Source organism: Pristiophorus japonicus, chromosome 5 (assembly GCF_044704955.1).
Source record: "Pristiophorus japonicus isolate sPriJap1 chromosome 5, sPriJap1.hap1, whole genome shotgun sequence".
Lineage (NCBI taxonomy): Eukaryota > Metazoa > Chordata > Chondrichthyes > Pristiophoridae > Pristiophorus > Pristiophorus japonicus.
The window spans coordinates 21,715,809-21,859,987 of NC_091981.1; the positions used below are offsets into that span (position 1 = coordinate 21,715,809).

The 144,179-nt window shown below is 49.1% G+C and overlaps 1 protein-coding gene and 1 non-coding gene across 2 annotated transcripts; one reads left to right on the forward strand and one right to left on the reverse strand.

The window, feature by feature from the left end:
* The first annotated feature begins 19,695 nt into the window (after positions 1-19,695).
* Positions 19,696-98,499, forward strand: LOC139263755 (PX domain-containing protein 1-like). Its single transcript, XM_070879803.1, has 5 exons — positions 19,696-20,329; positions 49,917-50,008; positions 54,330-54,447; positions 68,554-68,665; positions 97,369-98,499. Exons 1-5 carry the CDS (start codon positions 20,080-20,082, stop codon positions 97,481-97,483), a joined length of 687 nt encoding a protein of 228 aa, XP_070735904.1. The 5' UTR covers positions 19,696-20,079; the 3' UTR covers positions 97,484-98,499.
* On the reverse strand, positions 69,210-69,406 carry LOC139264946 (U2 spliceosomal RNA). The gene has a single exon (XR_011593430.1). It is a non-coding gene; the product is annotated as a U2 spliceosomal RNA (small nuclear RNA).
* Positions 98,500-144,179: the final 45,680 nt, after the last annotated feature.

The window sequence follows — 144,179 nt, forward strand, 5'->3', positions numbered from 1 at the left end:
TTGCATGTGTGCACATTCAGAGGCTGAACTCCAGGATATAGTCAATCTATTTACTGAGGCATATGAAAGCATGGGCCTTATGCTTAACATCCGTAAGACAAAGGTCCTCCACCAGCCTGTCACAGCCGCACAGCACTGCCCCCAGTCATCAAGATCCACGGCGCGGACCATTTCCCATATCTCGGGAGTCTCTTATCAACAAAGGCAGACATTGATGCGGAGGTTCAGCATCGCCTCCAGTGCGCCAGCGCAGCCTTCGGCCATCTGAGGAGAAGAGTGTTTGAAGACCAGGCCCTCAAATCTACCACCAAACTCATGGTCTACAGGGCTGTAGTGATACCCGCCCTCCTGTATGGATCTGAGACATGGACGATGTCTCAAGTCGCTGGAGATATATCACCAACGATGTCTCCGCAAGATCCTGCAAATCCTCTGGGAGGACAGGCGCACCAACATCAGTGTCTTCGACCAGGCTAACATCCCCATCATTGAAGCACTGACCACACTCGATCAGCTTCGCTGGGGAGGCCACATAGTATGCATGCCGGATATGAGACTCCCTAAGCAAATGGTTTATGCGGAGCTCCTTCATGGTAAACGAGCCAAAGGAGGACAGCGGAAACGTTATAAAGACACCCTCAAAGCCTCCCTGGTAAAGTGCGACATCACCACTGATACCTGGGAGACCCTGGCCGCAGACCGCCCGAGGTGGAGAAAGTCCATCCGGGAGGGCGTTGAGCTCTTCGAATCTCAACGCAAAGAGCGTGAAGAGGCCAGGCACAGCCAGCGGAAGGAACGCGCGGCAAACCAGCCCTACCGACCCCTTCCCTCGACGAATGTCTGTCCCACCTGTAACAGGGTCTGTGGCTCTCATATCGGACTGTTCAGCCATCAAAGAACTCACTTTGGGAGTGGAAGCAAGTCCTCCTCGACTCCGAGAGACTGCCTATGATGATGATGATTTTGGATGAGGCGTTAAACCTGCTCTCTCGGGTGGACGTAAAAGATCCCATGGCACTATTTTGAAGAAGAGCAGGGGAGTCATCCCCAGTGTTCTGGACAATATTTATCCCTCAATTAACACAACAAAAAACAGGATTATCTGGGTATTATCACATTGCTGTTTGGGGGAGCTTGCAGTGTGCAAATTGGCTGTCGCGTTTCTTACATTACAACAGTGACTACATTAGTACTCCAATGAGGCGTCCGGTGATTGTGAAAGGCACTATATAAATGTAAGTCTTTCTTTCTTCAGGTGAGCTCTCTTTCTCCTTATACACAGTGCTTCCAAAGCCCTCCAACACTCACTCACTGTTACAGTCAGACACCAGAAATATGAAATGGGTAATATTCAGGTTATTCAAATCTCTGCAGTGCAGATTATTAGGAATTATTGTAATTGTGCTGAATATTGAACGACATCTCCTTGGTCCTTCTGCATTGAGCTGAAGCCTGATTCTCTTCACACTTCCCTCCTACTACCCATTAATATCCAAACTCTCAAGGTCTTACCAGAAACCTACCGAACTTTCAGCGTATTCATATAGCAAATAGAGTTCAGTATGGCGGAGTGTGGATTCATTCTCTTTGGATCTGAGACAGATAAATCAGAATATTTTTTAATGGTGAAAGACTAGGAGATGTGGAGGAGTAAAGGGAATGTTCACGTACACAAATCGCTAAATGCCAGTAGACGGGTACATAATGTAATCAAAATGACTAATGGAACGTTGTCCTTTATTTCAAGGTGCTAGAAATACAATAGAGAGGAAGTGATGTATCAGTTGTACCTCAGTCAGAGATTATCTGCAGTACTGCATTTAGTCTTTGGGACCATATCTAAGGAAAGATATATTGGCTTTGGAGGGGATGAAATACAAAGTCACCAAAATTAGACCAGGGCATAAAGGGTTACATTAAGGGGTCAGGGTGCATGAACGTGTCTTGGGTTTCCTTAAATTTAGAAGGTTGGGGGGGTGACCTAATCAAGGTGCTTGAAATAACAATCAGGGGAGATAGAGATAAATTATTTCCTCTGGTGGGGTAATCCAGAACAAGAGGGCATAACTTTAAAATTAGAGCTTGGCCATTTAGGAGTGAATTTAGGAAGCACTTTATCACACAAACAGTAGTGGAAATCTCAAATTCTCCCTGCCCCCCACCTCAAAAGTCTGGGTCAAATTTTCAAGACTGAAAGCGATAGATTTTTGTTTGGTAAGGCTATTGAGGGATATGGAACAAAGGCGAGAACTGCAGTAGAGTCACAGATCAGCCACGATCCAATAAAGTACCTTACTCAAAGTCTGGATGGAATCTATTTGAGGTTGGACACCTACCCAAATGATCTAAATGTACTGAGATGTACATTTATATAGCACCTTTCACAACCCCAGGACCTCCCAAAGCGCTTTACAGCCAATGAAGTACTTTTTGAAGTGTAGTCACTGCTGTAATGTAAGAAATGGAGCAGCCAACTTGCAGACAGCAATGTGATAATGACCAGATAATCTGCTTTTAGTGACATTGATTGAGGGATAAATATTGGCCAGGACACCGGGGATAACTCCCCTACTCTTCTTTGAAATCGTGCCATGGGATCTTTTACATCCACCTGAGAGGGCAGAGTGGGCCTTGGTTTTACGTCTCATCCAAAAGACAGCACCTCCAACAGTGCTGCGCTCCCTCAGCACTGCACTGGAGAGTCAGCCTAGATTTTTGTGCTCTGACTCAGAGGCAACCTTCAGACTCAGAGGCAAGTGTGCTATCCACTGAGCCACGGCTGACACTAAAGTGCTCCATCAGGCTCGAGGGTCTGAATGGCTGACTGTTCCTACATCTGGTTCTACCAGATTTCCTGATTATGCAATAAAATTGCACGCCTGAAGGAACCAGCAGAATGTCTTTTTCTCAAGCGCCACACATATATCTGTAACGTTCGTGCTGAGTGTGGGTCAGCCAACAGCACCTGTGGCCGCACTGTCAGAGCTAATGAGGAAATTGTATTCCTTTAAAGTTTGGAGTCCAGGGGCATCATGGGATATGGGGATTGGGCGGGAAAGTGGAGTTGAGGTCAAAGATCAGCCATAATCTTATTGAATGGTGGAGCAGACTCAGAGGGAGCATATGGCCTACGCCTGCTCCTAATTCTTATGTTGTTATGTTCTATGTTATGAAGGTCATGCTTGAGGTAGTGAGTTGGTTGTATCTGTGTTCAAATAAAACTCTCCCAGCTTGTTTAGTGGCTTAAACAAGGTAATCATGAACAATTGCCTCAGTCATTTCTAACCTTAAACCTTGTGTCATAGTGACCTTACCCAGAGTCTGATGGAGTTTATTTGAGGCATACCTAGCCCCATGATCTAAATGTACCGAACGCTAAAGTGTTCCATCTTTGGATTAATATTTATTCTCCCAGTATTGATAAAAAGAGGCATTGGATTTAAATGATTTGGGTAGCAGTATGTTTCTTTCACAGGATGCCAGGAGGCACTTGCTTATTCATTAGTCCTTGTTGTAAAGAAAGACTTGCATTTATATAGCACCTTTCACAACCACCGGACATCTCAAAATGCTTTACAGTCAACGTTTTAGACTTCAGCCTTCTGTAGACCGAAGACAAATGGTGAAAACACTCATATATTATAAATGAGTATCTTATTCTTGGGAGGAGGGTTAAATAGGGCCCACTCCTCCAGTCCACGTCTCGAATACTGGCATTATTCAATGTTATTTTCAATAACGCATGTATCACTGTATCAACTTCACAAGGTGACAGGATGAACACAAATAAGGAAGGCCATTCAGCCCACCTTTGCTCCCTTCTGTTCTTCTGTGCCTTCTGTTGCCTGGGCCCTAAGCGCTGGAATTCCCTCCCTAAACCTCTCCGCCTCTCTACCTCTCTTTCCTCCTTCAAGACACTCCTTAAAACCTACCTCTTTGACCAAGTTTTTGGTCCCCTGCCCTGATTTCTCTTTTTGTGGCTCGGTGCCAAACATTTTATCTCATAATACTCCTGTGAAGCGCCTTGGGTTAAAGGTGCTATATAAATACAAGTTGTTGTTATTCAAATGACTCATATGCCTATAAGGCCCACCAACCTATCCCTGCCGCACAACACTGCCTCCCAGTCATCAAAATCCATGTCGCGGCCCTGGACAATGTGGACCATTTCTCTTATCTTGGGAGTCTCTTATCAACAAGAGCAGACATTGACGATGAGATTCAACATTGTCTCCAGTGCGCCAGTGCAGCCTTCGGCCGCTTGAGGAAAAGAGTGTTTGAAGACCAGGCCCTCAAATCTGTCACCAAGCTTATGGTCTATAGGGCTGTAGTAATACCCGCCCTCCTATATGGCTCAGAGATATGGACTATGTACAGTAGACACCTCAAGTTGCTGGAGAAATATCACCAACGATGTCTCCGCATGATCCTGGGAGGACAGACGCACCAATGTTAGTGTCCTCGACCAGGCCAAAATCCCCAGCATTGAAGCACTGACCACACTCAATCAGCTCCGCTTGGCAGGCCACATTGTTCGCATGCCTGACACGAGACTCCCAAAGCAAGCGCTCTACTCGGAACTCCTTCATGACAAATGAGCCAAAGGTGGGCAGAGGAAACGTTACAAGGACACCCTCAAAGCCTCCCTGATAAAGTGCAACATCCCCACCGACACCTGGGAGTTCCTGGCCAAAGACCGCCCTAAGTGGAGGAAGTGCATCTGGGAGGGCGCTGAGCACCTCGAGTCTCATCACCGAGAGCATGCAGAAACCAAGCGCAGGCAGCGGAAGGAGCGTGCGGCAAACCAGTCCCACCCACCCCTTCCCTCAACGACTATCTGCCCCACCTGTGACAGGGACTGTGGTTCTCGTATTGGACTGTTCAGTCACCCGAGAACTCATGTTTAGAGTGGAAGCAAGTCTTCCACGATTCCGATGGACTGCCTATGATGATGATATGCCTGTAAGGGTTTTGCCTCCAAATTAAATTCCCTACACCAATTTGAACCTGTACTTCTTTACCCTACTGTCGTGGTTTACTTTGAAGTTATAGTCTGGGTTTACCATTTTGAAACCACTTACAATATCCCTTAAACCTAAAGAAAAACAGTTTCCCTAAACTTTCCTTACAGGTCCGTCCTCTGATGCTGTATTTTGCTTTCTTTTGAAAAGCAGTGAGTAGATTCCAGCCACCTCGTTCATTTTGAAGTGTTCTAATTCTTGTAAACTTTGAATTTACCCGGCGAGAGTCTCTCTTTCTTAACCTTTCTCTCTCTGGACTTCATTGTAGCTGGTGTTCAGCTTAGCTAGTCTGTGGCCTGTTTCTCACCAGATTTATGCAGTTCCTTTGGCTGTTGCTACAGAATCAAGAAAAGGAACAAATGAGCCCAAAGTGTGAAGTTATCGGATTAGAAAATGGCAGATCTGTTAGATGTTGAAAAATACAACTGTCACCTCAGTATGTGGGCGGAGGGGGGGGGGGGGGTGGGTGGGGGAGAGGGGAGTGAGATTCAAAATGCTGGTAATTGCATGACAAAGAAGCAAGCTAAGGGTAATTTCCAAGTATCATCAAAATCCACAGCGCAGCCTTGGACAACGTGGACCATTTTCCATACACCTCCGGAGCCTGCTATCAGCAAGGGCAGACATCGATGACGAGGTCCAAACCGCTTCCAGTGTGCCACCACAGCCTTCGGTCGCCTGAGGAAGAGAGTGTTTGAAGATCAGGGCCTCAAATCTGTCACCAAGCTTATGGTCTACAGGGCATAAGCTTGATGGCAGATTTGAGGTCCTATATGGCTCAGAGACGTCGACTGTATACAACAGACATCTCAAAGTGTTGGAGAGGTACCACAAGTGCTGCCTCCACAAGATCCTGCAAATCTACTGGGAGGATAGACGCACCAACGTCAGTGTTCTCGATCAGGCCAACATCCCCAGCATCGAAGCACTGACCACACTCAACCAGCTCCGTTGGGCGGGCCACATCGTCCACATATCCGACACAAGACTCCCAAAGCAAGCGCTCTACTCGGAACTCCTACACGGCAAGCGAGCCCCAGGTGGACAGAGGAAATTGTTTCAAGGACACCCTCAAAGCCTCCCTGATAAAGTGTAACATCCCCACTGGCACATGGGAATCCCTGGCCCAAGACTGTCCTAAGTGGAGGAAGTGCATCCGGGAGGGCGCGGAGCACCTTGAGTCTCATCGCTGAGAGCATGCAGAAATCCAGTGCAGACAGCGGAAGGAGCGTGCGGCAAACCAGTCCCACCCTCCCTTTCCATCAAGACAGAGACTGTACAGCCAACTGAGAACTCACTTTTAAAGTGGAAGCAAGTTTTCCTCGATTTCGAGAGACTGCCTATGATGATGATGATAAGTTGGTAGCACCCTAGCTTCTGAGTCAGAAGGTTGTGAGTTCAAGTCCCACTAATCTAGGCTGGCATGAGAGTGCTGCACTAAGGGAGTGCTGCACTGTTGGAGGTGCTGGTTTTTCTTTGAATGACACATTAAGCCGAGGCCCCATCTGCTTTCTCAGGTGGATGGAAAAGATCCTATGGTACTATTTTGAAGAACCAGAATTAGCCCCGGTGACCTGGCCAATATTTATCCATCAATTAATGTCACTAAAAACAGATTATTTGCTCATTATCACATTGCTGTTTGTGGGAGCTTGCTGTGCGCAAATTGGCTGCTACGTTTCCTAAATTACAACAGTGACTACACTCCAAAAGTACTTCATTGGCTGTGGCGATGAACAGCACTATACAAATGCAAGTCTTGCTTTTCTTTTATATCTAAGAGCTATATGGAAGGAGACCAGCTTAAAGATTGTCCGGGTGGCACTTGATTGACAACTCACTGCATAGCATAATGTGAGAAATCCAGCCATAAATATAGTCTGACATCGACCCTTGCTGTTCCAAAGAATCTCACTCGGAAATCACTGTCCCTCCATTCCTGAATGACCTTCGCACTACTGAACACAGCGGCAGTACAATCCTGTGTCATCATAGGCAGTCCCTTGAAATCGAGGCAGACTTGCTTCTAAAAGTGAGTTCTCAGCTGACTGAACAGTCCAATACGGGAACTACAGTCCCTGTCACAGGTGGGACAGTTAGTCATTGAAGGAAAGGGAGGGTGGGACTGGTTTGCCGCACGCTCTTTCCGCTGCCTGTGCTTGATTACTGCATGCTCTCGGCGACGAGACTCGAGGTGCTCAGCGCCCTCCCGGATGCGCTTCCCCTACTTAGGGCGATCTTGGGCCAGGGACGCCCAGGTGTCGGTGGGGATGTTGCATTTTATCAAGAAGGCTTTGAGGGTGTCCTTGAAACGTTTCCTCTGCCTACATGGGGCTCGCTTGCCGTGTAGGAGTTCCAAATAGAGCGCTTGCTTTGGGAGTCTCGTGTCGGGCATGCGGACAATGTGGCCTGCCCAACAGAGCTAGTCGTGTGTGGTCAGTGCTTCGATGCTGGGGATGTTGGCCTGAATGAGGACGCTAACGTTGGTGCGTCTGTCCTCCCAGGGGATTTGCAGGATCTTGCGGAGACAAGTCTGGTGGTATTTCTCCAGCGATTTGTAATGCGTTCCCCTGTGTACTGCGGCTGCAAGTGGGAATTTCTGGTCTTGCAATAAGTCTGGAATTTATGCCCACAACACAGAGTTTACTCCCAAAGTGAAACAGGATCATTAGGGTAGGATTTTTAGCTGGGACTGGCAGAGAGATCCAGGAGGAAGTGTGCCTCAGAACTGGGAGCCTTTAGAGGGCGGCGGGTGCCTGTGTTAACTGGGATGATGAGGGAGTAAATTGTCCATGTGAACTGGTGGGTTTGGTGCGCGTAGGAGGGGGAAGTGCCTCTGTGAAGGGCTGTGGGGGGGAGAAAGGGAGGGCGGGACAGTTTAGCATCTTTGAAAAAGGGAGAGTGACTGTTCAGATAGCTTTTTGGAGAAGCGTTGATCTGGTTTGACTGTTGGATTAGAATAAACCCAGTGGGTGGTAAGGGCAGAAAGCCTCACCACATTTAAAAAGTACTTGGATGTGCACTTAGTGCCGTAACCTACAGGGCTATGGACCAAGAGCTGGAAAGTGGGATTAGGCTGGATAGCTCTTTGTCGGCCGGCACGGACACGATGGGCTGAAATGGCCTCCTTCCGTACTGTAAATTCCGATCACTTTATAAACCCAAAAGTCATTTTAATCTGAAAATCTATCAATTATGTAATAAAAAATATATTAAAATTAATGAGAATGCATCACTTATAAAGTAAAACCTCTCAATTTTCTGGAGTCCATGACTGTCATGTATCTTACATTATTATATATAACTGTATCCTAACATGCTATGCATGACTGTAATAAGATATGGCCTGTAACCACCAGCATACCTTACCACCAGGGGTGCACTTGCAAGAGACAGGTATATAAGGACAGGTCTCAGGCAAGTGCAGCTTTCCAGAGCTGTGAAAAAAAGGTGCAGGTCCAGGGTGACCTTGACTTCACTACATGCCTCGTGTGAATCTGTACTGAGGGGACAGGACTTTACAGTGGCGACGAGTTTACGGGATTACAGAATCCACAGAATGGCGAACAATGGATCAGATGAAAAGTACATTGCGAGCAATCAACTACAAACTGAGAGAAGCTCAAGCGAGATCAGCCAGACGCAGCTCATTCTTTGGGAACTCTTTGAACAATGGAACAGGTCTGTGCTGGAGGTGTGGGGGTGGGCATTCGTCAAGGGGATGTCGATTTCAGCAGGCTGTTTGCAGAAATTGTGAATATACAGGGCATTTGGCCCACATGTGCAAAAAAACGGCAGCTCGGCTGGTATACGAATCGGATGGGTCGGAAAGCGGACCAGAAGATGGTGGGGACAGTACCCGGGACACCGATGTACAGCGGGTCAACACGATCAATGGCCGCTGCTCCTACAACAGTACGCCTCCTATAATGATGAGGGTCCTACTCAACGGGATATCTGTCAACATGGAGCTGGATATGGGAGCGAGTCAATCTCTCATGGGCGCTCAACAATTTGAACAACTGTGGCCGCATAAAAGAGACAGACCAAAACTCACAAGGGTCGACACCAAACTAAGGACCTATACCAAAGAAATCGTACCAGTCCTCGGCAGCGCCATGCTCTCTGTCACACACAAAGGGACAGTGAACCAACTTCCCCTGTGGATTGTCCCCAGAGACCCCCCAGCACTGCTGGGGAGAAGCTGGCTGGCAAAACTAAACTGGAAATGGGATGATGTCCATGCCATGTCATTAGAGGAACGGACCTCCTGCTCAACAGTTATAAAGCGATTTGAACATCTCTTTCAGCCAGGTGTGGGCACTTTCAAAGGGTCCAAAGTCAAAATCTACATCACACAGGATGCTAGACCGGTTCATCACAAAGCCAGAGCTGTACCCTATGTGATGAGGGAAAAGATTGAACACAAACTAGACAGGCTTCTGCAGGAAGGCATTATATCACCTGTGGAATTTAGCGACTGGGCAAGTCCCATCGTCCCAGTCATGAAGCCTGATGGATCCGTACGAATCTGTGGGGACTACAAATTTACCATAAACAGAGTCTCCCTACAGGACCAGTACCCGCTGCCCAGAGCGGAGGACTTATTTGCCACATTGGCTGGAGGTAAACTTTTCTCAAAATTAGACCTCATATCTGCGTATATGACGCAAGAATTGACTGAGGAATCCAAGCTACTCACCACCATCAACATACATCGAGGCCTTTTCATGTACAATCGATGCCCATTCGGCATCAGGTCAGCAGCTGCCATATTCCAGCGCAACATGGAGAGTCTGCTCAAGTCCATCCTGGGGACAGTTGTATTTCAAGACGACATACTTATCACGGGCAGGGACACCGACTCCCATCTCTGTAATTTTGAGGAAGTACTAAAGCGGTTGGATCGGGTAGGCCTACGAGTCAAGAAATCCAAGTGCCTGTTTCTCGCACCCGAGGTTGAATTTTTGGGCAGAAGGATTGCCGCTGATGGAATCCGCCCAACAGAGTCCAAAACAGAAGCAATTCGCCTGGCACCCAGGCCCCGGAATGTCTCAGAACTGCGCACCTTTCTCGGGCTACTCAATTACTTTGGGAACTTTATACAGAATTTAAGCACGCTGCTGGAGCCTCTCCATGTGCTACTCAGGAAGGGGTGCGATTGGTTTTGGGGGGACGCCCAGGAACGCGCCTTCAGTAAGGCACGCAACCTTCTGTGTTCCAACAGTGTTTTGACTTTCTTTGATACAGGTAAAAAGCTAGTTCTCACATACTATGCGTCAGCGTATGGGGTCGGGTGCGTTTTGCAACATGTCAATAGTGCGGGCAAATTACAACCCATAGCTTATGCCTCCAGGTCACTTTCGCGGGCGGAGCGCGGGTACGGAATGTAGAGAAGGAGGCGCTCGCGTGCGTGTACGGTGTTAAAAAGATGCACCAATACCTTTTCGGGGTCAAGTTCGCATTAGAATCCAACCACAAGCCCCTCACATCCCTCCTATCCGAGTGCAAGGCAATAAACGCCAACGCTCGGCGCGAATTCAACGGTGGGCACTCATGCTGGCGTCCTACGACTATACCATAAGGCACAGACCAGGCACAGACAACTGTGCCGACGCGCTCAGCAGGCTACCCCTGGCGACCACGGAAGGGTCTGACGAACAGGACTGTGAGATAGTCATGGCAATCAATGCCTTTGAGTCCACAGGTTCGCCATGACGGCTCGCCAAATCAGAGCCTGGACGGCCAGCGACCCCACGTTATCCTTAGTAAAAAGATGTGTCCTAACCGGTGACTGGGCAGAGGCTCGTGATGCCTGCCCCCAGGATTAAAACCCTTTCACAGGCGCATGCATGAGCTATCACTACAAGCAGACTGCCTGATGTGGGGCAGCCGAATAGTCATGCCTCTCGAGGCAGAGAGGCATTTGTTCGGGAGCTCCACCGCAAGCACCCGGGGATCGTTCTCATGAAGGCCATAGCCAGATCCCACGTCTGGTGGCCTGGTATTGACGCGGACTTGGAGCTCAGTGTCCGAAGGTGCACCATTTGTGCCCAACTCAGCAATGCACCCAGGGAGGCCCCCCTGAGCCCCTGGACCTGGCCTACCAAACCGTGGTCGCGGGTGCACGTAGACTATGCGGGCCCATTCATGGGCAAAATGTTCCTCGTAGTTGTAGATGCATTTTCAAAGTGGATCGAATGCACCATTTTAAACTCGAGCACAACCTCCACCACTGTGGAGAGCCTCGCAACCATGTTTGCAATACACGGAATCCCTGACATATTGGTCAGTGACAATGGTCCGTGCTTCACCAACGCAGAATTCCAAGACTTTATAATTGACCACGGCATAAATCACGTCAAAACAGCACCGTTCAAGCCGGCCTCCAATGGCCAGGCGGAGAGAGCAGTGCAAATCATTAAACAAGGCATGCTTAAAATCCAAGGTCCCACGCTGCAGGATCGCCTGTCGCGACTGCTGCTGGCATACAGATCTCGTCCGCAGTCATTGACTGGGATCCCTCCCGCGCAACTGTTGATGAAAAGGACTTTAAAAACAAGGCTCTCATTAATCCTCCCAGACATGCACGAAATCGTTGAGGCAAACGCCGTAAGCTGACTGAGTACCATGACAGAAATTTGAGGGGGAGATGGAATGAGATAGGGGACAAAGTGTTTGTGCTAAACTATGGCAGGGGTCCCAAATGGCTTGCAGGGACAGTAACGGGCAAGGAAGGAAACAGGCTACTGGTAGTACAAATGGACAATGGCAAAACCTGCCGGAGGCATGTAGACCAAGTCAAAAGCAGATTTACCAACAACACTGCGGAACCAGAGGCAGACTACAATGCGGAACTCGCACCATACCTAGTGTACAGACAGAGGGAACAACCTGAGGAAAGGGCAATCCCAACAGACAGCCCAGGCGAGTCAACAACAATCACACCAATTGAAACAGACAGCCCAGGCGAGATACCAGCAACCACACCCAAAGAAAAACAGACACCAAGGCAAACAACTGAACCACAACTCAGACGCTCCACGTGAGAGCGTAGACCACCTGAGAGACTGAACCTATAAAGACAATAAGACCTTGGGGGAGGGTGATGTCATGTATCTTACATTATTATATATAACTGTATCCCAACATGCTATACATGACTGTAATAAGATATGACCTGTAACCACCAGCATACCTTACCACCAGGGGTGCACTTGCAAGAGACAGGTATATAAGGACAGGTCTCAGGCAAGTGCAGCTTTCCAGAGCTGTGAAATAAAGGTGCAGGTCCAGAGTGACCTTAACTTCACTACATGCCTCGTGTGAATCTGTACTGAGGGGACAGGACTTTACAGTGACCCTGACTCTCACTCCACCCCAGAAATTCACGTGCCAGTGGCCATGGTGGGAAGGGTGGCATCCAGAAGGAATGTGCACAATTCTAAATTTGCTACCTATGACTCTGAACACACTGACCGTTGCGAGTGCAATTTCAAGCTCATCTCTCTTTGATCAGCTGCTTCCCTCGGGACTCTGTGCCTGCTGTCCGTTGTGGCTCAGTGGGTAGCAGACTTGTCTCTGAGTCAGAAGGTTGTAGGTTCAAGTCCCACTCCAGGACTTGAGCTCAAAAATCTAGGTTGACACTGCATTGCAGCACTGAGGGAGCCCCTACACTGTCAGAGTTGCTGTCTTTCAGATGAGTCGTTAAACCAAGGCCCTGTCTGCTCTCTGAGGTGGACCTACAAGATTCCTTGGCACTATTTTGAAGAGCAGGGGAGTTATCACTGGTGACCTGGCCAATATTTATCCCTCAATCAACATCATGAAAACAAATTATCTGTTTATGGGAGCTTGCTGTGCACAAATTGGCTGCTGTGATTCCTACATTACAACAGTGACTACCCTCAAAAAAGTACTTCATTGGCTGTAAAGCACTTTGAGACGTCCGTTGGTCGTGAAAGGCACTATATAAATGCAAGTCTTTCTTTTTTCTTTCATGAGAATCACAATTGGTGGGAAAAGGGTTCCATTGGTATGACCCGAGGGGTTAGGTTGAAGGGGGAAGCAACACGACCATGCTGCCATTAACAAGTGGGATTTACAACTTCTGTCTTATCCAGCAGATTGTTATCTGGGCTGTTATGGTATGCAAATCATTTAGTCAGGTTATACTGTTTAGATTTAGTTTGGATAGTTAAAGATAATTGGTTGGTTTACATTGTTTTGGGTACTGACATTTCTAATTGTTGAAGACTGTTAGCACATCGATCTGTGCTCTACGTGACCAGTTCCATCCATTTTAGGCTGAGGTCATAAGAACATAAGAAATAGGAGCAGGAGTAGGCCATACGGCCCCTCGAGCCTGCTCCGCTATTCAATAAGATCATGGCTGATCTGATCATGGACTCAGCTCCACTTCCCCGCCTGCTCCCCATAACCCTTATCCCCTTATCATTTAATAAACTGTCTATTTCAGTCTTAAATTTATTCAAAGTCCCAGTTTCCACAGCTCTCTGAGGCAGCGAGTTCCACAAATTTACAACCCTCTGAGAGAAGAAATTTCTCTTCATCTCTGTTTTAAATGGGCAACCCCTTATTCTAAGATCGTGCCCTCTAGTTCTAATCTCCCCTATCAGTGGAAACAGCCTCTCTGCATCCACCTTGTCAAGCCCCCTCATAAGCTTATACATTTCGATAAGATCACCTGTCATTCTTCTGAATTCCAATGAGTAGAGGCCCAACCTACTCAACCTTTCCTCATAAGTCAACCCCCTCATATAAGAACATAAGAACATAAGAATTAGGAACAGGAGTAGGCCATTTAGTCCCTCGAGCCTGCTCCACCATTCAACAAGATCATGGCTGATCTGGCCGTGGACTCAGCTCCACTTACCCGCCCGCTCCCCATAACCCTTAATTCCCTTATTGGTTAAAAATCTATCTATCTGTGATTTGAATACATTCAATAAGCTAGCCTCAACTGCTTCCTTGGGCAGAGAATTCCACAGATTCACAACCCTCTGGGAGAAGAAATTCCTTCTCAACACGGTGTTAAATTGGCTCCCCTATTTTGAGGCTGTGCCCCCTAGTTCTAGTCTCCCCGACCAGTGGAAACAACCTCACTGCCTCTATCTTGTCTATCCCTTTCATTATTTTAAATGTTTCTATAAGATCACCCCTCATCCTTCTGAACTCCAACGAGTAAAAACCCAGTCTACTCAATCTATCATCATAAGGTAACCCCCTCATCTCCGGTATCAGCCTAGTGAATCGTCTCTGTACCCCCTCCAAAGCTAATATATCCTTCCTTAAGAAAGGTGACCAAAACTGCACGCAGTACTCCAGGTGCGGCCTCACCAATACCCTGTACAGTTGCAGCAGGACCTCCCTGCTTTTGTACTCCATCCCTCTCGCAATGAAGGCCAACATTCCATTCGCCTTCCTGATTACTTGCTGCACCTGCAAACTAACTTTTTTTTTTTAGGATTCATGCACAAGGACTCAAAAGAGTTTCATGCACAAGGACCCCCAGGTCCCTCTGCACCGCAGCATGTTGTAATTTCTCCCCATTCAAATAATATTCCCTTTTACTGTTTTTTTTTTCCCAAGGTGGATGACCTCACATTTTCCGACATTGTATTCCATCTGCCAAACCTTAGCCCATTCGCTTAACCTATCTAAATCTCTTTGCAGCCTCTCTGTGTCCTCTACACAACCCACTAATCTTTGTGTCATCTGCAAATTTTGTTACACTACACTCTGTCCCCTCTTCCAGGTCATCTATGTATATTGCAAACAGTTGTGGTCCCAGCACCAATCGCTGTGGCACACCACTAACCACCGATTTCCATCCCGAAAAGGACCCATTTATCCCAACTCTCTGCTTTCTGTTAGCCAGCCAATTCTCGATCCATGCTAATACATTTCCTCTGACTCCACTTAACTTTATCTTCTGCAGTAACCTTTTGTGTGGCACCTTATCGAATGCCTTTTGGAAATCTAAATATACCACATCCATCGGTACACCTCTATCCACCATGCTCGTTATATCCTCAAAGAATTCCAGTAAATTAGTTAAACATGATTTCCCCTTCATGAATCCATGTTGCGTCTGCTTGATTGCACTATTCCTATCTAGATGTCCCGCTATTTCTTCCTTAATGATAGCTTCAAGCATTTTCCCCACTACAGATGTTAAACTAACCGGCCTATAGTTACCTGCCTTTTGTCTGCCCCCTTTTTTAAACAGAGGCGTTACATTAGCTGCTTTCCAATCCGCTGGTACCTCCCCAGAGTCCAGAGAATTTTGGTAGATTATAACGAATGCATCTGCTATAACTTCCGCCATCTCTTTTAATACCCTGGGATGAATTTCATCAGGACCAGGGGACTTGTCTACCTTGAGTCCCATTAGCCTGTCCAGCACTACCCCCCTAGTGATAGTGATTATCTTTTCTATCTTTCCGAATTGTCAGATACCCCTGTATGTTTAATTCCCAGTCTTGGCCACCCTGCAACCACGTTTCTAATGATTTGTGCCGTCAACTCATTTACTTTATTTTGAATGCTGCGTGTGTTTAGGTAGAGTGTTTTAATTCTAGTTTTTAAATCATGATTTTTAGTTTTGACCCCTCCTGCAGCCCCTTTATATTCATACATATTGTCCCTTCCTATCACCTTGTGGTTTACACTTACCTCAGTGCTACTCTGCTCTGTTGCCTCCTGCCTTTTGCATTCTTTCTTGGGGTCCTGTTCATCTGAGCTCTCACCCTCTCTAACTAGCTCAGAGCCCTCTCCTGGGTTCCGAATACTCCTCGCATTGAGGCACCGAGCTTTCAGGCTTGCCTTTTTATTACACTTTGACCCTTTAGAATTTTGCTGTAGAGTGGCCCTTTTTGTTTTTTGCCTTGGGTTTCTCTGCCCTCCATTTTTACTCATCTCCTTTCTGTCTTTTGCTTCTGTCTCCATTTTGTCTCCCTCTGTCTCCGTGCATTGGTTCCCATCCCCCTGCCATATATTAGTTTAACTCCTCCCCAACAGCACTAGCAAACACTCCCCCTAGGACATTGTTTCCGGTCCTGCCTAGGTGCAGACCGTCCGGTTTGTACTGGTCCCACCTCCCCCAGAACTGGTTCCAATGCCCCAGGAATTTGAATCCCTCCCTGCTGCACCACTGCTCAAGCCACGTATTCATCTGAGCTATCCTGCAATTCCTACTCTGACTGACCCGGAATGAACCTAGTGAACCTTCTCTGAACTGCCTCCAAAGCAAGTATATCCTTTCGTAAATATGGAAACCAAAACTGTACGCAGTATTCCAGGTGTGGCCTCACCAATACGTTATATATTGTAGTAAGACTTCCCTGCTTTTATACCCCATCCCCTTTGCAATAAAGGCCAAGATTCCATTGGCCTTTCTGATCACTTGCTGTACCTACATATTATCCTTTTGTGTTTCATGCACAAGTATCACCAGGTCCCGCTGCACTGCGGCACTTTGCAATCTTTCTCCATTTAAATAATAACCTGCTCTTTGATTTTTTTTCTGCCAAAGTTCATGATCTCACATTTTCCAACATTGTACTCCATCTGCCAATTTTTTGCCCACTCGCTTCGCTTATCTTACTTAGTCATATCTTACTGATGGCTACAAATTGCACTTAATAGCCAGCAACACTTCATATATATTGGCCAGCTGGGTTTACACTCAGGCAGGTTAGAGTCATGTGCTTGTGTACAGACACACAGACTTTAGAGCCGAGGGCCCAGGGGCAGCACGGGCCAGCCCACACTGCGAATGTGTGCGCACTAGGTCCGTGCAGCAGAGCAGGTCTCCAGTTGTCCTGGTTAACCCTTGGCAGTGGATAAAGGCCTAGCTCTATCAAGCCCGTGTGATGGCTGATGTGCAACGGTCATCACACGTTAAAAAAATCCACACACAGGCATTTTCCACCCCCTCAACTGGAGTTCAGGACTGGACCATCGGGTCCTTCATTGAAACATCTGTGAACTCATGGAAGCAAGTCATCCTCGTTCGAGGGATCACCTATGATGATAAGAGTCCTGTGTTCTTGTGCAGACACACAGACTAGACTCTGTGTGAATGTACAGACACACAGACAGAGCTCCGATCCCAGCCAATCACTTTTTCAATGTTTTTGGATTATATGATTCATATTTTTTGAGGAAAAAACTTTGCTCCACTTTGTAAAATGCCCAAAAGTGACCCCCCCCTGAGCACTGAAAAAAATGCCTTGCTACCACACTGGAATTACACTCATTGTCACACCATGCTGCTCCAGGACTTTAACACTGATATGTTGTGAGGTCAGATCAAGACCTGATTTCAGAGTAATGATGCTGTTTTTTTTAGACTCTAGGAAGTGGAAGTGAATATTTAACTGTACCGGGAACTGGGAAATCAAAAGCAAAATACAGCGGATGCTGGAATCTGAAATAAAGACAAAATGCTGGAAATCTCAGCGGGTCAGGCAGCATCTGTGGAGAGAAACAGAGTCAACATTTGAGGTCTGTGACCCTTTGTTGTGGAGGTGGAAACTATTATGCTCATAATAAAGTAATGTAACTGAGTACTGTAGACATGAGTAAGTGTGACCCTAGCTCCTTTATTCAAACTCCAGAGTGCTGGTACAGCATGGGAGGCTTGCTTATATACAGTGCTCCCAAGCGATGCTGGGATTCCTTGGAACGCCAACAGCTATGCCCTCTGGTGGTGGTATGATACAGGTTACCTAGGGTTGCATACATAACAGAAACCAAAGGTTTTAATTCAGACATATTTATTTTTTCAGTCGGGACCATTTTAAAGTGTAACTTTTCTTCCAGCCAGTATTACCGCTATAACCCTGGTGACTATGACTTCACTGGCCCATTATGGATTACGTATACAAATCTCCTCTCCCACCGAGGCCTTTTTTTAAAACGCCCACAACCGCTGCAGTCCATTTCACGGTACAACGTGTGTAAAGCGATTCAAATACAACTTGCCTCTCCGTGACACCCCGAAAGATGAGCCCATATCTCGCTCGGTTTCCTGAAACTCGCACCAACCTTGTCCATTACCGCCTGGAAATATACAAACTCCAACTGTTACAGGCGGGTGTGTGGGACGTGTATAAGGATAGTTTGTCATGGGTTTCCAATACCCTGCCCCTGTCAGAGCCATATTCTCCTCCATCTTTTATTCCAGCAAGCCCAATCTATTTACTCTGCTTTCAATCTGCCCGTTTTATTCCAATTATTTCCGAAGTGAAATCTAAATCCCTTCAGTTGGAGTTCTATGATTTATAAATCCAACCTCAACCAAACAACAACTTTTATTTATACAGCACCTTGAACGTAGTGAAACGTCACAAGGCACTTCACAGGAGTGTTATGAGACAAAACATTTGACACCAAGCCACATAAGGAGAAATTGGCGCAGGTGACCAAAATCTTGGTCAAAGAGGTAGGTTTTCATCATCATAGGTAATCCCTCGGGATCGAGGAAGACTTGCTTCCACTCTCAGCATGAGTTCTTAGGTGGCTGTACAGTCCAACACGAGAACCACAGTCTCTGTCACATGTGGGACAGATAGTCGTTGAGGGAAAGGGTGGGCAGGGAGCCTGGTTTGCCAAACGCTTCTTCCGCTGCCTGCGCTTGATTTCTGCATGCTCTCGGCGACGAGACTCAAGGAGCTCAGCGCCCTCCCAGATGCTCTTCCTTCGCTTAGGGCAGTCTATGGCCAAGGACTCCCAGGTGTCAGTGAGAGGTTTAGGGAGGGAGTCCCAGAGCTTGGAGCCCAGGCAACAGAAGGCATGGCCACCAATGGTTGGGCGATTATAATCAGGGATGCTCAGGAGGGCAGAATTAGAGGAGCGCAAACATCTGGGGGGTGGGGCTTGAGGAGATTACAGAGATAGGGAGGGAGGAGGCCATGGAGGAATTTGAAAACAAGGATGAGAATGATGAAATTCAACAAAGTATCTGTGTTGTTTTTTTTTTAAATAGGTTGATTGTAAAACTGAATGCTGGCTGATATAAAAATCATATTATATTTTGGGGAAACTTGCAACCCCAACAATTGCTTTTAAAAAAGGGGACGGTGCGAATATAATTGATTTCAGTCTGTTTACATGTGTCCATGTGCACTGTTCCCACTGTAGAGAAATGTGATTCATTGTTTTAATACAGAACCTTACTCCTCGGACGATTACGTCGAATTCAAGAATGCGCGTAACCCGGGAAACCGCGCATAAACAAGGAGTAATTCACTCCCCACCAAAACTGCTTTAAGTGGAAATTAATGAAGGGGAGTTGCGACAAGGTCTAACACTTGTGTGTGTGTGTGTGTGTGTCTTTGCCCCACGGGACAGAGCCGGAGCCTGGATTTATGTGAAGGAGGGTTTTGTCAGGACTGTGATTCCCTTGACTATATTGTGCATTAGTTCCGATTCATCAGCTCACATAGGCACATCATTCATAGAGAGAGTGCGGAGGGGAGGGCGGGGAGACATTCTTGGGAATGATGTCAGGGATCCTGCGGAAGGGAACACATTTCCCTGGAAATACGTGCTGCTGGAAAAGTTGAAGGACTGGGGAGGGGAGTGAGATCAGAGCGGGGGGCTGGACTTGGAGGGAAGGGGAGGGAAGGGAGAGGCGCTGGGGACTTGGGACAAAGTGACAGCAGCACTTTGTGGCCAGGCACTGTTGACAGCTCGAGTAAGATTGCAAGACGGTGGCAGGGCTCCCCAGATTCACATTCCTCGCACAGAAGTAAGGGAGTGTGAGACACAGAGGGAGAGAGAGAGAGAGAGAGCAGGGAGGGGGAAGCAAGCTTTTTTTTTTGCAGGAAGTATTTGGGAGAGCTGCAGACTGGGGATCAACAGAGTTTCTGGACAGTCAGTGCAAAGCTCCCGCAAACTCCACCACGCCGGCACTGGATCTATTGAAGGAAAACAGCTGGAGTTGAAGGAACTGGAAGGTCTCTCTCTCTCACTGTCCCCACAAAAGCAGTCGCCCCTCTGCCCCTCCAACATGCTGGGTTGAGAGAGCATGGCGTCAGCTGTGTTTGAAGGGACCTCTCTGGTGAACATGTTTGTGAAGGATTGCTGGGTGAACGGGGTGAGGAGGCTAATCGTCAACCGCAGGGAGGAAGAGTTTTTCGAGATCAGGACCGAATGGTCGGACAGGAACGTCCTGTACTTGCACCGGAGTTACACCGACCTGGCCAGGGTTTTCAAGCGGTTAATCGACGCTTTCCCCGAAGATCAGGCGGAACTCTCTCGGTCGCCTCTAGTAGAAGGTTTGACAACGTTACACATCTCAATATTGCAAAGAGTGATAAATGCAAACTTTTCTCCCTAGTGTCCGAACACAAACTATCGGGGCGTGGAGTTTAATAATATGTAAACTTTTCAAAATAACAGCAATCTTACTTGCCCAATAGAAATTGCGGTGAACAGGAATCCGAGACAAAATCTATTTGTGCCCCCCCCCCCACCTCCCTCTCACCGTATTTATGAATGTTATACAACTTAAGTTTTTAAATCTTGTACTGAATAACAAAGATGAGTGGCGCAGATTCGAAAGACTAATTGTTGCTTTTTTAAAACCAGTAATATGACTTCTATCGAGCGGTGGTGTGTGGGTCAGTATATATAGACCCAGACGGGTGTCACAGTGTGGGTGAAGTTATGATCATCATGAATCTGTTTTTAAACAACCCACAGTCTGTAGAGCAGCAACAGCAGTTACTCTGCTGGCCGAAGGTTTGTCCGCTGCACAGGTCGCCAACTGAACTTTTCCCAAGTATAACTTTCTTTTTAAATTAAACGAACGGCACATTTCTTATTCAGGCAGAAACAAAAGTTACTTGTAGCGATCCGACCCTTTCTTTTTGAGAAGAAAAATCAACCATGGTCAGAAAAAAATACAAATTCATTTTAAAAATGATTTGTGAATATTATTTTAAGAATGCGGTAAGAGCAGTGGGGTTGGTCAAAGTGGCGATATTGCTGCAGAAGCGATCCTGAACGCTCTGTGGCTGAAGTCACTGTTTATTTAGAAAGTGGATGATGAATACTTATTTTCTAGGTAGCGGTTTTTTTCCCCCTTAGCAAAGGAAATGCGAAATCCTTACGCATGTGTGAGCTGCGTGGCAAAATAGCCTTTCCGGTACAAAGTTAGCAGTGAAGATTGTCTTGTATTGTTGATATGTGCACACGCTAACCAGAGAGAAATACAAACTCCCGTTGGTGGTTTCCCCCTTTTATTTTTTTTAGGGTTTTCTAATCGTTGACTGATGCAATTTCAATCGATGTCTCATCGCCAGTCACCGTTGAACATTTTAATGGGACTTTTATCTCGCTCTCTGCAGCTGCAATAAACAGATTCTCCTTGCACAGTGCTGATCCACGCCTATCTATTTTTTCTCATCTTGTGTTTTGAAAGTTGAGTTGCACTGATCCCATTTAGCCCCCTCCCCCGCTCCCTTCTCTTCCTGGGCCGAGCCTTGTCGCCCCTGGCAGGCTGCTGGTAGAACTACATCAGCGACCCTGAATGTTTAAGCAGCCAGCATTTGCTTAAACCATCGCCTCCACACAAAAAAAAGCTTTCTATCAAATGTTGGGGAGGGGCAGCGGGGAGACTGGCTTATTCCACATTAGCCCAAGGAAATTTGAAGGGCACTGTCTTGATGGGAAAGTAATGAACCAACTTTTTATAGTTTGGAGCGAGAGAGGCGAGCCTTTGCCACGAGTCATTTTTAATCATGATGACACACACAAGTGCGGTGATGTGTTCGGCCGTGATTTATGACAGGCTACTGAGGGATGTTAAACCGAGGCCCCGTCTGCTCTCTCAGGCGGATGTAAAAGATCCCATGGCCCTATTTCGAAGAACATCAGAGGAGTTATCCCCAGTGTTCTGGCCAATATTTATCCCTCAATCAACATAACAAAAACAGATTATCTGTTCATGATCACATTGCTGTTTGTGGGAGCTTGCTGTGCACAAATTGGCTGCCGCGTTCCCCACATTACAACAGTGACTACACTCCAAAAAAGTACTTCATTGGCTGTAAAGTGCTTTGGGACATCTGGTGGCTGTGACAGGTGCTATATAAATGTGACTCTTTTTCTTTTGAGAGAAAACGCTATTTCCTAAAGGAGGGTGCCCCTTCGACAGAATTGTAGGATATCACACAAGCAGCAATACTGCTCCCCGCCCTGCACGACTTCAGGTGTTCATAGACATCTTTGTAGTTTGGAGCAGCATGATGGCCTGGTCCAGCAGTCTGCGCGGCCCCCGGCCTGCGAGCACCATCGGAGCAGGCCGGGGAACGGAAGGAGCAGTGTGGCGGCGTGCCACTCCAGGGAGCAGCACGTTCTGGAGCAGGAGAGCAACGGCAGCGAAGAGGATTGGACGTCACCAAGATCCAGGTCGCTGATTGGAGCGTGGGCAGGTACTGCAGGAGCGGCGAGGTCGGGGCGAAGGAGCGGCGAGAGATTGTAGAGGGATGTGATCGGGGCCCAGGAGAGGCGAGAGTTCGGGGCCCAGAAGAGGCGAGGGCCCAGGGGCAGCACGGACCAGCCCACACTGCGATATGTGTGCGCACTAGGTCCGTGCAGCAGAGCTGGTCTCCAGTCGTCTTGGATAACCCTTGCCACTGGACCAAGACCTAGCTCTGTCAAGCCCGTGTGGTGGCTAAAGTGCAACGGCCACGTTAAAAAAATCCACGCACAGGCATCTTCCACCTTTTAATTTGGGATCTGGACTATTAGGTCCTTCATTGAAACACCTGGGAACTTTTTGGCATGGATGCAAGTCATCCTCGATTCGAGGGACTGCCTATGATGATGAGTTTGGGCCCATGCAGCACGAGTGCTCAGCCGGGAGAGGACCAGGTTAATGGGGGCGTTGTCGACTATGCCATCCCCACCTAACTCCTGCACAGTCATTCCTGCCTTGAGAACTTCTCGTGTGGCGATTAGCACCCCAACACCTGACCCACTGCACTCTCCGCCTCTTCAGCAGTCCCCCCAGAGCTTTGTGTCTTTCAGCCCCAAGCCTTTGACAACAGAAAAAAAATAAGCTTGATCATTTTCTCCCCTGTTGAAAGCGACCACCCCAAAATAAATCGTTTCCCCTCTTATTCTTGACACTCGTGATTTGTGACTAATTTTAGTTCGGCAATGATCCTGAAACTTGTGAGTCAGAATATCGAAACTTTTCGCAGGCTCTTCCCAGCGGCAGACATGTTAAGGTGAAAGCCCAGTAGGTTCCAGGAATGATAATTGATCAAAATAATTGGTGCAAGGTTTATTGCCCTTCAGTTGAGTTGTTTTTAATTTGAGTTCTAACTGACAAGACATCGCAAATTAATAAAATATTGAGGTAAATTAATAGATAGCTGTTAAAGACATAGCCGTTTGGAAAAATTCCCGGCACAGTACTACATGCCATGCAACAAAACAGCTCCATATATTGTATATCTATCGGGTTTTTTTCTCTCCTCCCCTTCCTGAAGATGCTGACAGATGCACTAACATTAGCGTCCCCTTCCATCAACGACTATCTGTCCCACCTGTGACAGGGGCTGGTTCTCGTATTGGACTGTTCAGCCACCTAAGGATTCATTTTAAGAGTTGAAGCATAACTTCCTCGATTCTGAGGGACTGCCTATGATGATGATGATGATTCAGGTTGGAGCCTTGGCAGTGAGTGCTGGAGGGAGTACTTTCACAGGCACCGCGTACTCTCTGGTCCCTTATCCAAAAAGCCATTATTCAGGCCCCCTAGGAGGACAGGTGCACCAACATTAGCGTCCTCGACCAGGCCAACATCCCCAGCATTGAAGCACTGACCACACTCGATCAGCTCCACTGGGCAGGTCACATTGTTTGCATGCCAGACACGAGACTCCCAAAGCAAGTGCTTTACTCGGAACTCCTTCACTGCAAACGAGCCAAAGGTGGGCAGAGGAAGCGTTACAAGGACACCCTCAAAGCCTCCCTGATAAAGTGCGACATCCCCACTGACACCTGGGAGTTCCTGGCCAAAGACCGCCCTAAGTGGAGGAAGTGCATCCGGGAGGGCGCTGAGCACCTCGAGTCTCATTGCGAGAACGTGCAGAAACCAAGCGCAGGCAGCGGAAAGGGCATGCGGCAAACCTGTCCCACCCTCCCTTACCCTCAACGACTATCTGTCCCACCTGTGACAGGGACTGTGGTTCTCGTATTGGATTGTTCAGCCACTTAAGGACTCATTTTAAGAGTGGAAGCAAGTTTTACTCGATTCCGAGAGACTGTCTATGATGATTATGATCTTGATTCAGGTTGGAGCCTTGACAGTGAGTGCTGGAGGACTATTTGACTGCTGGAATAAATCTGATAAATGTTTCTAAATATCCTCACCTCCATCCCTCTTCCCACCATTGGTGGCAAGGCCATCAGCTGCTTTGTACCCCTCCTCTGGAACTCCACCCCCAAAGACCCTCCAGCTCTTCCTCTCCTCCTTTAAAAGCCTCTCAAACCTGCCTTTAAAACCAGGCTTTTCCCTCATAAGCTCTATTTTGTACAGCTTGGTGTATATTTTCATTTTCATTAGTGAAATTCTGTGGCCCTTTTTTGTTGTATTAAGTTGCTATATAGGAAAGACTTGCATTTATATAGCGCCTTTCACGACCACCGGACGTCGCAAAGCGTTTTACAGCTAATGAAGTACTTTTGCAGTGTAGTCACTCTTGTAATGTGGGAAACGCGGCAGCCAATTTGCGCATAGCAAGCTCCCACAAATAGCAATGTGACAATGACATCGTGCAGTCATGTTGTAATATAAGCAAATTGTTGTTAGTGTTCAGCACATTTCCAGTAGGAGTCCCTGATAGCGATGAAGAGTGGGGCGTTGCCAGGTTTTCTCATTAACCCAGGGGCACTAAGGCCACTGGTAGCACCTTTAGAACCATTCTAGCTGATATCAACTAACTCAGGACGGACTAGGCATCAAACCTTGGACTTGGTTTGAAAGGCTCAGCTATTCTCTGAATAAAGTCAATAAGCCGCTAGAGGAGCAGCAGCTCCAGCTTTTTTATAAACCTCCTTATCTACACCCCCACAATTCCTCAAAATTCCAGGACAGAAGTTCTAATCTCTGAAGATAATGTACAAAGGATTAATGCACTCGTACTGCATTCCTGTGCGTTACTCTTACACAGGCGCCAACCCATTTAAAGGAACAGGCCAACAACTGGTGAACATTGGCGTAGACAGGAATTTAGTGTGAGCATTAGTACATGAATCAAGGCGACTTGAAGTTCGACACCCCCCACTACTCACTCTGCGGTGTTCACACTCTTACTTCACATCTCTGCATCCAGCCCGAACTCTCCATATTTCAGCGTGCATCTCCTCAAATCTTATATTCTAAGGAACCACCAGCATCACCATGTGCGGCATCTTCATCTGCTCGGACCAGAGCTTCTCATATGCCCTCAGACCCGTGCCAATTATCTGCACTGGAAGGCCTGCCGTCAACTTCCAATCTTTTGAGCTAATTAACAATTCCCTTTCCCACTTTGCGTCTGTGGGCCCTTTGTTACAATGTCATAAGAACATAAGAATTAAGAGCAGGAGTAGGCCTTTTGGCATCTTGAGCCTGCTCCGCTATTCATTAAGATCATGGCTGATCTTCTACCTCAACTTCACTTTCCTGCACTATCCCCATATCCCTTGAATCCATTAATATTCAAAAATGTATCAATCTCTGTCTTGAATATATTCAAAGACTGAGCCTCCACAGCCCTGTGGGGTAGAGAATTCCAAAGATTCATCACCCTCTGACTCAATTACCGCCTGCCCTTCCTGCTCCCCTTATATCTGCATTAATATGGAGATGGTGGCATAGTGGTTATGTTACTGGACTAGTAATCCAGAGGCCTGGACTAACGACCCAGAGACATGAGTTCAAATCCTACCACAGCAACTGGGCAATTTAAATTCAGTTAATTAAATAAATCTGGAATGAAAAAGCTAGTGTCACTAATGGTGACCCATGAAACTACAGGATTGTTGTAAAAACTCATCTGCCTCACTGAGGAAATCTGCTGTCCTTACCTGGTTTGGCCTGCATGTGACTCCAGACCCAAAACAAAACAATGTGGTTGAATCTTAACTGTCCTAGCAGAAATGGGCCTAGTAAGCCACTCAGTTGTCAAGAAGGCGGCTCACCACCGCCTCCTCAAGGGCAATTAGGGACGGGTAATAAATGTTGGCTTTGCCCGCGACGCTCACCCTTGAATGAATAAAAAAAATAAATCTTAATTATCTTCAATACCTGGAATACAAGAAGGAAAGACAGTAAGAAAAACTAGAGCAGAATGAGTAATGTATAAAAGAAAATAAATCATCTGATTTCTTTCCCTGGACAGCACTCGCTTAGACCAAGGACCAGGAGGGAAGCCTGTGCAGTGTGGTGAAACAAAGGCAAGAGTTGTGGAGAGAATAAAGGTTATAGTAATAGAGCCTCAGTATTGAGATTTGTGGATAGTTTCTTTGTGTGGTTATAGATAAAACTAATAGAGCGCTCATTAATTCAGTTGGCCTAAGATTGTAGATACACAGAATAGACGGAGCTGGCCTAAGATTGTCGATGCACAGAATAGCCTGCACTGGACTAAGGTTGTAGATATGCAGAATAGACAGAGCTGGTCTAACGCAGGGCTGCAAGAAAGGCGCTGATGCCAATCATGCACAGGGGATAAGTGACGCCCCGAGGGAGGGCTCAGAGATGCTCAAATGTGAATATAGGCATATTGCCTGGGAATTTAAAGATAAGGGATAGAGAGTTGCATTTTCAGGGCTATTGCTGATCTTTAATAGAAACACTGTAGTAAGTTTATGAGTAGAATAAATTCTCGAAGGAGAAGAAATTGCAGGGCTATGGGGAAAGAATGGGACTGACTGGATTGCTGTTCGAAAGTGCTGGCATAGACTCAATGGGCTGAATGGCCTCCTGTGCTGTACTATTCTATGAGTTGTAAATGTGTAGCTGGCTAGTTTGGTAGATTACGTTCTCTTAGTCACAATTAGTTATAAAACTGTTTTGTAAACACAATCTATACAAAGCCTACAGAGAGAAAAAGGGGAAAATGCCAAGACAGGTTAAAGAAATACTAGGGTGCTACCCACTGAGCTCAGTGGGCAGCACTCTCGCCTCTGGGTCAGAAGGTTGTGGGTTCAAGTCCCACTCCAGGGACTTGAGCTCAAAAATCTAGACTGATGCTCCAGTGCAGTGCTGCACTGTCGGAGGTGCCGCCTTTTGGATGAGACGTTAACTGAGGCCCCGTCTGCTCTCTCAGGCGGACGTAAAAGATCCCATGGCACTATTTTGAAGAAGGACAGGGGAGATACCTAGCTAATATTTATTCCTCAATCAACCTCACTAGAAAAACAGATTATCATGCTGTTTGTGGGAGCTTGCTGTGCGCAAATTGGCTGCCATGTTTCCTACATTACAACAGCGACTACACTTCAAAAGTATTTCATTGGCTGTAAAGCGCTTTGGGATGTCCGGTGATCATTCAAAGCGCTATACAAATGAAAGAGTTTTTTTTTTACAAAGAGGGCCCTCACAATGAATATAGCAAAGGAGCTCAACCACAAATTATTTTCCAGTTTCATAAAGGTAAAAGAAGAAGTTAGAACCCGAATGAATAAAGTTTTCTGGGCCAAATGGCTTAATCCAAGGGTGTTGGAGAAACCCAGGGAGGCAATTGTGGGCATTGGTTACAACCATGGAAGAAACATGTTGTACTGGTGGGTGCCATAATATCTGAAGCAAACAAACATACCCATATTTACAAAGAGAGGCAGATCTGACCCAAGCAATTTATAGAGCCTTATATCAACAGTTGATAAAATAATGGAAACCATTCTGAGGAAAAGACTGGAGGAGTACCTTATGTAGCAATGATTTAGTAAGAATGGCTTTATAAAAATCTCCTGACTTCTTTGAAAATATTACAGGGAAGGTAGAGCGTGGAAGTCACAATGATACAGTTTGTTTGAAACTTTGAAAGCTTTTGACAAGGTCCCACTTCAAAAACTTCCAAAAAGGCACAGTACTTCAGAGTAGAACATGAGACTGGAGAAAGTTGGCTAAAAATAGTAGAGATGAGTGCTGGTGAAGTATCGGAGGAGTCAGTGCTTGGACCCCTGTTCTTTATTCGATACTTGCATCACCTGGAGGCAGAAAAATATTTTCAGCAGTGAAATTATCAGTGGACACTAACAGATAGAGAGATAGGGATAGAGTATGCAGTTAAGGAGAAGCGATTTAGATCAGTTATGCAACCGGGCAGACTAATAGCAAATTACATTTGAACCCAATATGGAATATTGGTCCAAAAAAGTAATGACATAGAACTAAATAGCACAGAGAGACTAATGTTCCATTTATAGTGCAACTACCAGTGTCAGACTGGTGCTGCCTGGGTGCCTGACTGGTACTCAAATTCTCCTGTGCGGGAGGGAGCACAGAGCAAGTGTGATTATACATTCCTAGAGCTCTGTTCCCAGTCATTCTAATTGAAATGTTTAGAGAGTGCAGGCAGCAGTGTCCACTGTGAACATTTAAACTAACTTCAGCTAGGTTTATAAAGTGTCCAGGAGGACTAGTTTGACACGGCACAGGAATTGCACGCCATGTGATGGCAAATAGGATGAGGGACTTGTTACGTGGATAGACTGGAGAAGCTGGGGTTGTTCTCCTTAGAGCAGAGAAAGTTGAGAGGACATTTGATCGAGGTGTTCAAAATCATGAGGGGTCTAGTCAGAGTAGATAGAGAGAAACTGTTCCCATTGGCAGAAGAGTCGAGAACCAGAGGACCATAGATTTAAAGTGATTGGCAGAAGAACCAAAGGCGATATGAGGGAAAAAAATTATGCAGTGAGCGGTTAGAATCTGGAATTCACCCCCTGAAAGGGTGGTGGAGGCAGATTCAATCGTGGCTTTCAAAAGGGAGTTGGATAAGTACCTGAAGGAAAAAAAACTGTAGGGCTACGGGGAAAGGGTGTGGGAGTGGGACGAGCTGAAGTGCTCTTGCAGACAGCCGGCATGGGCTCGATGGGCCGAATGGCCTCCTACTGTGCTGTAACCATTCTATGATTCTCTGATACCCAAGTAACATGACACTACCTTCTCCAGGCAGCGTTGCACTGCTTTTCTTGAGTCAAATTAGAACCTGACTGTGGAATCATACAGTAACTTTAAGTGCACTGTTAAAAACATTAGACTTGTCCCTGATTGTTGGGACAATGTGGAGAAGCAATCAAAAAGGCAAATAGCATGTTGAGTTACATAGCCAGAACAATCGGGTATAAATCTGCGGAGGTTATACTGAAGCTTTGTAATGCATTAGCCAGATCTCATTTGGAGCACTGTGTACAATTTGAGACACACTTCATAAGGAGCACACATGTGTTGAAAAGGGCATGAGAAGAGCAACAAGAATAATTCAAAGTGTAAAAGGAGTGCGCAATGAGAAAAGGTTAGACTGTAATTCCGTGAGTGGCAATCCCAGCTCGTGTGTCAGCATCATGCACGTTGGTGCTGTCCAACACTGACCCCGACCAGGGCATTACCCACCTGCCCCAGGCACCTGGGACAGTCATTCGCCTGTGGAAGGGGTTGTCCAGGTACCCCTCCCCCGTCTGCCACCACTCCGAAAAGCCCCTGAGCAAGAGGACCAATCCACAAAATGCCGTTTAAAAAAAAAATTGGCCTCTTTGGAGGTACAAGCCCTTGCATAAGAACAGAAGAACATAAGATTTAGTAGCAGGATTAGGCCACACGGCCCCTTGAGCCTGCTCCACCAGTAAATAAGATCATGGTTGACCTTTGACCTCAACTCCAACCACCCGCCCGATCTCCATTTCCCTTGGATCTCACGGGCTTTTACTTTTCTGATCAGTCTATCATGTGGGACCTTGTCAAAAGCCTTGCTAAATATCCGTGTCGGCTACATCAACCGCGCTACCCTTATTGACCCTCCTTGTTACTTCCTCAAATATTCCATCAAATTCGTCAAACAAATCAAAGAAATTAGTCAAATCAAATTTGCCGGGCCTGGTTTCCATTGCTGCTGAGGCCAACGTTCCTCATCTTTCTTGCCACACCATTGATACGCGAGGACTCCCTCCTGTGACAGGAGCGCGAACTCCTGGTTTAGGATGAACCCAACCCCTGGTCCCACCCTCAGCCCATCATTTGCCACATGAGGAGCTGGGCGGAAGTTCTGTCCCGAACAAGCCAAAATGGAAACTGGCAGAAATGGCGGAGACCGGTCGTAACCGGGTCTATCCTGTTTCCTCGGGAGTTCCGCTGACCTCCCACCATAGTTACATCATCATCATCATCATCATAATCGAGGATGACTTGCTTCCACGACAAAAAAGGGATGAGTTCACAGGTGTTTCAATGAAGGACCTAATATTCCAGGTCCCAAACTACATCCTGAAGGGTGGAAGATGCCTGTGTGTGGATTTTTTTAATGTGTGGTGGCCGTTGCACACCAGCCACCACACGGGCTTGACAGAGCGAGGTCTTGGTCCAGTGGCAAGGATTACCCAAGACAATTGGAGACCTGCTCTGCTGCACGGACCTAATGCGCACACATATCGCAGTGTGGGCTGGCCCATGCTGCCTCTGGGTCCCTGGCCCCGAACTCGCGCCTCTCCTGGGCCCCGATCACGTCCCTCCACAGTCTCTCGCCGCTCCTTCGCCCTGACCTCGCCGTTCCTGCTGTATCTGCCCACGCTCCAATCACCGACCTGGATCTTGATGACGTCACTCTTCGCTGCTGTCACAGCTCGCGCTGCTTCCTGAAGTAGTACGCCTCCATGCTGCTCCCAGGTGCTGACCTGCCGCTGGTGTTCTCACACAGGTCAGGGCCTCCATAGTTACAGCAGGACAATGGGAAAACCTCCAGGGAATTTGGGGGCCGAGAAGCTTATAGTAGGAGAGGAAACAAAAGATGTTGGAAATACACAGCAGGCAAGAGAGAAGGGACAGGCTGACACTGTTGAGCAGGCAATTATTTGAATAGAATTAGAAAAATTCTAATGGAGCAAGCTAGAGTCTAGGGCAAAATCTGGGCCTTCATAAGATCGGTAAAGGAAATTTCGGTGTGGGGGGCTGGGATGAGTGAAAGACCTGCTCACCCACACCCTTACTGGAATTTACAAAGGATAGTGTGGTGAGCACAGAATCATAATGAAACCGGGTCCTGCCCCAAATTCCTTGCCCGTTCCGGGTGGAAATTTTCTTTTCCAGCTTCCCCGGATCCAGGAATTTCAGGACCCAGGAATCAAACTGGACATTTCTGGTCAGCATGAGTTTTCATTACACCAGGGAGTGGATTCACCACAAAGCTATTTTGAAAACTTAATTAAAGCTTCTCAAAGGAACACTGGGAATAGCATGCTCTCGAACGCCCAGTCCTTGGGGTGGGAATCAAATATTCTCAAGACAATATTGATGCAAGTGCACACACACTCCTGAGACGTGGATTACTTTTATTTCATTTGAGTTTTAACTCAAACCTCCCAGAAGTAACAGGCGGGCTGGAGCAGTTATCCAGGATCACTGTTAATGACCCCAGATATGATATTTAATTATTCTTGCATTCGTGCCTGGATTATTAAGAGTCTTCTTTATTGGTTGAGCCGACCAATGTAGAGAAGGCCATTCACACACTTCCGATCATAAACTTTAGTCGTGTTTTTAACTGTCTCCCAGAGGCGCCAATGTTATGAAAGTCACTTTGAATAGTTAGGCAGAATTATATTTATCGTATCAAAGCTTTTAAAGTGATGATTAGCACATCCAGCGGTGAAAATGCAAAACGTATTTAAAATAGTTTCTCATTTTAGAATTGTTCGTTTCAAAATAATTTGTACCTTGATAGAATTCCCCCACATTATTAATGGTTTTTCCTGGTCTCCCCCCCCCATTATTGCTTACTTTCATACTTCCTCCTTGGCTTCTTCATTCCAAGGGATGCCCTCAGTACTGTGAAGTACAGTGGACAGGCTATGATATTTTCATTTAGAACCATGCAAAGAGCTTGTTACAGAAATATCGCTTTATATGCTTTATTTATTCCTTTTGGCCATGCGCCATTTCACGCTTGAAATATAAACCCAGGCTTTGTGAGTGTCACTCATTTTGCCTGTGGCTAGGTGTGGGAAAGCAGCAATGGGTGGCCTGCTTTCCAATCTTCCCATTCCACCGCCTGAGGAGGAATTCCTAGCCTCTACACGGCACTGTCCGTGCGGCCACAAACTTCAGTCCTCTGGTACAAAGTGTTGCAGCACCAGCGTCCAGCGATGTTCAGGCGAAGGGAGGGAATGCGTAAGGGACGAGGGTAAATGGAACGGAGAGTTTTGGGGGGAAGGTTGTAGGGCTGGAGGAGGAGACAAGAGACCGAAGGGGCGATCGAGGGATTTACATACGAGGTTGAGAATTTTAAACCGGAGCCATTGGGGCCAGGGAGCTAACGTGTCGGTCACAAACCAAATCTCTTGTCATCTTGTGCCAAAAACATCAACATAGTTAAACGTGGCAAGCTGCATCTGTTACATGGGATGTAAGGAATGGTCAAGTGGGATTAATATATTCTCTCTCTCTCTTAGTCTCCTTTTTTTAGTCTTGCTGCTATTTTTCTATCTGATCAAAGCCAGAGCATCTCTAACATGGCTTCTCTTCCCACCCCTGCACCATTACCTCAGGAGGATCAAAGAATCAAATCCTTTTCACCTTTCCTCTTCCTTATCTGTAAACTTTTTTTTTTGGTTAGCTCTCTTATTTCGCCCCATTTCTATTGTGTCTCTGTGCCGTGCTATGCAATGTCAAGTGACCTGCTCCATGGCTGTCACCATTGCTGCTCAATCATTGGCTTCTGGCACATGAACAGGAAAAGGCTGGGCTGACAAATGTAAGATTAGGATCACAGGTCATACACACATACCCAAAGGGTCTTAGCAGTCATAAGGCATTTTATTTTAAGGGAGAGGTAGTTCAAATACAGCACACAATCAGGGTAAACGTAGTAGACATAGTATTAGGCAGTCCCTCCTATCGAGGATGACTTACTTCCACACCAAAAAGGGATGAATTCACAGGTGTTTCAATGAGGGACCTGACATTCTAGGTCCCGAACTACATATTGAAAGGGTGCAAGATGCCTGTGTGTGGATTATTTTAACATGTGGTGGCCGTTGCACACCAGCCACCACACGGGCTTGACAGAGCTAGGTCTTGGTCCCATGGCAAGGGTTAACCAAGATGACTGGAGACCAAGCTCTGCTGCACGGACCTAGTGTGCACACATGTGCCTACTATCCATAGATCACAGTGTGGGCTGGCCCGTAGCAGACATACAACCGTGACAAGTAGCTGGTATTAGTCCCGATCGCACAGACGGCTGGTGGTACAAACAGTTCTTATCTTCATTGCGCCGAAACACCTTCTGGGTCTTTCTTTTATTCTCTTTTTAGGGGTGGGCCTGGTGTAGGATATAGACAGGACCATTTAACCCATGATATGTTGGGTTCTTTGTCCCAACTCTTGAGTGAAACCCTCCCCTTCATATCCTCCCACGGTTGGAGTCAGACAGGCCGTTCTTGGCCTTCAGATGTTTGGAGCTGCCTGTTATCAGTTATTGATGTTCACGCTGTTCAAGTCGCTTTAGCTATTGTACCAGGGAATGAATCCTTCAATTCTAACACCAGTCTGAAGAGACCTTTTGGTCTCAAGTTAGTTCTTCCAATTCACGACTTCTTACACTAATCCTATAGTTTTCCCCCGTCTTCCCTTAGCAGAAAGGCTGGGTTAAGGAACTCAATGCATAGGGAGACAAAGAAGCAAATCTTTTAATATTTCATAGCTGAACCACAGCTAAATTTGCTGTGATAAAAAAACATGGCATACATTTCAGAGATTTCCATTTTACCTTACTGTTGCAGTATGAGCTGGAACAGTTGGAGCAGTTACTTGGTTGCATTCTTAATGAGAAAAAGAAAAGACATCTAAACAGAGCCACTTTCCTGCTTAATTCATCATGTTTGTTACAGTTCCTACGCTAGTATTTAAAATACTATCATGCTGTTACATGACAAATTCTGATGCGTATCACTGAGGGCTCCTGCACATAAACACATATTTTAAATTCCTTTTTTTGTAAAATATTTATTATTTTCTCTCTTTCTCTGCAGTTCCCTCTCAGCACATGCCATTACAGACTAAAAGGAAAAGCAGATGATGTCTCCCAGACTGGCTTCAAAGTTGTTGTTCAACCAGCCACTATTTTGAAGCACTGACCACACTTGATCAGCTCCGCTGGGCGGGCCACATAGTCCGCATGCCAGACACGAGACTCCCAAAGCAAGCGCTCTACTCGGAGCTCCTTCACGGCAAACAAGCCAAAGGTGGGCAGCGGAAACGCTACAAGGACAAAGGACACCCTCAAAGCCTCCCTGATAAAGTGCGACATCCCCACTGACACCTGGGAGTCCCTGGCCCAAGAACGCCCTCAGTGGAGGAAGTGCATCCGGGAGGGCGCTGAGCACCTCGAGTCTCATCGCCGAGAGCACGCAGAGATCAAGCGCAGACAGCGGAAAGAGCATGCGGCAAACCAGTCCCACCCACCCCTTCCCTCACCGACTATCTGTCCCACCTGTGGCAGAGTTTGTGACTCTCGTATTGGACTGTTCAGCCACCAAAGAACTCACTTCAGGAGTGGAAGTAAGTCTTCCTCGATTCCGAGGGACTGCCCATGATGATGATTCGGGGGGAGGGAATGTCAGCCTAGAGCAATGTTTCCTCAGATTTGCCTCCCCTGTCTCTAGAAAAGTGCCTGACTTCTAAATAGTAACTGCTCATGGTGGCATAGTCGGGAACAGTAGCTTGCCAAGTGGGAAGATTTTGACAGCATTGGCCATCTAGATCATCACACCATCCACATGCTTTATTTTTTCCCTCACCAATTTTCTGTGTAGATGGGAGCAGCACCAATTTACTATCATCCTCATCATCTTCATAGGCAGGCCCTCGGAATCGAGGAAGACTTGCTTCCACTCTTAACATGAGTCCTTAGATGGCTGAACAGTCCAATACGGGAACCACAGTCCCTGTCACAGGTGGGACAGATAGTCGTTGAGGGAAATGGTGGGTGGGACTGGTTTGCCGCACTCTCTCCGCTGCCTGCGCTTGATTTCTGCATGCTCTCGGCGATGAGACTCGAGGCACTCAGCGCCCTCCCAGATGCACTTCCTCCACTTAGGATGGTCTTTGGCCAGGGACTCCCAGGTGTCGCACTTTATTAGGGAGGCTTTGAGGGTGTCCTTGTAACGTTTCCGCTGCCCACCTTTGGCTCGTTTTTCGAGTAGAGCGCTTGCTTTGGGAGTCTCGTGTCTGGCATACGAACAATGTGGCCTGCCCAGCGGAGCTGATCAAGTGTGGTCAGTGCTTCGATACTGGGGATGTTGGCCCAGCATTGAAGCGGGGGTTGGGAGCAGCACTAAATTACTAAGGGACAAAGCGAATGATCAAAACTATGGCTGATGGAGTTCAACGTGTGGAAGTATGGGGTCATCGACCTGGGATCCGAAAAAGACATATGGGAATATTTTCTTAATGGTGAGAGAGGAGCTGTGGAGGAGCAAGACGATTTAGGTGTCCATGTACACAAACCACTAAAAGTTAGAGCTCAAGAACAAAAAGAGTAATGGAATTTTGACCTTTATCTCAAAGAAAGAAAGAAAGACTTGCATTTATATAGCACCATTCATGACCACCGGACGTCTCAAAACGCTTTACAGCCAATGAAGTACTTTTGGAGCCCAGTCACTGTTGTAATGTGGGAAAATTTGGCAGCCAATTTGCGCACAGCAAGCTCCCAAAAACAGCAATGTGATAATGACCAGATAATCTGTTTTTTTTGTTATGTTGATTGAGGGATAAATATTGGCCAGGACACCAGGGATAATTCCCTTGCTCTTCTTCGAAATAGTGCCATGGGATCTTTTACGTGCACCTGAGAGCAGACGGAGCCTCGATTTAACGTCTCATTTGAAAGATGGCACCTCCGACAGTGCAGCACTCCCTCAGCACTGCACTGGAGTGTCAGCCTAGATTTTTGTGCTCAAGTCCCTGGAGTGGGACTTAAACCCACAACCTTCTGACTCAGAGGCGAGTGTGCTGCCCACTGAGTCACTGGCTGACATCAAGGGGGTTAGAATTCAAAAGCGAGGAAGTGGTGCTTCAGTTATGCAGAGCCTCTGTCAGACTCTATCTCGAGTACTGTGTTCAGTTTTGGACACCTCATCTCAGGAAATATATATTGGCTTTGGAGGCGGTACAGTGCAGGTTCAGCAGAGTGACACCGGGGCTTAACCGGTTAAATTTTGAGGACACATTGCTCAAATTTGGCTTGTATTCTCTAGAGTTTGGGAGTTGGAGAGGTAATCTGACTGAGATAATTACAATGATAAAGGGATTTGATAGAGTAGATACAGCAAGACTATTTCCTCAGTTGGGGGAATCCAGAACGTGGACAATTTTAAAATGAGAACCAGGCCATTCAGGAGTGAAATTGGAAAGCACTTTTTCACACAAAGGATAGTGGAAATCTGGAACTCTCTCCCCCAAAAGGCTGTAGATGCTGGGTTACTTGACATTTCCAAGACTAAGATCAATAAATATTTGTTAGGTTAGGGTATCGAGGGATATGGAACAGTGGTGGGTAGATTGAGTTGTGGTACAGATTGGCCATGATATAATAGAATGGCAGAAGAGCTGTGAGAAGCGGAAGGACCTACTCCTGTTCCTCTGTTCCCAGGTAATGGAACGAAAATTGGACGGATTCTATAAAGGGCAGAGTATTCCCTCCACCAGGTTACTGGCCATGTTTGCGCAATGGGATGTTGTGATGTAGGTTTATTTGCATGTTCTTATCAGATTCTTGAACCAGAGGGGGTCAAGGGTTATGGGGAACAGGCAGGGACGTGGAGTTGAGGCCAAGATCAGTTCAGCCGTGATCTTATTGAATGGCGGAGCAGGCTCGAGGGGCCGTAGAGTCTACTCCTGCTCCTATTTCTTATGTTCTAGCAGTCCTTATGGGTGGAGGTGCAATTAAAATTGTTTTGTTGTAATCTTATAACCAGTGTATAGAAATTCTGATCCAAGCATATTTCTCCCAGTGCAGTTAAGTGCACTTGTCCTACTTCAGCTGAGTCCTACTCAAAACGCAATAGAACTTAACTTGATAAGTTAAGTTGGCTGTGCATACAACAGAAGTACATACTCTCTTGATGGGCCAGTGGTCTTGCAGAGAGCCGGCATGGGCTCGACAGGCCAAATGGCCTCCTCTTGTGCTGTAACCATTCTATGATTCTATGATTTCGAACAGAGGAGGCTGAGGGGAGATTTAATTGAGGTGTATAAGAAAGAAAGACTTGGATTTATATAGCGCCTTTCACGACCACCCGATGTCTCAAAGCGCTTTACAGCCAATGAAGTATTTTTGGAGTCCAGTCACTGTTGTAATGTGGCAAACGCGGCAGCCAACTTACACACAGCAAGCTTCCACAAACAGCAATGTGATAATGACCAGATAATCCATTTTCGTTATGTTGATTGAAGAATAAATATTGGCCAGGACACCAGTGATAACTCCCCTGCTCTTCTTCGAAACAGTGCCTTGGGATCTTTTACATCCACCTGAGAGGGCAGACGGGGCCTCAGTTTAACACCTGATCTGAAAGATGACACCTCCGACAGTGCAGTGTTCCCTCAGCACTATCAACCTAGACTTTTATGCTCCAGTTCCTAGAGTGGGTCTTAAACCCACAACCTTCCGACTCAGAGGCGAGTGTTCTACCCACTGAACCACAGCTGACACACAAAAATTATGAGGGGCCTAGATAGAGTGGATAGGAAGAACCTATTTCCCCTCAGCAGAGGGGTCAATAACCAGGGGGCATAGAGTTAAAGTAATAGGTAGAAGGATTAGAGGGGAGTTGAGGAGAACTTTTTTCACCCAGAGGTTGGTGGGGGTCTGGAACTCCCTGCCTGAAAGGGTGATAGAGGCAGAATTGCTCATCGCATTTAAAAAATACTTGGATGTGCACCTGAAGTGCCATAACCTACAGGGCAAGAGCTGTGGGATTAGGCTGGATAGATCGTTTTTGGCTGGCACAGACACGATGGGCCAAATGGCCTCCTTCCCTGCTGTAAATTTCTAAAATTTCTATGATAATGCACCGTTTGGTACTGAGCAATAATGGTTGGGAGGTCACAAGTTCATCCTGTGTTCTGTGCTTGAGTCAGTTGATCATAGCCAGAGCAGCAGTACAGCTGCTGCACTTACCCTCACATCGCCCGGGCGAGAGAGAGGAATGTTCCCACTCCTGATCACTTTCCTACAAAACTGCTGGAAAGTGCAGGTGTGTAGATAAGAGCATACGAACATGTAAACAATGACCGACAGGACCCGATGTTCCAGTCCTGAACTCCAGTTGAGGGTGTGGAAGATGCCGGTGGCCGTTGCACACCAGCCACCACACAGGCTTGATAGAGCTAGGCCTTTATCCAGTGGCAAGGATTAACCAGGACGACTGGAGACCTGCTCTGCTGCACGGACCTAGTGTGCACACATAGCGCAGTGTGGGCTGGTCCGTGCTGCCCCTGGGCCCTCGGCTCTTCTGGGCCCCGTACCCTCATTCGCCGCACCTCCGCCATGATGTTCCAGGGCCCGGCGCTCCAGCTCCAGCTCCGACCTGTGGTGGTAGTCTCTCACAGGTTGCGGTGGCCCATGATGAATGAAGCTCACCAGCCCAATTCCTCGCGGGTCCAATTCCTGCCCTGCGCCAACAATCGACCGTCTCCTGTCCGACATCATCCCGTCTCCACCAACTGTTGCCGCCACCCGCACATGCTCAGTGCGGGATATCCGGGCTCAGCCCCGCCCCCTGGGGGGCACAAGCCCCGCCCCTTGCGATACCCCCACAATTGCGACACCCTTTACATGGCAACATATACACTCCCCACCCCACCTGAAACCATGTGATCTCCAGAGAGAGATTAAAAACCCAGGCCCATTTGGTGAAAAAAATCTGGGAAATTCCTCTGTGACCCATCTAGGCGATCAAAACTAGTCCAGGAGATCACTGTGGCCCTGAATTCCCTGCAGTACCTACCTTCTGCAAGAGGTGTTGGCCGTCCCAGCCAGAAACAGGTCCCGCTCTCATTTGAATAAAAACAAAAATGCTGGCGACACTCAGCAGGTCAGGTAGTGCGGGATTCCCGAATATCTTTCGATTTTTTTCTCTCCGGGGTTCCCGCCTGACAGCAGGCCTGGTCGGGGGGAACAGATGGTGGTGGTGGAGGGGGCCTCCGATCACGGGCGGGGGAAGGTGAGGATGGTGGTCGGGGGAGTAGAACGTGATCGGGGGGGGGGAGCAGATGGTGGGTGAGGAGGTCCGATCGCGGGGGGGGGGGCAAGAGGGAGATGGTGGAGGTCAGTGCTGGCACTCACACAACTGCATGGTCCATGTGTTTTGGGGAGGAGAAGGAAAGAGAAAATGCGTGTGTGCGTAAGAGAAGATGGAACAGAAGCCCAACTTACCCCGGGGACTACACTCAAACGGCATTGTGAGCTTCCACAGTTGATTGAGATGTTAATCTGGCACATAGCAAAAAATTGATTGGTGGAACAGTTTAGTAACTTGCAAAAAAATCTCTGAAGAAAATACGGGGTGGCGCCAAAAGAGGAATGAAATGGTCAGTAAAAATGCGATGATCTGAAGATTGATCTCAATGTGGTGTTGCTAAAGTGAGCCACATTCACCATTCAAGGTAACGGTAAGGCTTGGTAACGTTCCACCTGAGCATTATTCATCACTTTAGAAGAAAGAGGGTTACATTGGACAATTGTGATCTAAATTCTGGGACAAAACTAGGTATAACCGCAATAAGTTTGCAACCTCTCTCAGGAAGGCCATACTAATAATAGTTTTAGGAAGTGAAAACATCAGACTAGTGTAGTAGGGGGTGCTCTTTTGATTTGTGGCTAAGGCACGTTGCAGGCCCAATGTAATGGAAATGTTTCCCACCATCTAAAGCTGCTCTTAATCCGATGCTTTTTTAGTTTGGATTCGGTGAGACCACTTTTGTGAACCATCTCCCCACGTTTACGCTACTCAATCTGGCTCCTATCCTGGCTGCAGCATCATAATACCCAGTTTTTTGTGGGGATACTAAAGTGGTTAAATCTGGCATCACAGTTTTTGGGTTTCCACACTGGATAACCTCTCGGGTTCAGCATCACCAATCACTTCCTTAAAGAGATCCTACGTCCTCTATGATCGGGAGTACATCCTTTTCTGGCCAATATCTACATAAATGATAGCATGACCCTGAGAATCGTAACACAGAATCCTTACTCTACATCCCGGCTGCTGAAATACAGCACCTGCTGCCACATGAATTCTCCTCTGCTGAGAGGAGCTGATCTGAGCGAGCACTCTCATCATCATCATCGGCAGTCCCTCGGAGTCGAGGAATGACCTGCTTCCACACTAAAAATGAGTTCTCAGGTGCCTGAAGAGTCCAATGCGGGACCTTCAGTCTCTGTCACAGGTGGGGCAGACGGTGGTTGAAGGAACGGGTGGATGGGAGGCCTGGGTTGCCGCGCGTGCTCCTTCTGCCGTCTACGCTTGGCTTCAGCTTGCTCTCGGCGAAGAGACTCGAGGTGTTCAGCGCCCTCCCGGATGCTTCTCCTCCACTTTGGGCGGTCTTGGGCCAGGGATTCCCAGACGCCGGTGGGGGATGTTAAATATTTTCAAGGAGGCTTTGAGGGTGTCCTTGAAGCGTTTCCTCTGCCCACCTGGGGCTCGCTTGCCGTGTCAGAGTTCTGAGTAGAGCGCTTGCTTTGGGAGTCTCGTATCGGGCATGTGGACAATGTGGCCCGTCCAGTGGAGCTGATCGAGTGTGGTCAGTGCTTCGATGCTGGGGATGTTGGTCTGAGCGAGGACACTGATGTTGGTGCGTCTATCCTGCATTCTACTGAGATGAAGTGAAGGGTTAGGACCAATAGTTGATTCATTTACATTAATGAACAGTATACAATTTGAACATATAATCTCATACACCCTTCAGTTTATCAGTGAGACGCAATGGCCCAGATTTTGAGATAGGAATAACACTGGAGCTCTCAGTGCCCACCATTAATATGGAGTAAATCGGACAGCAACTTCGTACATGCGCAGTTAAACATGGAAATCGGGAAGTTTCTCTCTGACTTTCTCTGCTTCTCAACAAGGTTTGCTGCACCAGTACCATGTCAGAGAAACTTCTTTACCCAGAGAGTAGTTCGAATGTGGAACTCGTTACCACAGGGAGTAGTTGAGGCGAATAGCGTAGAGGCATTTAAGGGCAAGCTAGATAAACACTCGAGCGAGAAAGCAATAGTAGGTTTTGCTGACGGGGTGAGATGAAGTCAGGTGGGAGGAGGCCCGTGCAGAGCAAAAACACCAACACTGACCGTTGGGTCCAGTGGCCTGTTTCTGTGCTGCACGTTTGATGTAATTCTATGTTTATGAAAATTATAAGGCCGGACCTTGCTTTCTGAGGATTAGCATTAAGACCGAGGGCTACTTGATCTAGTTTAGCTCTTTGAAGCCGAGTTGGCTCAGGCTTTAAAAATATAGACAGTCTTTTTAAGTTGGCCTCAAAATCAAAGACCATTCTACACCCGTGTGTTTGTAGCACCCTTGACTGAGTCAGAAGGTTGTGGGTTCAAGTCCCACTCCAGAGACTTGAGCACAAGATCCAGGCTGACACTCCCAGTGCAGTGCTGAGGGACTGCTGCACTGTCAGAGGTGCCATCTTTCGGATGAGACGTTAAACCCAGGTCCCGTCAGCACTCTCAGATGAACATAATAGATCCCAAGGCACAAAGAAGAGCAGGGGAGTTCTCCCCAGTGTCCTGGCCAATATTTATCCCTCAATCAACATAACAAAAACAGATTATCTAGTCATTATCACATTGCTGTTTGTGGGAGCTTGCTGTGTGCAAATTGGCTGCCGCGTTTCCCACATTACAACAGTGACTACATGCTTAAAAAGTATTTCATTGGCTGTAAAGCACTTTGCAACACCAGTGCTGATGAAAGGTGCTATATAAATGCAAGTCTTTCTTTTTACTGAGACAGAGATTCCCTTGTCTCTAAGCACCTTAAGACAGTTAGTTGGTGCCACTATTCACTGAGCTGTCAATCATAAAGGACTCCAGATTGGAGTTCGCCCTTAGAACTGTGGGCAGAAAATATACCTCTATGATTTAATGAAAGTGATTTGATGAATGCTCTGTGATACACACTATTAGCAATATAAGTTAATAGATAATATTCCAACTTATAAGTGCTGATATTGCGAGTTACAGAGAACGATGTGGGGCATTAATCGGGTGCACAGACCTCTGCACCTGAATTGCCAATAGAAGAAAGCAGAAAGAAAGAATTTACATTTATATAGCGCCTTTCACGGCCACCAGACATCCCACAGCACTTCACAGCCAATTTGGAGTGTAGTCACTGTTGTAATGTAGGAAGCCTGGCAGCCAATTTGTGCCCAGCAAGCTCCCACAAACAGCGATGAAATAAATGAACAGGTCATCTGCTTTAGGTGTCGGTTGAGGGCTGTATGTTGGCCAGGACACTGGGAGAACACCCCTGCTCGTCTTCGAGTATGGCGTGACATCTATTATGTCCACCTGAAAGTGCAGACGGGGCCTCGATTTAACATCTCATCTAAAAGACGGCACCTCCGACAGTGCAGCACTCCCTTAGTATTGCACTGGAGTGTCAGTCTAGATTATGTGGTCGAATAAGTGGTCCTGTCAGGAAAAGCTATTCCCCAGAAAACGAGCTTGTACAATTGCCTCCAATATCTCTACTAATTGTAATTTGTCCCCGGATCAGTCAGGCTCAATGACTCTCATTATTCAAACAATAGTTATATCTAGATAGAGCAAAAACAAAACACCATTCACCGCAATCATAGTTTTTATGAAGCCCTGCTTTTAATGTGGGGCGTGAGTGTGGTGTGCAAGGGGACGCAGAGAGATTTTAACTCCCGGGCCTCATTCCCATGTCTCCCTGCGGGAATCACTACAACAACAACAACTTATATTTACATAGCACCTTTAATGTAATAGAACATCCCAAGGCACTTCTCAGGAGTGTTTTAAGACAAAACAGATACATTTTAACACCGAGCCACATAAGAAGAAATTAGGGCAGATGACCAAAAGCTTGGTCAAAGAGGTCGGTTTTAAGGAACATCTTAAAGGCGGAACGAGACGTAGAGAGGCGGAGAGGTTTAGGGAAGGGGCTCCAGAGCTTGGGGCCTAGGCAGCTGAAGGCACGGCCACCAATGGTTGAGGGATTATAATCAGGGATGCTCAAGAGGGCAGAATTTGAGGAGCACAGACACCTTGGTGGGTTGTGAGGCTGAAGAAGATTACAGAGATAGGGAGGGATGAGGCCATGGAGGGATTTGTAAACAAGGCTGAGAATTTTGAAATCGAGGCGTTGCTTAACCAGGAGCCAATGTAGGTCGGCGAGCACAGGGCTGATGGGTGAGCGAAATTTGGTGCGAGTTAGGACATGGGCTGCCGAGTGTTGGATGACCTCTAGTTGACATAGGGTAGAATGTGGGAGGCCAGCTAGGAGTGCGTTGGAGTAGTCAAGTCTAGAGGTAACAAAGGCATGGATGTGGGCTTCAGCAGCAGAAGAGCTGAGGCAAGGGTGGAGACAGGTGATGTTACGGAGGTGGAAATAGGCGGTTTTAGTTATGCGGATATGTGGTTGAAAGCTCATTTCAGGGTCAAATATGACACCGAGGTTGTGAACAGTGTTGTTCAGCCTCAGACAAATGGTAGGGAGAGGGATGGAGTTGGTGGCTAGGGAACACAGTTTGTGCCACTACCTGGGCAATGGACGGGTGGGATTTCACTCCTGCTCCTCCTGGCACTCAAGTAAATCATATTTTTTTTTTAAATCGAGAAAGCTTTTCCTCTGGGACCTTCTCTGGATCCCCGATCCTGTTTGCCACCAGCTTTCTTTGGCACGGGCCGAGACTCGAGTGACTGCATGTTGAAATTGCCTCAGTACTTTATTTGCGTCATAAGACCTTGGCTTTTACATATTTATCAGGACTTGGCCAGCCTGCGGCTGGTGATTCCGTCTCCCAGAGTCCAGAGGCCAGTTCGTTAGATAAATTCAAAAGGGAGTTAGATATGACCCTTACGACCAAAGGGATCAAGGGGTATGGAGAGAAAGCAGGAAAGGGGTACTGAGGTTGAATGATCAGCCATGATCTTATTGAATGGCGGTGCAGGCTTGAAGGGCCAAATGGCCTGCTCCTGCATCTAATTTCTATGTTTCTATGTTTAACAGTGGGAGTGTGGCGCGAATGCTGGCCTTAGTTTAACTCCCCTGCATGTCTCATTCTCACACGAGCGGTTGAGCAGGGGATAAAACTGGGCTTCAATCTTTTAATTGTGTTTACTCAACAGCCATAATGTTGACTCATTGGGCTGGAAATTGGGTTGACGGTTTTTCAAGGCGTTAATGTCGGCCGGTGGATAAATTTAGTGTTGGGAAATGGTTTGCGTCGGCAGTCAACAAATTCAGTGGTTGCCTACCGAGAGTGGAGCGGAGCGCTAAGGGAGGCGCTCCACGCTTCTCTTGGGGCGCTAGGCCCGGTGAGCAACCAAATATCCCGTGTTAAAGAGCTGGCTTCGTAGCGCCTGAAGAGAGGCCACCCTGCAAAGAAAAAAATCGGAACAAAAAACATTTCCTGTACAGTACTCACCCCAAATAAAGGTAAATCACAAAAAAAAAATGAAAAATAAAATCACTCACGCTTACCTCGTGCGCTCATTCCTTCCCTTAGCCCCCCGGGACAGCTCTGCTCGGCAACTTTCTCTGGCGGTGTCACTGCGGGGCGCCAAGGGTTCAGCGCAAAACACAACATCGCCAGTCGATACCGGCTCCCGGGCGATACTGCTCAGCGCCGTCGGTACCCGGCACACTGAGATTGAGCTCACGGCTACAAACCCCTTTATCGCCCCTGATCCGACCCTCGCCAGGGCCGCTCTCCCACCGAATTTCTAGCCCAATTATCTTTGAATTATTTTAGTTTTTATGTCAAACAAAATAGAAATTTTAGGAATTACAAATGAACATGGTCATTTTTTACAGCAGCCACTTCCTGGTGAGCCCGTCAGAAAGTACCACCGAGGAGGCAATAATGACCCTTTAAACAAGCCACCATTAATTAGAAGCTTGTAAATGATGATTGCACTTTGAAATACTTCAGCTACATCACAAAGAACACTTTGGACTCATGGCTCCACGTCATCTGCCCTGGTGCAGATCAACAGTCGTGTTTATACGCAGCAATTTCCAGACTGCAAGCCAGAAATGCCAGCTGGCATTGGTCCTTTTAACACTCTGCTGTGGGTTGCCGGATCGAACGATATGGTGAATGCAGCAAGTGCTCGTCTCCTTGTGAGCCTACTAATGACAAGACTGCTTGTATGAGTCACTTGTAAAGTATTTTGGTCAAGTGACCCTGCGATGAAAAATCAATTGCTTAGCTAACCTGTGCACTGTGGTGCAATTGAGTTTGACAGGCATAATCAGATAGTGTTCAGATAGACCTTCGAACACATTTCAGCTCGATATTTATGCTCTTTTTTTCGAGTAGAGAGGAGAGGGAATCATAAGGGATGCCAATACTAGGGAATAGAACACGTTTCCACTTTTGTATCCAACATGAAATACTTCCAGATTTGGACTAACAAAAGGTTGGATATAAATCTTCCTCCCCTCCCATTCCCTCCCCTCCCATTCTTCCCTTCGCTCCTGAAAGAGTTGATTCACTCATGTTCCGTGGGTACGTCAGCATGCCACCCATCAGCAGAGCAGGTCTCCAGTCGTCCTGGTTAACCCTTGCCACTGGATAAAGGCCGAGCTCTGTCAAATCCCTGTGGTGGCTGGTATGCAACGGTCACCACACGTTAAAAAAATCCACGCACAGGCATCTTCCACCCCTGGAGTTCAGAACTGGAACATCGGGTCCTTCATTGAAAGATCTGTGAACTCATGTGGAAGCAAGTCATCTTCGTTCGAGGGACTGCCTATGATGATGATGATGACCTGCCCATGGAGTATAAAAGTCTTACTACAACGTACAATTGTATAACTGTCCTGTGCACTTCTGAACAAACTTGCATGAGTTGAATGTTTAATTTATGCAACTCATTCTTAAACAGACGATAAACCATTTTATTTACTACAAGTTTATTTTCATATTTACAATGTAAAGTTAACTTTACGCTGATGCGGACAGCCAAGGGTAGTTTTCATTTAATAAATTTTAGTAAGGTCTTAAAATACGAACAACCAGGTGAGTGTGTTCGCTCACTGCGAAGATCTGATATCTATCAGAATGTTATCCCAAATCACAACAAAAAAATACACACAAATTAAATCAGCAGAATTGGAGATTAATAACTAAAAATGTCTTAAAGTGAACCATGAATCCGTGCAAGTGTTCCATTTTTAAAAGAGCACCTGAAGCTAGGAATGTTTGACAGGGGTTGGTGAGACTACATCTGGAGTACTGCATACAGTTTTAGTCTCCTTATTTTCCGAAGGGATATACTTGCATTGCAGGCAGTTCAGAGAAGGTTCACTGAGTTGCATCCTGGGATGAAGGGGTTGTCTTATGAGGAAAGGTTGAGCAGGTTGGGCCTGTACTCGTTGGAGTTTAAAAGAATGAGAGGTGATCTCATTGAAACATATAAGATTCTGAGGGGGCTTGACAGGGTAGATGCTGAGAGGATGTTTCCACCTCGTGGGGGAATCTAGAACTAGGGAACATAGTTTAAAAATAAGGGGTCGCCCATTTAAAATGGAAATGAGGAGGTATTTCTTCTCTGAGGTTCATAAATCTTTGGAATCCTCTACCCCAGAGAGCTGTGGAGGCTGAGTCATTGAATATAGACAGATTCTTGAACGATAAGGGAGTCAAAGGTTATGGAGAACAGGCAGGAAAGTGGAGCTTAGGCCAAGATCAGATCAGCCATGATCTTATTGAACGGCAGTGCAGGCTCGAGGGGCCAAATGGCCTACTCCTGTTCTTATGTTCTCCGTCCCCCTCCCCCCTCCCCACTTTCCCCCCCGAGTCAGGGGGCGCAGCGCTAAGGGAGGAGTTGTACACCTCTTTTAGGGCGTTGCCCATGGGAAACTCCCGAGCTAAAGAGCCGGGCCGGGAGCGCTCCGAGAGACGCCTGAGGGGGGAAAAAACCTAAACAAATCACCACAAAAACATTCCCAAAACAATGCTCATGTCACCACAACCCCGCAAAAAGAAATTAAAAGAAAAAAAAACAATCACACTTACTCTCTGCAGTCGGTATCGTTGGACTGCCTGATTTCCCACGCGTTCACTGCGGGCTGTGCTTCAGGGCGTACGGGTCGGGCGGGAGTCAAAGTTCGCGCCGGTGTCACAACCAGGGACGTTGCACACCGGGCGCAGCTCTTCCGGGCGGTGCTGCTCCGTGTCGCCGCAAAACCGGACCCGAGGATCGCCGCGGGGCGCTGGAGGCTAACTGTCCGGCCACAACACCTCACCCGCCGCCATTGCCGCCACTCCGGGGCGAAAAACGCAACGCAGATGACCCAAATATTCGTCCCGACGTGTGGGGCTGAGCAAATAAAATCTTTGACCATTTTACACTGTGGCGTGTGTTCACCGTCGATATTTTATTCATACCATGGATGTAGCACAAAATAGATCAAAATAATTTTACGATCATTTTTAAGATGACTTCAATTTGACTTTTTTAGGGAAAACTGTCTAAACAACAACTTGCATTTATGTAGCGCCTTTAATATCATAAAACGTCCCAAGGCGCTACACAGAAGGGGTACCAGACAAACTTGGACACCGAGCCACATGAGGTATTAGGACAGGTGACCAAAAGCTTGGTCAAAGAGGTGGGTTTTAAGGAGCATCTTAAAGGAGGAAAGAGGGAAGGAGTTCCAGGGCCTAGGGCCTAAACATGGCTGTCAATGGTGGAACGATTAAAACCGGGGATGTGCAAAAGACCAGTGATCAGAGATCTTGGAGGCTTGTAGGGTTGGAGGATGTTGCAGAGATAGGGCGGAGTGAGGTCATGGAGGGATTTGAAACCAAGGGTAAGAATTTTACAATCGAGTGTTACACACCAGGAGCGCATTAATATTTTCATTATTTTATGTGGTGGCTTCTGCCTGTTTCCTGAGATAATTAGCTGCCGTCTTAAAAATCCCCACAGAACTAAACTTAGAAATAGGGAAGCGATTCCAACAGCAAAGATGTTTCATTTTAAAGGGGCGCTATTCCTCCGATAAAAAGGATGGCCTTTTATTATTTAGGGAAGAAAATGTGTGGCGTTTTTTGTCATGATGTGTTTTGATGCCGTTTATGTTGTGCTGTGACTTGAAAGCAGCGATTAAAGATTTCTGAATGATTTTTCATGAAATGCTGCCTCTTTAATAACTTATAATGCAGCTGGTTTAAATTTCTCGGATGTGGTCACGACTCAGTTCCCCAATCGGGGATGGTCGGGGAAGTCGGTTCAATAGAGAACTGAAACCGGTTGTTCTTATACCGGTGTTTAGCAGTCGGGCAGAGGTGTTATAAGTGACGTATCATTAAATTCCAGTCAATCTTCTCTTTAAATTTATTTTAATGCCTCAAGTTCCTCCACCAAAAATAAAGACATTTTAGCTAATCTATAATGTGCCCAATATAAAAGAAAGAAACTTGCATTTATATAGTATCTTTCGCGACCACCAAACGTCACAAAGTGCTTTACAGCCAATGAAGTACTCTGTGAAGTGCAGTCGCTGTTGTAATGTGAGATACGCGGCAGCCAATTTGAGCACAGCAAGCTCTCACAAACACCAATGTGATAATGACCAGATAATCTGTTTTACTGATGTTGATTGAGGGATAAATATTGGCCAGGATACCAGGGATAACCCCAGTGCAGTGCTGAGGGAGTGCTGCACTGTCAGAGGTGCCGTCTTTCGGGCGAGACGTTAAACCGAGGCCCCGTCTGCTCTCTCAGGTGGACGTAAAAGATCCCATGGTACTATTTCGAAGAAGAGCAGGGGAGTTATCCCCAGTGTCCTGGACAATATTTATCCCTCAATCAGCATAGCAAAAACAGATTATTTGGTCATTATCACATTGCTGTTTGTGGGAGTTTGCTGTGTGCAAATTGGCTGCTGCGTTTCCTACATTACAACAGTGACTACACTCCAAAAGTACTTCATTGGCTGCAAAGCGCTTTGAGACGTCTGGTGGTCGTGAAAGGCGCTATGGTAATGCACGTCAGTCAGTCAGTACAGCAGGAGCTCCTGTAGCTACTTATGCCAAAGGATAATAAAGTGTTTGGAATAAGTTAGTGGGAAAGGCCATTATGAATGGGTTGAAGAAACAGTTGGCTGTGTCTCTGCAGGGAGAAGTCATTGAGGGACATGATAAGAAAGCAGGTTGATGGGTCCGATCAGTGAAAAAAGAGGCTTGTTTGGGCTTAATGGCCTTTTCCTGATCCTAAGGTTTCTACATTTAATACTCAATGTCCTTACCCAAGCTCATTTATTGCAAAGTTGTTGCCAATTGATTACACGGACTTAAAATTAATGGAGGCATAGCATTTGGCAACAATTTGTTTTGTAATTCTTATGTTATCTCTTTATCTTTTCTAGGATTAGTTGCAGTGAGAGAAGCCCGTGACATAGAAGCGAGACTGAATGAAATTGAGAAGGTCCTGAAGATTATAATTAACTTGCCCTGCAAAGTATGTATTGCTATACGTTACTCACTATTACCAACTGCTGCTTACCCTCAGAGTACTGAATGCACTTTCATACCTTTCCAAACACTCCCATGCTTTCAACCATGTGAGATCTGGAAAAGTAATTTACCAACTTCCTTACATTTTAGAATTCTGCTGCTAATTGTTGTGAACATAATAACATACGAATTAGGAGCAGGAGGAGGCCATATGACCCATCGAGCCTGCTCCGCCATTCAACTAGAACTCTACATCAATTCCACTTTCCCCGCCCTATCCCTTGATTCCCTTAATGCCCAAAATCTATCGATATCAGTCCTGAATATGCTCAAAACTGGGTATCCACAGCCCTCTGAGGTAAAGAATTCTAAAGATACACCACCCTCTGAGTGAAGAACTTTCTCTTCATTTCAGTCCTCAATGGCCAGCCCCTTCTCCTGAGACTGTGATCCCTGGTTCTAGACTCTCCAGCCAGGTGAAACAGCCTCTCAGCATTTACCCTGTCAAGCCCTCTAAGAATTTTATATGTTTCAATGAGATCACCTCTCATTCTTCTAAACGCCAGAGAATTTGGGCCCATTCTACTCAATCTCTCCTCATAGGACAGCTCTCTCATCCCAGGAATCAATCAAGTGAACCTTCATTGTACCCCCTCTAGGTAAGTATATCCTTCTATCGGTATGGAGACCAAAAATGTGCACAATACTTTAGGTGTGGTCTCATCCAAGCCCTATATAATTCCAACAAGATTTCCTTACAACCTTATACTCCAACCTCCTTGCAAGAAAGGCTAATATACCATTTGCCTTTCCAATTGCTTTTGTATTTGCATGTTAACTTTCTGTAATTCATGTACAAGGACCCCCAAATCCCCCTGAATAACAACACTAACTACTCTCTCACCTTTTAAAAAATATTTAGCTTTTCTATTCTTCCTACCAAAGTGGATGATTTCACACTTCTCCATCTGCCATCTTCTTACCCAATCACTTAATCGGTCAAGATCTCTCTGCAGCCTCTTTGTGTCCTCCTCACAGCTTACTTTCCCACCTAGCTTTGTATTGCCAACAAACTTGGATATATTATACTCAGACCCCACATCTAAGTCATTGATATAGATTGTAAATAGCTGAGACCCTAACACTCCTCTCCACACCCTGCCATCCCGAAAATGACCTGTTCATTCCTACTCTGTTTTCTGTCTGTTAACCAATGCTCAATCCATGCTAAGATATTACCCCCAATCCCGTGAGCCCTGTCTAATCTTGTGTAACAACCTCTTGTGTGGCACCTTATCGAATGCCTTCTGAAAATCCAAATATACTACATCCACTGGTTCCCCCTTATCTATGCTGTTCGTTAAGCCCTCAAAAAACCCAAATAGATTTGTCAAACACGATTTCCCTTTCATAAAACCATGTTGACTTTGCCTAATCATTATTTTGATTTTCCAAGTACCCTGTTACCACGTCCTTAATAATGGATTCTAGCATTTTTCCCTACTACTGATATCAGGTTAACTGGCCTGTAGGTCCTTGTTTTCTTTCTCATTCCTTTCCTGAACATCGGGGTTACATTTGCTACCTTCCAATCCATGGAGACCGTTCCAGAATCTGGGGAATTCTAGAACATGAAATAGAGTGAAAGTGGTGAATGGAACGAGGTCAAAATAAAAGAGCCAGTTTAATGTGTCTGATAAGGCACCAATGCATTGAAGGGAACTGTGAGAGTAGTTCATCAAATTGTTTGATTCTCATGAACGTATTATGAATTGTCGGACTCATGATTAAACAGGTATTATTTTTTCTGCAACGCAAATGATACAATTTCTTTTGAAGGAATGATTAGAGGTTCTTTAACAGTAGAATGTATGAATATTTCATTGGTAACATAATGGCAAACTTTTCTGTAATCTATTACATCAGATATCCCTGTCCTACATGGCCTGCATATTCACAGAGGTGGAAGCCAACATGAATACAGGAATGCTAGGAGAAGGGCAGGGAGATGAACTGATTGAGAAGCAGTGGATAGTGCCATAATGAGGAGTAATGATGTTTATCTTCATCAGCGGTAGGCTGAGAGAAAGGCAAATCGAATTACTGTACGTACCGCCATGTCAGAAGGTACTCCGAAGATAATAACTGTGAGGATAGCAACTCCTCCTTAATAAGCACCTCAAGAATCTCACATGTCAGACTTGAGTTAGGACCTTGGGCAGAACACGACGGAGAGACAGACGCAGTTGGGTGGAGCACGGGGATGAAAATCAGATGAGGAGGGAGAGGAATTGGTCACCTGTAGCAGAGTCTGCCTCATTGCCTTTTAATATAAGAATTAGGAGCAGGAGTAAGCCATTTTGCCCCTTGAGCCTGCTCTGCCATTCAATGAGATCATGGCTGATCTTCTGCCTCAACTCTACTTTCCTGCACTATCCCCATATCCCTTGATTCCCTTAATATCCAAAAACCTATCGATCTCTGTCTTGAATATACTCAAAGACTGATCCTCCACAGCCCTCTGGGGTAGAGAATTCCAAAGATTCACCACCCTCTGAGTGAAGAAGTTTCTTCTCATCTCAGTCCTAAATGGCTGACCCCTTATTCTGAGACTATGACCCCTGGTTCTAGACTCCTCAGCGAGGGGAAACATCCTCCCTGCATCTACCTGTCGAGCCCTGTAAGAATTTTGTATGTTTCAATGAGATCACCTCTCATTCTTCTAAACTCTAGAGAATATAGGCCTAGTCTACTCAATCTCTCCTCATAGGACAATCCCCCCATCCCAGGAATCATGTCTGGTGAACCTTCGTTGCACTCCCTCAATGGCAAGTATATCATTCCTTAGGTAAGGAGACCAAAACTGTACACAATACTCCAGGTGCGGTCTCACCAGGGCCGTATATAATTGCAGTAAGATGCCTTTGCTCTTATACTTAAAATTAATTAATTTAACTGGAGAGAACATCCTGCGGGATCCTCTCCCATCTGATATTTCATTCAGTGTACTGCCCAGGCTGTGCTTGAAGCCCAGCAGGTACAGATGAAAATCTACCCCCATGGGGGTAAACAAGAGACAAATGGGTTGGCATCGCTACCACAGATCTCAAGGGATCCAAACGGGCTGCAAAACAATGCAAAATAGCACCTGACAATAAAACGAGGGGCGTTTGGTATTAATTCTCTCTCACTCAGGGAGGCCACTTGGGTGATTGGTGTGGGAAATGGAGAAATGTGCAGTTGTGGCTATCCTGAGGGTGGGGCTGGTGTATATTGTCGGGGCAGGATACGGAGAACCTTGCTCTGCATTTAACTGTGTCACACCTGCCCTGGGAGTGTCGGATATTTAAAATGTCCCGTTCACAGCTCTCATCTCCCTCAGCTTGACGTGCACAAAGGAGTCATTAAAAAGCAGGGGAAGGCTAAATGAACAATAGACCAACCCACCCGTGGAAGATAGGATAACAAATAATCACCACAAATGAGAAAACGCATTCAAGCCAAACAAATCGGGGAAGCCGTAAACTCATTGGATTATAGTAACCAATTATATACAAAGGCACGAGAGCGACTTCAGAGGGGACGTTGAACCAAGAGCCCATATGCCTGTTCCAGTGAAATTAAAAATCGCACAACCCTCTGTTCAAAGATGAGCAGGGAGTTTTAGTACCTGAGCCAACATTACTCATTCAACCATGATCGCCAGAGACAAAGATTCACAGCCATTCAACCACCTGTTGTCTGTGCGATATAGCTGACATATCATCGTGTTACATTTATCAGCATAACAGTAGTCCCTGCATTCCTAAAGTGATTAATTGTGCCAATCCAAAAATGACGTGCATGTTAACAACAACAACAACGTCAATCTGTATTTATATAGCGCCTTCAATGTCCGAAGGCGCTTCACAGGAGTATTACGCGATAAAAATTTGACACCGAGCAGCATAAGTAGAAAATAGCGCAGGTGACCAAGAGGTAGGTTTTAGGAAGCGTCTTGAAGGAGGAAAGAGAGGCGGAGAGGTTAAGGCAGGGAATTCCAGATCTTAGGGCCCAAACAGCTGACGGCATGGCCACCAATGATTGAATGATTATAATCAGGGATTCTCAGGAGGCCAGAATTAGAGGAGCACAGACATCTCGGGGAGTTGTGGGGGTGGTGGAGATTACAGAGATAGGGAGGGGCGAGGCCACGGAGAGATTTGAAAATAAGGACAACAATAGTGAGAGGAAATAAGTTCAATAAATGACATAAATGCAGTACTTTGTTAACAATAATTGGGTTGATCCAATCTCACGCATTCATGTTCTGCCCCTTCACTCAGTATTCTAGGTCAGAGGTTGTCCTCACTTTCTTTGAAAGATCATCAGTAGACCAAGTATTAAAAAACGACACCATCCAGAAGGTTCAGATGAGTTTCCAAAGCCCCGTCAAAATATCAGGTGAGTGAACGATTTTGACAATTCTTCCTGTTTCACTGAACCATTACAGAGTGGGCCAGATACATTTTACCAAGGGTATCCTGCTTGCTGATCTGAAGCTGTGCTTTTTCCGTGGATGAGCTGGAGTGCAGAATAGCACCAAATGGAATAGACTATCAATGAGTTGTATTGTCTCTGGAGCTCCATTTTGGCAACTCGATTGGGTGATTTTGTGGAATCAAGGATTTAAAACTAAATTCTTCAGAAGCCATGCCTGGAAGGTTTTAGCCATTATGAAGCATTTTCTTTTCTTAATTTCCGATCGTGCCCATGGTGGTATTGATTGAATCATACACTTAATCAGCTCTTCGAATCTCAACGCTGCGAGTGTGAAGAGGTCAGACGCAGGCAGCGGAAGGAGCGTGTGGTAAATCAGTACCACCCCTCCTTCCCCCGACGAATGTCTGTCCAACCTGTGACAGGGTCTGTGGCTCTCGCATTGGACTGTTCAGCCACCAAAGGACTCACATTAAGAGTGGAAGCAAGTCTGCCTCGATTCTGAGGGACTGCCTATAATGATGATGACACTTAATCAGTTAATGTCTATCTGCTGTGAGGGGTTGCTGCCAGAAATATTCCAGCTACAAAGATTCACTCTGTGCTGAGTGAGCTGCAGAAGTATACCCCTCGACCCACATCAGAAATAAAGACCTCTTCACAACCCAACCCTGCCTGTAATTGAAAGAAAGAAAACCTTGTATTTATATAGTGCCTTTCATCACCACCGGTTGTCCCAAAGTGCTTTACAGCCAATGAAGTACTTTTTGAAGTATAGTCACTGTTGTAATGTACAAAACGCGTGGCAGCAAATTTGCTCACAGCAAGGTCTCACAAACAGCATAAGGACTAGATAATCTGTTTTAGTGATGTTGATTGAGAGATAAATATTGGCCAGGACACTGGGCATAACTCTCCCTGCTCTTCTTCGAAATAGTGCCACGGGATCTTTTACGTTCACCTGAGAGGCCTCGGTTTAAAGTCTCATATGAAAGACGGCATCTGTGACAGTGCAGCTCTCCCTCAGCACTGCACTGGAGTGTCAGCCTAGATTTTAGTGCTCAAGTCTCTGGAGTGGGACTGGAACCCACAGTTAAAATCTCCCTGGCACTTACCTGTCTGAAAGCCGCCTTGATCGCAGCATCTGCAATTTTAACCTGCTCTCCTGAGCCTGGGAGCCAACTTGGTCCTTCTTTCATTGTAGCTCAGGCCTGAGCGGGGAATCCAACTGGAGTTAAAATCAGGGCCAAAATACCCAGGCAATGTAAAGCTGTTCTCAACAAGACTAATCAAATAAGGGATGCACCTCAGCCGCATTTGATTACATATCAAAACCAGTTAATTTAACAAGTTATTTTAACTATCAGTGAAGGGACTTTTGGAAAGTTGTGCCCCTCATAGGCTAGATTATAGATAATCTGTGGGAAAGATCCAGTGACATGGGTCAAATAGCTTTTCTCATCCTGTACTTGGTCTGGAGAGCCCACAAATAATGCATACTGTTGTCATACTGACCTGGCAGGTTGCCCACTCTTCCCCGTACTTACACCCCCATACTTTCATCCTCAACACCACTCAACAGCATTGAAACATCAAACAAAATGAGCTCAACTTCCCTGCAGAAGAATCGAGGCCTGTCCTCTGCATTACAGCATGGTATATCTTCACCCCAGCGCCAATGTTGGTGGTCATGTTTTTAGCCCACCACCTCGAGTGAAATAGTGCCTCATGTCAGCCGTGGCTCAGTGGTTAGCACTCTCGCCTCTGAGTCAGAAGGTTGTGTGTTCAAGTCCTACTCCAGGGACTTGAGCACAAAAATCTAGGCTGACACTCCCAGTGCAGTACTGAGGGAGTGCTGCACTGTCAGAGGTGCCTTCTTTCAGATGAGACGTTAAACCGAGCCCTCGCCTGCTCTCTCAGGTGGATGTAAAAGATCCCATGGCACTATTTCAAAGAAGAGCAGGGGAGTTATCCCTGGTGTTCTGGCCAATATTTATCCCTCAATCAACATAACAAAAACAGATTATCTGGTCATTATCACATTGCTGTTTGTGGGAGTTTGCTTGTGTGCAAATTGGCTGCCACATTTCCTCCATTACAACAGTGACTCCACTTCAAAAAGTACTTCATTGGCTGTAAAGCACTTTGGGACATTCTGAGGTTGTGAAGGGTGCTATATAAACGCAAGTCTTTCTTTTATTAATGTTCGGAGCAGATGCAGCAGTAGTGAAGTCACATGGTCACGGTCCAGCTGCCCGAGGGGGTACGATTTCAGAGGTGCAGTCATGTGGAATGAAGTTAAAGTAAAAGGGAAGCAGAGCTAAGGTGGGGTTTTTGACCGTAAATAGTTGGCGATTCAGATCTCGCGGCCCTAGTCCAGCTTGTTATTTATTTATGTTCCCCTCCCGTTTCTCCTCCTCCCCCCTCCCTACTTTTCTGTATTGATAGTGTCCACTTGTATTCTCAAACATCTTCAGCAAAATAAGCCTTTCGGGCCAACTTCTAGTTGAGCCTCAGTATTCCTTGCAGCATCAATTGCTGGGGGAGGAAAGGTACCAAGGCAGGTAAAGTTCTAGCTTATGTTTATGGACAGTTTATCATTTCCCGCATCAAATGCTCACAAGCATTCAAAGACTTTCACCCCATCAGCTAAGTAGCCTGTTTTGTCAACTGAGGGTCTTTTCACGATAATGTATTTGCTTCATGGGTTCTTTGCTTAAGAATTCATAGCAAAACATTACTATTAATAACTAGTTGGTTTATTAACAAAGGTTTAACAATCACACTACACATTACCAGTTCATCCACTAGGCTCATAACCATCTGCCTCATCGTGGATGACCTTGACCCAACTGGCTGGGGTTTTATTGAGTCTCGTGAACATCATGTGACTGGCCAAGCCACTCACAACTCAACAGCTCTACAACTATTTGTCGTAGAACGTAAAATCAAATGTTCACTTTTGGCAAGGGCACTAGAAACCCACAAATTAACAATTTAACCTTCAAAGAAAACTTAAATCAAATTAAAATTTGGTTGCCGGGGTTGATGATGCACTCGAGTCTCTCCGGCGCCCACCTCTCGCGGAAAGCCACGAGCGTACCGATGGACACTGCATGCTCCATCTCCAGGGACACCCAGGCAACAGCTCTACAACTATTTTGGTTGTAAAACAATAAATCAAGTGCCCCCTGATTAAAGTGGGGGGGGGGGGGACACACCAAACATTTTCAAACAAGTGCCCCCATTTTTTTTTTGAGGGCACTAAAACACAAATTATACAAGTGCCCCCTGACTAAAAGGTGAGGGGGGGGGGGGGGGGGCATTAAAACCGACAATTAAACAAATTAAACTTTAAGCAATAGTAATCAAATTAAAATGTGGTTGCCGGGGGTGATGATGCACTCCAGTCTCTCCGGCGCCCACTTCTCACGGAAGGCCGGGAGTGTACCGGTGGACACTGCGTGCTCCATCTCCAGGGGCACCCTGGCAACAGCTCTACAAACCTGTGAGCATACTCACAGGTGCATACATTACACCTTCCCTTGGGATATGGGCAGGGACTTTTCATGAAATGTCCCATTTCATTTACAATCTCCCGTGCTCCAGAAATATAGATATCCCTAGCTGTAGTGGTTAACAAAACAGGGGAGGGTGGGGGGGGGGGGGAGGGGGGGGGTGCTGCGGAGGAAGGGGATGTGTGTGTGTGGTGGGGGGGGGGGGGGCTGCGGAGGAAGGGGATGTGTGTGTGTGGTGGGGGTGGGGGGGGCTGCGGAGGAAGGGGATGTGTGTGTGTGGTGGGGGTGGGGGGGGCTGCGGAGGAAGGGGATGTGTGTGTGTGGTGGGGGTGGGGGGGGCTGCGGAGGAAGGGGATGTGTGTGTGTGGTGGGGGTGGGGGGGGCTGCGGAGGAAGGGGATGTGTGTGTGGCGGGGGTGGTGGGGGGGCGCTGCGGAGGAAGGGGATGTGTGTGTGTGGTGGGGGGGGGGCTGCGGAGGAAGGGGATGTGTGTGTGTGGTGGGGGTGGGGGGGGGCTGCGGAGGAAGGGGATGTGTGTGTGTGGTGGGGGGGGGGCTGCGGAGGAAGGGGATGTGTGTGTGTGGTGGGGGTGGGGGGGGCTGCGGAGGAAGGGGATGTGTGTGTGTGGCGGGGGTGGGGGGGGGGGCTGCGGAGGAAGGGGATGTGTGTGTGTGGCGGGGGTGGGGGGGGGGGCTGCGGAGGAAGGGGATGTGTGTGTGTGGCGGGGGTGGGGGGGGGGCTGCGGAGGAAGGGGATGTGTGTGTGTGGTGGGGGTGGGGGGGGCTGCGGAGGAAGGGGATGTGTGTGTGTGGTGGGGGTGGGGGGGGGGCTGCGGAGGAAGGGGATGTGTGTGTGTGGCGGGGGTGGGGGGGGGGGGATTTTGATTCTCAGCCTGCTTACAGGTGTTTTTCTGGGAGTATGTGTAAGTTTGAGTATTTGTACCGTTGACCTCCACCATGCTCACCTCAGGGCCAGGATAAAAACAGAAAATGCTGGCACCACACAGCAGGCCAGACAGCGTCTCTGGAGACAGAAGCAGAGTTAACGTTTCAGGTCGATGATCTTGCTCTGTTTCTCTCTCCGCTGATGCTGCTGAGTGCTTCCAGCATTTTGTGTTTCTAGTTCAGATTTCCAGCACTAATTTTGCTTTTGAGTTCGGAACTGGTATCAGGCTCGGGCAGACGATACAAGCACCGGGCTCCATAACATGGACCTGTACTGAGTTAGGAACTGGTATCAGGCTCGGGCAGACGATACAAGCACCGTGCTCCATAACATGGACCTGTACTGAGTTAGGAACTGGTATCAGGCTCGAGCAGGCGATACAAGCACCGGGCTCCATAACATGGACCTGTACTGAGTTAGGAACTGGTATCAGGCTCGGGCAGACGATACAAGCACCGTGCTCCATAACATGGACCTTTACTGAGTTCGGAACTGGTATCAGGCTTGGGCAGACGATACAAGCACCGTGCTCCATAACATGGACCTGTACTGAAAGAAATTACCAAGGTAGAAGGCAAAGTGTTATCCAAAATGTGTTTCATTAGATCTTAACCCTTTGAAGCAGCCAGGCATGTAAAGACCGGCTGTAGTGGGTCTTCCGGTCCCAGCAAGTCCCGGTCATTGTAGTCGGTAATGTGGTGACCCTTATCGGGGAATGCAACAGCAGTAGTGCAATATAAAAGTGGCTAAAGATTGTGAAAATGCTTCATTGAGCGGGCCTTGTGGTCTGATCCACCATCATTGGCAGTCCCTCGGAGTCGAGGAAGACTTGCTTCCACTCTTAACATGAGTTCTGGGTCAAGCAGGGCTGCGTCATCGCCCCAACCTTCTTCTCAATCTTCCTCGCTGCCATGGTCTGATTGTGAGAGCATAAAACACAAAAAGTTAGTATGCAGGTACCGCAAGTAATCAGGAAGGCAAACGGAAGGTTGGTCTTTATTGCAAGGGGGATAGAGTATAAAAGCAGAGAAGTCCTGCTACAACTGTATAGGGTATTTGTGAGGCCACACCTAGAGTACTGCGTGTAGTTTTGGTCTCCATATTTAAGGAAGGATATACTTGCATTGGAGGCTGTTTAGAGAAGGTTCACTAGGTTGATTCTAGAGATGAGGGGGTTGAATTATGAAGATAGGTTGAGTAGGTTGGGTCTGTACACATTGGAGTTCAGAAGAATGAGAGGCGATCTTATCGAAACATATAAGATAATGAGGGGGCTCAACAAGGTGGATGCAGAGAGGATATTTCAACTCATAGGGAAAAATAAAACTAGGGGACATAGTCTCAGAATAAGGGGCCACCCATTTAAAACTGAGATGAGGAGAAATTTCTTCTCTGAGGGTTGTAAATCTATGGAATTCTCTGCCCCAGAGAGCTGTGGAGACTGGGTCATTGAATATATTTAAGGTGGAGATGGACAGATTTTTGAACGATGAGGGAGTAAAGGGTTATGGGGAACGGGAAGGGAAGTGGACCGTAGTCCATGATTGGATCAGCCAAGATCTTATTGAATGACGGAGCAGGCTTGAGACGCCAAATGGCCTACTCCTGCTCCTATTTCTTATGTTCTTACGTAAACCGTTGTCTTGTTACTGCTACATAAAATTGAACGTACAGATTTTAAACTTACCTGGCAAGCTTTCCATTGCCAACAGCAAAGCATCACCCCTGTGCTCGCTGACCTACACCAGCTCCTGGTCCGACAACGCCTCAATTTTAAAATCTTCATCCTTGTTTTCAAATCCCTCCATCATTCAAATCGCCCCTCCCTATCTCTGTAACCTCCTCCAATGTCAGTGTGCTCGCTCAGGCCAATATTCTCAGCATTGAAGCACTGACCACGCTCGACCAGCTCCGTTGGGTGGGCCACATTGTTCGCATGCCCGACACGACTCCCAAAGCAAGCGCTCTACTCGGAGCTCCGACACGGCAAGCGAGCCCCAGGTGGGCAGAGGAAACATTTCAAGGACACCCTCAAAGCCTCCTTGATAAAGTGCAATATCCCCACCGACACCTGGGAGTCCATGGCCAAAGACCACCAATGGAGGAAGAGCATCCGGGAGGGTGCTGTGCACCTCGAGTCTCATCGCCGAGAGCATGCAGAAACCAAGCGCAGGCAGCGGAAGGAGCGTGCGGCAAACCAGACTCCCCACCCGCCCTTCCTCCAACCACCGTCTGTCCCACCTGTGACAGAGACTGTAATTCCCGCATTGGACTGTACAGTCACCTGAGAACTCACTTTTAGAGTGGAAGCAGGTCTTCGATTTTGAGGGACTGCCTTTGATGATGATGAACCTCCTCCAGCCCTACAAGCCTCCGAGATCTCTATGCTCCTCCAATTCTGCCCTCTTGAGCATCCCTGATTTTAATCGCTCCACCCTTGGTGGCCTTCTGTTGCCTAGGCCCCAAGCTCTGGAACTCCCTCCCTAAGCCTATCCACCTCTCTACCTCTCTCTCCTCCTTTAAGATGCTCCTTAAAACCTACCTCTTTGACCAAGGTTTTGGTCACCTGTCCTGACATCTCCTTCTGTGGCTCAGTGTTTTAGTGACATCGCTCTTGTTCAGCTCTTGGGATGTTTTGCTACGTTAAAGAAAGAAAAAGAAAGACTTGGATTTATATAGTGCCTTTGATGACCACCAGATGTCTTAAAGCCCTTTAGAGCCAATTAATATTTTTTGAAGTGTAGTTACTGTTGTAGTGTGGGAAACTCGGCAGCTAATTTGCGCATAGCAAGCTCCCACAACAGCAGTGTAATAATGACTAGATAATTCTTTTTTTTTGTTATGTTGATTGAGGGATAAATATTGGCCAGAACACCGGGGATAACTCTCCTGCTCTTCTTCGAAATAGTGCCATGAGATCTTTTCCACCTGAGGGAGCAGACGGGGCCTCGGTTTAACGTCTCATCTAAAAGACGGCGTCTCCGACAGAGCAGCGCTCCCTCAGCACTGCACTGGGAGTGTCAGCCTAGATTTATGGGTTCAAGTCCCTGGAGTGGGATTTAAACCCGCAACTTTCTGACTTAGAGGCGAGTGTGCTGCCCACTGAGCCACGGTTGACACTAATTAAAAGTGTTATATCAATTAAAGTTGTTGTTTTGTTGTTAAAAGCCTGGAAAATGGTTTCTGACTAAAAGGGGTTCATTGAATTCCTAAGACAGAGACTGTAATTTCCGTATTGGAGTGTACAGTCACCTGAGAACTCACTTTTAGAGTGGAAGCAAGTCTTCCTCGATTTCGAGGGACTGCCTATAATGATGATAAAGGCAGATCAATCTAACGCACTGGTCAAGTATCAAACTTTTCAATATGCAGTACCCTATGTGTCCCTTTGTATGCTTAACAAATGACAGAATGGCGCTGTGTGTTGATTAACCTAAACAAATTCAGCTTCTCCTTTGCGTTGTGGCGCTCCCTGGATTGATTCCTGGTCTGCGCTGGGCTTTCTGCTAGGCACAGCAGTTGGGCAGTAACAGTTAACCTCAATACCCCTGGGAGAGCAGAAGAAGAGGAAAATCAGCCAGTTCCCACTTCTGATGAGTATCCCATGACCTTTGGCCCCTGCTGGTAATTTTGTGCAGGTGGATATAGGGAGAAGGCCCAAGTTGGGTAGATTGTGATGCTCTATATGGTCCAATGGCTGGAACCAAGGACCTCGAAGTTATACCCAGTACATTGAGAGAAGGGGAGGGGGGAAACCTTTGTTATCCTTTAGCGTGAAGCTCACTCCAACTTATCCCATTTTATAGCAATTATTATTAAAATCTTAATGCAAATTCATCTCTACTGAAACCATATCCATTTTTATTTTACTCATTTTCCCTTTATTCTCTCATCCTCTCCTACACCACGTAAAAATCCTTGGCCAAGAGGGGGCAGATGATCAACTCCTGGACCTTTGCTGATATCATGCGTCAGCAAACTGCATTAAAAGGCACCAACATGTTCTGAAAAGAAGGGACTTCCCAGTGTTCTCTCTTTCCCTTTAGCGAATGCACCTTGTCTCCATATGCAGCGCCCTCTGGCAGCTGGGATGAGGAACACGCCCTTACAAGCAATGCGGACATGAATCCACGCTCTGCCATTCTGTTGGCACATTGGACGACCAATGAGCAATGCCACAATACAACTTCAGTGCGAGTTATTTTTACTCTGCAGTACGTTTTCCATGCCATCTCTCCTGAAGGTGCTGAATCCTGCCCGGGTGCAGTTCCACAGCTGCCAAGGGCCCTCCAGCACCTTAACCAAATGGCCATTCCTTGTTTGTGAGTATAGACAGTGATTGCAAACAACATGTGGGGGGTGGGGGGGGAGTGATCACAGCCTAGCCTGATCCTGTTCACACCTGATGTAGAACCTGAGATCAACTAAATTCCAGCATTCTTTATCAAGTTCCTTACAGTGTCAGCTGTGGCTCAGTGGGTAACACTCTCGCCTCTGGGTCAGAAAGGTGCCCTCCGACAGTGCAGCACTCCCTCAGTACTGCACTGGGAGTGTCAGGCTAGATTTTTGTGCTCAAGTCCCTGGAGTGGGATTTAAACCCACAACTTTCTGACCCAGAGACGAGAGTGCTACACTGTCGGAGCACAAAAATCAAGGCCGATACTCCAATGCAGTGCTGAGGGAGTGCTGCACTGTTGGAGGTGCTGACTTTTGGATGAAACGTTAAACCAAGGCCTTGTCTGCTCTCTCAGGTGGATGTTAAAGATCCCATGGCACTATTTTGAAGAAGAGCAGGGGAGTTATCCCTGGTGTCCTGGCCAATATTTATCCCTCAATCAACATAACAAAGAAACAGATTATCTGGTCATTATCACATTGCTGTTTGTGGGAGCTTGCTGTGTTCAAATTGACCGCCGTGTTTCCTACATTACAACAGCGACTACACTCCAAAAGTACTTCATTGGCTGTAAAGCGCTTTGAGACATTCGGTGGTCGTGAAAGGCGCTATATAAATCCAAGTCCTTTTTTTTCTTTAAGACAAAGAATTGAACCTTTGTAGGACTTTAAAATATCTATTTAGTTAAAAGTTTTGTGACGGTCTGCCACACTCCAGACATATCAAGATATATAAACAGCGAGAGAGGAAGGCAATCATTTCAGGCTGTGCTTTTCTGACCTGAGGCAGAAAATGACATGGACTTGCAAAGTATGTTCCCTCTAATTTTCTTTGGGCCGCGTGGCCCCTTTAAGAAGCTACGCGGGCCATTAAAAAATTTCCCGCCTGCGCAGTTTGTCCCTTTAAGAGCCGGCTGCGCGGGAGCTCCAGATGGCGCCGCCCAGTTTAAAGGGACCATCGCCTGAAAATGTCCATCACCAGCTGGCGATATTAACCTCCCGGCCTATTGACATCACTTCCTCCACGGGGAATACTTGAGCCGCCTCCTTCAAGGAACGCACCAGATTTGCCTGAAGCATCCGACCATTCTCCGACCCCCAGGTTACCTATGGGCTGCCCTGTGTCTTAACTCGCACTAAGTGCCGCTCACCCATCACCCCTGTGCTCACCGACCTACATTGGCTCCGGTTAAGCAACGCCTCGATGTCAAAATTCTCATCCTTATTTTCAAATCCCTCCACGGCCTCACCCCCTCCCTATCTCTGTAATCTCCTTCAGCCCCACAACACCCCCGAGATGTCTGTGCTCCTCTAATTCTGCCCTCTTGAGCATCCCTGATTATAATCGCTCAACCATTGGTGGCTGTGCCTTCTGTTGCCTAGGCCCTAAGCTCTGGAAGTACCTGCCTAAACCTCTCCGCCTCTCTACCTCTCTTTCCTCCTTCACGATGCTCCTTAAAACTTACCTCTTTGACCAACCCTGCGCTAATTTCTATTTGTGTGGCTCGGTGTCAAATTTTTCATCTCATAATACTCCTTGGGACGTTTCACTACGTTAAAGGCGCTATATAAATACAAGTTGTTGTTGTGAGCAATGCCATGGGAGATCAGCTGGAACCTTCTGAAAGCTTAGCCTATCTTGAGTTGGTCAAATTGCCAGCATTAACATTCATGTCACTGAGCTTGGCAGAACTAATCCCTTAATATAGTTACATCTTTGAGAATTGGTTTCATTTGGATGTGATGTGTACTACACAGAATAAAAGTCCTCTCCCAGAGAGCTGCAGCTATGTGTCGATGTGGGAGGAGGAGGGTTCATCGACAATAAATCACTGGAAATATTTCACATGAAAAGCCTTGTCACATTCCATTCCCCTTTAAGGGGATGTAGTACAAACACTTCCGGAGCTTTCTGTGGCTCAGTGGGTAGAGGACTTGTCTTCTGTGTCAGAATGGTTGTGGGTTCAAGTCCCACTCCAGGCACTTGAGCTGAGGGAGTGCTGCACTATCAGAGGTGCCATCCTTTGGATGAGATGTTAAAGTGAGGCCCTGTCGGCTCTCTCAGGTGGAAGTAAAAGATCTCCTGGCAAGATTTCAAAGAAGAGCAGGGGAGTTGTCCTCTGTGGCCTGACTGATATTTATCCCTCAATCAACATAACAAAGACAGATTATCTGGTCATTATCACATTGCTGTTTGTGGGAATTTCCCCCCATTACAACAGTGACTACACACCAAAGTATTTCATTGGCTGTGAGATGTCTGGTGGTCATGAAAGGGGCTATATAAATGCAAGTCTTTCTTTCTTTATATTTAGTAGTGCCAGCAAACATGGTTCGCAAACAGAATTGAACCCACCTCCTTATTTCTGAAGATAATGTTGATACAGCTGAAGTATTTCAAATCCCCGTGTCTTCTCGCAGTATGAAGCAGCTTTCGCCGTGAATAATTTCCCCTCGTGGTGTGGTCAAATGAGGCATTATAGCTACCAAAAGAAAAATAGCCTCCTGAACTTATTTTATCGCAGTTTGTGCATTTGCCTTAACAAAAAGCATTGGGTTCGGATTTGTTGGGCCTCTGTAGGCCGAGGATCAGCTGCTGAGTGTTTATTATAGGCACTTTACTGCCACCTTCTGGTTGCTGCAGTGAAAAGCGAGGCAGAACCAGGAGAGATCGTCGGTAATGCATTTTAGCAAAATAATGTCAGTCACTGTACAGATTGGGTAGTAAATTATTTACCTCAGGCTGTCAGTGTCAGAGGCCCAAAATGTCTCTTTTATTTCTCCATCATTGGTGACCCACTAACAAAAAGGAAAGTATCGCTTTGACATATTTGCTTTTATTAGCAGCTGATTAACTGTGCAAAAAAACAAATTGGCAGGTGTAACTGTGAACAATTCATACCTACGGACCAACAACAACTTGTATTTATATAGCGCCTTTAATGTAGTGAAAAGTCCCAAGGTGCTTCACAGGAGTATTAAGAGATAAAAATATGACACCGAGCCACATAAGGAAAAATTAGGGCAGGTGACCAAAAGCTTGGTCGGAGAAGGAGGTTTTAAGGAGCGTTTTGAAGGAGGAAAGAGAGGTAGAGAGGCGGAGAGGTTTAGGTAGTGAGTTCCAGAGCTTAGGGCCTTGGCCACAGAAGGCATGGCCATTATTGGTTGAGCGATTATAATCAGGGATGCTCAAGGGGGCAGAATTAGAGGAGCGCAGATATCTCGGGAGGTGGGGGATTGTGGGGCTGGAGGAGATTACAGAGATAGGGAGGGGCGAGGCCATGGAGGGATTTGAAAACAAGGATGAGAATTTTGAAATCGAGGCGTTGCTTAAGCGGGAGCCAATGTAGGTCATCGAGCACAGGGAGTGATGGGTGAGCGGGACTTGGTGCGAGTTAGGGCATGGGCAGCCAAGTTTTGGATCACCTCTAGTTTACGTAGGATAGAATGTAGGAGGCCAGCCAGGATTGTGTGGGATAGTCAAGTCTAGAGGTAACAAAGGCATGGATGAAGGCTTCAGCAGTGGATGAGCTGAGGCAGGGGCGGAGACGGGCGATATTATGGAGGTGGAAATAGGCGGTCTTAGTTATGCTGCGGACCAGTGCTGTTCACCCAATATTCACCACCGCCAAATTGCCCTACGTTTCTGGACAGAACAATACTCCAGAAAGTCCACATTTGCTGCCTTTAAAGAGCCTCAATGGCGCTCACGCCAGCTAAGAGTTGCTGTCAGTCTCTGGGGCCTTTCAAAAGGCCTGAGACCTTACCTGCTTTAAGGTAATTAATCCCAGAGGGAGTCCAGCACCTTACAGCATGAGGTAAACTGGCTCCTGAAAGAGCCTGGGTGCATCTCAAGTGGAACAACTGTAGACCCCGCCATCTCACAAGGCCAAATGGGATGGATGCCGTTGAAGTGACCTTACAGTGGTTGGTATTCCGACCCAACCATGCAAACGACCCCGTCCTTGCCATTTCGGGATGTAGGTGTATGGAGATTCTGCTCCACTCTGCTGCCGATGGAGCGGTTGCGATAAGTTTTGAACCTCTGAGGACAGTCTTTTCTCAGGTGCCTCCGCTGGTATATGCAGGACCCAATGTGGGGGATAAGCCACGAGTGCAAGGAAGATACCCGGTCAATCTCCAGTCTGTGCGGAGTCGACCTGACTTCAGCTAGGATTGTTGTAGGTGTGCCTTAACACATCTGGGTTAGCTGAATAGTATCAGCCGAGGTTCCCGCTCTTGATCGCCATCTAGTGACTGCTGCTGAAAAGCATGTACGCACGTGTGTGTGCACAGGGTGAATGAAGGGTTGTGATAAGCCCATAGTTGAACAATGTGCCTCCATTTGCTGGCTAGGCTCACACATGAGGAAAAGAAAGACTTGCATTTATATCTTTCACGACCTCATGTTGTCCCAAAGTACTTTTGGAGTGTAGTCACTGTTGTAAAGTAGGAAACGCAGCTGCCAATTTTGCGCACAGCAAGCTCCCACAAACAACAATGTTATAATGGCCAGATAATCTTGTTTTGTTATGTGGATTGAGGGATATATATTGGCCACCACACCGGGGATAACTCCCCTGCTCTTCTTCGAAATAGTGTCATGGGATCTTTTACATCCACTTGAGAGAGCAGACAAGGTTTGGTTTAACGTCTCATCCAAAAAATGGCATGTCCGACTATGCAGCACTCCCTCAGCACTGCACTGGAGTGTCAGCCTAGATTTTTGTGCTCAAGTCTCTGGATTGGGACTTGAACCCACAACCTTCTGACTCAGAGGTGAGAGAGTGTGACCCACTGAGCCATGGCTGAAAATAGCAGCCACGGGATCAGTTACATCCACCAGAGAGGGCAGACGCAGCCTCAGTTTAATGTTTCATCCAGAGGACAATACCTTCAACAATGCAGCACTGCCTCAGAGTGCCAGCCTAGATTATGGGTTAACATCTCTGGAGTGGGACTTGAACCCACAGCCTTCGGACTTAGAAGGGAGTGTGCTACCCACTGAGCCACAGCTGATACCTTCACAGGGCAACCTGGGTGAGGTGTCAGCTGTGGAACTGTATCTAGCAAAATCCCCGCTGCCTTGGCTGTTTACACACCAGGTCTTTGGAGCTCGCCATGAAATGTCATCGCGACATGCAGCGAGCCCAGCTCTACACGTCTCATTTACCTGAATCAAACCAGTATTGTTTGGTTTTTTTTCTCCACAGAAATTATGCGTTCGAATGGGTTTTGCTTAGCCAACACGGAGACCATCGTCTTTGATCACAGTATTCCGAACGGGAAAGACCAGCGCATAGCGGCAGACTCCACGGAAAATCTGTGAGTAAACCTTTTCTTAGCTTTAGTGCCAATGTTTTTCATAACGCGTGGTTTTGTAGCCGGTGATTGAAGTAGGTTTAATATGGGACGCCAGAAAACCAGCCAAAGGGTTCAAGGCTGCAATTGAGTCCAGACGACGCAACCAAATCTAAAGCGATTTATGGACATCAGCAGAACCCGCAGGGTTAGATTATAGTCTTCCGCTCACCACCAGCTACTTGTTATTCTATATATATATCTATATTGTTTATTCATAATTACTCTTTAAAAAAAAAAATAAAGGGTATTTTCTTGCTGTTGTGCGGTAAGTGCGCTGAGCAAGGTGGTCCTGTGATTGAGGGAGTGGGCTGTGGGAAAAAGGTGCTGGTTGGGAGCCTTTTTTTAATTTTTTTTAATTATTCGTAGCCAATCTTTCCAATTCTTTGTCAAATCACAAACGCCAGAGGTCACCTTGCACACATCAAGGATCACTCTGCGCCAATGCTCTTAGCCAAAAGGCCGAGAGCCACTGCACCGTTCCTGGAAGTACTGCAATACCAGGTTCGTGCCATGGAGGTGGATGGGTTAGCAACCCCACACACCTCCGTGGAGGTGGATGGGTCAATCCACCCCACCCAACTCCTATTTCCAAAAAGCATTGGAGAACCACCTTCCTGATCCAGGGAGAACCACTTTGGGGTCATGGTTACTCCCCTGTCAGGTCGGTTACGCATGATCTTAACCAAAAGGCCGAGAAGCGATTCTGAAGGTATATGGCAGGTGCCATGGGTTTATGTGCTGATTATCAGTTAACAAAGCAATCAGCGTGTGTTGTATTGCACAAGATTGCATAGGATATAGGGCACAGAAACAGCCCAACCAGTCCACCCCGGCGTTTATGCTCCACTCGAGCCTCCTCCTGTCTTTCCTCATCGAAATCTATCAGCATAACCCTCTATTCCCTTCTCCCTCATATACTTGCCCAACCTCCCCTTAAATGTCAGCTGTGACTCAGGGGGTGGCACATTTGCCTCTGAGTCAGAAGGTTGTGGGTTCAAATCCCACTCCAGGAACTTGAGCGCAAAAATCCAGGCTGACACTCCAGTGCAGTGCTGAGGGAGTGCTGCACTGTTGGAGGTGCCGTCTTTCAGATGAAATGTTAAACTGAGGCCCTGTCTGCCCTCTCAGTTGGATGTAAAAGATCCCATGGCACTATCTTGCAGAAGCGCAGGCGCGTTACCCCAGTGTCCTGCTAATATTTATCGGAGTAACTATTTGTACTAAGTCTCCCTTCTACGCGAAGTGAGAGTTAGGACAAATATCACTGACTCTGTGCCCGCACCCTGCCAGCGCAATTCCTATTAACCCTTTTCTATGCATGCGTCCAATGCTACGTTGCCTCCAGCCGACGCATCCTCCGAGCCCCGGGGAGAGAGAGCGGTTGGGTGAGGAAGAGAAAGCTTGAGGGGGGGGGACACAGGTGGTGGGGAGGGGAGAGAGGGAACTCAGAGAAGATGGATCACGTTTTTCCAACCCACCCTGGTGTGTGCAAGCTCGATGTGTGTGTTACAAGGAACATCGTTGGGGTGGATGAAATCCACGACACTGTCACTATTCACTTCATACCCAATCCACACACAATGCCCCATCTATGGGGGGGGGGTAATAAGGTTTTGCCCTTGGGTAAGCGTCTTCAGCTGGCGGAGGGATGCACTTGCACTGAGGTAAGGGTCTTCAGCTGGGGGAGGGATGCACTTGTGCTGGGGTAATGGACTTCGGCTGGAACCTGATGGCTTTTGGGGAGATCTATCCTCTGTGGCTTCTGAAATTAAAATGGATCGAATTACAAATTGGAAATTCACTCAGAACTTGGGCTGGGCGGTTCCAGTTGCACATTCCAGAGGAACTTCAGGGTGTGGCTTATCCGCCAAGGGGACCAATCAGCAATAGGTCTGGAGAGCCAATCAGAGAAATGGCTGCAGTTCAGTTAGTACAAATCGACGCATCCAATATTTATATAGAAACATAGAAAATAGGTGCAGGAGTAGGCCATTCGGCCCTTCTAGCCTGCACCGCCATTCAATGAGTTCATGGCTGAACATTCAACTTCAGTACCCCATTCCTGCTTTCTCGCCATACCCCTTGATCCCCCTAGCAGTAAGGACCTCATCTAACTCCTTTTTGAATATATTTAGTGAATTGGCCTCAACAACTTTCTGTGGTAGAGAATTCCACAGGTTCACCACTCTCTGGGTGAAGAAGTTCCTCCGCATCTCGGTCCTAAATGGCTTACCCCTTATCCTTAGACTGTGACCCCTGGTTCTGGACTTCCCCAACATTGGGAACATTCTTCCTGCATCTAACCTGTCCCTCAATCAACATAACTAAAGCAGATTATCTGGTCATTATCACATTGCTGTTTGTGGGAGCTTGCTGGACACAAATTGGCTGCAGCATTTCCCACATCACAACAGTAATTGCACTCCAAAAAGTACTTAATTGGCTGTAAAGCGCTTTGGGACATCCGGGGGTCATGAAAGGCGCTATATAAATGCAAGTCTTTCTTTTTCTCCTTCCCTCTTGAATGTGCTGGCTCTTGCTGGGATACATTTCCTAACTCTAGGGGCCTCTCTGGTACCTTGTCAAATGTCTATTCTTCATGTCTGGGATCTAGAAAGGGATTGTCAGGTGGGTCACCACAGCCGAGTTCAATCCTGTCCCGATTTGGAGTGGCCACGGGTACGCTTTGAACCAGAAGTCACCGGATAGTAATCAGGAGCAGGACACTTGGTTAAATTCTCCTCTCCCCTAGCCCAGGGTTGCATATCTCTTGAATTGTTCCGAGTTAGCTGATATCAACGCTGGTGAACATACCCTTTGGTGTCGGGTATAATGTATTTGCTTCATGGGTTCTTTGCTTAAGAATTCATAGCAACACATTGCTACTAAGAACTAGTTGGTTTATTAGCAAAGATTTAACGATCACACTACACATTTCCAGTTCATCCACTAGACTCACAACTGCAGACTTCATTGTGAATCCCCTAAACTCAACTGGCTGGGGTTTTATTGAGTCTTGTGAACATCATGTGACTGGCTAAGCCACTCACAACTCAACAGCTCTACAACTATTTTTAGTTGATCTGTAAATCAAATGCCCCCTTATTAAAGGGACATTAAAACCAACAAATAAACAAATTAACGTTTGACCATCAACTTAAATCAAATTAAAATTTGTTTTTTTGGGGGTGATGATGTACTCCAGTCCCTCCGGCGCCTACCTCTCGCGGAAGGCCGCGAGCGTACCGGTGGAAACCGCGTGCTCCATCTCCAAGGACACCCTGGCCCGGATGTAGGCGCGGAAGAGAGGCAGGCAGTCAGGCTGAACGACCCCCTCGACCGCCCGCTGCCTGGACCGGCTGATGGCACCCTTGGCCGTGCCCAGGAGCAGTCCTACGAGGAGGCCCTCGGACCTACCCGCTCCCCTCCGCACAGGGTGCTCAAAGATCAGAAGTGTGGGACTGAAGTGCAGCCAGAAATTGAGGAGCAGCCCCTTTAAATAATGAAACAGGGGCTGCAACCTCGCACACTCCATAAAAACATGGAACACGGACTCTTCCAGACCGCAGAAATTGCAGGCGGCCTGGGAGCCCGTGAACCGGCTTAAAAATTTGTTGCACGGGACTGCTCCGTGCACCACCCTCCAGGCCAAGTCCCCAATAGATAGTGGGAGGTCTCCCACGTAGAGTGCCCTCCATCGGGGACCCCCGCCTCCTCCGGGTCAACAGCTCTACAAACCTATGAGCATAGTCACAGGTGCACACATTGCATCGGGAAGCTGGGAGACGAAAAATAAGGATTGAGCCCAGTTTGCAACCCACAGTGGCCCCTACTGGAGAGTGAGTGTGCGCTTGCATCAGACAAGGAGAGAATCCAGCTCGGCTGTGATACCTCCAACTTCTGCAGGATTCCCAACACTTATTGTGCACGGACTTAGATGGAGATAGGGCAGTTGGATGGTGCACTGGGGTGCCGGTATCTGTAGCCCCATATCCCACCCACAGGAGAGGGAGAGGAGGGAGAGGGGTTGAGGGAAGAAAACTAGCAGGTGAACTAAAGCAGAAATAAAGTGCAGCTTGAAAGAAAGGAAGGTAACCGATGACAGCCTTTAAATCAAAACGGTTGTGCATCATACATTTATGCTCTCAGTTATAATTCGCCCTAATAACGGTTACGTTTAATTTCAGATTTGACATTACATTTCTAAGCTGTGATTTAAACGCTTGCGTGTGATGTGCGTGGCTGGTGCCTGCAAGGTCTCTGTGACCTGGAGCGTTGTTTCCCTCAGCACCTGGGAGCAGGGTGGAGCTTGCTGTTCACAAGGCTGTTCCAGTAGTTCAGAGCAGAGCTGACATCATCCGCACACACCCCAGTACAGCAGGGTCTCGGTTTAGGATATTTTTCTTCTGTCTTCCTCCCTCTTTTTTGCCAACTTTTTTTTCTGGATAAGTTTCTGCTTTCCCAGTCATTTTTTTCCACCGTTCCCTCCTGCCTCCAGCGGAGAGACGCGGCCACAGCACACCGCCTTTCCTCCCCTTTATAGCTGCTCACCGGGAGGATCCATGCGCGACACTCCCTGCGTCTCCCGGGAAGTACCGAGCCACCGCTCAGCGTTGGATCGTGTTGGGAACTGGGTGGAGCGGGGCTCGAATCACCGCCCCCATTTCAGCTCCATGGCGCCCAGCCCCCCCACCCCTCCTATTTCTGATCTACATGCTGCCCCTCAGCGACATCATCCGAAAACGCAACGTCAGTTTCCACATACGCTATACGCTGACGACACCCAGCTGCCACCTCTCCCGACCCCTCCGCTGCCTTTGATCTGTCACCCTGCTTGTCTGAGCAGAAATGTCCTCTAATTAAATCATCATCATCATAGGCAGTCCCTCGAGTCGAGGATGGCTTGTTTCCACGTCAAAAAATTCATGGGTGTTTCAATGATGGACCTAAAATTCCAGGTCCCGAACTCAGTCTTGAAGGGTGGAAGATGCCAGTGCGTGGATTTTTTTAACGTGTGGTGCCCATTGCACCCCAGCCACCACACGGGCTTGACAGAGCGAGGTCTTGATCCAGTGGCAAGGATCAACCAGGACGACTGGAGACCAGCTCTGCTGCACGGACCTAGTGCGCACACATATCGCAGTGTGGGCTGGGCCCGTGCTGCCCCTGGGCCCTCGCCTCTTCCTGGGCCCCGAACTCGCGCCTCTCCTGGGCCCCGATCACGTCCCTCTACAATCTCTCGCCGCTCCTGGGCCCTGACCTCGCCGCTCCTGCTGTACCTGCCCACGCTCCAATCACCGACCAGGATCTCGGTGATGTCCCTCTTCACTGCCGTTGCTCTCCTGCTCCAGCACGTGCTGCTCCCTGGAGTGGTACCCCGCCACGCTGCTCCTTCCGCTCTCCGGCCTGCTCCGATGGGAAATATTGGGAAACGGAAGCCATTGCCTTCGGTCCCCACCCACCACAAACTCCTAGCCACCGACTCCATCCCTCGCTCTGGCCACTGTCTGAGGCCGAAGCAGACAGTTTGCAACCTCGGCGTCCTATTTGACATTGAGCCGAGCTTCCGACCCCATATCCTCTCCATCAGCAAGACTGCCTACTTCTACCTCGGTAACACCGTTCGCCTCCACCCCTTGCCCTCAGCTCATCTGCTGCTGAAGCCCTCATCCATTCCTTTGTTACCTCTACACTCAGTTATTCCAATGCATTCCTGGCCGGCCTCCCACCTTGCACCCTCTGTAAACTTCAGCTCATCCCAAACTCTGTTGCCCGTACCCTAACTCGCACCAAGTCCCGTTCACCCATTCCCCCCTGTACTGTCTGACCTACACTGGCTCCCGGTCCGGCAATGACACAATTTTAAAATTCTCATCCTTATTTTCAAATCCTCGCTATCTCTGTAATCTCCTGCAACCCTCTGAGATCTCTGCGATCCTCCAGTTTTGGCCTCTTGCTTCCCTGATTTTCTTTGCTCCACCATTGGTGGCCGTGCCTTCACCTGCCCAGGCCCTAAGCTCTGGAATTTTCTTCCTAAACCGCTCAGCCTCCCTCCCCTCCTTTAAGATGCTCCTTAAAACTTACCTTTTGACCTCACCTGTCCAAAGATCTCCTTCTGTGGATCGGTGTCAATATCTCCTGTGAAGTGCCTTGGGACATTTTACTCTTTAAAAGGCACTATATAAATGCAAGTTGTTGCTGCTCAGCAGCACCACATCCCCACATTTCACCAACAGCTTTGGCTCACTCTCGTCTCGGTGTCAAACGTTTGTGGGTTCAAGTTGCACTCCAGATGCTGGTGCAGTACCGAGGGAGTGCGGCACTGTTGCACGTGCCGCCTTTTGAATGAGACATTAAACCAAAAAGAAAAAAGAAAGACTTGCGTTTATATAGCGCCTTTCACGACCACCGGACGGCTCAAAGCGCTTTACAGCCAATGAAGTTCATTTGGAGTGTTGTCACGTGGGAAACGCGGCAGCCAATTTACGCACAGCAAGCTCCCACACACAGCAATATGATAATGACCAGATAATCTGTTTTTTGTTATGTTGATTGAGGGATAAATATTGACCCAGGACACCGGGGATAACTCCCCTGCTCTTCTTCGAAATAGTGGCCGTGGGATCTTTTACGTCGACCTGAGAGAGCAGACAGGGTCTCGGTTTAACGTCTCATCCAAAAGACGGCACCTCCGACAGTGCAGCGCTCCCTCAGCACTGCACTGGAGTGTCAGCCTAGATTTATGTGCTCCAGTTCCTGGAGTGGGACTTGAACCCACAACCCACTGACTGAGAAGTGAGTGTGCTCCCCACTGAGCCACAGCTGACAAACCAGAGCTTCGTCTACCCTCTCAGGTGGACGTAAATGACCCGTGACTCTATTTAGAAGAGCAGGGGCTCCTGGTCAATATTCATCCCTCAACCAACATCACTCAAGCAGATGAGCTGGTCATTATCACTTTGCTGTCTGCGGGACCTTGCTGAGCACAAATTGGTTGCTGCGTTTCCTACATTACAATCATGATGACACTTCAAAAATACTTCATTGTCTGTAATGTGCTTTGGGATAGCCTGAGATTGTGAAAGGCGTCATATAAATGCAAGTCTGTTATTTTATTCTTTGAGGTCACGCGGTTCCATGTTGGGGCAGTAACACTGCCTGCAGTATACTGGGCCTGGAGTAATAGGACGTGAGTTTGAGCTTCTGGCTCCCAAGAGATGCTACGTTTGGTTTTGTGGGGAGACACGGAATGGAGGTCAGGCCCTAACAAGGAGGCAGGGAAAATTCGTCAGTTATAGAACAGCATTGACCGAGCTCTGGAACCAGCTCCCTGCCTGTCCCTGTGGTTAAGAACGGTGCAGGGATTAAGTGAGAGAATAATTTGGCCGGGATTTGGGCGCTGAGCTCCCTGTCCTGGTTGAGCACGGTTTCTGCTCCACGGCACTCCGCACTACTTTCTCCAAGACATGGGAATATTGGCCCTCAAACGCCTTTGCTAATCACTCAGCAGTTATTTAATTTTGAAGCTGTTTCGTCCCATTGGCTTCTAATGTATAAGGGAAACTGTTTAACAGCACAGGAGCCTTTCTCTGCTGAAGTGTGCAATGTCTGGTAATTGCTTCTGTCCATCAGGTGACTGGCATTTCAAAACCTATGACGCAGCAAATATTGGCGAGCTCTTTTTTCCTCCCTTTCTGAAGTCCGTGAGTGGATTATGCACATGCTGCCAGGCCTCTGATAATCGTGTTCTCACACACGTCAGGGCAGCCCATGATGTTGAGAGAACACCACCGCAGGTCGGGGCTATAAATAGAGCTGGAGCACCGGGCCCTGGAACATTGTGGCGGAGGTGCGGTGAATGAGGGTACGGGGCCCAGAAGAGCCGAGGGCCCAGGGGCAGCACGTGCCAGCCCACACTGCGATATGTGTGCGCACTAGGTCCGTGCAGCAGAGCAGGTCTCCAGTTCAACCCTTGCCACTGGATAAAGGCCTAGCTCTGTCGAGCCCGTGTGATGGCTGGTGTGCAACGGTCACCACACGTTAAAAAAATCCACGCACAGGCATCTTCCACCCCCTCAACTGGAGTTCAGGACTGGAGCATCGGGTCCTTCATTGAAACATCTGTGAACTCTCGTGGAAGCAAGTCATCCTCGTTCGAGGGACCGCCTAGGATGAATCGTGCCCTGAACTGACGGAAGGTGTAATCCAACACTGCAGAGATGGGTCATAATGAGGAAGAAAGATCGCATGAACCTTGCTCAGTGGTAGCACTCTCTCGCCAGCTCTCAGAGACAGAGGTCCCACACCAGAGACTTGAGCACATAATGCAGGCTGATACTTCAGTGCTTTACAATGAGGTTGAGGTAGCATGGATTTGTGGCCATGGAAACAGCAATGGCAATTTTGCTCCGTCACAAATTTCTCGCCCACTCTTTTTTCCGTGTTTTCCTTCCAAAGCAGTCTTTGCCGTTGCAATTATATTGGGGACCAGCACTTGGTGTAACAGCCCCAGTACCTGCTGCTCTGAGTCACAATGCTGTCAGAGGACAACGACCATCTAATCTCCCTTCACCTTCAAGTGGAATGTGCAAATGAAGCAATGCACGGGGATTAAGTTACCCCACTGACCTGAAGTCTTTCATTGTCAGGCCGTAGGGAAGCTTGGAAACCAGTTTAGACGGTGAGGTGTGCAAGGTGTGACGGGCGCGGGAATGAACGAGGTGCGAATCAGTGGGATTAGAGGATCGGCAGCAACTGCTAGCATTCGATCCCGAACTGCCAGCAGACTGTGGCCTAGCGAGATCAGTACGTTCAGTACCTCAGTGCCGATCCCACTGTGTGGTGCAGGAGGTGCTGGGCGACAGAAGGTCAGGGGTCAGTGACAGGCTGCCGGCCTTTGTCCTTCCAAATGTTCAGGCTCCCGGTTAAGCAACGCCTCAATTTTAAAATTCTCACCCTTGTTTTCAAATCCCTCCATGGTCTCGCCCCTCCCTACCTCTGAGATCTCCAGCGCCCCCCCCCCCCCCCGAGATATCTGTACTCCTCTAATTCTGCCCTCTTGAACATCCCCGATTTTAATCGCTCAACCATTGGTGGCCGTGCCTTCTGTTGCCCCAAGCTCTGGAACGCCCTTCCTAAACCGCTCCGCCTCTCTACCTCTCTTTCCTTCTTTAAGGCATTCCTTAAAACCTGCCTCTTCGATCAAGCTTTTGGTCACCTGCGCTAAGATCTTATGTGGCTCGGTGTTAAGTTTTGTTTTATAATGCTCCTGTGAAGCTCCTTGTGACACTTTACTACGTTCATGGTGCTATATAAATACAAGTTGGTGTTGAAACGTAGGTCCTCTTCCAGCTTTTTGGTTGCAGAAGGGCAAAATAAATCAGGAGCAAAATAAAAAGCCTCACCCCCCCCTCTTGCCCCCCCCACCCCCCTCTCCCCCCCTGCCCCCCGCTATCCTGTCACGGGGAGTTGGCAGCCCGCGATCAGAATCAGACACTTGTCATGTAGGTCTCATCTAAAGCATCGACTGAGAAGCGATTTCTTAATGAGCACAGTGTCTGCGCAGTTTGACAGTGCGCTCAACACGAGGCAAGGAATTGTGGAGCAGAGGATATTTGCCTGTGGAGGCCATCGCACTCTCAGTATAAGGCTTTGTTCCAACGCATTTTCAAGTACTGAGCATTTCTGGCATGTAGAGGGCCTGAGGTTTTCATGGCCAACAATGTGGTGAGCTCGCCATAGGACTATCAGTCCCCTATGTGGTCATTATCACATTGCTGTTTGCCACACAAATTGGCTGCCACGTTTCCCACATTACAACAGTGACCACACTCCAAAAGTACTTCATTGGCTGTAAAGTGCTTTGAGACTGCCAGTGGTCGTGAAAGGTGCTATATAAATGCAAGTCTTTCTTTTTTTGTATGTTGGTTACGAGCTACGCAGGTAAAGGATCAAGGTGTGAAATGGATGGGGATCTGCTCACCCCATGGATCTCAACTACAAGTAGGATAGTTTGGTGCATGGGAGAGTGGTGTCTGTGCCCTGGCTGCCCATGGTCACACAGTGACAACCAGCTCCCTTATCCAACAGTCGCTTCACAGACCCACAAAAACGTAGTTTCGCAATGTCGAGGACGTGCCAATGTAAAAATGGCTATACATTGGCACAAATGCATAAATTCCAGACAATAACAGCATGGTCCTGAAATTCCACAGGGGTTCTCCCGTTCTCCCGCCCTAACTTCGGCAGGGGACTGGCAGAAAAACCTCCTCAGGAAAATAGTGCAAGCATCCATTATCACAGGGTATCTAAACTGACATTCCAGTGCAGTGCTGAGGGAGTGCTGCACTGTTGGAGGTGCCGTCTTTTGGATGAGACATTAAACCGACGCCCCATCTGCTCTCTCAGGTGGACGTAAAAGATCCCATCGCACTATTTCGAAGACGAGCAGGGGAGTTATCCCCGTTGTCCTGGCCAATATTTATCCCTCAATTAACATAACAAAAACAGATTATCTGGTCAGTATCACATATCTGTTTATGGGAGCTTGCTGTGTGCTAATTGGCTGCTGCGTTTCCCACATTACAACAGTGACTACACTTCGAAAGTACTTCATTGGCTGTAAAGCACTTTGAGACGTCCTGAGGTTGTGAAAGGTACTATATAAATGCAAGTCTTTCTTTCTTGTTCCTGCCAGTGGGAGGCTGGGAGAGCCCGAATGGAGCGTCAGGGCCCATCAGCTTAGCTGGCTCTCACTTAAGGATGCGTCTAACTCTTTTGAGTTTACCTGAAAATAAACATAAACATTAAACCGTGCCACCCGCCTGGGTGACACAGCAGACATTTTCAAGGCCCCTTTTTTTTTCCCTTTTTTTAAGGATGCGTCTATTTGTACCAACTGAAATGCAGCTGTTTCGTTGATTGGCTCTCCAGGCCTATTGCTGATTGGTCCCCTTGGAGGATAAGCCACACCCTGAAGTTCCTCGGAATGTGTAACTGGAACTACCCAGTCCAGGTTCTGAGTGAATTTCCAATTTGTAATTCGATCCATTTCGACTTCAGAAGCCACAGAGGATAGATCTCCCCAAAAGCCACCAAGTTCCAGCCGAAATCCATTACCCCAGCACAAGTGCATCCCTCCCCCAGCTGAAGTCCATTACACCAGCAATCCCTCTGCCAGCTGAAGACCTTTACCCAAGCACACGACCTTATACCACCCCCCATAGGGTGGCAGAGCGAGAGAGAGCTTGGGGGAGAGAGAGAGCTTGGGGGAGAGAGAACTTGGGGGGAGAGAGAGCTTGGGGAGAGAGAGAGCTTGCGGGGGAGAGAGAGCTTGGGGAGAGAGAGAGCTTGGGGGAGAGAGAGCTTGGGGAGGAGAGAGAGCTTGGGGGGGAGAGAGAGCTTGGGGAGAGAGAGCTTGGGGAGGAGAGAGAGCTTGGGGAGAGAGAGAGCTTGGGGGGGAGAGAGAGCTTGGGGAGAGAGAGAGCTTGGGGGGGAGAGAGAGCTTGGGGGAGAGAGAGCTTGGGGGAGAGAGAGCTTGGGGGGGAGAGAGAGCTTGGGGGGAGAGAGAGCTTGGGGGAGAGAGAGAGCTTGGGGGGGAGAGAGCTTGGGGGGGAGAGAGAGCTTGGGGGGAGAGAGAGCTTGGGGGGAGAGAGAGCTTGGGGGGAGAGAGAGCTTGGGGGGGAGAGAGAGCTTGGGGGGGAGAGAGAGCTTGGGGGGGAGAGAGAGCTTGGGGGGGAGAGAGAGCTTGGGGGGGAGAGAGCTTGGGGGAGAGAGAGCTTTGGGGAGAGAGAGCTTTGGGGAGAGAGAGCTTGGGGGAGAGAGAGCTTGGGGGAGAGAGAGCTTGGGGGGGAGAGAGAGCTTGGGGTGAGAGAGAACTTGGGGAAGAGAGAGAGCCTGTGGGGGGAGGGGGGAAGAGAGAGGCACAGGTGGGGGGGATTGGAGGGGAGAGGGGGATTGTTAACAGGTTTATTGGATATGAAGTGAATAGTGACAGTGTCGTGACTTCCGGATTTCATCCAATCCAACGACGTCCCTTGTAACACACGCACCGAGCTTTCATGCACCAGGGGGTTGGAAGAACATGATCCGTCTTCCCTGAGTTCCCTCTCTCCCCTCTGATCCCCCCACCTGTGTCTCTCTCTTCCCCCCTCTCCCCCCCCCCCCAGGCTCTCTCTCGCTCTGCCCCCACGCCCCCCCCCCACCGCAAGCTCACTCTCTCCCCGGCAAGCTCTCTCCCTCTCTGCCCCTCCTCAAGGTCTCTCTCCCCCACCCCACCCCAGCTCACTCTCTCCCCTGCAAGCTCTCTCCCTCTCTGTCCCCCTCCAAGCTCTCTCTTCCCCACCCCACCCCAGCTCTCTTTCTCCCCCCCCAAACTCTCTCTCTCTCTGCCCACCCCGAAGCTCTGTCCGCCCCCCCCCCACTTCTCGCTCGCCCTGCCTGCCTCGCGCCCTCCCCACCGCCCGCTCTCCCCAGCGCTGCTGGAGGCTCTGGACTTGGGGTTCGGGGCTTGGGGGGGCTTGGGGCTCGGGGCTGTGGGAGGTTCGGGGCTCGGGGCTCGGGACTCGGGGAAGCTCGGCAGTGCGTTCGGCTGCTCAGTGAAGGCAACGTGGTGTCGGACGCATGCACAGAAAAGTGTTAGTATTAATTGCGCTGGTGGTGGGGGGGGGGGGGGGCGTAGGGGTGTGGCGGGTGGCGGAGTCGGTGATAATTGTCCTAACTCTCGTTTAGGGAGACTTAGTACAAATAGTTACTGCGGCCACTTAATACCGAACTGCCTCACCTGTCAGATTAAATAGACAAGAATCAGCTATCACAGCAAACTAATGAACAGTGCATGGAAGACTGCACACAGTGGACCCATTTTGAAGTGGTAAATGTCCCTAAATAAAAAGCACTAGATTGGGCAGCTTAGCAGAGTATTGTTTGTTACATTCAGACTGAGATGTCCCAAAGCAAATCCGCGTTCTCATCTGGTAGAATTTCTTCAGAATTGGTCTTGAAGCGCAACAGAATTCTCAGGGTTTCTGCAACTGTCCCGTCAACACTCAGACCGGGAAATTCCTGGCAGCTGCTCCCACTCTGCTGGAGAAGCTTTGCCGGAAGTGTGGCCCTGTTTACGGGTTTAAACAGGGTTTTGGCCGCACCCTGATGAAGTGACGCCGGCAGAGTGGGAGCAGGGACAGGAATGTCCCAGCCTTTATTTCTGGACGGGCATTAGAAGGGCAGCCGCTTGGGCAAGGCAATGGAGGGCGGCCAGCGTACAAGAAGCATAACTACAGAACGAGTCCGCAAGAGGAGAGGAATGTGAAAGAAGGACTAGGAATTGCTGACGCGTGGTTGGACGGGGGCCAGTGATCCTCCAGCGTCGTGCTTACGTGGCCACGTTTCATAAAAGGGACTTGAATGAGAATAGTGTTAGCTGTAGCTCAGTGGGTAGCACCCTCACCTCTGATTCAGAAGGTTGTGGGCTCAAGTCCCACTCCAGGGACTTGAGCACAAAGCATCTAGGCTGACACTCCTGTGCAGTACTGAGGGAGCCCTGCACTGTCAGAGGTGCCAACTTTCAGATCTGTTCTCTCAGGTGGATGTAAAAGATCCCACGGCATTATTTCAAAGAACAGCAGGGGAACTGGTCAATATTTATCGCTCAATCAACGCCACAAAAACAGATTGTCTGGTCATTCATCACATTGCTGTTACAGCTGTGACGACACTTCAAAAAAGTACTTCATTGGCTATAAAGTGCTTTGGGAGGTCTGGTGGTTGTGAATGGTGCTATATATATATGCAAGAATGCATACGGGATTGTTTCTTAGAACAGTATGTTACAGAACCTACAAGGGAGCAAGCTATCTGAGATCTGGTCCTGTGTAATGAGACAGGAATAATAAACGATCTCCTAGTAAAAGATCTTCTCGGAATGAGTGATCACAGTATGGTTGAATTTGTAATACAGATTGAGGGCGAGGAAGTAGTGTCTCAAACGAGCGTACCATGCTTAAACAAAGGGGACTACAGTGGGATGAGGGCAGAGATGGCCAAAGTTGACTGGAAACACAGACTAAACGGTGGCACAATTGAGGAACAGTGGAAGACTTTTAAGGAGCTCTTTCATAGTGAAAAAGAAGGGCGGAAAGAGAAGGGATAACCAGCCATGGATAACCAAGGAAATAAAGGAGAGTATGAAATTAAAAACCAATGCGTATAAGGTGGCCAAGGTTAGTGGGAATCTAGAAGACTGGGAACATTTTAAACGACAGCAAAGAATGATTAAGAAAGCAATAAAGAAAGGAAAGATAGATTACAAAAGTAAACTTGCGCAAAACATAAAAACAGATAGTAAAAACTTCTACCGATATATAAAAGGGAAAAGAGTGACTAAAGTAAATGTTGGTCCCTTAGAAGATGAGAAGGGGGATTTAATAATGGGAAATGTGGAAATGGCTGAGACCTTAAACAATTATTTTCCTTCGGTCTTCACAGTGGAAGACGCAAAAACCATGCCAAAAATTGCTGGTCACGGGAATGTGGGAAGGGAGGACCTTGAGATAATCACTATCACTAGGGGGGTAGTGCTGGACAGGCTAATGGGACTCAAGGTAGACAAGTCCCCTGGTCCTGATGAAATGCATCCCAGGGTATTAAAAGAGATGGCGGAAGTTATAGCAGATGCATTCGTTATAATCTACCAAAATTCTCTGGACTCTGGGGAGGTACCAGCGGATTGGAAAGCAGCTAATGTAACGCCTCTGTTTAAAAAAGGGGGCAGACAAAAGGCAGGTAACTATAGGCCGGTTAGTTTAACATCTGTAGTGGGGAAAATCTTGAAGTTATCATTAAGGAAGAAATAGCGGGACATCTAGCTAGGAATAGTGCAATCAAGCAGACGCAACATGGATTCATGAAGGGGAAATCATGTTTAACTAATTTACTGGAATTCTTTGAGGATATAACGAGCATGGTGGATCGAGGTGTACCGATGGATGTGGTGTATTTAGATTTCCAAAAAGCATTTGATAAGGTGCCACACAAAAGGTTACTGCAGAAGATAAAGGTACGCGGAGTCAGAGGACATGTATTAGCATGGATCGAGAATTGGCTGGCTAACAGAAAGCAGAGAGTCGGGATAAATGGGTCCTTTTCGGGTTGGAAATCGGTGGTTAGTGGTGTGCCACAGGGATTGGTGCTGGGACCACAACTGTTTACAATATACATAGATGACCTGGAAGAGGGGACAGAGTGTAGTGTAACAAAATTTGCAGATGACACAAAGATTAGTGGGAAAGCGGGTTGTGTAGAGGACACAGAGAGGCTGCAAAGAGATTTAGATAGGTTAAGCGAATGGGCTAAGGTTTGGCAGATGGAATACAATGTCGGAAAATGTGAGGTCATCCACCTTGGGAAAAAAAAACAGTAAAAGGGAATATTATTTGAATGGGGAGAAATTACAACATGCTGCGGTGCAGAAGGACCTGGGGGTCCTTGTGCATGAATCCCAAAAAGTTAGTTTGCAGGTGCAGCAGGTAATCAGGAAGGCGAATGGAATGTTGGCCTTCATTGCGAGAGGGATGGAGTACAAAAGCAGGGAGGTCCTGCTGCAACTGTACAGGGTATTGGTGAGGCCGCACCTAGAGTACTGCGTGCAGTTTTGGTCACCTTACTTAAGGAAGGATATACTAGCTTTGGAGGGGGTACAGAAACGATTCACTAGGCTGATTCCGGAGATGAGGGGGTTACCTTATGATGATAGATTGAGTAGACTGGGTCTTTACTCGTTGGAGTTCAGAAGGATGAGGGGTGATCTTATAGAAACATTTAAAATAATGAAAGGGATAGACAAGATAGAGGCAGAGAGGTTGTTTCCACTGGTCGGGGAGACTAGAACTAGGGGGCACAGCCTCAAAATACGGGGGAGACAATTTAAAACCGAGTTGAGAAGGAATTTCTTCTCCCAGAGGGTTGTGAATCTGTGGAATTCTCTGCCCAAGGAAGCAGTTGAGGCTAGCTCATTGAATGTATTCAAATCCCAGATAGATAGATTTTTAACCAATAAGGGAATTAAGGGTTATGGGGAGAGGGCGGGTAAGTGGAGCTGAGTCCACGGCCAGATCAGCCATGATCTTGTTGAATGGCGGAGCAGGCTCGAGGGGCTAGATGGCCTACTCCTGTTCCTAATTCTTATGTTCTTATGTTCTTATAAGTCTTTCTTTTTGACAGCGAGTGTAAGTAGGCTATAAGTTGCGCAGAGCATTACAGCTGAAGTCAATGCTGTCCTTAACTGACATGCACACACTTGCACTTCCCAACAGAGAGGCACTGAGGCAAATTGTGGAATCACTACTGAGAGCAGTGTCTTCAGCATACATTCAGAGTCAAACCTGGGATCTTCCTGATCATTGGCTAAGCTATAAGAACATAAGAATTAGGAACAGGAGTAGGCCATTCGGCTCCTCGAGCCTGCTCTGTCATTCAATGAGATCATGGCTGATCCTCTACCTCAACTCCACTTTCCTGCTCTACCCCCATATCCCTTGATTCCCTTAATATCCACAAATCTATCGATCTCTGTCTTGAATATACTCAAGAGCCTCCACAGCCCTCTGGGGTAGAGAATTCCAAAGATTCACCACCCTCTGAGTGAAGAAGTTTCTCCTCATCTTAGTCCTAAATGGCTGACCCCTTATTCTGAGACTGTGACCCCTGGTTCTAGACTCCCCAGCCAGGGGAAACATCCTTCCTGCATCTACCCTGTAAATTCTGTAAGAATTTTGTATGTTTCAATGAGAGCACCTCTCATTCTTCTAAACTCTAGAGAATATAAACCTAGTCTACTCAATCGCTCGTCATAGGACAATTCTCTCCCCCACCCCATCCCAGGAATCAGTCTGGTGATCCTTTGTTGCACTCCCTCTATGCCAAGTATATCCTTCCTTAGGTCAGGAGACCAAAACTGTACACAATACTCCAGGTGCGGTCTCACCAGGGCCCTATCCATTGGAGAAACTGACTGAGCTCTCGTTGAGGGGCGGTGAGCGGGAGGGGTAATAAATATTTGCAATCGGTGTGCTGAAACAAAACTCGGCTAAAGTTAGTAACTTAAAGGAGACAAGAGGATAATGCAGGAGTAGTAATGTAACATAATTTAACGTCTTCTGCTGGCAGAGGGGCTCATCCAACGTGTCAGTCCTCGAGATTATGTTACACCAACACTAGTGACGATAGTGAGTCTATTCACTCCATCTGCCCCTGGCGACAAGCTGTGTCCCGGAAGCGAATGAAGGTGGAGAGAGTGAAGCCTGCATTTTCCTCTTCTTGCTGCCCAGTTTTTGGGCGCTATTCCAGCTGGCAAAAGTGGGAAAAGTGACACGTGTCATCCCCCGTGTCATACTGACTCACTTAAAAACTCCCAATTTCTGCGCCGTCCAATCACTTCCAGTCGATGTTGGAAATATTTAAATGCAGTAGTAAAGTCTTGGTGATATCATATGTCCTACTTACTGACATTACTGCTCTCCTATCCGGCGTCAATAAACATGTTTCCAAAGTTGCTGGGCACCAGGGAACGGCAGACGTTGCTTTAAAGAGCATCGAAAAGGATTCACAGAAAGCTTGCATCTCTGTTGACCTGATCATGTTTTTGCTTTTTCGGTGCTGACAACTGCTTCACCATCTGCCTCTGTGACTCCTGGTGTGTGGCTCCCTGTGTTACCTACATTACAACAGTGGCTACACTCCTACAGTACTTCATTGGCTGTAAAGTGCTTTGAGTCTAATTCTGCCCTCTTGAGCATCCCTGATTATAATCGCTCAACCATCGGTGGCTGTGCCTTCTGTTGCCTGGGCTCCAAGCTCTGGAACTCCCTGCCTAAACCACTCCGCCTCTCTACCTCTCTTTCCTCCTTCAAGACGCTCCTTAAAACCGACCGGTCAGCTGCACTAATTTCTAATTATGCAGTTCGGTGTCAAGATTTTTAATCTCATATCCTGTGCAGCGCCTTGGGACCTTTCACTATTATATAAATACATGTTGTTCTTGTAGTTGGGACATCCAGTGCTCATGAAAGGCGCTATATAAATCCAAGTCTTTTTTCTTTCTCCCATTTCTGCCAGCCTCACAAACCGAAAAAGGTCACCCTGGGTCACTGAGGCATTGCTTATCAGAGTTGTCCACTTCCTGCACTGGGCAACCAGCAGCAGCGTGAGAGGGCAGAGCTGTTTTACAGACTTCGAGTCCGAACTTGCTCCCACATGGCCATATACCTGCGTCACCCTTAATCAACCCCACCAAGCATGTTGAACGATGAGGAATCCCTCTCCCTCAATCCCCAGCTCATTTTGTGACCAGTGCCACTGCGTCATGCGACTGCACGCTCACTTTGCTGGTAGCTTCCAGAGTGCCTTCATTTTCAGGCAGTTCGCTGTGCCAGAACGTTTACAACAACAACAACAATTTTGTATTTATATAGCGTCTTCAATGTCGCAAAATGTCCCAAGGCGCTTCACAGCAGTGTTATAAGACAAAACACATAAATTTGACACCAAGCCACATAAGAGGAAATTAGGGCAGATGAAAAAGGTAGGTTTTAAGGAGCGTCTTAATGGAGGAAAGAGAGGCGGAGAGGTTTAGGCAGGGCGTTCCAGAGCTTGGGGCCCAGGCAACAGAAGACACGGCCACCACTACTTGAGCGATTATAATCAGTGATGCTCAAGAGGGCAGAATTGGAGGAGCACAGACATCTCGGGAGGTGGGGCTGGAGGAGATTACAGAGATAGGGAAGGGCGGGGAGGCCATGGAGGGATTTGTAAATAAGGATGAGAATTTTGAAATTGAGGCATTGCTTATCTGGGAGCCAATGTAGGTCAGTGAGCACAGGGGTGATGGGTGAACGGGATTTGGTGCGAGTTAGGACATGGGCTGCCAAGTTTTAGATGGCCTCTAGTTTAAGTAGGGTAGAATGTGGGAGGCCAGCCAGGAGTGTGTTGGAGGCACCAAAGAAAGATCACCCACCCATCCCATGGGCAGCAGGCGTCCAGCCAGAGGAGCACAGTAGCCTGAAGAGGATGTGGCGATTGGGTTGGTGAACATCTCACCTCATACCCCTTCCTTCAAGCTGGCTCTCTGCACTCTTCCAATTCTGGCCTCTTGCCCATCCCCGATTTTAATCGCTCCACCATTGGCGGCCGTGCTTTCAGCTGCTGAGGCACTAAGGCTCTGGAATTCCCTTCTTAAACCTCTCCGCCTCTCTCTACCTCCCTCTCCTTCTTTAAGATGCTTCTTAAAACCTACCTCTTTGAACAAGCTTTTGGTCACCTGTCCTGATATCTCCTTGTGTGGCTTGGTGTCAAATTTGGATTTGATAATGCTCTGGTGAAGCACCTTTGATGTTTTGCTACATTAAAGCTGCTATATAAATGCAAGTTATTATTGTTGCTGTAGAAATTCCAGGCTAACACTCTTTACAGAATTCTGTGCAGTAAGCACGCTATGAGGTTTAATTCCCTCCAATAGTGCACTTGTTAACATGTTCAATTCCTTTCAACGCTAGTTTAACACAGTTGCAAGACTGAAGCCCAGGTACGATGGGCTGAATGGTCTCCTTCGGTGCTGTATCGTTCTATGATTCCATGAAATCAATAATGACTGCGTTAAAATAACATACAAAGAATTCTACGCAAATGTGCTAAATGTACTGAAGGTAAATGTAAACCTCGTGCTGATTGTCAAATTATCCATCAAAAATTCTGGCCGAATCCATAATGTCTCGGATGATTTCTGGTATGGCTGGTCCACTTATTGGCCCTTATTGTCTATGCAGCACATGTCTGGATCTATCTTCTTGAACATTTAGGGGAATCGCCTGCCACTGCCTTGTGCATTCCAAAGTCTCTGACAGATTATGGCACCATATTCCACTCATAGGGGAAATTAAAACTAGGGGACATAGTCTTAGAATAAGGGGCCGCCCATTTAAAACTGAGATGAGGAGAAATTTCTTCTCTCGGAGAGTTGTAAATCTGTGGAATTCTCAGAGAGCTGTGGAGGCTAGGTCATTGAGGCGGAGATAGACAGATTTTTGAGCGATAAGGGAATAAAGGGTTATGGGGAGCGGGCAGGGAAGTGGAGCTGAGCCCATGATCAGATCAGCCATGATCTTATTAAATGACGGAGCAGGCTCAAGGGGCCAAGTGGCCTACTCCTGCTCCTATTTCTTATGTTCTTATGTTCTTATGTACTTTGAAACAAATTACCATTATATTGGTTCCCTCCAAATCTACGTTCGTGGCAATCAAGTTCCCTTTCAGTTGCTCTATCTATTCCGGGAGTTGGTTGCTCAGTTTGTCATGCTCCCTCACTACTGAGTCACAAGAGGATTTAGACTGTTCCATGCAGCACTGAGGGAGTGCTGCATTGTTAGAGTTGGTGCCCTTTGGGTGAAGCATTAAACCGAGGTCCCGTCTGCTTGTTTCACTGCTTCAGGCGGATGTTATGCGTCCCACGGCACTTTGCCAAGAAGAGTAAGCAGCGCTTCCAGTGTTTGGCCAACATTTTTTCCTCATCCAGCCACACCAAAAAACAGACCAACCGATCTTTATTGTTTTGAGATCTTGCTGCATGCCAAATGGCTGCCATGCACGCTTACATAACAAAAGTGGCTTCACTTCAAAGTAAGTCATTGAATGTGAAGCATTTTGAAACATTTTTGAATGGTAAGATGCTACATGAATGCAAATTCTGAATCTTTTCATTAACTCGGGGAATTCCCCGATTTCTCTTTCGGGGAATTCTCTTCCGATTTGTTCCTTCTTCATATCAAATGCAAATCAGGAAAGGATACACAGACTGGGTCTCTTTTCTCTTCTCGAGACATTTAACATTATGAAAGGTTTTGATAGAGTGGACACAGAGAGAATGTTTCCACTTGTGGGGAAGAGCCATAACTAGAGGCCATCAATATAAGATCGTCACCAAGAAATCAAATAGGGAATTCAGAAGGAACTTCTTTACCCAAAGAGTGGTGAGAATGTGGAACTTGCTACCACAGGGAGTGGTTGAGGCGAATAGTATAGATGTATTTAAGAGGAGGCTAGACAAATATATGAGAGAGAAGGGAATAGAGGGTTATGCTGATAGATTTAGATAAGGAAAGATGGGAGGAGGCTCAAGTGGAGCATAAACGCCGGCATGGACTGGTTGGGCCGAATGGCCTGTTTCTGTGTCGTATATCCGATGTAATCCCAAGTAAATGCTACCTCTCTCTCTCTATGTCTCTCTCTCTCTCTGTCCAGCTCTCCATCCATCTGCTTTCCTCTCTTGTGCGAAGTATTTATTTTCCCCTTGTTCCTACAAAGGCCAAGTCCGTTCAAGACTATTTTATTGCTGCTACACCTTCTCACATTCCTCGACAGGATACAAGAAAAATGTCTTGTTATCTGATGGGTGAACCCTCTCCTCTCTGGGCTCCAGCCTCTCTTCTGCTAAAAATGTTCTTGTCTTCATTGTATCAATGCTAGCCAGTGCTCCTCTGAACTTTCCTCTGTCTTTCCTTCTGACAGCTTCTAATGCACCAATCTGCAGCCACTTCCTCCCGGTTACGCTCTCACAGTCTTCAGTTCAAGACTCATTTTGCCGATGTTGAAGCATTCTTCCTCAGGACCTCAAAACTCTAGGAGGCCGGAGTTGCTCTGCGCACCGTTTGGGGCCGGTAACTGAGGCGGGGCGGGACTTCCTGTGCCCGGCGCGGAGGTCCCGCCCCGGCCGGGGAATTCGGGTTACCGCCCCTCACAGGAAGCGGAGCGCAGTGTCGCGCACTCCACTTCCTGTGGTGGCGGTGTCTGGGGGGGCGCTACGCGGGCGGGATCGGCAGCGCTACGCGGCCTCCCTGCGCAGCACTGATGCGTCTCAATGCCCCTCCCTTTCCGTTAAAGGGAGGGACGCCGCGAACTCTGCGGGCCCTTTGGTGGGCCGTCACTGGGCCACCGGGGCTGTGTGGTGCCATGGCCACAGACCTGCACCGAAACAGAGTGTGGGGCTGCACAATGGCGGCCCAGACCATCGCTGGACCACGGGCCGACCCGTGGCTTGGCCGAAGAAAAAAAATGGTGGCGCGCGGCCCTGCCGTGTCCGCGCCTCCGCTAACTCCTGTGCAATTTCGCGGGAGCCTGTAGCGCCCCCCCCCCCACCTCCCTGCCTGGATGAAAACAGGTTTGCGAAAACAGGTTAGCGCCCCCAGCTGGTGCTTATGGGTGGTGCGCGACAGGGGAATTTCACCCCGTGGAACTCCTTACCTTCATCAGTCTTTCCTTCCTCTTACAGACTTAAGGCTCTTAAAATCCACTCTTGGAGTCATCTACCTCACCTCTATTATTCTTTTCAACCTTGGTGTTGCCTGCACGGTGGGCCTTGGCCCTCCACCTCGGTTTCTCAATATAAAACACTGTGGACATGTGACTTTATAATTATGGAAGTGAGGCGAGAGAAGGGAGCAGGATGTTGGTATCAGGAAGTAGCACGAGAATTTAAAGGGCATTCTCTCGGCTTGCTCACACGCACTGGATGAGGTGCTAGGCTTGTCCACTCGGATGAGATACCAGAGGTCACCCAGCATCCCTGGAACTGTGCCCCAGCAAGAGTCAGTGTTTTCAGGAGTGAAGAGAAGAAAATAAGATAAAAAAGAGTGGATTTAAATAGCTTGAAAGCAGCCGATTTATACGGACTGAAATACTTTCCACAAGAGGGCAGTTTGTTGCCCAATAGGCCGTTAATATTGTTTGAAGCTTTTTTTAAATAACGTTGCAGTGTTTGTTTGGATAATAAATATTCCCCAGGAATTTTGGGTGGAAAGGTGCTTTTTGCTCGGATTGTTTTTTTTTGGAAAGCTATGTTGGGATAATGTCAGCTGTGGCTCAGTGGGTAGCACTCTTGCCTCTGGGTCAGAAAGTTATGGGTTCAAGACCCACTCCAGGGATTTGAATACAAAAAAATCTAGGCTGACACTCCAGTGCAGTGCTGAGGGATTGCTGCACTGTCAGTGGTGCTGGCTCTTGGATGAGATGTTAAACCAAGAGAGAGAGAGTCTGCTCTCTCAGGTGGACATAAAAGATCCCACGGCACTATTTCAAAGAAGAGCAGAGGAATTATCCCTGGTGCCCTGGCCAATATTTATCCCTCAATCAACATGACAAAAAAACAGATTATCTGATCATTATCACAGTGCTGTTTGTGGGAGCTGCGTTTCCCACATTACAACAGTGACTACACTCCAAAAGTACTTCATTGGCTGTCAAGTGTTTTGAGACGTCCGATGGTAGTGAAAGGCGCTATATAAATCCAAGTTTTTCTTTTCTTTGTATTTATGAATTAGCACTGGTAGTGCAAAGCTTTGTGTGACAATTTGGCAGTTCAGGTGCAGACCTCAGTACGTCCCGCGTGATTCTCTGTCTCTCATGGAAAGAGAATTGTGTGAGTTGCGTGTCAAAAGATTCCCAGGTGCCGTGGTGTCTGCTGGGATTTCCATCCCTCTGTTTTGTTGATGTGCAATTCAACACATGAAAACCTCGTGCTTGAAGCTCCAGTTCATTCAACTCTCCCCAGTAGCTGACACATTTTGTTGAATTAAAACACGCACTTTGGGAAATTGCTGAATTCTTTTCATAAATCTTGATTAATGGGTGGAGTTGCACAAAACGTTGGAGCTGTAATGCACAGCACTATTGGACATTGGATTACATCCATTCCCCCCCCCCATCCCGATCACGTCCAATATTCCCCCCTACCCGAACACTTCCATTCCCGCCCCCCGATCACATCCATTACCCCCCCCCGATCACGTCCAATATTCCCCCCCTACCCGAACACTTCCATTCCCCCCCCCCGATCACGTCCATTATCCCCGCCCCCCGATCACATCCATTACCCCCCCCGATCACGTCCATTAACCCCCCCGGATCACATCCATTTGCCCCCCCCCGATCACATCCATTATCCCCGCCCCCCCGATCACATCCATTATCCCCGCCCCCCGATCACATCCATTACCCCCCCCCGATCACGTCCATTAACCCCCCCCGATCACATCCATTACCCCGCCCCCCCGATCACATCCATTACCCCCCCCGATCACGTCCATTAACCCCCCCCGATCACGTCCATTTACCCCCCCCGATCACGTCCATTACCCCCCCCGATCACATCCATTACCCCCCCCGATCACATCCATTACCCCGCCCCCCCCGATCACATCCATTACCCCCCCCCGATCACATCCATTAACCCCCCCCGATCACATCCATTAACCCCCTCCGATCACATCCATTACCCCCCCCCGATCACATCCATTACCCCCCCCGATCACGTCCATTAACCCCCCCCGATGACATCCATTACCCCGCCCCCCCGATCACTTCCATTACCCCGCCCGATCATGTCCATTAACCCCCCCCGATCACATCCATTACCCCCCCCGATCACATCCATTAACCCCCCCCCGATCACGTCCATTAACCCCCCCCGATCACATCCATTACCCCCCCCGATCACATCCATTAACCCCCCCCGATCACATCCATTACCCCGCCCCCCCGATCACATCCATTACCCCCTCCGATCACATCCATTATCCCCCCCCGATCACGTCCATTTAGCCCCCCCGATCACATCCATTACCCCCCCCCGATCACATCCATTACCCCCCCCGATCACATCCATTACCCCCTCCGATCACGTCCATTAACCCCCCCCGATCACATCCATTAACCCCCCCCGATCACATCCATTACCCCCCCGATCACATCCATTACCCCCCCCGATCACATCCATTACCCCCCCCCGATCACATCCATTACCCCCTCCGATCACATCCATTACCCCCCCCCCCGATCACATCCATTAACCCCCCCCGATCACATCCATTACCCCCCCCGATCACATCCATTACCCCGCCCCCCGATCACATCCATTACCCCCCCCCGATCACATCCATTACCCCCTCCGATCACATCCATTAACCCCCCCCGATCACATCCATTACCCCCCCCGATCACATCCATTACCCCCCCCGATCACATCCATTACCCCCCCCGATCACATCCATTACCCCCCCCGATCACATCCATTACCCCCCCCGATCACATCCATTAACCCCCCCCGATCACATCCATTACCCCCCCGATCACATCCATTAACCCCCCCCCGATCACATCCATTAACCCCCCCCGATCACATCCATTACCCCCCCCGATCACATCCATTACCCCCCCCCCGATCACATCCATTAACCCCCCCCGATCACATCCATTAACCCCCCCCGATCACATCCATTACCCCCCCGATCACATCCATTAACCCCCCCCGATCACATCCATTACCCCCCCCGATCACATCCATTACCCCCCCCTGATCACATCCATTAACCCCCCCCGATCACATCCATTACCCCGCCCCCCGATCACATCCATTACCCCCCCCCGATCACATCCATTACCCCCTCCGATCACATCCATTAACCCCCCCCGATCACATCCATTACCCCCCCCCGATCACATCCATTACCCCCCCCGATCACATCCATTACCCCCCCCGATCACATCCATTACCCCCCCCGATCACATCCATTACCCCCCCCGATCACATCCATTAACCCCCCCCGATCACATCCATTACCCCCCCGATCACATCCATTAACCCCCCCCCCGATCACATCCATTAACCCCCCCCGATCACATCCATTACCCCGCCCCCCGATCACATCCATTACCCCCTCCGATCACGTCCATTAACCCCCCCCCCGATCACATACATTAACCCCCCCCGATCACGTCCATTAACCCCCTCCGATCACATCCATTACCCCGCCCCCCGATCACATCCATTACCCCCCCCGATCACATCCATTAACCCCCCCCGATCACGTCCATTAACCCCCTCCGATCACATCCATTACCCCGCCCCCCGATCACATCCATTACCCCCCCCCGATCACGTCCATTAACCCCGCCCGATCACGTTCATTAACCCCCCCCGATCACATCCATTAACCCCCCCCCTCCGATCACATCCATTTCCCCCCCCGATCACGTCCATTAACCCCCCCGATCACATCCATTCCCCCCCCCGATCACATCCATTACCCCGCCCCCCCGATCACATCCATTACCCCCCCCCGATCACATCCATTAACCCCCCCCGATCACATCCATTACCCCCCCGATCACGCCCATTATCCCCGCCCCCCGATCACATCCATTACCCCCCCGATCACGTCCATTAACCCCCCCCCGATCACGTCCATTAACCCCCCCCGATCACATCCATTAACCCCCCCCGATCACGTCCATTAACCCCCCCCGATCACGTCCATTAACCCCCCCCCCCCCGATCACATCCATTACCCCCCCGATCACATCCATTACCCCGCCCCCCCGATCACATCCATTACCCCCTCCGATCACGTCCATTAACCCCCCCCGATCACATCCATTATCCCCCCACCGATCACATCCATTACCCCCCCCGATCACGCCCATTATCCCCCCCCCGATCACGTCCATTCCCCCCCCGATCACATCCAATATCCCCTTATCCCCGCCCCCCCCGATCATGTCCATTACCCCCCCCCATCACCCCCCCCCCCCCCCCACCCTGATCACGTCCATTATTCTCCCCCTCCAACCCCTCCCCCTGTGGGAAGCTGCTGAGAGTCAGTTCACTTTCTTGGGTGTGGCGGGGGGGGAGGGGGGGGGATATTGGAGGAAGATTACTACTGGGTTGCTGATATGCCTGACTCATGAATTGCAGAGGAATATCCAAAGGAATGGAGATCTGAAAAGTAGGGGGAGAGAAGGTAACTTGAAAATTATTTTTAAAATGAACTCATGGCCCCTTACATAGAAACATAGAAAATAGGTGCAGGAGTAGGCCATTCGGCCCTTCGAGTCTGCACCGCCATTCAATGAGTTCATGGCTGATCATGCAACTTCAGTACCCCACTCCTGCCTTCTTTCCATAAAGGCCACATCTAACTCCCTTTTGAATATATCCAAGGAACTGGACTCAACTACTTTCTGTGGTAGAGAATTCCACAGGTTCACCACTCTCTGGGTGAATAAGTTTCTCCTCATCTCGGTCCTCAATGGCTTATCCCTTATCCTTAGACTGTGACCCCTGGTTCTGGACTTCCCCAACATCGGGAACATTCTTCCTGCATCTAACCTGTCCAATCCCGTCAGAATTTTATATGTTTCTATGAGATCCCCTCTCATTCTTCTCAATTCCAGTGAATACAAGCCTAGTCGATCCAGTCTTTCTTCATATGTCAGTCCTGCCATCCGGGGAATCAGTCTGGTGAACCTTCGCTGCACTCCCTCAATAGCAAGAATGTCCTTCCTCAGGTTAGGAGACCAAAACTGTACACAGTATTCAAGGTGTGGCCGCACTAAGGCCCTGTACAACTGCAGTAAGGCCTCCCTGCTCCTCTACTCAAATCCTTTCGCTATGAAGGCCAACATGCTATATGCCTTCTTCACCGCCTGCTGTACCTGCATGCCAACTTTTAATGACTGATGAACCATGACACCCAGATCTCGTTGCACCTCCCCTTTTCCTAATCTGTCACCATTCAGATAATATTCTGCCTTCCTGTTTTTGCCACCGAAGCGAGTAACCTCACAATTACCTTATTCCCATTTCTCAGAAATGTCCGAGGATGGTTCACACCCAATACATTACTTTACAGTTCAGTCTCTGTTATTACGCAAGTGAAATGTTGGGCCGTAAATTGCGGCCTCTCCGGGTGCGTACGATGTGGGCACGCCCCTGAAGAGGCCTCGCAAATGTCAGTTCTCTGTGCACGATGTGCATGCGCCAAGAACCAGCATTTGAGATCTGTCAATCTTTTGACCGATCGCACGCATCCCGGGAGAAGGACACTCGCGGCGGGGATTTGGGCTATTTGTCCAACTCATGTCCTTCAAACTCTTACGCCTGGTAAAAGCAGGCGTATAGCTTACTTTTACTAGCGTAAGAGTTTTAAAACATAATTTTTACATAATATTATCACTTAATTTTTATATTAAAATCCCTGTCCATTCAGGTAAGTTTAATTTTTACCCTATTAAAAAGAAAATTCAAAAAAAAATGTTTTCATTTCAATTCATTTTAAATATGCACGGTGTTTTTTTTAATTTATTGTGTTGTGTTTTTGTGTTTTTTGGGGGTATTCTCATTGATAGCAATGGGAGCTCAGACAAACAGAACTCGCCATTACAATAAGTGAGAATATTACATTGTGATTGGTGATCCAGGGCCATGTGATCCCAGGATGTGCGTATGTTCCTGGGATATGTGGGCCTCTGCGCTGGGCTGCGTATCTCGGCTTCGGACCGGAAGTTTACGTTCCTCCGGGATTATCGGAAAAAAGATTTTGGTCGGAAGCGTCCGCCCGCAGGAAATCTCCGACCGCAAATTTCGGGCGGATAAAGGCTTTACCAGAAACGCAAGGACATGCTGCTTAACGGAAAGAATCCTTTATATGAAATAAATAACTGCTGTGGTCTGATTGCAACATGCCCTCCCACACGCTTATTTAGCTGATATCAGTGTGTTTTGCGTGCTTTTACGTGCTTTTAACCCACACTGGCCCCACTGACTGAAAAGTGCTCTCTTGCAGATTCGAAAATGGAAGTGAGTTTTCCGAAGAAGCCGAGTGCAACGATCCCAGCGCCTACGTTACAAACTTATCGTACTATCAGCTTGTTCCTTTTGAAACGGATATCCTGGAGTGATTCTAACACGTTTAATCAGAGGTCGACTTTCCTCCTCAGTCCCATTCTTTCTGCCCCATCCTCTAGTTCGCCACAGTCAAACACCAATGAATGTTTCACCTTCCACACCTCTGTCAGCAGGCTGGTCCGGTTTGTGAAGGATACTTGAATACCGTAACCAATCCTATTTCAGTTTCTCACTTCAATGTTTACAGCGGAAGAGACAAGTGAGGACTTTGTGAAAAGCTACTCTTGGCAAAGGAGTTCCCCCCCCTCCCCACCCCCACCCAATGTGGTCTTTCGTCTCATTCTAACCAATACCAGAAACCCACACAACCAAGTTATGTAGGAAAAGCACAAGACGTTTCCTCCATTAACAAAACATTAATCATCGCCATTAGTCTTAAAATAAGTCGCCTTGAAAAAGAAAACAGGTCCGATCCCATCATTTTGAGGAAGAACTGGTAGAGAACTGTTCTGAGCCACAATGTCAACTTGTGTGGACGGGTTTCCTGTTTGAGAGAACCTCGGCTGAATCTGGGAAGGATTGTACGTCAGATTGTGGGCCTGGACACCCACTGCGATCAGTTTCCATTCCTGACGGAACAGTAAACGAGGAAATATAATTATCTCAGCGAACAGTTGTTTCAGCACCTGGAGGAATCTCTCACCATGAGCCCTGCTGAGGTTTTTGTAAAACACACTCTATTGAAGCTTGCGAAGCCAACACAGGATATAAATACCGATCAGTATTCATGCGGGCAGCATCAGCGACAAAAGACACGAATGGAAATCGAAGGGCGGGAGCTGTTGATGGTTTCGATAAGGCTATGAGGCTGTTCCTGCACCTTGCTGCTTCGCTATGGAGTGCACAGACACAGGTCCTCTTGTGCAAGGGCCTTTTAAACAAATATGTACTAACTTACTATTTTTGGCTTATGTAAATAGTAAATTATTAAAGTCTAGATTGTTTTATACAGTGTATCTTCAAATGTATTTTATTGGAAACAGTATTAATCAATTAAATGATATTTTAATCAGTGTACTAACCTTACGGCTGCTATTTATTTCAGAATAATGGATAAATATCGGGCCAGAATTTGCTGTCAAAGTAACAGTGAGGCTGATGGTGCTCGCCGTTACTTATGGGTAACTGGTACAGCAATTTCAGGCTCGGAGCAGATGCGCGGTTAAATCTGACTATCCAAGATGCGATATTCTGCCGTTAGTGTCGCGAAAACACTATCTCGCCCTCAGCCTCCCTGTTTTTTTGAGCAACTTGCTGTACTTTAAGGTGATCGGCAAAATAACCAGAGGCGACATGAATAAAAACGTGTCTATGCTACGAGCAATTAGGATTTTGAAGGCATTGTCTGATGGGGTGGTGGATACAAACTCAGTAGTAGCCATTCAAAAGGGAATTGGATAAATACGTGAAGGAGAAAAAATTGCAGGGCAATAAGGAAAGGGCGGGGGAATGGGACTGACTGCATTATTCTTCAAAAGAGATTGTGCCAAATGGGAGGGGGGAGAGATCGCGGGTGGGGAAGAGAGCGCGGGTGGGGAAGAGATCGCGGGTACGTAAGAAATAAGAGCAGGAGTAGGCCACCTGGCCACTTGAGCCTGCTCCGCCATTTAATAAAATCATGGCTGATCTGATCATGGATTCAGCTCCACTTCCCTGCCCGCTCCCCATAACTCTTTATTCCCTTATTGCACAAAAATCTGTCTATCTCCGCCTTAAATATATTCAATGACCCAGCCTCCACAGCTCTCTAAGGCAGAGAATTCCACAGATTTACAATCCTCTGAGAGAAGAAATTCCTCCTCATCTCAGTTTTAAATGGGCGGCCCCTTATTCTGAGACTATGTCCCTTAGTTTTAGTTTCTCTATGAGTGGAAATATCCTCTCTGCATCCACCTTGTCAAGCCCCCTTATTATCTTATACGTTTCGATAAGATCACCTCTCATTCTTCTGAACTCCAATGTGTATAAGCCCAACCTACTCAACCTATGTTCATAAGTCAACCCCCTCATCTCTGAAATCAACCTAATGAACCTTTTCTGAGCAGCCTCCAAAGCAAGTATATCCTTCCTTAAATACAGAGACAAAAACTGTACGCAGTACTCCAGGTGTGGCCTCACCAATACCCCGTACAGTTGCAGCAGGACTTCTCTGCTTTTATACTCTATCCCCCTTGCAATAAAGGCCAACATTCCATTTTCCTTCCTGATTACTTGCTGTACCTGCATACTAACTTTTTGTGTTTCATGCACAAGGACCCCCAGGTCCCTCTATACTGCAGCACTTCTGCAATTTTTCTCCATTAAAATTATAATATGCTTTTCTATTTTTTCTGCCAAAGTGGATAACCTCACATTTTCCCACATTATACTCCATCTGCCAAATGTTTGCCCACTCACATATCCTGTCTATATCCCTTTGCAGATTTTTTGTGTCCTTCTCACAATTTGCTTTCCCATCCATCTTTGGATCATTAGCAAACTTGGCTACATTACACTCGGTCCCTTCATCCAAGTCGTTAATATAGATTGTAAATAGTTGGGGTCCCAGCACCGATCCCTGTGGCACCCCACTAGTTACTGTTTGCCAACCAGAAAATTACCCATTTATCCCGACTTTCTGTTTTCTGTTAGTTAGCCAATCCTCTATCCATGCTAATATATTACCCCCAATCCCGTGAAATTTTATCTTGTGCAGCAACCTTTTATGTGGCACCGTGTCGAATGTTTTCTGGAAATCCAAATACACCACATCCACTGGTTCCCCCTTATCCTTTCCCTTTCATAAAACCATGCTGACTCTGCTTGATTGAATTCTGCTATTCCAAATGTCCCGCTACTGCTTCCTTAATAATAAGGACATTACATTTGTGTTTTTCCAATCCACTGGGATCGCCCCAGAATCCAGGGAATTTTGGTAGATTACTGTCATGTATTCAACTATCATTGTAACCCATGTATAAGCTGACCTAAGTTGTACACCTTGAGAACATTGACCACAAGGGGCGAACTTGTGGGAGACACTCCTAACCTGGACTTTCAGCTATAAAAGGGGAAGCTCCACCCACCTTCATCACTTGAGGTCTCGGTAATAAAGGTAACTGGTCACAGAGTGACCTTCTCTCAAGTATGGGCCTCGTGTGCATTTATACTGTATAGTAAGGACATATCATTGGCGATGAGAAACTGGGATTTAAACCACCAACGAGCATGGCCACTAGCAGCACAGAAGAGAGGTACTTTGTTGATGATGGTTGGGACGACTTTATTGAGAGACTACAGCAAAGTTTTGTCACTAAGGAATGGTTGGGACAGGATTCAGCCGACAAACGCAGGGCTCATCTCCTGATGGTTTGTGGATCCAGAACATACTCCCTGATGAAGGACCTTCTAGCGCCAGAGAAGCCGGCGGACAAGGCGTTCGAAGAGCTCAGTAAGTTGAGCGGGGAACACCTTAAACCAGCGAGCAGCATGCACATGGTGAGACACCGGTTTTACACGCACCGCCGGCGAGAAGGGCAAAGCATTCCAGACTTCGTGGCAGATCTCTGGCGATTGGCGAGCCTATGTAAGTTCCCAGATGCATGCAGAGCGGAGATGCTGCGAGACTTTTTTATTGAGGGCATCGGGCACGCTGGGGTTTTCAGGAAACTGATTGAGACCAAAGACTTGACTTTGGAAGTGGCGGCTCTGATAGCCCAGACATTAATCTCAGTGAAGGAAGAGACCAGAATGATGTATGACAAAAATCTTGGCTCAAATGCGGCAAACGACCAGGGAGTCAACATTGTTAACGGAGCACACAGTTCTCTAGGCAGACTAGGGCAATTGGACATGCTCCAGCATGTATTCAAAACCAAAGAGGGAATTCAACAGAGACAATGGCTAGCTGAATGCTGATTCATGCCATCGCAATGGACAATGCGGCCAGTAATGGGGCCATCAATACCTGTTAATGGTGCGCTTAAGGACAGTTACAGAGACAGTCAGAGACGATCAACTGGTAATGGACCTTTTGTTTCCAACAATGGGGCCTCCAGCTCATGCTGGAGGTGTGGAGGCAATATACCTGCAGAAACTGCAACGTCAGCGGTCACTTGGCACGTATGTGCAGGAAGCCTGCAGCCAGGTTGATGTACGAGGAGAACGGGCCCGATGTAAGCCCTACGAGGCCAAATGAATACTGGGGGAAATCGCTGGAAGCTGAAGTTCAGCGAGTTCATGTGGAGCACATATACAGTTCATATACCAGGACGCTACCGATAATGATGAAAGTGCTCCTCAATGGCATCCCAGTATTAATGGAGCTAGACACGGGGGCCAGCCAGTCCCTGATGAGTTCGAAAGGTTGTGGGTGTCCAAGGTCAGGAGGCCAAAATTATTGCCGATTGACGCACAGCTGCGGACATATACAAAGGAGATCATTGTGGTAGTCGTGACCCACAAAGATTCGGAGAACAGGTTGCCACTCTGGATTGTCCCAGGGGACAGTTCCGCACTGCTGGGGAGGAGTTGGCTGCCTGTCATGAACTGGAAATGGGGTGATGTCAATGCAATTTCTTCTGTGGAGCGAGTATCATGCTCACAGGTCCTGGACAAATTTGACTCACTATTTCAACCCGGCATCGGCACTTTCATGGGGGCCAAGGTAGTGATTCACATAAACTCGGACGCCAGGCCAGTACACCACAAGGCCAGGGCGGTGCCATACGTGATGTGGGAAAAGATAGAAGGCGAATTGGACCGCCTGTTGAGGGAAGGCATCATCTCGCCAGTCGAATTCAGTGACTGGGCGAGCCCGATCGTGCCGGTGCTCAAGGCGGATGGGTCAGTCAGGATATGTGGTGATTACAAGGCCACCCCAAGACCAGTACCCGCTACCGAGACCTGACCTCAGCTTACATGACCCAGGAGCTGGTGAGCGAGTCGAAGAAGCTGACCACCATCACAACACACAAGGGGTTGTTTGAGTATAACAAATGTCCGTTCGGGATTCGTTCGGCCGCCGCGATCTTTCAGCGAAATATGGAAAGCCTCCTCAAGTCGATTCCAAGGACAGTGGTTTTTCAAGACGACATCCTCATCACGGGTCGCGATACTGAAGAACACCTCCACAACCTGGTGGAGGTGCTACGCAGACTGGACCGGGTAGGTCTGCGACTGAAAAAGGCGAAGTGCGCCTTCTTAGCTCCAGAGGTAGAATTCCTGGGGAGGAGGGTAGCAGCAGACGGGATCAGACCTACTGCATCCAAAACGGAAGCGATCCAGAGCACCCAGACCCTGTAACATGACGGAGCTGCGTTCGTTTCTGGGGCTCCTGGACAATTTTGGTAACTTTCCTCCCAAATTGAGCACGCTATTAGAGCCGCTCCACGTGCTCCTACGCAAAGGTCTGGGGGGACAGCCAGGAAAGGGCTTTTGATAGAGCATGCAATTTGTTATGCTCCAACACACTGTTAACGTTATATGACCCGTGTAAGAAACTTGTTTTAACGTGCGATGCATCTTCCTATGGGGTCGGGTGTGTGTTGCAGCATGTGAATGCCAATGGTCAGTTACAGCCGGTAGCTTATGCCTCCAGAAGTCTGTTCCAGGCAGAAAGGGGCTACGGGATGGTAGAAAAGGAAGCACTTGCATGTGTATATGCAGTAAAAAAAAAGCACCAGTACCTGTTTGGCAGGAAATTTGAGCTGAAGACAGATCACAAACCCCTAACATCCCTTTTGGCCGACAACAAGGCCATAAATGCGAATGCATCGGCCTGCATACAGAGGTGGGCACTCACGTTAGCCGCCTATGACTATACAATTCGGCACAGACCGGGCACTGAAAACTGCGCCGATGCACTCAGCAGGCTCCCACTAGCCACCACTGAGGGGGCAACTGAGCATGATGCTGAGATGGTCATGGCTGTTGAAAGCGAAGGCTCACCTGTGACAGCCCGTCAGATTAAAGTCTGGACAAATAAAGACTCACTACTGTCTTTAGTTAAGAAATGTGTCCTGAATGGGGACTGGGCAGCCACGTACGGGGCATGCCCTGAGGAATTTAAACTGTTTCATAGGCGCAAGGATGAACTCTCGATTCAGGCCAATTGCCTATTGTGGGGAAACCGAGTAGTCATGCCCCAGATGGGCAGAGAGGTGTTTATCAGAGAACTTCACAATGAGCACCCGGGCATTGTCATGATGAAGGCAATTGCCAGGTCACACGTTTAGTGGCCAAGGATAGATGCAGACCTGGAACTTTGTGTTTTCAGGTGCAACACGAGTGCTCAGCTGGGCAACGCACCCAGGGAAGCCCCCCTTAGCCCCTGGTCCTGGCCTGCCAAGCCATGGTCACGCATTCATGTGGACTACACAGGTCCTTTCATGGGAAAAATGCTTTTGGTTGTAGTAGACGCCTACTCCAAATGGATTGAGTGTGCCATTTTAAATTCAAGCACATCCTCTGCCACGGTAGAAAGTCTATGGGCAATGTTCGCCGACCATGGTCTACCGGACATCTTGGTCAGCGACAATGGCCCGTGCTTCACAAGCACTGAATTCCAGGACTACACGACAGGCAATGGAATCAACCATGTCAGAACGGCACCGTTCAAGCCGACCTCAAACAGCCAGGCGGAACGAGCAGTGCAGATAATCAAACAGGGGATGCTCAGAATCCAAGGGGATTCCCTACAAAGCCGCTTATTACGCCTACTGTTGGCCAATAGATCCCGACCACACTCGCTCACAGGGGTTCCACCCACAGAGCTGCTAATGAAAAGAACGCTCAAAACCAGGTTATCCCTTATACACCCTACTATGAAAGAAATTGTTGAGAGCAGGCGTCAGTCACAATGTGACGACCATGACAGGAATGCGAGGGCGCGATGTATTAATGTCAATGACCCTGTTTTTGTCCTTAATTTCGCTGCAGGGCCCAAATGGCTTGCAGGCACTATGATTGCTAAAGAGGGGAATAGGGTTTTGGTAGTTAAACTTACCAATGGACAAATCTGCCGCAAACACATGGATCAAACTAAAAGGAGGTTCAGCAACCCCATAGAAGAAGCAGAGGAAGAACACGACGTAGAGTTCACTCCACCACAGGTGACCGAACACCGGAACCAAGTAGAGGAGAGCCCAGTCACTGTGGGCAGTCTGGACAGGCCTGAGGCACCGCAAACAGCAAACACTCAGGCCAGCGCCTAAAAACCGGAGCCCCAACTCAGGCGCTCTACAAGGGAGCGTAAACCACCAGAGAGACTTAATCTGTGATCCCTATAAGACTTTGGGGGGGGAGGTGATGTCGTGTATTCAACTATCATTGTAACCCATGTATTAGCTGACCTAAGTTGTACACCTTGAGAACATTGACCACAAGGGGCGAACTTGTGGGAGACACTCCTCACCTGGACTTTCAGTTATAAAAGGGGAAGCTCCACCCACCTTCATCACTTGAGGTCTTGGTAATAAAGGTAACTGGTCACAGAATGACTTTCTCTCAAGTATGGGCCTCGTGTGCATTTATACTGTAGAGTAAGGACATATCAATTACAACCAATGCATCCACTATCTCTGCAGCCACTTCTTTTAAGACCCGTGGATGTAAGCCATCAGGTCCAGGGGACTTGTCCGCCTTTACTCCCATTATTTTAACGAGTACTACTTCATTAGTGATAGTGAATGTATTAAGTTCCTCCCTCCCTATAACCCCTTGATTATCCACTATTGGGATGTTTTTAGTTCTTCTACTGCGAAGACCGATACAAAATATTTGTTAACGTCTCTGCCATTTCCCTGTTCTCCGTTATTAATTCCCCAGTCTCATTCTCTAAGGGGCCAACATTTACTTTAGCCACTCTTTTCCTTTTTATGTACCTGTAGAAACTCTTACTATCTGTTTTTATATTTCGTGCTAGTTTAGGTGCAGGTGCAGGTGCAGCAAGCAGTTTGGAATGCAAATGGTATGCTGGCCTTCATTGCAAGAGGATTTGAGTACAGGAGCAAAGATGTCTTACTACAGTTATACAGGGCCGTGGTGAGACTGCACCTAGAGAATTGTGTGCAGTTTTGGTCTCCTTACCTAAGAAAGAATATATTTGCAGCGAAGGTTCACCAGACTGATTCCTGGGATGGCAGGACTGTCGTATGAGGAGAGATAGGGTCGACGAGGCCTGTATTCACTAGAGTTTAGAAGAATGAGAGGGGATCTCATTGAAACGTATAACATTCTGACTGGGTTGGATAGACTGGATGTGGGGAGGATGTTTCCCTGGCTGCGACGTCGAGAACAAGGGGTCACAGTCTCAGGGTACGGGGTAGGAAATTTAGGACCGAGATGAGGAGAAATATTTTCACTCAGAGGTTGGTGAACCCGCGGAATTGTCTACCACAAACGACTGTGGAGACCAAGTCACTGAATACATTTAAGAGGGCGATAGATAGATTTCTAGAAATAAAAGGCATCAAGGGGTATGGGGAAAAAGCAGGAATATGATGTTGAGATAGAGGATCAGCCATGATCATATTGAATGACGGTGCAGACTCGAAGGGCCGAATGGCCTACTACTGCTCCTATTTTCTATGTTTCTATGTTTATTTTCATAATCTATCTTCCCTCTCTTTGTTATTTTTTTAGTCATTCTTTGCTGGCTTTTAAAAGTTTCCCAGTCCTCTGGCCTCCCACCAGTCTTGACCACTTTGTATGACTTTGTTTTCAATTTGATACCATCCCTTATTTCCTTATTTAGCCACGGATGGTTATCCCTTCTCCTACTGTCTTTCCTTCTCATTGGGATATATTTTTGTTGCGAGTTATGAAATATCTCCTTAAATGTCTGCCACTGCTCATCAACTGTTCCACACTTTAATCTATTTTCTCAGTCCACTTTAACCAACTCTACCCTCATACCTTTGTAGTCTCCTTTATTTAAGCTTAGGACACTGGTTCGAGAACCAACTTTCTCACCCTCCAACTGAATTTGAAATTCAACCATGTTATGGTCACTCATTCCTAGAGAATCCTTTATTAGGAGATAATTTATTAATCCTGTCTCATTACACACTACCAGATCTAAGATAGCCTGCTCCCTGGTTGGTTTTGAAACACACTGTTTAAGGAAACTATCCCGGATGCACTCTATGAACTCTTCCGCAAGTCTACCCTGGCCAATTTGCTTTGTCCAATCAATATGAAGGTTAAAATCGCCCATGATTATTGCCGTTCCTTTTTTACAAGCCTCCATTATTTCTTGATTTATACTCTGTCCAACAGTGCAGCTACTGTTAGAGGGCATATAGACTACACCCACCAGCGACCTTTTCCCCTTATTATTCCTTATCTCCACCCAAACTGATTCAACATCTTGATCTTCTGAGCCAATATCGTTTTTCACTAAGGCACTGATCTCATCCTTTATTAACAGTGCTACCCCACCTCCTTTTCCTTTCTGCCTGTCCTTTCGAATTGTCAAATACCCCTGAATGTGGGGAGAGATCGGGGTGAAGGGGGGAGAGATCGCGGGGAGGAGAGAGATCGGGGGAGGGGAGAGATCGGGAGGAGGGGGGGAGATCGGGGGGCGGGGGGAGAGATCGCGGGAGGGGGGAGAGTTCGCAGGGGATGGAGAGATCGCGGAGGGGGGGGGTGGAGAGATCGGGGAGCCAGATCGAGGGGGGGAGAGATCGTGGGGGGGAAAAAAGATCATGGGCAGGGGAGCGATTGGGGGGAGGGGAGAAATTTGGGGGGGGAGAGATCGCGGGGGGGAGAGAGATCAGGGTGCCAGATTGGGGGGGGGGAGAGATCTCGTGGGTGGGGAAATCGGGGGCTGAGATCGTGGGGGGGTGGCGACATGGGAGGATGGGAGGGGGGAGATTGGGAGGGGAAAGGATCAGGGGGGCAAAATGGGTGGAAAGATCGGGGCGAGGGAGAGATCGGGGGAAAGGGGAGGGAAGGGGCAGAGATCGGTGGGGGGAGAGATCCCGGGGGGAGAGCACGGGGGAGAGATCAGGGGGGAGAGATCACGGGGGGGGGAACAAGGTGGGGGGGGGAGATCGCGGGAAGAGGGAGAAATCGCGGGAAGGGGGAGAGATCGGGGGGGGGGAGAGCATGGGGGGGCAAGATCGCGGGTGGGAAGAGATCGCAGGGAGGGGAGAGATCATGGGTACATAATAAATAGGAGCAGGAGTAGGCCATTTGACCCCTCGAGCCTGCTCCACCATTCAATAAGATCATGGCTGATCTGATCGTGGGCTTAGTTCCACTTCCCTCCCCGCTCCCCATAACCCTTTAATACCTTATTGCTCAAAAATCTGTCTATCTCCGCCTTAAATATATTCAATGACCCAGCCTCCAAAGCTCTCTCTGGGGCAGATTATTCCACAGATTTACAACTCTCTGAGAGAAGAAACTCCTCCTCATAGTTTTAAATGGGCGGCCCCTTATTCTGAGACCATGTCCCCTAGTTTTAGTTTCCCCTATGAGTGGAAGTATCCTCTCTGCATCCACCTTGTCAAGCCCCTTCATTATCTTATATGTTTCGATAAGATCACCTTTCATTCTTCTGAACTCCAATGAGTATAGGCCCAAACTACTCAACCTATCTTCCTAAGTCAACCCTCTCCTGAATCAACCTAGTGAACCTTTTCTCAACAGCCTCCAATGCAAGTATGTCTTTCCTTAAATACGTAGGCCAAAACTTTACGCAGTACTCCAGGTGTGGCCTCTGCAATACCTTGTACAGTTGTAGCAGGACTTCTCTGCTTTTATACTCCATCCCCCTTGCAATAAATGCCAACATTCCATTTGCCTTCCTGATTACTTGCTGTACCTGCATACTAACTTTTTGTGTTTCATGCACAAGGACCCCCAGGTCCGCCTGTACTGCAGCACTTTGCATTTTTTCTCTATTTAAATTAAAATTTGCTTTTCTATTTTTTCTGCCAAAGTGGATATTTTCACACTTTATACTCCCATCTGCCAAATTTTTGCCCCACTCACTTAACCTGTCTATATCCTTTTGCAGATTTTTTTGTGTCCTCCTCACAATTTGCTTGCCCACCCATATTTGTATCCTCAGCAAACTTGGCTACATTACACTCGGTCCCTTCATCCAAGTCATTAATATAGATTGTAAATAGTTGAGGACCCAGCACTGATCCCTGCGGCACCCCACTAGTTACTGTTTGCCAACCGGAAAACGACCCATTTATCTCGACTTTCTATTTTCTGTTAGTTAACCAATCCTCTATCCATACTAATATATTACCCTCAACCCCGTGAAATGTTATCTTTTGCAGTAACCTTTTATGTGGCACCTTATCGCGTGCTTTCTGGAAATCTAAATACACCACATCCACTGATTCCCCCTTATCATGCTCGTCACATCCTCAAAGAACTCCTGCAAATTTGTCAAACATGATTTCCTTTCTATAAAACCATGCTGACTCTGCTTGATTAAATTATGTTTTTCCAAATGTCCCGCTACTGCTTCCTTAATAATAGGGGCATTACATTTGTGTTTTTTCAATTTACTGGGACCGTCCCAGAAACAGGGAATTTTGGTAGATTACAACCAATGCATCCATTATCTCTGCAGCCACTTCTTTTAAGGCCCGTGGATGTAAGCCATCAGGTCCAGGGGACTTGTCTGCCTTTACTCCCATTATTTTAACGAGTCATCATCATCATCATCATAGGCAGTCCTTCAGAATCGAGGAAGACTTGCTTCCATTTCTGAAATGAGTTCTGTTGTGTATCTGTAAAGCATGTACTCCCATTTTCCGCCACCAGGGAGCTCATCCCCTGAAGTCCCAAGGGATCCCAGCACCGCTTGGGAGCACTGTATATAAGCCGGCCCCTAAGGCCTGTTCCTCACTCTGGAGTGTCTTATTAAAGACTGAGGTCACTGTTACTTTAACCTCCCTGTGTGCAGCCTCATCTGTGTTAGGAACACAATAACTGGCGATGAGAATACGAATCCAATGCAAAGACGCAGCAAACTGTGGGCATCCTGGAGAAGTTCTCGGAGGGTGAGGACTGGGAAGCCTATGTTGAACGGCTAGACCAGTACTTTGTAGCCAACGAGCTGGACGGAGAAGGAAGCGCTGCAAAGAGAGCGGTCCTCTTCACAGTCTGCGGGGCACCGACCTACAGCCTCATGCAGAATCTTCTGGCTCCGGTGAAACCCACAGATAAGTCATATGAGGAGCTGTGTACACTGATTCGGGAGCATCTTAACCCAAGGGAGAGCGTGCTGATGGCGAGGTATCGGTTCTACACGTGCCAGCGATTTGAAGGTCAGGAAGTGGCGAGCGATGTCGTCGAGTTAAGGCGACTTTTGCAGGACAATGTGAGTTTGATGGCTACCTGGAGCAAATGCTTAGAGACTTTTCTGTACTGGGCATTGGCCAACGGGGCCAACCTACGAAAACTTTTGACTGTAGAGACACCGACCCTCAGTAAGGCCATTGCGATAGCACAGACGTTTATGTCCACCAGTGATAACATCAAATAAATCTCTCAGCACACAGGTGCTAGCAATGTTCACAAATTAACTGGAACTGTGTTTGCGAGCAGAAATGTACAGGGCAGAACCCATGAGTCTGCAACTGCCAGCAGGCCTCAGGTGACCCAGATGACTCAGAGTCCGCAACAAAGGATGAATGCAAAGCAATTCACACCTTGTTGGCATTGTGAAGGCTTCCATTCAGCCTATTCATGCCGCTTCAAAGAGTATGTTTGCAAGAGCTGTGGAACAATGGGGCACCTCCAACGAACTTGCAAACGAGCTGCAAGCTCTGCAAAACCTGCTAACCACCACATGGCAGAGCAAGATCAGTCCATGGTGGATAAAAGCAATTTCGAGCCTGAGAGAGAGGAGGCAGATGCTGAAGTACACGGGGTGCACACATTTTTGACGAAATGTCCACCTATAATGCTAAACGTAAAATTGAATGGCTTACCCGTAGACATGGAACTGGACACTGGCACAAGCCAATTCATCATGAGTAAAAAGATGTTTGAGAGACTGTGGTGCAACAAGGCACTCAGACCAGCCCTGAGCCCCATCTACACGAAACTGAGAACGTACACCAAAGAGCTTATCACTGTCCTGGGCAGCGTCATGGTCAAGGTTACCTACGAGGGCACGGTGCACAAACTGCCACTCTGGATTGTCCCGGGCAATGGCCCCACACTGCTTGGAAGGAGTTGGCAGGGCAAAATCCGCTGGAACTGGGATGACATTCGAGTGCTATCACATGTCGATGAGGCCTCATGTACCCATGTTCTGAACAAATTTCCTTCCCTTTTTGAGCCAGGTATTGGAAACTTTTCTGGGGCGAAGGTGCCGATCCACTTGGTCCTAGAGGCACGCCCCATTCACCACAAGGCGTGAGCAGTACCTCACATAATGAGGGAGAGAGTGGAAATTGAACTGGACAGGCTGCAACGCGAGGGCATCATCTCCCCAGTGGAATTCAGTGAGTGGGCCAGCCCGATTGTTCCAGTACTCAAAAGTGATGGCACGGTCGGGATTTGCGGCGATTATAAAGTAACTATTAATCGTTTCTCGCTCCAGGACCAATACCCGCTACCTAAGACAGACGACCTATTTGCGACACTGGCAGGAGGCTAGACATTCACCAAGCTCGACCTGACTTCGGCCTACATGATGCAGGAGCTGGAGGAGTCTTCGAAGGGCCTCACCTGCATCAACACGCACAAGGGACTGTTCATAGAAACATAGAAACATAGAAACATAGAAAATAGATGCAGGAGTAGGCCATTCGGCCCTTCGAGCCTGCACTGCCATTCAATGAGTTCATGGCTGAACATGCAACTTCAGTACCCCATTCCTGCTTTCTCGCCATACCCCTTGATCCCCCTAGTAGTAAGGACTACATCTAACTCCTTTTTGAATATATTTAGTGAATTGGCCTCAACAACTTTCTGTGGTAGAGAATTCCACAGGTTCACCACTCTCTGGGTGAAGAAGTTTCTCCTCATCTCGGTCCTAAATGGCTTACCCCTTATCCTTTGACTGTGACCCCTGGTTCTGGACTACTCAACATTAATAAGAACATAAGAACATAAGAACATAAGAATTAGGAACAGCAGTACGCCATCTAGCCCCTCCGCCACCCAACAAGATCATGGCTGATCTGGCCGTGGACTCAGCTCCACTTACCCGCCCGCTCCCCATAACCTTTAATTCCCTTATTGGTTAAAAATCTATCTATCTGTGACTTGAATACATTCAATGAGCTAGCCTCAACTGCTTCCTTGGGCAGAGAATTCCACAGATTCACAACCCTCTGGGAGAAGAAATTCCTTCTCAACTTGGTTATAAATTGGCTCCCCCGTATTTTGAGGCTGTGCCCCCTAGTTCTAGTCTCCCCGACCAGTGGAAACAACCTCTCTGCCTCTAACCTGTCTATCCCCTTCATTATTTTAAATGTTTCTATAAGATCACCCCTCATCCTTCTGAACTCCAACGAGTAAAGACCCAGTCTACTCAATCTATCATCATAAGGTAACCCCCTCATCTCCGGAATCAGCCTAGTGAATCGTCTCTGTACCCCTTCCAAAGCTAGTATATCCTTCCTTAAGTAAGGTGACCAAAACTGCACGCAATACTCCAGGTGCGGCCTCACCAATACCCATTTATCCCGACTCTCTGCTTTCTGTTAGCCAGCCAATTCTCTATCCATGCTAATACATTTCCTCTGACTCCGCGTACCTTTATCTTCTGCAGTAACCTTTTGTGTGGCACCTTATCGAATGCCTTTTGGAAATCTAAATACACCACATCCATCGGTACACCTCTATCCACCATGCTCATTATATCCTCAAAGAATTCCAGTAAATTAGTTACACATGATTTCCCCTTCATGAATCCATGTTGTGTCTGCTTGATTGCACTATTCCTATCAAGATGTCCCGCTATTTCTTCTTTAATGATAGCTTCAAGCATTTTCCCCACTACAGATGTTAAACTAACCGGCCTATAGTTACCTGCCTTTTGTCTGCCCCCTTTTTTAAACAGAGGCGTTACATTAGCTGCTTTCCAATCTGCTGGTACCTCCCCAGAGTCCAGAGAATTTTGGTAGATTGTAACGAATGCATCTGCTATAACTTCCGCCATCTCTTTTAATACCCTGGGATGCATTTCATCAGGACCAGGGGACTTGTCTACCTTGAGTCCCATTAATCTGTCCAGCACTACCCCCCTAGTGATAGTGATTATCTCAAGGTCCTCCCTTCCCACATTCCCGTGACCAGCAATTTTTGGCATGGTTTTTGTGTCTTCCACTGTGAAGACCGAAACAAAATAATTGTTTAAGGTCTCAGCCATTTCCACATTTCCCATTATTAAATCCCCTTTCTCATCTTCTAAGGGACCAACATTTACTTTAGTCATTCTTTTCCGTTTTATATATCGGTAAATCTTTTACTATCTGTTTTTATGTTTTGCGCAAGTTTACATTCGTAATCTATCTTCCCCTTCTTTATTGCTGTCTTAGTCATTCTTTGCTGTCGTTTAAAATTTTCCCAATCTTATAGTTTCCCACTAACCTTGGCCACCTTATATGCATTGGTTTTTAATTTGATACTCTCCTTTATTTCCTTGGTTATCCACGGCTGGTTATCCCTTCTCTTACCGCCCTTCTTTTTCACTGGAGTATATTTTTGTTGAGCACTATGAAAGAGTTCATCTACAACAAATGCCCGTTTGGAATTCGGTCGGCTGCACCGATCTTCCAGAGAAACATGGAGAGCCTACTCAAGTTGGTACCACGCACGGTGGTCTTTAAGGACGACATATTGGTCAGTGACTGGATCGCGTAGGGCTGTGGCTGAAGAGGTCGAAATGCATCTTCATGGCAACAGAAGTGGAGTTTTTGCGGAGAAAAATCGTGGCGGACGGCATTCGGCCCACAGACGCCAAGACAGAGGCTATCAGCAACGTGCCCAGGCCACAGAACATCACGGAGCTGCGGTCGTTCCTGGGACTCCTCAACTATTTTGGTAACTTCCTACCGGTGTTAAGCACCCTTTTAGAGCCCCTCCATGTGTTATTGCGCAAAGGTGAGAACTGGGTATGGGGAAAAAAACAAGTAATTGCTTTTGAGAAAGCCAGAAACATTTTATGCTCCAACAAGCTGCTTGTATTGTATAACCCATGTAAAAGACTTGTGCTAGCATGTGACGCGTCATCATACGGAGTCGGGTGTGTATTACAACAAGCTAACGTTGCGGGGAAGTTGCAACCTGTCGCCTATGCTTCCAGGAGCTTGTCTAAGGCTGAGAGGGCTGACAACATGATTGAGAAAGAGGCATTAGCGTGTGTGTTCGGGGTAAAGAAAATGCATCAGTACCTGTTTGGCCTCAGATTTGAGCTGGAAAACGATCACAAGCCCCTCATATCCCTGTTCACTGAAAACAAGGGGATAAATACTAATGCCTCAGCCTGCATGTAAAGGTGGGCACTCGCGCTATCAGCGTATAATTATACCATCCGCCACAGGCCAGGCACCGAGAACTGTGCAGATGCTCTCAGTCGGCTACCATTGCCCATCACGGGGGTGGAAATGGCGCAGCCTGCAAACTTGTTGATGGTGGCGCAGCCCGCAGACTTGTTGATGGTCATGGAAGTGTTTGAAAATGATAAATCACTTGTCACGGCCCGCCAGATTAGGACTTGGACCAGCCAAGATCCTCTGCTGTCTCTAGTAAAAAACTGTGTACTGCTTGGGAGCTGGGCCAGCATCCCCGTTGAAATGCAAGAGCTAATCAAGTCGTTCCAGCGGCGAAAGGATGAGCTGTCCATTCAGGCAGACTGCCTGTTGTGGGGTAACCGCGTAGTGCTACCCAAAAAGGGCAGGAAGACGTTCATCTTGGATCTCCACAGCACACACCTGGGTATAGTAATAATGAAAGCGATAGCCAGATCCCACGTGTGGTGGCCCGGTATCGACTCTGACTTAGAGTGTTGTGTACGGCAATGCAGCGCGTGTGCTCAGTTGAGCAACGTGTCCAGAGAGGCACCACTAAGTTTGTGGTCCTGGCCCTCCAGACCAGGGTCGAGGATCCATGTCGATTATGCGGGCCCGTTTCTCAGTAAAATGTTCCTGGTGGTGGTGGATGCTTTTTCAAAATGGATTGAATGTGAAATAATGTCGGGAAGCACCGCCACCGCCACCATTGAAAGCCTGAGGGCCATGTTTGCCACCCACGGCCTGCCTGACATACTGGTCAGTGATAACAGGCCATGTTTCACCAGTGCCGAATTTAAAGAATTCATGACCCGCAATGGGGTCAAACATGTCACCGTGGCCCCATTTAAACCAGCCTCCAATGGGCAGGCAGAGCGGGCAGTACAAACCATCAAACAGAGCCTTAAACGAGTCACAGAAGGCTCACTCCAAACCCGCCTGTCCAGAGTACTGCTCAGCTACCGCATGAGACCCCACTCGCTCACAGGGGTGCCCCAGGCTGAGCTACTCATGAAAAGGACACTTAAAACTAGACTCTCGCTGGTTCACCCCAACCTGCATGATCAGGTAGAGAGCAGGCTGCAGCAACAAAATGTAAACGATGGTCGCGCCACTGTGTCACGGGAAATTGATCTGAATGATCCTGTGTATGTGCTAAGCTATGGACATGGTCCCAAGTGGATCACGGGCACGGTGATAGCTAAAGAAGGGAGTAGAGTGTTTGTAGTCAAACTAGACAATAGACAAATTTGCAGAAAAACCTGGACCAAACGAGGCTGCGGTTCACAGATTGCACTGAACAACCCACAGCAGACACCACCTTTTTCGAGCCCACAACACACACCCAAGGGATCAACGACACAACGCCGGACCAGGAAATCGAACCCATCATGCCCAACAGCCCAGCAAGGCCAGGCTCACCTAGCAGCCCTGCAGGGCCAACAACACGCCAGCCCAGCGAGGGCACAGCCAACACACCAGAAGAGACATTTGTACCGAGGCGGTCCACCAGGGAAAGAAAGGCTCCCGACTGCCTCACCTTGTAAATAGTTTTCACTTTGACTTTGCGTGGGGCGGGGGGGGAGGGGAGTGATGTTGTCTATCTGTAAAGCACGCACTCCCATGTTCGGCCACCAGGGAGCTCATCCCCTGAAGTCCCAAGGGATCCCAGCATCCCTTGGGAGCACTGTATATAAGCCGGCCCCTCAGGCCTTTTCCTCACTCTGGAGTGTCTTATTAAAGACTGAGGTCATTGTTACTTTAACCTCCCTGTGTGCAGCCTCATCTGTGTTAGGAACACAATAAGTTCTTTGGTGGCTGAACAGTCCAATACGAGAGCCACAGACTCTGTCACAGGTGGGGCAGATAGCCGTTGAGGAAGGGGTGGGTGGGACTGGTTTGCCGCACGCTCTTTCTGCTGCCTGCTTTTGATTTCTGCATGCTCTCGGCGTTGAGACTCGAGGTGCTCGGCGCCCTCCCGGATGCACTTCCTCCACTTCGGGCGGTCTTGGGCCAGGGACCCCCAGGTGTCAGTGGGGATGTTGCACTTTATCAGGGAGTACTACTTCATTAGTGATAGTGATTGTATTAAATTCCTCCCTCCCTATAACCCCTTGATTATCCATTATTGGGATGTTTTTAGTGTCTTCTACTGTGAAGACCGATACAAAAGATTTGTTGAACCTCTCTGCCATTTCCCTGTTCTCCATTATTAATTCCCCAGTCTCATCCTCTCGTGGACCAATATTTACTTTAGCCACTTTTTTCCTTTTTATGTACCTGTAGAAAATTACTATCTGTTTTTATATTTCGTGCTCGTTTACTTTCGTAATCTACCTTCCCTCTCTTTATCATTTTTTTAGTCGTTCTTCAAAGTTTTCCAATCCTTTGGCCACATTGTATGCCCTTGTTTTCAATTTGATACCATCCCTTATTTCCTTAGTTAGCCACGGATGGTTATCCCTTCTCTTACAGTCTTTCCTTCTCATTGGGATATATTTGTGTTGCGAGTTATGAAATATCTCCTTAATGTCTGCTACTGCTAATCAACCGTCTTACACGTTAATCTATTTTCTCAATCCACTTTAGCCAACTCTGCCCTCATACCTTTGTAGTCTCCTTTATTTAAGCTTCGGACACTAGTTCAAGAACAAACTTTCTCACCCTCCAACTGAATTTGAAATTCGACTATGTTTTGGTCACTCATTCCAAGAGGATCATTTACTAGGAGATAATTTATTAATCCTGTCTAATTACACAGTACTAGATCTAAGATAGCCTGTTCCGTGGTTGGTTCCACGACGTACTGCTCAAGGAAACTATCCCGGATGCACTCTATGAACTCTGCTTCAAAGCTACCCCGGCCAATTTGCTTTGTCCAATCAATATGAAGGTTAAAATCGCCCATGATTATTGTCGTTCCTTTATTACTAGCCTCCATTATTTCTTGATTTATACTCCATCCAACAGTGTAGCTATTGTTAAGGGACCTATAGACTACGCCCACCAGCGTATTATTCCTTATCTCCACCCAAACTGATTCAACATCTTGATCTTCTGAGCCAATATCGTTTCTCACTAATACACTGATCCTTTATTAACAGTGCTACCCCACCTCCTTTTCCTTTCTGTCTGTCCTTTCGAATTGTCAAATACCCCTGAATGTGGGGAGAGATTGGGGGGAGGGGAGAGATCGGGGGGAGGGGAGAGATCGGGGGGAGGAGAGAGATCGTGGGGGAGGGGGAGATCGAGGAGGGGGGGTAGAGATTGCGGAAGGGGGAGAGATCGGGGGGTGGGAGATCGCAGGGGGCGGGGGGGAAGATCGAGGGAGGGGAGAGTTCAAGGGGGGGGGTGGAAAGACCGCAGGGGGGGGGGGAGAGATCCCGGGAAGGGGAGAAGGTCGTGGGGAGGGGAGAGATCAGATGGGGAGATTTTGGGGGGGAGATCGGGGTGTGGAGACCTCATGGGGAGAGATCGCGGTGGGGGGTGGGGGGGGGGGAGGAGAGTCTGGAGGGTGGGGAGAGTTCGGGGGGAGAGATTACGGGGTGGGGAGATCACGGGGGTGGAGAATTGGGGGGGAGATCAGGGAGGGGAGAATTGGGGCGGAGAGATCGGGGGGCAGATCGGGGTGGGGGAGAGTTCGAGGGGAGAGATTGCGGTGGGGGGGGGGTAGATCGCAGGAGGTGGGGGGGGAGATCGGGGGAGAGATCGTGGGTGAGAGATCGGGGGGAGAGATCGCGGGGGTGGAGTGATCGGGGAGGGGGAGAGATCGGGGGGAGAGATCGCGGGGGTGGAGAGATCGGGGAGGGGGAGAGATCGCAGGGGGGAGATCGGGGGGAGAGATCGTGAGGGGGTGAGATGGGAGGGAAAGAGATCGGGGGGGGCAAAATAGGGGAGGGGAGAGATCGGGGGGTGGGAGATCGTGGAAGGGGAGAGATTGGAGGGAGAGATCGCGGTGGGGGGGAGAGTTCGTGGGGGGAGAGATATTGGGAGTGGAGGAGAGATTGGGGGAGAGGTCGCTGGGGGGAGAGTTCGGGGGGGGACGAGATCGGGAGTGGGGGAGAGATCGGGGGGAGAGATCGGGGGGGAGAGTTCGTGGGGGGAGAGATCGGGGGGGGGAAGAGATCGGGAGTGGGGGAAGAGATCGGGGGGAGATCAGGGGGAGGAGGGAGAGACTGCCCGGGGGAGTTCAGGGGGGAGAAATCGGAGGGGGGAGATCGGGGGAGGAGAGATGGGGGGGAGGGGAATAGATCCCTTGGCGGGGGAAGACCCCGGGGTGAGTTGAGATCACAGGGTGAAGAGCATGGCGGGGCGGTGGGCTAATTGTGGAGAGATTGTGGCAGCAGCTTTGTTTGGTGGGAAACACTTCTGTTGCTCCTGGCCCACAAGCAGTGCTGGAAAAGGCCCTACCTCCTTCAGCTCCCCCTCCTTCAGCTGATGGGTTTCCCGAGCCCTTTCCCGAGCAGCCGTTAAAGTGAAATGGCTCCCAAAGTCTGAGAAATGGAGCCTCATTTAAATGTTATAATCACTGACTTGCCTCCAATTCTGCTGCAGTTAAACTAAAAGTAGATGGGTTTGCAGCGAGTTACCCCCTCTAGTTCCCTCGCTGTGCCATTATTGGGTTGCGGGGGAAAGTCTAACAAATGGTTGGTGCCGTTAGATGCCCTGGTATTCTCGACCAGGCCAACATCCTCAGCATCGAAGCACTGACCACACTCGACCAGCTCCGTTGGGCGGGCCACATTGCCCACATGCCCGACACAAAACGCCCAAAGCAAGCGCTCTACTCGGAACTTCTACACGGCAAGCAAGCCCCAGGTGGTCAGAGGAAACGTTACAATGACACCCTCAAAGCCTCCCTGATAAAGTGCACCTGGGAGTCCCTGGACAAAGACTGCCCTAAGTGGAGGAAGTGCATCCAGGAGGGCGCTGAGCATCTCGAGTCTCGTCACCGAGAGCGTGCAGAAATCAAGCACAGGCAGCGGAAGGGGCGTGCGCCAAATCAGACTCCCCACCCACCCCTTTCCTTCAACGATTGTCTGTCCCACCTGTGACAGAGACTGTCATTCCCATATTGGAATGTACAGTCACCTGACAACTCACTTTTAGAGTGTAAGCAATTCTGTCTCGATTTCGAGGGACTGTCTATGATGATGACAGCAAATTCGGGCCCATTAGAGTTACAAGACGAATCTACTTGTATTAATTATAAGATTGGAACTAAATCTTGGCAGTCAGTTGCATAGTTGTTGTGGTGTGAAGAAACAGATTTGAGCAACGACCCCCTCCGCACCATAAGTATAATTATCTCAGCTGAACTGTTGGGGGAGTGGGGTACAGGCGCAAAGCTGAGTGGAGTGGAGCTCACTCCCTCCTCCCTCCCTCCGTCCCGCCCATCCCTGAGATGAGCCCGGCGTGTACGTAAATTTCACAGATCAGATAGATTCAATTCATTCCCTAATCACTTCAATCCCCGAGCTAGCTGACTGGCAGCTCCTTTTTTCATCTAGGCCCTCCGACTCTCCCTCTGACTCTCCGACTCTCCCTCTGACTCTCCCTCAGGCCCTCCGACTCTCCCTCTGACTCTCCCTCAGGCTCTCCGATGCAGAGAGCAAAATTCACCAGACTCTCCCTCAGGCTCATTCGAAAGGAAATTTAATTTGGGACTATCTACCGAAAAGTTTGGAACTCTAAAGTGCTTATGGAAGAAACTATGAACTTTAATAGAATTATGAACTTTTACAAGACAAATTAAAGCCTTTGGGCGGACCTAGGGAACAAAATAAGCCCACTTGATTATTGGAACTGTCTGGGTGTGAGGACTGAGTTAACCTGTCTGGAAGAATGAGTATTTGAAAATCTTGCTCCATAAGAGAGATTACCATCACAAAATCACTCAGAGGTAGCTCCCCATCAACATGGGTCTGGACAAACCATTTCAGCATATACATCACAAGGAGGCCCAATCCAGCCTGTATGCGAAAGACTAAGCACAAAAAGACATTGCAATTAACAACCTAATATTTCCATCAGGAAACAGTTTTCGAACATCAACCCACCCAAAACATATCAACTTTAATGAACCCAACAAAATATTACAAAGAAGAACCAAGCCCGCCAAAATTATACAAAGGATTGTGAACAGATTGGGCGGCAAGATTCGAACACAAATCGTATAACTGGCCATTGTTTTCAACAGAGGTTAGAGAGGGGAGAGAGATCTCATCAAGACAAGGAGAGAAACCAACATGACAGTTGTAAATTAACTTCTCCAGCCTCGAAGTCCTGAAGGAAGGAAGAACTTCACCGTCTACCATTAACTATCAAAAGGATTGGTAAGCATTAGAATGATTTTAAGTTTGACCTTGTACCTTTCCTTGTATTGTTCTTTATTAGAGTGGTTGTAAGTTTGGCCTTGTATTTTCTTACTAGAGTAGTAAACCTGTATTACCTTGACTGTAATAAAAACAAAGTTATTTGCATCAAACCAATGTCCTTTGCACTTTTGTCACACCCCCCCCAAATAAATCCAGTGTACAGAACCCAAGGGAGGGGGAGCGATTCGAAACGCTCAAGTTGGTCAGAAGGGAACCTGACCCCCTCATAGAGACCACACACTTCACCCCCCCGCTTACATCGACACTCCCTCAGGCCCTCCGACTCTCTCAGGCCCTCCGACTCTCCCTCAGGCCCTCCGACTCTCCCTCAGGCCCTCCCTCAGTCTCTCCCTCCAACTCTCCCTCAGTCTCTCCAACTCTCCCTCAGTCTCTCCCTCTGACTCTCCCTCAGTCTCTCCAACTCTCCCTCAGGCTCTCCCTCCGACTCTCCCTCAAGCTCTCCCTCCGAGTCCCCCTCAGGCTCTCCAATTCTCCCTCGGGCTCTCCGACTCTCCCTCAGGCTCTCCCTCCGACTCTCCCTCAAGCTCTCCCTCAAGCTCTCCCCCTCAGGCTCTCCAATTCTCCCTCAGGCTCTCCGACTCTTCCTCCGACTCTCCCTCAGGCTCTACCTTCGACTCTCCCTCAGGCCCTCCGACTCTCCCTCCGACTCCCCCTCAGGCTCTCTGACTCTCCCTCAGGCCCTCCGACTCTCCCTCCAACTCTCCCTCAAGCCCTCCGACTCTCCCTCCGACTCTCTCTCAGGCGCTCTGACTCTCCCTCCGGCTCTCCCTCAGACTCTCCCTCAGGCTCTCCCTCCGATTCTCCCTCAGGCACTCCGACTCTCCATTCGGCTCTCCCTCAGGGTCTCCTCCGACTCTTACTCCGGCTCTCCGACTCTCCTTCCGACTCTCCCTCAGGCTCTCCGACTCTCCCTCAGACTCTCCCTCAGGCCCTTCGACACTCCGTCAGGCCCTCCGACTCTCCCTCAGGCCCTCCAACTCTCCCTCAGGCCCTCCAACTCTCCCTCAGGTTCTCCGACTCACCCTCAGGTTCTCCGACTCTCCCTCTAGCTCTCCCTCAGGCCCTCCGACTCGCCCTCCAACTCTCCTTCAGGCTCTCCGACTCTCCCTCAAGTCTTCTGACTCTCCCTCAGGCTCGCTGGCTCTCCCTCAGGCTCTCCGACTCTCCCTCAGGCCCTCCGGCTCTCCCTCCGACTCTCCCTCAGGCTCTCTGACTCTCCCTCAGGCTCTCCGACTCTCCCTCAGGCTCTCCGACTCTCCCTCAGGCCCTCCGGCTCTCCCTCCGACTCTCCCTCAGGCTCTCCGACTCTCCCTCAGGCTCTCTGACTCTCCCTCAGGCCCTCCGGCTCTCCCTCCGACTCTCCCTCAGGCTCTCCGACTCTCCCTCAGGCTCTCCGACTCTCCCTCAGGCCCTCCGACTCGCCCTCCGACTCTCCCTCAGGCTCTCCGACTCTCCCTCAGGCCCTCCGACTCGCCCTCCGACTCTCCCTCAGGATCTCTGACTCTCCCTCAGGCTCTCCGACTCTCCCTCAGGCTCTCTGACTCTCCCTCTAGCTCTCCCTCAGATCCTCCGGCTCTCCCTCCGACTCTCCCTCAGGCTCTCTGACTCTCCCTCAGGCTCTCCGACTCTCCCTCAGGCTCTCTGACTCTCCCTCTAGCTCTCCCTCAGGCCCTCCGGCTCTCCCTCCGACTCTCCCTCAGGCTCTCCGACTCTCCCTCAGGCTCTCCGACTCTCCCTCAGGCCCTCCGGCTCTCCCTCCGACTCTCCCTCAGGCTCTCTGACTCTCCCTCAGGCTCTCCGACTCTCCCTCAGGCTCTCCGACTCTCCCTCAGGCTCTCTGACTCTCCCTCAGGCTCTCCGACTTTCTCACAGGCCCTGCTGCAGCGCTCCTGGACTGTAGAAAGGGAAGAAATCTGCTGCCATTCCTGCTTGTGATTGCTACCTGGTGACCAGTGCTAGAAATGTTGTGTCTGGGTGATGGACGAGGACACAACTCAGCTCAGTGGTGATGGAACTCCTTCTCTCCATTCGTCTCCCTTATTGCTATTCTCCATTCTTTTAAAACCGAACCACTACCCCTTGATGTATCTTGACTGCTAGGCTTTGCAACCTGGGTGATGTCCTTCACCATAGGCCTCTGCCAATCAAGTTAGGTTCAATTCCCGAACAACCACTCGACTCTTACCATCATCAAATGAACTTAGTAACCACTCTGTCTCCAGGGCGATGCCTATATATATTTATATCTATCTGTATATTTAAAAAGGTAATAGTATGGTTGAAAACATCAATGCTTCCTTCCAGTTCTGTGCTATAAACAGAATAAGTGGTGTAAAGTCCTGTCCCCTCAGTACAGATTGACACGAGGCATGTAGTGAAGTCAAGGTCACTCTGGACCTGCAACTTTATTTCACAGCTCTGGAATGCTGCACTTGCCTGAGACCTGTCCTTATATACCTGTCTCTTGCAAGTGCACCCCTGGTGGTAAGGTATGCTGGTGGTTACAGGTCATATCTTATTACAGTCATGTATAATAATGTAAGATACATGACATCACCCTCCCCCGAGGTCTTATTGTCTTTATAGGTTCAGTCTCTCAGGTGGTCTACGCTCTCGCATGGAGTTGTGGTTCAGTTGTTTGCCCTGGTGTCTGTTTTTCTTTGGGTGTGGTTGCTGGTATCTCGCCTGGGCTGTCTGTTTTGATTGGTGTGATTGTTGTTGAATCGCCTGGGCTTTCTGTTGGGATTGCCCTTTCCTCAGGTTGTTCCCTCTGTCTGTCCACCAGGTGTGGTGCGAGTTCCACATTGTAGTCTGCCTCTGGTTCCGCAGTGTTGGTAAATCTGCTTTTGACTTGGTCTACATGCCTCCGGCAGGTTTTGCCATTGTCCATTTGTACTACCAGTAGCCTGTTTCCTTCCTTGCCCGTTACTGTCCCTGCAAGCCATTTGGGACCCCTGCCATAGTTTAGTACAAACACTTTGTCCCCCATCTCATTCCATCTCCCCCTCGAATTTCTGTCATGGTACTCAGTCAGCTTATGACGCTTTGCCTCAATGATTTCATGCATGTCTGGGAGGATTAATGAGAGCCTTGTTTTTAAAGTCCTTTTCATCAACAGTTGCGCGGGGGGGATCCCAGTCAGTGAATGCGGACGAGATCTGTATGCCAGCAGCAGTCACGACAGGCGACCCTGCAGCGTGGGACCTTGGATTTTAAGCATGCCTTGTTTAATGATTTGCACTGCGCTCTCCGCCTGGCCATTGGAGGCCGGCTTGAATGGTGCCGTCTTGACGTGATTTATGCCATGGTCAATTATAAAGTCTTGGAATTCTGCGCTGGTGAAGCACGGACCATTGTCACTGACCAATATGTCAGGGATTCCGTGCGTTGCAAACATGGTTGCGAGGCTCTCCACAGTGGTGAAGGTTGTGCTCAAATTTAAAATGGTGCATTCGATCCACTTTGAAACTCCATCTACAACTACGAGGAACATTTTGCCCATAAATGGGCCCGCATAGTCTACGTGCACCCGCGACCACGGTTTGGTAGGCCAGGGCCAGGGGCTCAGGGGAGCCTCCCTGGGGGCATTGCTGAGTTGGGCACAAATGGTGCACCTTCGGACGCAGAGCTCCAAGTCCGCGTCAATACCAGGCCACCAGACATGGGATCTGGCTATGGCCTTCATGAGAACGATCCCCGGGTGCTCGCGGTGGAGCTCCCGAACAAATGCCTCTCTGCCTCACAGAGGCATGATTACTCGGCTGCCCCACATCAGGTAGTCTGCTTGTAGTGATAGCTCATGCATGTGCCTGTGAAAAGGTTTTAATTCCTCGGGGCAGGCATCGCGAGCCTCTGCCCAGTCACCGGTTAGGGCACATCTTTTTACTAAGGATAACATGGGGTCGCTGGCCGTCCAGGCTCTGATTTGGCGAGCCGTCATGGGCGAACCTGTGGACTCAAAGGCATTGATTGCCATGACCATCTCACAGTCCTGTTCGTCAGACCTTTCCGTGGTCGCCAGGGGTAGCCTGCTGAGCGCGTCGGCACAGTTGTCTGTGCCTGGTTACTCGCTTCATACTCTGCTTTATGATTTGGACAGCACGTTCTGCTTGCCCATTGGATGCAGGTTTGAACGGTGCTGACCTTACATGTTTGATACCATTGAGTTTCATGAACTCTTGAAACTCGTGACTGGTGAAGCACGATCTGTTGTCGCTAACAACAATGTCAGGCAGACCATGTGTCGCGAACATGACACTGAGATTCTTGTTGTTGGCACTCAGGAGCTGCTAATAAAGGACTGCAGGTCTGCACAGTTTAAATACCAAACCCTGCCTCATGGAGTCATTAATAAAGGTGCCTACATATACTACAACTGGCACCACCTTAATGAAGCTCTAATGGACATATTTGTCATCGGATTCGGCCACAAAGGCCTCCTACACAAATTGCTCTCGGCTGACATCACGGTCACCCTGCAGAAAGCAATTCAAGTGAGCCAGGCCTACATGGTTTCGGCCAGCGACTCCAGGTGAATACTGACCCAGGATTCTAAACCAGCGAGCGCAGTGCACCGCATGGATACTTCTAAAAGCAGAAATGCTGCCCCGAGTCCCGTAACCCTGAGTCCGCCACATGGGACAAACCGGATGGCCCCGTGCTGGCGCTGTGGAGGAAACCATAGGGCCCACCAGTGCCGCTAAAAAGACTATGCATGCAAAGGCTGCAAAGAAAAAGGGCACCTTCAGAGAATGTGCAGAAAAGGCTGTACTCACTGTGTCTCTGATGAGTTGGCTAATCACCGGGGCTCCGACACAGATGAAGATGAAGCTGCTCAAACCCTGGAAGAAGAGTATGGAATCTTTACCTGCTCCACCGGAAGTTCTCCGTGGATGATGGAAGTGGACATCGACGGGGTCCCAGTCTCCATGGAGATCGACACAGGGGCGAGCCAGTCTGTGATGAGCCAAGAGACCTTTGAAAAAATTTGGAGGAATCCTGCCACTCGACCAAAACTGTCTCCTGTCCAGGCAAAGCTGCTCACCTACACCAAAGGTAAAATCCAAATCATTGGCAGCGTAGATGTCCAGGTCTCCCAGGGTGGCGTGTTGCACAAACTCCCCCTGTGGATTGTAGCTGGCGACGGTCCCACGCTGCTGGGCAGGAATTGGATGAACCGGGTCCACATCAGGTGAAGTGGCGCTGTGGAAGAAAAGAGCACCACAGCCTGCCTGCAGCAAGACCACAAAATGGCTGTAGCACCACAAGCAGCAGACCTGTAATCAAAATGGCCTCCTCCATGCCACGAGTCAACATGGAGGAGCATCATGTGACATCGAGCGGCCAATCGGATTTGAAGGCTCCCTTAAAGGAGACCGGTAACCAAAAAAATTTAAAGGGGAAGTTCCAATTATTTGAGTACACGGACTTTAAAGCTAAAGATGCAATAAAAGGGTGCAAGTACGAAAATGTATGCAATGTAACCATGAATTGTGATGCTGGTTTAACTAAGGTGACTAATGAGATAAATGCAGGTGTCAGTAAGGTTAGGAACAAGTTTATTATGCTTAACAATAATGATAAAGAATGTGAAATGTCTAATGTAACCATGTCTGTTGAAACCAGGACACCCAAAAGTGATGCAAATGCTAGAATGTATAATGCAGGCTCGACTATGTGTGATCAGAGTCAGTGTCATGTATATCGGTAGGACACTGCCAAAGGACATTGGGTCCTACAGGGACCATGCTGATGCCAATGGAATTCCCCTGTGGGAGACCCCCAGGTCCAGCAGGCTACATGACCATGTAGCCTGGACCTTTGGAATGAATGTGATGCCCCTTGCAGGACACACACACAGCCAGTGGGAGCAGATCTACTACAGGGACAGTGGTCAATGGGCAGCCCAGCCACCACCAATGGCAACCTGCACCAGACCAGCCCTACAGCCCCTGGCTACCAGGAGCATGAGGCCAATACCCTCCAGCTTCCCTGGCAAACCCTGGGATGACCTGACCCTCATCCCCATTGGTGGACAAGGAGCCCACCCAGTCTTGTGGCCCTGCCCACAACTACCCACATCACAGAGTATACACACCACCCACTGCTGCCGTGGCTACCTCCCCGAGGGATCCCACAACAGTGACACCCACTTGGTTTGTGTGTGAGGGAGGGGAAACATACAAGGCCAGCCTCAAGCACAGGGGTCACACCTGGCAACGACACAACCCTCACCACAACCTCCCATAGCCCACCACTGATCACCTCCCCCAGTCATGACAACAAGGATATGAAAAATGCTCAGGGGGGAAGTATTGTTGTGTAGGCATGCCTGTTCACTGTGTGATGTCTGTATAACACTGTCATGCCACATTTAATGTACCCTTGTACTGTACACACCTTACCGGCACACCAGAGGGTGCTGTTGCTGGAGACCCAGGGGTTGCCTGCACACGGCAGGTAACCCAGTATAAAAGGGAACTCACAGCTTGTTGTCGGCACTCAGGAGCTGCTAACAAAGGACTGCAGGTCTGCACAGTTTAAGTACCATACCCTGCCTCGTGGAGTCATTACTAAAGGTGCCTACATATACCACAGCTTTCATCATTACAATGCCGGGATGTGTGCTATGTAGCTCACGTACAAATTTCTCTCTCCCTTTCTTGGGCATAACAACACGATTGGCCCACAGTATACAATCCGACTGAATAGACAGTCCGTCTATGTAAGATTTGGTCTCCTCGCACATTTGCTTGGGTATGGCAGATCAATCACCTTTGAGGATGCAACTCTTCACCACCGATAAAATTGGGTCCTGGCTGGTCCAGGTCTTAACTTGTTGAGCCGTGACAGGGGTTCCTTCACTCTCAAAAGTATCCATAACTAACAATAGGTCCGCCGGTTGTGGCGTTTCCACCTCCGGTGTGGGCAACGGCAGATGGCTCAAAGCATCAGCACAATTCTCGGTGCCAGGTCTATGGTGAATGGCATAATCAAGCAGATAATGTCAGCGCCCACCTCTGGATGCGGGATGAAGCATTGGTATTGATACCTTTGTTTTCAGAGAACAGTGAAATGAGCGGCTTGTGATCTATCTCCAGTTCAAACTGAAGACCAAACAGGTACTGATGCATCATTTTAATCCATACACACAGGCTAGTGTTTCTTTCTCTCCCATGCTGTAGGCTCTTTCCGTGTTAGACAAACTTTTTGAAGCATCCGCGACTGGTTGAAGTTTACCCGACTCATTAGCTTGTTGGAGTACGCAACCAATTCCATATGACGAAGCATCACAGGCCAATACTAAATGTTTACATGGGTCATAATGTACCAGCAGCTTGTTAGAGCAAAGCAGATGAGTGGCTTTCTCAAAAGCTCTGTCTTGAGATGCACCCCACACCCAGTTGTCGCCTTTTCTTAGCAGCATGTGCAGTGCTTCTAATAAGGTGCTCAATTTAGGTAGGAAGTTACTGAAGTAGTTGAGTAGACCCAGGAACGAATGCAGCTCCGTCACATTCTGCGACTTGGGTGTATTCTTGATGGCCTTGATTTTCGCGTCCGTGGCCCGATGTCGTCAGCAGCAATTTTCCTCCCCAGGAATTCGACCTCGGGTGCCATGAAGACGCACTTTGAGCGTTTCAGTCTGAGTCCCACTTTGTCCAGATGATGTAGAACCTCTTCCAGGTTGTTCAGATGTTCCCTGGGGTCACGACCTGTGATCAGGATGTCATCTTGGAACACAACGGTTCTGGGAACGGACTTCAGTAGACTCTCCATTTTTCTCTGAAATATTGCTGCAGCCAAGCAAATTCCAAAAGGGCACCTGTGATAAATAAATAGTCCTTTATGCGTGTTAATGCATGCAAGTCTCTTCGATGCCTCGACCAACTCCTGTGTCATGTAGGCCGATGTCAAGTCCAGTAAGGTGAACGACTTCCCCCCGGCTAGCGTTGCAAACAAGTCATCAGCCTTCGGTAACAGGTACTGATCCTGTTACGAAACCCTGTTGATCGTAGCCTTGTCGTCTCCACAGATTCTAACTGTGCCATCACTTTGTAGCACAGGAACAATAGGGCTGGCCCATTCATTAAATTCAGCCGGTGAAATGATCCCTTCACATTGGAGTCTGTCCAGTTTGATTTCACCTTCTCCCACATCGTATACGGAACTGCCCGAGCTTTATGATGGATGGGACTTGCATCTGAGTCCACGTGGATCTGCACCTTGGCTCCCGTGAAGTTGCCGATGCCTGGTTCAAACAGCAAGGGGAACCTGCTCAGTACTTGGCACATGTATCTTTCTCCGACGACAATATCTTGATGTCGTTCCAATCGCATCTGATTTTTTTTAAGCAAGTTCCTGCCGAACAGTGTTGAGCCATTGCCTGGAACAATTCATAGCGGTAACTTGTGAACTGCACCGTTATACGACACTTTAATTGTGGCACTGCCAATCACGGTTATGAGTTCTTTGGTGTCGGTGTGCAACTTGGCATTGACTGGACTCAGCCTGGGCCTCACAGCCTTAGTATCCCACAGCTTGTCGAATGCCCTCTGGCTCTTTATCGATTGACTCGCCCCCATGTCCAGTTCCATCGATACTGGCATCCCATTAAATTTCACGTTCATCATTATCGGTTTGCTCTTACTTAGGAACGAGTACAGTCCGTACACTTCCTCTTCTGGTGTCTCGGATTGCGTATCCGGATCCGCGCTAGTCTGACCATCATCCTCCACGTGGTGTGTCGCAGCACGCTTGCTCATCTGTGGACACTTGTGCTGGAGATGCCCCATTCTCAGACAGCCTTTGCAACTATATTGCTTAAATCGGCACTGCTGGTGCCGGTAATTTCCCCCACAACACCAACACGGAGAAATTGGATGCATTCCTGCTGGCGGACTTTGAGCAGTCACAGGTTTCACGTACGTAGTCGGGTAGGCCCTGCCATTTGCTGCTCTGCCGAATGCTGAATCAATCATATTTACAGTACTTGTCGAGTTTCGATTTTTCACTGATATCTGCTTCAGACTTCTATCCGTCGTCATGCATGACTGAGCGATCGTGATGGCCCTGTTGAAGTCCAACGTCTCCACCGCCAGTAGTTTACGCAGGATCACCTTGTGGTTGATGCCGATTACAAAGAAGTCCCGCAGCATGTCTGCCAACACAGCCCCAAACTTATACAATCCCGCTAGACGTCTCAGGTCGGCAACGAATTCCGCCGCATTCTGGCCCTTGAGTGAACATGCGTGTAAAATCGAGATGATGATGCCTTCGTCTGGCTTAAGGTGGTCCTGTACCAGTGTACACAATTCTTCATACATCTTCTCTGTTGGACTCACAGATAGGAATAGATTCTTTATCAGACCATAAATTTTTGGACCGCAAATTTTTGGACTGTGTCTCCGACCTCCTCCATTTTGTTGGCCACGAAAAACTGGCTCAAACGGCTCACAAAGTCTGCCCAATCTGCTCCTTCCATGAATCGCTCCAATAATCCAAATGTGCTCATTTTTGCATGCAAAGTTTCTTGTTGCCTCATCACCAAATGTTGTGCATGCAATAACTGTAAGACTGAGTACTTAATGAGTACTGTTTAACTCCAAGAGGTATAACCTTGGCTCTGCTTTATTAAGGCCCAAAGTGACTAATATACAAAATGGCTGGCCTTTTATACTTGGGCTGCACACACGTGCGTGCAGCCCAATGGCCTCCAACAGTGACGCCATCTAGTGGCTAGTGATCCCAAAAGTACATACACGACACTTACAAATATTTGCGGCTTAAAATTCGATACCAGCCGTGAGGCGGGATTTCCTCCACCAGGCGCAGAAGTCCTGTCCCGCGAGCTATATTGGGCTTGCCGCCCTGAGGGGAAGTGGAGTGCAACTTGCACTCCACTCCCTCTCAGGGCGGGCCTGGGGCACAAAGTGCTGCGAATTTTCCAGCAATACGCAGAGGGATGCTACCAGTCAACACTACCGCTAAACTGCTGCAGAATTTCGGGGAGTTGGTAGCAGTGCCTCACCTGGGAGAAAAGTCGTTTGCGCCCTGTTCACACCCCCCCGCCCCCCGTTAGCAACACCCAGAAGGCACAAATGAGCCAAATTTTTCCCCCTTGGTCTTTATGTATGAACATTGACTACGGGTGTCAACAGGCTGTTAACCAGAAAGGCCATTGCCACTAAACCTGATTCTATCATCCAATTGTTCCCACACTTTGCAGCAGGAGCTGGATTTGTAGCTGGAAACACTCCATCAATCACTGATACTCCACCTCTCCACCAATCACTGACACTCCATCACTCCACCAATCACTGACACTCCATCACTCCACCAATCACTGACACACCACCTCTCCACCAATCACTGACACTCCACCTATCACTGACACACCACCTCTCCACCAATCACTGACACACCACCTCTCCACCAATCACTGATACTCCACCTCTCCACCAATCATTGACACTCCACCTCTCCACCAATCACTGATACTCCACCTCTCCACCAATCACTGACACTCCACCAATCACTGACACACCACCTCTCCACCAATCCCTGACACGCCACTTCTCCACCAATCACTGACACACCACCTATCCACCAATCACTGACACACCACCTCTCCACCAATCACTGACACTCCACCTCTCCACCAATCACTGACACACCACCTCTCCACCAATCACTGACACTCCACCTCTCCACCAATCACTGACACACCACCTCTCCACCAATCACTGACACACCACCTCTCCACCAATCCCTGACACGCCACTTTTCCACCAATCACTGACACACCACCTATCCACCAATCACTGACATTCCACCTTTCCACCAATCACTGACACACCACCGCTCCACCAATCCCTGACACACCACCTCTCCACCAATCACGACACTCCACCTCTCCACCAATCACTGACACCACCATTCCGCCAATCACTGACACCACCTCTCCACCAATCACTGACACTACCACTCTACCAATCACTGGCGCCACCAATCACTCCACCAGTGCTCCACCAATCAATCAACAACACTAGTCTCATCCTCTGCCCAACTGGTAAAATTAATTTGCCTGAAAAATCTTATCAAAATAATTTTAACACAAATTGAAAACATCTTTCCTACAATAAAAACTATGGCTGTGGCATAAATAACAAGTTCTAGTGACCACCAGTATTACATGATGCTTATACAACTCATAGTGACAGACTAAGTAGAACACAGAACACAATTGCTACACATTATAAATATATTACATTTGTTGCCTTTGGACTTTCTGTGCATAAATCCCAATGGAGCAGTATAAAAGTTCTGAAAAGAGGAGAACAGTGTCTAGAGTTTTCCTCCATTGGATACGAACAGATGAATAAATTGCAGCCTGTGACTCTTTAACATTTTCTGCAGACACATGCTCTCATATATAGGAATGTTTAATAGTTCCAAGGAGGATGCTACCAATCTGCCACGGTAACCATTGGAATTACCCCTTTAAGACTGGTGTCCGAAAGAATTTAAGCCTTGGAATTCTTCGAGACAAAATCAATTAGACTCTGCCCATTTAGTGCAGGCAGTATGTTGAATCGATCTCCTTTAGGAACTTCTTTTCATTCGCTAATAAATTTTATATGTTAGGATTCCAACAGAATCAGGTCTCACGCAAATCGTGAGAATTTACAGTTCTACAGCTCATAGTTAAATTTGATTGTTTTTGGTGGGAAGACAGGGTGGAATCAGATGAGGATCGTCGGACTGAAGGTACATGATATATTACATACCACTGGCTGCATATAAAAACCTCATTGAGATTTTCATTAAAACCCTATAATGGAGTTAGCTATGTCACAAGGGTCAATGCAACTGTTTTTTTCTCCTTAGCTCTAAAAGTGGTTGAATGAATGTTCCTTGGAATAAGTATTAGCATTTTTGTGGTGTACGATTTGTTACTGGTACAGTATTAGAAATCCCATGGAGACCAGCCATTTGAATTGTGTATATTCTTCCCTCCTTAGCTTGTCCCATCACCTTGCTCATCACCCATCTCTCCCCCCCCCCCCCCCCCGGCTCCCCCTACCAATCGCAACCATGAAAATCTGGGTCAGAAGCATAGTACCGCCTGTAATGTATGTACACAGGTTTGTAGAGCTGTTGACCATTATTTGAAAGGGCTGCTCCTCAAATTCTGGTTGCACTTCAGTCCCACACTCCTGATCTTTGGGCACCCTGTGCGGAGGGGAGCGGGCAGGTCAGAAGGCCTCCTCGTAGGACTGCTCCTGGGCATGCCTCTCTTCCGCGGTTACATCCGAGCCAGGGTGTCCCTGGAGATGGAGCACGCAGTGTCCACCGGTACGCTCGCGGCCTTCCGCGAGAGGTGGGCGCCGGAGGGATTGGAGTGCACCATCACCCCCGGCAACCAAATTTTAATTTGACCGTTTAAAGTTTAATTTGTTTAATTTGTCAGTTTTAGTGCCCCTTTAATAAGGGGGCATTTGATTTACAGGTTCAACTAAAATAGTTGTAGAGCTGTTGAGTTGGGAATGGCTTAGCCAGTCACGTAATGTCCGCAAGATTCAATAAAACCCCAGCCAGTTGGGTTCGGGGGATCCACGATGAGGCAGGTGGTTTGAGCCTGGTGGATGAACTGGTAATGTGTAATGTGATTGATAAACCTTTTGCTAATAAATAGTTCTTAAAAACAATATGAATTCTTAAGCAAAGAACCCATAAAGCAAATACATTACATTGCCCAGCATATAGGTGTCTTTATGGATGCCACTGATATCTACCTTGACTAAGAGCTGCTGGAAAATGTACATACATAAAACACCCACGCCGCTAATTCTGTTTCTTGGCATAAGTGAGGCCCACAGTGGCATTTGTGAATGTCACATAATCGCAGGAAAGAGTCAGCTAAAACCAAACAACAAGTCAGGAAGTAACATTTGTTCTTGGGCCAGAGCGGCTATACTAGCAACCCCCCCCCCCCCACCCCCCACTGCCGCGCCCCCCCGCCCCCCCACTCTGAAATCCAGATACTTCCTTGGGGTGGAAATTCAGCGATCACAGGCACCCACCATGTTTTATGCTAATGAGCCTCTCTCCGGGATTTGGGAAGGGGTTACCATCAGGGCAGACTGGGAGGGAGTGGGGGGGGGCGGGGGGCCGGAGGGCGGGTGGGGGGGGAGGTCCCGTCCAGCTGGACTACTGTCAGTGTGGATAGTGACCCACAAGCAATTTCCAGCCCATGTAATTATCTAGTTATTAGAGACCGAGATCTACTGCTTAGCCCACAAAAACCAGAGAGCTTCTATTACATTCATGCATCTGATACAATTAAGAATGCTTTTGACTTACGAGGAAAGGTTGAGCAGTTTGAGCCTGTACTCATTGGAGTTTAGAAGAATGAGAGGTGGTCTTATTGAAACATATAAGATTCTGAGGGGGCTTGACAAGGTGGATGCAGAGAGGATATTTCCACATACGGGAAACTAAAACGAGGGGAAATAGTCTTAGAATAAGGGGCCACCCATTTAAAACTGGGATGAGGAGGAATTTCTTCTCTCTGAGGGTTGTAAATCTATGAAATTCTCTTCCCCAGAGAGCTGTGGAGGTTGGGTCATTGAATATATTTAAGATGGAGATAGACAGATTTTTGAGCGATAAGGGAGTAAAGGGTTATGGGGAGCGGGCAGGGAAGCGGAGCTGAGTTCATGATCAGATCAGCCATGATCTTATTAAATGGCGGAGCAGGCTCGAGGGGCCGTATGGCCTACTCCTGCTCCTATTTCTTATGTTCTTATGTTCTTAATAAGGGGTCGCCCATTTAAGATGGAGATGAGGAGGAATTTCTTCTCTTAAAGGGTCTTGAATCTTTGGAATTCTCTACCCCAGAGACCTGTGGAGGCTGACTCATTGAATATATTCAAGGTGGAGATCGACAGATTCTTGAACTATAAGGGAGTGAAGGGTTATAAGGAACAGGCAGCAAAATGGAGTTGAGGCCAGGATCAGATCAGCCATGATCGTATTGAATGGCGGAGCAGGCTCGAGGGCCTGCATGGCCTACTCCTGCTCCTATTTCTTATGTTCTTATTTTGCCTCTCGTGCATTTACATCAAATGGGCCTGCGAGGGCACTGCAGGTGATGGGACATATTATGGATGTAAATATGATCGCTGTTATTTGAATTAACCAGTTGCTGGGTTTCAGTTTGGTCTGGCTATTTTTTTATTAGTGCCACCTTTTTTTTTTAATCAGAGTGATTCTTGCCAACGAACCGGAAGCTACCGGAAACTTTGCAGAAGCGTATAACTGTCAGGTCCCAAATTTAAAAATAACGTTCACAACAGATGGAGGTCTGCGTAAATGCCAACTCTGGTGTTGTTTTCCTCTTGGTTGAAATAATTTTATTGTAAAGAAATGCAAATTAAAACACACATCACTTTCCCGTTTGCAATTTGATTTATAAACACGCAGTTAGCAGGATAATATTCACAGCCTTTTCTGCCCCACTGCCTTTTTTTGATTGAGAGACAATTTGACATTGAAAATAGCCGAGATTCCTCACCGAAAGTGCCAGGCTCAACTTTATCTCAAGTTTTATACATTTGTCTTTGTTTGAAAGATCTTTCCTATTATCTAAGCCGGGTACATGCTCAACTTCGCCGTTAAATCCGCAAAGTCTTCCCAGCCAAATACTTACATCGAATCGTGGTCAATAGCATCTTGCACCCATTAGGATTTTGTGAACAGTTACTGTCCTTTCCTAAACCTTTGGGGACTGTGGCTGCCATATATGTATACTCTGTATATACTATGCTGGTACCACTAGAGGGTGCAACTGTGGGAGGCCCAGGCAGGAGCTGTATAAAAGGCTGGTCACCACATTGCTGGCTCACTCTGAGTTACAATAAAGAGACAAAAGTCACATCAGTTCAAGCACTGCACTAGGTCTCGTGGAGTTATTCTACAGATAAGTAGAGACAAATTAGTGGCTACCTTTGAGAAGCAAGACTGTGAGTTATTCTAGTAACCAGCAAAACAAACACAATTTCCGTTCTATCAAAATGACTGCTGACTACAAAGTCCGGCAAGAACAACCAAGAGACCGGTCGAACTGCGCATGTGCAATCGCTTTATGTCACTGGCAGCAGTCGCGTCCTTTCTTTATATGTTACCTGTCGCTGTTTGGTGGTTTGGGGCTTTGCCTGATAGCACCATTTATTAGTCAATGCAAAACTGTACAATTACTGGAAGTGTTGGCACCTTGCTGTATTTCCAGTGTGTATCTCCTGAGAGGTCGCTCAGTTCAACCATTTTGGGGTGAAGTGGTAGCTTGGATTTCTTTCTTTTTTAAATTCGTTCACAGGATGTGGGCGTCATTTATTGCCCATCCCCAATTGCCCTTGAGAAAGTGGTGATGAGCCACCTTCTTGAACTGCTGCAGTCCATGTGGTGAAGGTGCTCCCACAGTGCTGATTTTGTTGTAGCGGTTTGTACAACTGAGTGGCTTGCTGGGCCATTTGAGAGGGCAGTTAAGAGGCAACCACATTGCTGTGGGTCTGGAGTCACATATAGGCCAGACCCGGGTAAGGACGGCAGATTTCCTTCCCTGAAGGACATTAGTGAGCCAGATGGGTTTTTACAACAATCCGTGGTCACCATTACTGATACTAGCTTTATATTCCTGATTTATTTGATTAACTGAATTTAAATTCCACAACTGCCGTGGTGGGATTTGAACTCACGTCTCCAAAGTATTAGTCCAGGCCACTGGTTTACTGGACCATCATGCTACCCTACCCACTGACATATCAGAATACTATATTCTATCTAACCCTGGAATCTAACTGCAGGAAGATAAATTGGATAACTTCATCAACAAAACGACAGTCAATAATAGCCAAGAAACTGTTACTGAATTCCCTGATGCCTCAGTTGATACATATACTGCTTAATTTACGAGCTAAACTGATCAAGAAGGTTCCAAGTTTGATCTCTGACCTGTGGCAAGTTAACTGATCTTAACTTGGACGTTCAAAGGTGATTACAAGGCACCTTGTCACCTCTGGACCAGGGGAGGGGAAAATGAGCTCCAAATTCATCAACAAAATGGCAGTCAAGAATAGTCAAGGTTCCCACTCTGATCATTATCTAATCAGCTGTGTTTCAGTGGGTAGCACACATGCCTCTGAGTCCGAAGGTTGTGGGTTCAAGTTGAACTCCAGGAACTTGAGCACATTAAAAAAATTTAGGCTGACATTCCAGTGCAGTGCTGAGGGAGTGCTGCACAGCCGGAGGTGCTGTCTTTCAGATGAGATGTTAAACAAGGTTTGTGGCAGTATTATGCCACAGACTTATCACCATAATGAACTGGGTTTTAATGCCCAAATGCATTTCATGTCGGGCCCATCAGTCTGGGCTGGGTTCAATTTAAGGAAGTGAAAAGGAAGTGCTGAAACACTGTCGATATCATTATTTAGAGGATTATGGCCAATGTGCCCTCTAATTTGAGAGGGACTTGAGCAGATAAATCTAGGTTGACACTCTGAGGGAGTGCTGCACTGTCTTTCGGATGAGATGTTAAACCGAGGACCCGTCTTCTCTCTCAGGTGGACATAAAAGATCCTACGGCACTATTTTGAAGAAGAGCAGGGGAGTTATCCTCGGTGTCCTGGCCAATATTTATTCCTCAATCAACATAGAAAAAAACAGATTATCTGGTCATTATTTCATTGTTGTTTGGGAGCTGTGCACAAGTTGGCTGCTGTATTACCCACATTACAACAGTGACTACATTCAAAAAGCATTTCATTGACTATAAGGCGCTTTGAGTCGTCTGGTGGCCGCGAAAGGCGCTATATAAATGCAAGTCTTTCTTTTTTTTAATGGCTGCAGCTTGAAAGTGTTTATGTGGACATTGGGTGAGACCCAGCTCAGCTCCCTCACTAGAATAGCCTGCCCCTCCCTGTTTAGGCTGAAACCTGAATATTGGTCAACGAGACAAGGTCCAGGAGGGATGTTAGCATGAGTCAACTGTCTGAAGAGGGCAGAAGATTAAAGGGAAAAAACTGTTAAATTGTAAATGGCACAATATGGACCATAGCAGACAGATTTATAGTCTTGTGTAGGCTTGGCAAAGGTTAGTCTCTCAAGATTAGTGCAACTTGCCAAATTTAACAGCTGTTGAGTCATCTTTCTGGGGGATTTACTTCAGCTCTTGCAGGGAACAGTGCTATTTGGCTCTTTCTGAGGTTTCTCAATTCCATTCTGAGGTTTGTTTATCATCCCCCACGCTGTTATTATGAATATCCACCGAGAATTGATTCTTACCCATATCACTTGTGTTATTGAGTAGACTTTTAACATTAAATGTATTTGACAGACGGACCCAGATTGCATGATCCCAGCTGAGTTGAGCGGGAAAGCGAATCGCATCTATTTAACACTAAGTGGGCCCTGACCTCGCTCCTGGGTCCCGGCCTCGCTCCTCCCGACCTCACTCCTCCCGATCTCGCTCCTGAGTCCCGACCTCGCTCCTGGGCCCCGACCTCGCTCCTGGGCCCCGACCTCACTCCTGGGCTGCGACCTCGCTCCTGGGCCCCGACCTCGCTCCTGGGCCCCGACCTCGCTCTTGGGCCCTGACCTCGCTCCTGGGCCCCAACCTCGCTCCTGGGCCCCGACCTCGCTCCTGGGCCCTGACCTCGCTCCTGGGGCCCGACCTCGCTCCTGGGCCCCGACCTCGCTCCTGGGCCCCGACCTCGCTCCTGGGCCCCGACCTCGCTCCTGGGCCCCGACCTCGCTCCTGGGCCCCGATTTCGCTCCTGGGCCCCGACCTCGCTCCTGGGCCCCGACCTCGCTCTTGGGCCCTGACCTCACTCCTGGGCCCCGACCTCGCTCCTGGGCCCCGACCTCGCTCCTGGGCCCTGACCTCGCTCCTGGGGCCCTACCTCGCTCCTGGGCCCCGACCTCGCTCCTGGGCCCCGACCTCGCTCCTGGGCCCCGACCTCACTCCTGGGCCCTGACCTCGCTCCTGGGCCCCGACCTCGCTCCTGGGCCCCGACCTCGCTCCTGGGCCCCGATCTCGCTCCTGGGCCCTGACCTCGCTCCTGGGCCCCGACCTCACTCCTGGGCCCTGACCTCGCTCCTGGGGCCCGACCTCGCTCCTGGGCCCCGACCTCGCTCCTGGGCCCCGACCTCGCTCCTGGGCCCTAACCTCACTCCTGGGCCCCGACCTCGCTCCTGGGCCATAACCTTGCTCCTCCCGACCTCGCTCCTGGGCCCCGACCTCGCTCCTGGGCCCCGACCTCGCTCCTGGGCCCCGGCTTCGCTCTTGGGCCATGACCTCGCTCCTAGGCCCCGACCTCGCTCCTGGGCCCCGACCTCGCTCCTGGGCCCCGACCTCGCTCCTGGGCCCTGACCTCGCTCCTGGGGCCCGACCTCGCTCCTGGGCCCCGACCTCGCTCCTGGGGCCCGACCTCGCTCCTGGGCCCCGACCTCGCTCCTGGGGCCCGACCTCGCTCCTGGGCCCCGACCTCGCTCCTGGGCCCCGATTTCGCTCCTGGGCCCCGACCTCGCTCCTGGGCCCCGACCTCGCTCTTGGGCCCTGACCTCACTCCTGGGCCCCGACCTCGCTCCTGGGCCCCGACCTCGCTCCTGGGCACTGACCTCGCTCCTGGGGCCCTACCTCGCTCCTGGGCCCCGACCTCGCTCCTGGGCCCCGACCTCGCTCCTGGGCCCCGACCTCGCTCCTGGGCCCTGACCTCGCTCTTGGGCCCGACCTCGCTCCTGGGCCCCGACCTCTCTCCTGGGACCCGACCTCGCTCCTGGGCCCCGACCTCGCTCCTGGGCCCCGATCTCGCTCCTGGGCCCTGACCTCGCTCCTGGGCCCCGACCTCACTACTGGGCCCTGACCTCGCTCCTGGGGCCCGACCTCGCTCCTGGGCCCTGATCTCGCTCCTGGGTCCCGACCTCGCTCCCGGGCCCCAACCTCGCTCCCGGGCCCCGACCTCGCTCCTGGGCCCCGACCTCGCTCCTGGGCCCCGATTTCGCTCCTGGGCCCTGACCTCGCTCCTGGGCCCCGACCTCGCTCTTGGGCCCTTACCTCACTCTTGGGCCCCGACCTCGCTCCTGGGCCCCGACCTCACTCCTGGGCCCTGACCTCGCTCCTGGGGCCCTACCTCGCTCCTGGGCCCCGACCTCGCTCCTGGGCCCCGACCTCGCTCCTGGGCCCCGACCTCACTCCTGGGCCCTGACCTCGCTCTTGGGCCCGACCTCGCTCCTGGGCCCCGACCTCTCTCCTGGGCCCCGACCTCGCTCCTGGGCCCCGACCTCGCTCCTGGGCCCCGATCTCGCTCCTGGGCCCTGACCTCGCTCCTGGGCCCCGACCTCACTCCTGGGCCCTGACCTCGCTCCTGGGGCCCGACCTCGCTCCTGGGCCCTGATCTCGCTCCTGGGTCCCGACCTCGCTCCCGGGCCCCAACCTCGCTCCTGGGCCCTGACCTCGCTCCTGCACCCTGACCACGTTCCTGGGTTCCGACCCTGCTCCTGGGCCCCGACCTCGCTCCTCCCGACCTTGCTCCTGGGCCCTGACCTCGCTCCTGGGCCCCGACCTCGCTCCTGGGCCCCGACCTCGCTCCTGGGCCCTGACCTCGCTCCTGGGGCCCTACCTCGCTCCTGGGCCCCGACCTGGCTCCTGGGCCCCGACCTCGCTCCTGGGCCCCGACCTCGCTCCTGGGCCCCGACCTCGCTCCTGGGCCCCGATCTCGCTCCTGGCCCCGACCTCGCTCCTGGGCCCCGACCTCACTCCTGGGCCCTGACCTCGCTCCTGGGGCCCGACCTCGCTCCTGGGCCCTGATCTCGCTCCTGGGTCCCGACCTCGCTCCGGGGCCCCAACCTCGCTCCTGGGCCCTGACCTCGCTCCTGCACCCTGACCACGTTCCTGGGTCCCGACCCTGCTCCTGGGCCCCGACCTCGCTCCTCCCGACCTTGCTCCTGGGCCCTGACCTCGCTCCTGGGCCCCGACCTCGCTCCTGGGCCCCGACCTCGCTCCTGGGCCCTGACCTCGCTCCTGGGGCCCTACCTCGCTCCTGGGCCCCGACCTGGCTCCTGGGCCCCGACCTCGCTCCTGGGCCCCGACCTCGCTCCGGGGCCCCAACCTCGCTCCTGGGCCCTGACCTCGCTCCTGCACCCTGACCACGTTCCTGGGTCCCGACCCCGCTCCTGGGCCCCGACCTCGCTCCTCCCGACCTTGCTCCTGGGCCCTGACCTCGCTCCTGGGCCCTGACCTCGCTCCTGGGCCGCGACCTCGCTCCTCCCAACCTCGCTCCTGGGACCTGACCTCACTGCTCCCGACCTCACTCCTCCTGACCTCGTTCCCGGGCCCCGACCTCCCTCCTGGGCGACGACCTCGCTCCTCCCGACCTCACTCCTCCTGACCTCGTTCCCGGGCCCCGACCTCGCTCCTGGGCGACGATCTCGCTCCTCCCGACCTCGCTGCTCCCAACCTCGCTCCTGGGCCCTGACCACACTCCTGGGCCCTGACCTCGCTCCTCCGGAACTCGCTCCTGGGCCCCGACCTCGCTCCTGGCTCCAACCTCGCTCCTGGGCCCTAACCTCGCTCCTGGGCCCCGACCTCGTTCCTGGGCCCCGACCTCACTCCTCCCAACCTCGCTCCTGGGCCGTGACCTCTCTCCTGGGCCCCGATCTCGCTCCTCCTGACCTCGCTCCTCCCGACCTCGCTGCTCCCGACCTCGCCCCTGCAGCCCGACCTCGCCACTGGGCCCTGACCTCACTCCTGGGCTCTGACCTCAATCCTGGGCTCCGACCTCGCTCCTCCCAACCCCTGGGCTCCAACCTCGCTCCTGGGCCCCGACCTCGCTACTAGGCTCTGACCTCATTCCTGGGTCCTGACCTCGCTCCTGGGCCATGACCTTGCTCCTCCCGACCTCGCCCCTCTGCCGTGACCTCGCCACTGATCCCTGATCTCGCTGCTGCACCCTGACCTCACTCCTGGGCCCCAAACTCACTCCTGGGCCCCGACCTCGCTGCTCCCGACCTCGCTCCTGGGCTCTGACCTCGTTCCTGAGTCCTGACCTCGCTCCTGGGCCATAACCTTGCTCCTCCCGACCTCGCTCCTGGGCCATAACCTTGCTCCTCCCGACCTCGCTCCTGGGCCATAACCTTGCTCCTCCTGACCTCGCTCCTGGGCCCCGACCTCGCTCCTGGGCCCTGACCTCGCTCTTGGGCCCCGACCTCGCACCTGGGCCCTGACCTCGCTCCTGGGCCCCGGCCTCGCTCCTGGGCCATAACCTTGCTCCTCCCGACCTCGCTCCTGGGCCCTGACCTCGCTCTTGGGCCCCGACCTCGCTCCTGGGCCCTGACCTCGCTCCTGGGCCCCGACCTCGCTCCTGGGCCATAACCTTGCTCCTCCCGACCTCGCTCCTGGGCCCCGACCTCGCTCCTGGGCCCCGACCTCGCTCCTGGGCCCTAACCTCGCTCCTGGGCCCCGACCTCGCTCCTGGGCCATAACCTTGCTCCTCCCGACCTCGCTCCTGGGCCCCGACCTCGCTCCTGGGCCCCGACCTCGCTCCTGGGCCCCGACCTCGCTCCTGGGCCCTGACCTCACTCCTGGGCCACGACCTTGTCACTGGGCCCTGACCTCGCACCTGGGCCCCGATCTCGCTCCTGGGCCCCGACCTCACTCCTGGGTCCCGACCTCGCTCCTGGGTCCCGACCTCGCTCCTGGGCCCCGACCTCGCACCTGGGCCCCGATCTCGCTCCTGGGCCCTGACCTCGCACCTGGGCCCCGATCTCGCTCCTGGGCCCCGACCTCGCTCCTGGGTCCCGACCTCGCTCCTGGGTCCCGACCTCGCTCCTGGGCCCCGACCTCGCTCCTGGGCCCCGAACTCGCTCCTGGGCCCTGACCTCGCTCCTGGTCCCGATCTCGCTCCTGGGCCCCGACCTCGCTCCTGGGCACCGACCTCGCTCCTGGGCCCCGACCTTGCTCCTGGGCCCCGACCTCGCTCCTGGGCCCTGACCTCGCTCCTCCGGACCTCGCTCCTGGGCCCCGACCTCGCTCCTGGCTCCAACCTCGCTCCTGGGCCCTAACCTCGCTCCTGGGCCCCGACCTCGTTCCTGGGCCCCAACCTCACTCCTCCCAACCTCGCTCCTGGGCCGTGACCTCTCTCCTGGGCCCCGATCTCGCTCCTCCTGACCTCGCTCCTCCCGACCTCGCTGCTCCCGATCTCGCCCCTGCAGCCCGACCTCGCCACTGGGCCCTGACCTCACTCCTGGGCTCTGACCTCAATCCTGGGCTCCGACCTCGCTCCTCCCAACCCCTGGGCTCCAACCTCGCTCCTGGGCCCCGACCTCGCTACTAGGCTCTGACCTCATTCCTAGGTCCTGACCTCGCTCCTGGGCCATGACCTTGCTCCTCCCGACCTCGCCCCTCTGCCGTGACCTCGCCACTGATCCCTGATCTCGCTGCTGCACCCTGACCTCACTCCTGGGCCCCAAACTCACTCCTGGGCCCCGACCTCGCTGCTCCCGACCTCGCTCCTGGGCTCTGACCTCGTTCCTGAGTCCTGACCTCGCTCCTGGGCCATAACCTTGCTCCTCCCGACCTCGCTCCTGGGCCATAACCTTGCTCCTCCCGACCTCGCTCCTGGGCCATAACCTTGCTCCTCCTGACCTCGCTCCTGGGCCCCGACCTCGCTCCTGGGCCTCGACCTCGCTCCTGGGCCCTGACCTCGCTCGTGGGCCCCGACCTCGCTCCTGGGCCATAACCTTGCTCCTCCCGACCTCGCTCCTGGGCCCCGACCTCGCTCCTGGGCCCCGACCTCGCTCCTGGGCCCTAACCTCACTCCTGGGCCCCGACCTCGCTCCTGGGCCATAACCTTGCTCCTCCCGACCTCGCTCCTGGGCCCCGACCTCGCTCCTGGGCCCCGACCTCGCTCCTGGGCCCCGACCTCGCTCCTGGGCCCTGATCTCACTCCTGGGCCACGACCTTGTCCCTGGGCCCTGACCTCGCTCCTGGGCCCCGATCTCGCTCCTGGGCCCCGACCTCGCTCCTGGGCCCGACCTCGCTCCTGGGCCCTGACCTCGCTCCTGGGCCATAACCTTGCTCCTCCCGACCTCGCTCCTGGGCCCCGACCTCGCTCCTGGGCCCCGACCTCGCTCCTGGGCCCCGACCTCGCTCCTGGGCCCTGACCTCACTCCTGGGCCACGACCTTGTCCCTGGGCCCTGACCTCGCTCCTGGGCCCCGACCTCGCTCCTGGGCCCTGACCTCGCTCCTGGGCCCCGACCTCGCTCCTGGGCCCCGACCTCGCTCCTGGGCCCCGACCTCACTCCTCCCAACCTCGCTCCTGGGCCGTGACCTCTCTCCTGGGCCCCGATCTCACTCCTCCTGACCTCGCTCCTCCCGACCTCGCTGCTCCCAACCTCGCCCCTGCAGCCCGACCTCGCCACTGGGCCCTGACCTCACTCCTGGGCTCTGACCTCAATCCTGGGCTCCGACTTCGCTCCTCCAAACCCCTGGGCTCCAACCTCGCTCCTGGGCCCCGACCTCGCTACTCGGCTCTGACCTCATTCCTGGGTCCTGACCTCGCTCCTGGGCCATGACCTTGCTCCTCCCGACCTCGCCCCTCTGCCGTGACCTCGCCACTGATCCCTGATCTCGCTGCTGCACCCTGACCTCACTCCTGGGCCCCAAACTCACTCCTGGGCCCCGACCTCGTTGCTCCCGACCTCGCTCCTGGGCTCTGACCTCGTTCCTGAGTCCTGACCTCGCTCCTGGGCCATAACC

Coding starts and splice junctions, on each gene's coding strand:
- LOC139263755 (XM_070879803.1), top strand. CDS start 20,080: ATGGCGTCAGCTGTGTTTGAAGGGACCTCTCTGGTGAACATGTTTGTG. Junction 20,330..49,916: donor TCGGTCGCCTCTAGTAGAAG/GTTTGACAACGT, acceptor TATCTTTTCTAG/GATTAGTTGCAGTGAGAGAA. Junction 54,448..68,553: donor AAGCCCCGTCAAAATATCAG/GTGAGTGAACGA, acceptor TTTTCTCCACAG/AAATTATGCGTTCGAATGGG.